Source organism: Clytia hemisphaerica, unplaced genomic scaffold (genome assembly GCF_902728285.1).
Source record: "Clytia hemisphaerica strain Z4C2 unplaced genomic scaffold, Clytia hemisphaerica genome assembly, whole genome shotgun sequence".
In the NCBI taxonomy this organism is placed as follows: domain Eukaryota; kingdom Metazoa; phylum Cnidaria; class Hydrozoa; order Leptothecata; family Clytiidae; genus Clytia; species Clytia hemisphaerica.
In genome coordinates, this window is record NW_027103573.1 from 1,267,138 (window position 1) to 1,381,201 (window position 114,064).

Sequence of the window (114,064 nt, forward strand, 5' to 3'; positions counted from 1 at the left end):
TTAAACTTGGTTTGGTATTCTGCAAGTAAGTTTGAAATTTCCTCTGACCACCCTAATTCAATTGCGTTCAATTCAATCATCAATACACCTTTCCCGTAATTCAAATTTTTAAGAAATGGCCCGGGAAAATGTGCGCTCCACTGTTGAGTATAAAATTTTTTGGGAGGTAAAAAATGCGTTTTTGCCTGCGAGGGGTTAGGGAAAGTGGGATTTGGGCCTCTAACTTTTGACAGCGACCTTCTTTTGGCAAAATATTTTCAGGGTGGTATAATATCATAAATAGATTGAACATACTAAAATTTGAGGGGATTTTGTTCGACCAAACTTAAGAAAATCTCAAAAAACCAACTTTCCCTAAGGGAACGCAGGCAAAAGCAGGTTTGTTTACCTCCAGAGACCAAACGGTGGAGAGCATCAAAATAATGCGCGCGCATTAGTTTTTGCGAAGCGAATTTATGAGCGAAGCAGTTTTGCTATGTTGTGCACGTACCTTTAACTTCTATCCCAAGCGAAAATTTGCCATAAAATTTGCTATATAAATCACATCTTCAAACCGATGATTTTATCAAAATGACCTTGAATGGTTTGCCTTGAAGCCACGAAAACTTTCTCGGTTTGGTAGCTAGGACTGCGAAAAATGCTGTTTTAAAATGGTGTACCCTAGCAGTGAACAGCGACAAAATTACCGGAAGCCGAAACACGAACTTAGAATCTGAAGTTGATCAAATTTGCCGCGCGGGCGGCACGCATCTAAGCAATCTAAGCAGTGGTTCTTCGGTTTTTAATGTTTATTTTGCTGTTAAATGGAAAAGAAATAGTTTGAACGGTGACAGAAAGGATCTTAATTGTCCCTTGACTTTTAACAGCAAGTATCAAGTATCAAATAAGGTCAATCAATGAGAGGTTTTTGCAAGTCGCGCGGGCGGGAGGAGTGCTCTTTTACTGAACGAAACTTACCTTGCAAAACCAAGTGGATATTCTATGATAAAGAAGCGAAAGAAGTACGGAGGTAATCAAATTTGTCGAATTTGTCAAGAAATAAATCAAAACTGCCGAAGAACCAACAAGCCATCTTTGTACATTTTTGTTTTTGTTTTATTTTTATGTTTTGTGATGATTTCGAAAGACGATTCGTGGTTCGAATAAAAATGTTCGATTGTTCGACGAATATCGTTCGATTTTATTAAGGCACCATTTACACTAGAATAATAACAAAAATAATAACATTGGGCAAAGATGGCGGACGCACGCATGCATGTAAAAAACAAAATGGCAGCCTAAATATTCTTAAAATACTTTACTTTGAACTTCAACACAAATAACATCAATAACACACGTTCAAGCAAGTGCAGGAGAAGAAAAATAAATAAAGCAATGCCTAGATCACACAACAAATCAAATAAAAATTCGTCTAAGAAGAAAAACAAAAATCAAAACAAGCAGACAATGTATGATCCACAGAGTCAATTATCGCCACCAATTGTAAATCTTAGGAAGAGATTTGATCAAACGACAGACTTTGCAACTCCAACACAGAGCCTAGAGGATGAAGTGACAAAATTTCATCATGAAGAAGAATTACCGCCTGAAATATCTAGAGACCTTGTGCTTCAAATATACCATCAAAACAAATACATCATTCAAAAGCTTGAAAGTCTTGAATCACAATCACAGTCAAGGTATGAAGGTCTAGAGGATTCCATGAAAATCATGAAAGAGGAAATAGCAGCTCTCACATCTTCACAAAAATTTATATCCGACAAATTTGACAAACAAGAGAAAGAAATAAAATCGCTCACAACTAAGGTAAAAAACATATCAACCGAAAACACCCAAAAAGATAAAAAAATTGATCAACTGACCGAGAGACTGAGAAAAGCTAGTGATCGCCTGAAAGAAAATGAATCCAATATTAACTCACTCGAGCAGTATGGCCGTAAAGAAATGATCAATATTTTTGGAATACCACGAAAGGTCAATGAGGATACAGACGACATTGTTCTGAGGATTGCTGAAAGACTGGATATGGAACTTTACCTTGAAGATATCGAAATTAGTCATCGCACATCTACCAAAGAGAAAGCACCTATCATTGTTAAGTTCAATAGCAGAAGGATGAGAAACGAAATGTGGGACGCCCGATGGGACTTGAAGCACTTTACAACAAAAGACATAGGATTTCAAGAAGAAAACTCAATTTTTATTAATGAAAGTTTGACAGAGCACAACCGTGAAATTTTTAAGGACGCTTGGAATAAACTAAAGAAACCCGGATACTTTGAAAGAGTCACAACCATTGATGGTATAACCTATGCCTGGAAGACATACAAAAGAGACAATAAATCTGAAAAAATTATCATTCTCTCTAAAAGTGACATTATCAAACAAATACCACTACCCAGAGACTAAATTTTACATACATCAATACCATTTCACACAACATACTATTTTTAATCATTTTTCTTTTAGTTAAATGGCTAACCTGATTCCTAACATTTTAAATGAATCCTTTATATGTCATGTCTGTCAAACTATTGTCCTTAACAGTGGGGTTTTTTGTGAAATCTGTCTTACCTGGCTCCACATAAAATGCATCAAAATCACCCAGAAGCATTACAAAAACTTAGCTAAATCACCTCTCCCTTACTTTTGTCAAAGATGTGTTTCTGGAGCTCTTCCTTTAACAACCATAACTGATTACCAATTAAAATTAGAATTTTTTAACTCAAATCACTCAGAACCTAATAACAACAAATGTAAACATTGCAATAAAGTCATTGGCCAAAAGAGACACGTCAAGTGTAAACTTGGTGGTGGTCTCTTCCACTTAAAATGCTTAAATATATCTCCATTAAACATTAACCATAAATTATGGTCATGTAACGATTGTCTAAACTTTCCTTTTCAGCATATGGATGATAATATTTTTAACGAGTTTAACAACAATAATAAAGTTAATAATAACAATTCAACTTTCTCCACCAATGTTAATTTTACTAATGACTTCAAAGAATTTAACCATCTCCCTCAACTAAATATTACATTAAATTCTTCTGACAATACTGATAACTTGATAAATTTTGAGTACTATGATATCAATAATTTTCTAACACTTTCCAGGGAGGCAGGTTCTTCCTACCTGTCTTTCTTACATACCAACATAAGATCCCTAAATAAAAATGAAGGTAAGTTGAAACATTTACTAACCATTCTTCGTCATGAGTTTGATGTTGTAGGTATTTCGGAAACATGGATCAAGGATGACCAACTATCAGAAAATCACTTAATCAATGGCTACCATCCTTACATTGGAATGTCTGGCTCAAGTCAAAACTCTGGAGTTGGTTTTTTCATTAAAGACTCGATAAATTTCAAAGAAAGGGAAGACCTATCTTTTTCAACAAAGGGTAAGAATCTTGACTTTGAATGTTTCTTTGTGGAGTTGGATGAAATATTGGTCGGTGTTGTCTATAGACATCCTAATAGCAGCATTCAGCTTTTCACAAATGAACTTGAATCTCGAGTTTTAAATAAAATCAAAAAAGAAAACAAAAAGATTGTACTGATGGGTGACTTCAACATTAATCTGATGAACACAGAGTCTCATAGATACACAGGTTATTTTTTTGACAAAATGACATCAAATTATCTCTTTCCATACATTGTACAACCTACAAGGTTCACTGAAAACAACCACACATTAATTGACAACATTTTCTATAACGATATTTCGAATGAATGTATTAGTGGAAATCTTATCCCACACATCAGTGATCATTTGCCAAATTTTCTTTTAATTCCTCGCACACACAAAAATATTCCAAGGTCCAAAAAAAAACTCAAACGTGATTACTCCAAATTTGACATAAATGAATTTCGAAAAGATCTTGAAAATATTGATTTTGTAAATACACTATCAAAATTGAACAACACCAACTTTTTTCACAATGGGTTAAAAATTTTATTCGATCTTCATGCTCCTAATAAACCTCTAACTAAAAACGAACGCAAGCTTGAACAAAACCCTTGGATGACTCAGAGTATTTTAAACAAAATGCAAATCAAAGACAAACTTTATGGACTTTTCATGAAAGACAAAGACCCTCAAATTCTCAGAGAATATCAATTATTACTACACAATATCAACAAAAATATACGTAAACAAAAGTTTCTCCATCTAAAACAAAAATTTCTCTCTTCAAGAAATGACATTAAAAAGTTTTGGAAAAATCTTAATTCTTATCTTGGCAGGAAAAACACAGTCAAAATACCAAGTACAATGACTAATGGAAAGAAATCTTTTTCTGGCTCATTCCAAATTGCTGAAGGCTTCAATGAATATTTTAGTGAGGTAGCTCCCAACTTATTAAAGACAAGTAATACTTTAATGGACCTACCTATTTATAAAACGAATAATTAGAATTTAATGGAAGTAATGTATAATTTTAAATTTCGATTTATATATCTATTGGAACGGAGAAAGCAATTAAGAAACGCATCGATGTTTAACGGTGAAAGAAAAATCATGAAAATCTGTCGAGTATAAGTTGAAAAAATGAAGGAAAACCGTTTTACGCCGGTTTTCGGCTGTTCCGGCGATTTTTAAGGAGTTCCGGATTCAAAGGATGATTTTTTTGGAAATCAAACGATGCTAAGTTTTGGGCATCATCATAAAGAACATTTTTCTGTAAAGAAACAATTAAATAAGTTGAAAAAATGTGACGGAAATGTGAAAAAACGACGATTTCAGGCACATTTCCGGTTCTACAGACCGGAAAAAATTTTTTTTTCGGCAAACGGTTTTCGACACCTTTTCGGCAGTACTAATGTGCATCTATGTGCAAAAAATCGCAAAGAACTAATGATAAAATCTCGAGAAAATCTCAAAAAACCGCTTTTTTTTCGGGACATTTCCGGTTCTACCGGCCGGAAAATTTTTTTTTTCGAAAATTGGGCTCTGTCACATTTTGGGCATTGCCATTTTACATCATTGTGCAAAAAATCATGAAAATCTGTCGAGTATAAGTTGAAAAAATGAAGGAAAACCGTTTTACGCCGGTTTTCGGCTGTTCCGGCGATTATTAAGGAGTTCCGGATTCAAAGGATGATTTTTTTGGAAATCAAACGATGCTAAGTTTTGGGCATCATCATAAAGAACATTTTTCTGTAAAGAAACAATTAAATAAGTTGAAAAAATGTGACGGAAATGTGAAAAAACGACGATTTCCGGCACATTTCCGGTTCTACAGACCGGAAAAAATTTTTTTTCGGCAAACGGTTTTCGACACCTTTTCGGCAGTACTAATGTGCATCTATGTGCAAAAAATCGCAAAAAACTAATGATAAATCTCGAGAAAATCTCAAAAAACCGCTTTTTTCGGGACATTTCCGGTTCTACCGGCCGGAAAAAATTTTTTTTCGAAAATCGGGCTCTGTCACATTTTGGGCATTGCCATTTTACATCATTGTGCAAAAAATCATGAAAATCTGTCGAGTATAAGTTGAAAAAAATGAAGGAAAAACCGTTTTACGCCGGTTTTCGGCTGTTCCGGCGATTTTTAAGGAGTTCCGGATTCAAAGGATGATTTTTTTGGAAATCAAACGATGCTAAGTTTTGGGCATCATCATAAAAAACATTTTTCTGTAAAGAAACAATTAAATAAGTTGAAAAAAATGTGACGGAAATGTGAAAAAACGACGATTTCCGGCACATTTCCGGTTCTACAGACCGGAAAAAATTTTTTTTCGGCAAACGGTTTCGACAACCTTTTCGGCAGTACTAATGTGCATCTATGTGCAAAAAATCGCAAAAAACTAATGATAAAATCTCGAGAAAATCTCAAAAAACCGCTTTTTTCGGGACATTTCCGGTTCTACCGGCCGGAAAAAAATTTTTTTCGAAAATCGGGCTCCGTCACATTCGAGGGTTTATAGTAATGCACCTTTGTGCAAAAAATCAGAAAAATTGAATGAGCCAATCTCGAGAAAAGTTGGTAACTAACGAACGAACTAACGAACACGGGTTAATTTATAGGACCTCCACCCCACCGGGGTAGGTCCAAAAATTCCAAATCACCCTAATCCAGAAATTTACATGAACAAGATCAAAACATGTGATACAAGCATTTTTTTTCAGAAAACAAATTCTTATGAAATTTTAACACATCTAAATAATCTCAATGCCGGCAAGGCAAAAGATATATATTCTTTTCCTGTTCGAATAATCAAAGCTATTGCAGATCTGATTTCGGAACCACTATCTCTTATAATAAATTCCTCGTTAGTCACAGGAGTATTTCCTAACCTCCTAAAACATGCCAAGGTAACACCTCTTTTTAAAAGTGGCATCAAAACGGAACTGAAAAATTATAGACCAATTTCAGTTCTCCCTGTGTTTGACAAAATATTTGAAAAAATCGTCCATGAAAGAGTTACTCAATTCTTCAAAAAACAAAACAGTTTATTTGAAAATCAATTTGGCTTTCAGAAAGGTAAGTCCACCAACAACGCTGTTCTTCATTTAACCAATATCAGCAGTCAATGCCTAAAAAGGAAGGAGATTGGTTGTGCAATCTTCTTAGATTTAGCTAAGGCCTTTGATACTGTAAATCATGAAATCCTTCTAAAAAAACTAGACAAAATTGGAATTAGGGGCCCTGCCTTAGCCTGGTTCAAAAGTTATCTAGAAAACCGAGTCCAGAGTGTCTGCTGCTACCAGGAAAAATCTAAGTCCCTTGGTATGGCTCATGGTGTTCCCCAAGGATCGGTACTAGGACCCCTACTCTTTCTTATTTATGTAAACGATCTTCCTCTAAACTCGTCATTTTCCAAAACTCTATTTGCTGATGATACGTGTCTCTTAATGTCTCATAAAGATCCTATTGTACTTGAAGAACTTGTCAACTCTGAACTTAAATAATAAGCGACTGGCTCGTTGCAAATAAGCTAACGCTAAACATTAGTAAATCTAACTATATACTTTTCAATAACATCAAACAAACTCAAGACTTTCAAATATCGATTTCAGGTCAGTTACTAAATCGTGTCACAGAAGCAAAATATCTTGGAGTCATTATCGACCACAAACTTAGTTGGAAGGAGCACTTAAAAAAGTTACACACAAAGATCAAACAAAGTGTAGGTATTCTTCATAAGGTAGGTTGGTTCTTACCTAGAAAAAATTTAATTTCTCTTTATTATAGTTTGATCTACTCCCATGTCACCTATTGTATTACTAGTTGGGGTTCTCCTAACACATCTGGTCTGTACAAAATTAATGAAGTCATTACTAAATGCTCTAAATATGTTGATCGGGTTTGCCCACAGTCTGCTGATAATGTTGAGAACTTTAAACCATTAAACATTCTAAATGTCTATATTTTAGAATCCTGTAAACTCGTTCATAAATTTTTAAACAAAAACTTAACATCATCTTTAAATTCTCTATTTAAAAGATCTCCTGAAAATAAACTCCTAATCCAAAGGAAGAACTCCAAAAACAATATCTCCACTATACATCATAATCAAGCTCTACACCCTATGATGTATTATGCCCCTATCTTTTGGAACAACAAACAATGCTATAAATATGCGGAATCCTCATGCTCTGCTTTTTCATTGAAACTCAAAGATTCTCTAAAAAGCAATAATGACTGAAATATGTCTTATTTCATAATTACTAAAACTTAGTTTAGATTTAAATATATATATATTTTTTCTTCTTCTTCTTCTTTTTCTCCTGCGTTTTTAACTTGGACGTACTTATACATAAAGGCTGTATTCTCTATTCAAACCAACCTTGCAAAATCACCTAGCTAAAAAAGATAACGTAGATAATATATTATATCATCATTATTTACTTACTTTTTGAAACTTTTTGAAGGCTTCTTTGTTCGTCTCAACAATCATCCAATTTGAGAAATCCGATGATGGACCATGACTTTGATGCTATTTGAATCAGCTCTCCTAAGAGGAAAGTAATTCGGCAGCAGTGGCTCGTCCGGTAGTGAATTGAGAAAATGGTCCAATTGATGTTTAAAACTAGTTTTGGAGCAGTTTTTGAGGTTACGGATGGATTGTGGGAGGGCATTAAATAGTCTGGGACCTTCTTCTGACAGGGAGTCTCTCCATATGTTTTTTTGCCTTATGTTCACCTCTTTTAGATAACATTTTCTACCCTGTCTCTGGTTATCGTAACTGAAGATGCCACCTTTGTTTTCAGCATAGTTAAAATTTGGTACAAGCTGTTCTAGGATGCTCCAGGTGTAGATAATCCTGTATCTTTCTCTGCGCCGCTCCAGGCTGTATAGTTTAAGTTCTTTGAGCTTCTCCCAATAGTTGAGATGTTGAAGTGTAGGGATTCTATTCAGGTAAGCTTTTTGAAGTGATTCCAGTTGTTGGATCAGATATCTTTTTGAAGGTGACCACAGCTGGGAGCAATAGTCAATGTGTGGTAGTACCAGTGACTTCCAAAGAGTTAGCATTACTTGACAATCTCTTGTTTTGAACGTTCGATGGATCCAAGCAATGATACTTTTGACTTTCTCGATCTGGTTTGTAATGTGTTTGCTGTATGTCATGTTAACATCCAGAGTGACTCCTAAATCCTTCACGTCCATCTTGGTTTCGATAGGAGAGCCAGTGTCTGAGAGGTAACTTGAGTGTTCTTTCAGTTCTTCATTTTTTCCGTATTTAAGATGTTCAAACTTCAAGCCATTGAGCTGCATGTTGTTTAATGATGTCCATTGATACACCACATCAAGGTCGTTTTGTAGAAATTGAGCATCAGTGTTATTAGAGATCTCCTTCATTAAACGTGTATCGTCGGCAAATGAAGATAGAAATGAATGTAGGATGTTAGTGTCAATATCTTGGATCATTATCAGGAAGAGAAGTGGACCAAGAACTGATCCTTGGGGACGCCAGAAATGACTTCTGCTTTTTTGGAGAGGATGTAGTCAACAGATACTTGTTGGGTCCTACCGGTAAGGAAGGATCTGATCCATTGCAGTAATTTGCCAGTTATACCATTTCTCTCGATTTTATGGAGTAGGATTGTATGATCTACACGGTCAAATGCCTTGCTGAAATCAAGGTAAATAACGTCAACGTTACGTCCTTTTTCAATGTGATGAATGAGTCGTTCTGTGTGCGATAGAAGTTGGCTAAGACATGATCTTCCAGACCTGAATCCATGTTGATTATCGTTAAAGAGGTCGTTTTCTTCTAGATGATTTTGTAGCCGTTTTCTGACAATCTTCTCGAAGATCTTGGTTACATGCGAAGTTAATGCTACAGGTCGATAGTTTTCAGGTAGGCCTTGGTTGCCTTTTTTAAAGATGGGTGTGATGAAACTGGTTTTCAAAAGTTGAGGTGTGTAGCCTTTGTCAAGTTTATTTATTTATAACTGTAGCTAGTTTATACTGTGAATGGCTTTAGAAATCCTCTTAAAGGATATTTTTGTTCACAGTCCTTGTAAATATTTCATAGCTCATAAAGTCTATCAAAGAAAACAATACAATACAATACAATACAATAACTAGAAGGAAAATAAAAGAGCGATGCGCGGGGCAGTGGCGGGTGTTGTGCCGCCGTGGATTATGTAATGTGTTTGGGTCATTAAGGCTCTTACGACCCTGTCTCTATAGCAGCTTTATTAGAAGAGGGATTTTTAGTGAGTCCCTTATTTTGCTAGCAACTTGCGAATTGAGGTGGAGTCTGGATCGCTTCGCAACCCTTATACAATACGGCTAGTCAGTTACATCAAAATGCCTCGAAAATGTCAATATGAAAATTGCGTAATCAGAGAACGTATGTCTCGCTCATTTTAAAAAGGCCGAGACAAACTTTCAATAATTGGATTGTAACATCGAGTTAAGTCTCTTTTGTTAAGTCACCAGGGGGTAAATAAAACAGACCTTGATACATTTATCGTTCGATTGAACTTGACCATTTATTTAAAACTCAGCCTCCTAAATATTTGGGGTAGGTAAAATATGTACAAAGAAATTCATACTTTTCCAACCCGGCCAATCTTTAAAAAAGAAGCGAACAGTAAAATGTAATTACCCTTTCCAAATAAACCTCTTCGGTGGCGAGCGTAGTCTACTCTGACGTAATTGTAAAATTTATGTAATGGGAGTTTGACATAGTGATGTAATGTTGTTTGGGGAATTATGAAGTTCTCTGGGATTCCGATTGCATTTATTCAGGTTGATTTTTTATGACTTCTAATGGTACTTTTTCTAACGAGTTTGATTACTCTGTTCTCACACTTATGTCTTTTTTTTTCGCATCCTTTTCCGTGATTACTTTTATTTATATTTTTAAAGACAGGTAAGAAGGCATATTGATGTAACTGCTAGTACGAATTACGGGAAAGGTGTATTCAATTGATTTGGATGGATGGCAATCGATTTGTTTGATTGACGCCATCTGTCAATATATTTGAATAAAAGTTAAACTTAAATTTAAAGCATGATACGTATCATCCTACCTACCATCGCCGAACTATCTTAAACAATCAGGAACAAAGAAAATTCCAAAAAGTCTGAAAGTGAAAAATTCTCAATTTGTGTTTGCAGGCACTTCTCGGGCTGTCGGGTTACCATTTTCAATGTTTTGAATATCCAGCTGGGAAACGTACGGTATCGAAAAGTAAAGATCACGTGATCACAGTCGGGCGGCAAAAAGCAGAGTTGTTGTTGTTTTTTCGTGTGTTTCCGTATTCTTGATATGCGTAAGTCAAGATGACGTCATATTTTTTAAACAGAAGCACTCGAAAAAGCCATATTTTGACCTCTTTTTCTATTTCTAGTAACAGACAGTGGTCAAATCCCAGATTTTTTCGGGTGTTTCCGCTAGAAAAATGAAGCAGTCAGGCAAATTGACCGATGGATATATGTGCGGTGCGCGGTTAAGGGTATGTTTTTCAAGATAACAGAAATGCACTCTAAAGGGTGGACTTTTTGACAAATGCACTCTTCTAAAGGTGGAAATTTCAGTGTTGATTTTTTTCTCTAAAAACTGCATTGTGAATGTAAGTAAGTCTTAGTTTGCTGTAAATGCATTTAATACACCGTTTAGTTGTGTCGACTACTGTATCGACTGCGCACGCGTTCAAACGATTTTCCATTGTTTTGATTTTTGCGACCGCTCTTCCCCGTAAAAAAAATGGTAGGTAAACTTCCGGTTCTCGTAAGGAAACCTAGCAGAGAAACGGTAGGTAAAGAACTTCTTTTAATCATAACTTCTTTTCCTCTAAATGAATTTTTGTTAAATTTTCAGGAGAGATCCATAAAATTATCATTGATATCATGTTCAAATATCTAAATCATTCTCTTTAAAGGAAAGAAAAAATTGACAATGTTTACATTCCTCTAACCTTCCACAGTACAGTAGCATTTTTTACCTACTGCCTTCACGGTGGAACACGGTGTAGATAGCGAGACTCCTAAACGGTGTATTAAGGAAGCTCTAACATGGAAACACGGCCCAAGTTGCATTCTCGACGAAAAATCTACCACTCTCTTTTATTGTTGCTTTGGAAGGCTGCTTTTTATAATGTGCTGTGTAGTTCAAAAGTGGAAACGTCTGCTCTTTACATAAACAGATAGGTGTGGGTATCTTTTTTGTGCAATCTAGCTAGATTAAATCAATTAAATCAAGCACATAATTGATAAGCCCAACTCGGAGCTAAACCTCTGAGATGAGAGCCAGCTTCTTGGAAGCCCGGGGGGTGAGGTACTAGGTTTGCGAAGTGACGGGTATGTTCGAGCAAAAAATCGAAAATCGAAAATCGACAAATTGCCGTTATGGGGCACTTACAGAAATTTTTCCCCTAAAATTTTTATCGATTTTCACATTAGTAATTTCAGTCCAAATTTTTGATAATCGCGACCTTTAATTATCGTGAATTTATCGTGAGGTGGTTTTTCTTTGAGACTTTCAAAGGTGTGTAAACGGAACCCTTATGGATTGCACATACCCGACAATTGTTTTGCCTATTAGTACCCCCCCCGCCCCCCGGATTTGCAAGTTTAGTTATGAAATATTAGCATTACTACAATGTACAATTCTTAGATCTTTTTATCAATGCGAAATCAGGATATAAAAAATCCCAATCACGTCAGATCCTGCAAAAGTACAAAATAGACTTAGTGTCTTTTAATCGAAAAAGCCAAAGTTTTAATTATCTAGCCTGGTGATAAAGTTACAAATAACATTGCTCGTTTTTGTGGGCGAAAATTCAAGGGGTCATATCACGGTTTATTTGTCGGACAACGGAAATTGCTGGAATTGAATGTGACTTTGCACATTACAAAGTTCATATGATGGAAATTCAAATTTCCTTTTTCCAGCCCGATGTATTGATTAAATTTCTTGGTCAGATATGAACCACGTGACTTCATTTCTGTTCGTTGATTGGTCAGATATGCACCACGTGACTTCATTTCTGTTCGTTGATTGGTCAGATATGCACCACGTGACTTCATTTCTGTTCGGTGATTGGTTAGTTCATTATCTTCGTCTTTTAGAATTGTTCCATGTTAGCCCACAAGAAGATTCGGATATCGGTCGTTTCTTGGCGATACAAACCAAGGGTGGATACTAAAATGGATACGTTTGAAAATTAGAAGATAAGAGATACACTATCAGGTTATTTCATAGAATTCTTGTTTTTTTTTTCTATATTGCTATTGCTATATTTGCGACATATTAGAGGGTAATTTCTACATGATAATGGAAAAGGGTCCACACAGATGTCAAAAAAGACGTCAAAATGTGTCTGTCAGCATAATATTCTCTAGTATACATAAGTTGTGTAAATAAAGCCTGGGATACACGGAGACAAGATTGATATCATTAAGAAAAGTTCTGGAAACTTTGCGCGATGTTTTGCAGAGATCCTCTAAGAAATAACTTCTCAAAACTTTGATATACCTTTGATACTGGTGAAATCAGTATCCTCGGGTGTTCCTGCTAGCTGCATGTCGTCCAGATTTGTGATAGAAACCATGTTAACGTCAGATAATTTGCTTTGATATTCAGTGAGAGTGACGTAATGAAGAAGGCCGGTTTCCACGTGATATTTACAATGGTATTTTGCAGAATGACACAAACCGTAAAATGAATCTTCTGAGGGAATGAACGCTTTCAATTCGGTGATTTTTGGCGTCATGGCTGCAAATGAAGAAATAACGGATCAGAATGGAGATCTGGAGGAGTAAGAGGATGTTTCTGTGGAAGACTGATTTGACTGGCAAAATGTGTTGGACCACATTACATTGAAACCTTCCACTAACCATCTTCTACTCAGCTATACCTCCATATAAACCTCATCTAAGGAAGCTCAAGGGATAGAATGACATTGTGCTTTAAGGATTAGTAAACTTTTTGTCCAAGAAATCCAAAAAGAAAACAGAGAAGGTTTTTGTTGAATATCAAGATTCTACATCATATCTCGCGAAGTTAATACACAAAATCTTTATTATAAGGTGAGGTCTTTTCATTTAACTGAAGCAGAAACAACATCTTTATACCTATCCATTTAGCGCCATCGTCCAGTGAATAAAGACAATTGGAGTTGGACCACAAATCTTTTGAAGGCGTGCAAACGAACAAAGTAGGGCCTTTTGAAGTGGAAATTTTCAGCATAGATTTCATGGAAATTTTGTCCATTATGTCTTGTGGGAAAGCTGGAAAGAGAATGAGTTTGATATAAAATCTTTTAATAATTCTTTACTCGTGATATAAACAAACTTGATAATACAGACCCGACGGAAGCGAGGAGACTGGGGAGACTTCAACCTCCCCACTTTTGAGCAAATTAGATTTTTTTCTCAAATTCCTAGCGAATATTTTATTTATAGCTTTCAACCTCCCCACTTTAACGGTCGTTCCGCCGGGCCTGCAAAACTTAGAATTAGACTAAGTCAATAAAAAAAGTCATTCAAACGTTCGAAGGTGAATGAACAAGTAGGCCTTAAGCATGAGTAGTGATTTACCTCGAATAAAGGCGAGTTTATCACCGCAGAAGCCGGTCGACTTTGGTGTAGTAACAGGACCGAATGTGATATAAGTTGGGCTATTGGGGTATTCCATACACTGTGTTTTCCCTTGATAATCTTCCTGAGTTGGATACATGCCCAACTTCTTTTTTTGACCACTTTTTCCGTTAGTCGTGATGGAGACGTATGTTAAGGTGAAGATCTTGGCATCTGATTGGTTGTTCACCAGTTGGAGTTTCGTTTCACCTGCTCGTTGCCCAACTTTCTAAAATAGTTATTTGAAGTCATCCTTTGTGTTCTCAAATAAAAATGTCAAGTGTCGGGGACGTTTGCAGGTTCCAAACCATAGATTTTTTAAAAAGAGTTTTTTCTTTTGAGAGGGCGCTCATTGTAGGATGGCGCTAAACGGTTGTTAAATTTGTCTACGACAATAAAAGTAATCTGATAAAAAAACATAACCCACCTTTCCGGATTGCACGTGAATGAGAAAGGGTTCATCGGGCGCCAAATAAAAAGAATCGCGACATCTTGATGTGCGTATAACGTACTCCGTCCCTGATTCAACCTCAAAACATAAGCCAGTGGCACGGTGCTTCAATCTTTTCGGTTCTAAATTAGAATAAAGAACCAAGTAAAACACTTATCTTATATTCTTTTGCAGGTATTATTCCGTTTGCTCTTTCGTAGCTGAATATATAGAAATTTTGTCCCCTGCGTATTTTCGGTTTTTTGATGCAGATAATTCTCTGACGCCCAACAGTAACTTTAATAAAGCCTGGAATACACGGGGACGAGGTTTAAGTGATTCTTTAATATAAATAGATGAATACTTACCTATCAATTCATTCTTGGTGTGTTGTAAAGAGTAACTTTTCGTCAAACGACCTCTACTGGTGCCTGTCGTCACTGCCAAGCACGGACGACCACCTGAAATGAAACGCGATAGGGGGTTCGTAAAGAAAGAAATAGACCTTATCGGAGTTTTTGATTGTGCATTGTGGGATAGTTTCGGGCGTATTACAATAGAATTCCCTCGAGGAATTCCTAAGAGATTTCTATTGTAATACTCCCGAAATAATCCCACAATACATTGCTGTTTTAGAAAAATCAAAAACTCCGATAAGATCTACTAGAATAGAATGAGAAAGAAAAGATATTTTATGAAACAAGCGGTGGCATGAATTCCTTTCATGAGGATTACCAAATCTGTGGTAAAATAAAAAACTTAAAAAAGCTTTTTAACCCTAGTAATATAGATAAAGCCGATCGTCTGTGAGGAAAGAACCCACAGATGTAGAAGTTCCCTCGGCTTTGTAAATTCGACTTTATTTACTATTAAGCTTTTATTCCTTACTGCTTCCAGCTTTTCAACTTCAAAGTGATCGCGAGAGTTAAAGGTTTTATTTTTACCTAAGTGTTTCCGTTTCATATCAGACACATATTTCATATCAGGACAGTGTCTTGCTATTGTTATTTTATGCTGATATAAGCAAAACAAGCTAGATACTGAATGGACCTACCTGATGATGAAAGTTGGATCGCAATGCGAGGAGAGAAAAATCAGTCAAAAAATGTAGCGTTTAGCGAAAATGTATAACACAATAAATTCATCATTGATTGTTGATGGGGAGAGAGGGAAGGGTTTTAGGGGAAAAATAAATAGAAAGTTCTGGTCGCAAAAATCAGTTTTATTGACAATTGAATCATGCTTGATGGTGAGCATTGTTATCAATATTATTTTGTGTGAAAAAAATAGAAATACAAAGAAAAAATATAATGAAAATCTGCAAAAACGGCGATTTCCGGCATTTTCAACCGAAAAAGAAAATTCTCAAAAATCGAACTCAGCCATTTTTTGAGCATTGCGAATACGCATCTTTCTGCAAAAAATCAGAAAAAACTTTTGATGAAAATTCGAGAAAATGTAAAATAACCGGTTTTCCGGCATATTTCCGGCATTTTAGGCCGGAAAAAAAATGTTTTTCTAAAATTGGGCTTCGTCACATTTTAGGTATTGTCATATTGCATCAGTGTGCAAAATTTCATAAAAAATATAAAGTACAGCTCGAGAAATTCAAGAAATACTGTCTTTCCGGCAAAAATAGGTTGTTCCGGCGATTTTTAAATAGCTCCGGCTTCAAAAATCAATTTTATTGAAAATTGAAACATGCTTGATAGTGGGCATTGCTATTAAAAATGCTTTTGAATGAAAAAACAACCAATCGTAAGGAAAAAGTCCAATGAAAATCCAGAAAAACGGCGATTTCCGGCATATTTCCGGTAATTTCGGCCGGAAAAAAATTTCCTCAAAAATCAAACTCGGTCATGTTTTGAACAATATTAATACGCATCTTTGAGAAAAATATCAAAAAAAACCTTATGATAAAATCTCGAGAAAATGCAAAAAAAACAGTTTTTCCGGCATATTTCCGGCATTTCCGGCCGGAAAAAAATATTTTTCGAAAATCGGGCTCCGTCACTTTTTAGGTATTGTCAATTTACATCAGTGTGCAAAATTTCATAAAAAAATATAAAGTACAGCTCGAGAAATTCAAGAAGTACCGTTTTTCCGGCGAAAATCGGCTGTTCCGGCGATTTTTAGAAAGTTCCGGCTTCAAAAATCAGTTTTAGTGACAATTGAACCATTCTTGATCGTGGACATTGCTATTAACAATGTTTTTGTGTGAAAAACAACCAATTATAAGGAAAAAGTCCGATGAAAATCTGCAAAAACGGCGATTTCCGGCATATTTCCGGCATTTTCGGCCGGAAAAGATTTTTTCTCAAAAATCGGACTCGGCCAAGTTTTGGGCATTGTTAATACGCATCTTTGTGCAAAAAATCAGAAAAAACTAATGATGGAATCTTGAGAAAATGCCAAAAAAACGGTTTTTCCGGCATATATCCGGCATTTTCGGCCGGGAGCCAATCTCGAGAAAAAGCTGGTAACAGACGGACGAACGAACGAACGAACGAACGAACGAAAGAACGAACGAACGAGCGAACGAAAGAACGAACGAACGAACGAACGAACGGACGGACATCGGTTAATTTATAGGACCTCCAAGGTAGGTCCAAAAAAATGTTTTTCTTTTCATAACTTTATGACCAATCTTGCTCCACATCCGTGTCAATCCAATGTGTAAAAGCTTGTGAATTAAAATTGATGAGTAAGCAAACGATATTACTCTTAGACCATGTTCAGACGTTACGGTTCCGTTCCGTTCCTTTCTGCCGGAACAAATGTGAACGCCAAAATTCGAAACGTCAAAAAAAAGACGTTACACAAAGCAAAACAGATCGAAACGGTTTCGCTCCACTTTTTTCATTGGAACGGAACTGCTCTGTTTTCTTGCTCCAAAACGTTCCGAAACCAATATGAACACACTCGATCCATAACGAAAATCATACTGGAGCGAAACGGAACAGTAACGTGTGAACATGGTCTTATTTAAAAAAACGAAACCTTTAAATTTCATATTTTTCAGGGTATAAACTGACTTACCTGAGCAAAAGGACCAATCGAGATGTGTAAAAGGTTGAGCTTGGATATCCCACATCATGTGACCATCGGATGCTAAAAACACTTCTGTGTATAATTCACATGTTCTCCCCTTTGACCCAACATTGGATGGTATCTATACAGAAGACGAAATGAAAAACTAAATAGATTTAAACAAGAGGATAAAGGTGGGCTAACCCATGCAGCGATACACCTTTTTGACGGTAGTCGCGCGGTCAAGCGCGTGCCACTTAATAATTTAATCCCCCTAAACGCGATCCAATCCTTTTTGGACACATTTTTCTATTGTCTATAGGTGCGAAAAAAGGAATGGGACGGTTTTAGTGGGATAAAGTGGACAAAAAATGCCCGCGCGGAAATTGGCGGCTACGGTCGAAAAGGTGTGTATCATAGTCATTTTACTAGTGGAATTTTATTTTATTTTTTACACACCAATATACATAAAGCCAAAAAATCCATATCAGGTTTGGGCTCCGGACTGGTATTTTATTGCGAAATTTTTCTTACTAAATGGATTTATGAAAAATTCATGTCACCCTTTATAGCCCAGCGTTTGACGACATCCCCAATCATCACGACCGCGCTCATTGAAACATCGATCGGTATGATTTTGATGTGATAACTCTTACCGAAACTTGGTTAAAAGACAACCCTTTCCTGCTCGATTATGTAAAGATCGATGGGTACGAAATGCACTTCCATAATCGAGACAATAAGCGTGGTGGTGGAGTTGGAATATACATCAAAGACAACATTAAACACAAAATACGCAAGGACATAGTCAACATCAACCCAGCTCTCGAACACCTATGGGTTGAAATCGAGGGAAAAAACAAACACTCAAAGCTACTCTTATGCGTCGCCTATCAGCCGTACTTCACGCTCCAAGAAAAAACAGAATGGCTTGAAAGCTTTGAGCGCATTATTGGAAATGCTACTCTAGATTGGACTGGTAATGTTGTGATAACTGGTGTTTTTAATATCGACCTTCTTTCAAACTCTCAATCCAAAGACTCTTACCTTGAAACCCTTCGTTCATTCGACCTAACCCAACATATCAACTCTCCATCTCGCAAAGGAGTATCCCTCATCGATCACATCTCAACGAACTCCTCGTGCAAAGTGAAGTTCTGTAACGTCCTTCCGACACCGGAAATCAGCGACCACGATGCTGTATACGCCTGCATAAACACCCGTGTTGCGAGATTCGAACCTCGGCATAAGATAATCCGTGACATGAGAAACTTTGATTTACCTGCGTATGTTGCTGATACCGCCACCGTTCCTTTCAACCTCGTTTATGCGACCGATTGCGCTGATGATAGTTTAAACACATTGAACTATTTACTACTTAACTGTATCGAACGCCATGCACCTCTGAAGAGAATAAAAGATGAAGAACTTAATTATCAGTAACTTACAAAAAGCCTGTCACGAAAAGCGAACTTTAGCTCATCAGACAAAATCAGAGTCAGACTGGATAGAATTCCGAGTAGCTCGAAATACTCTAAAAAGACAGGTAAAACACACCAAAAAAACTTTCTACCGTAAACTTCTCTCATCCAAAAAACCGAAAGAAGTCTGGAAGCTTATTCACCGAATCCTCCACCCAAAGAAAAGTGTTATCAATATTCAACCCTCCGAACTAAACGATCACTACATTTCAACAGCTCCTAGAATCCTTGGATCACAGCCAACTTCAATCGAGGAAATCCAGCTCCTTCTTCAAGATCTTGCTATAAATGTTGAGCATGAATTCGAATTCCAACCCGTCACATATGAACAAGTAGTCAAAGAAATCAAGAACCTTCGAACTGACTGCTCTTCTGGATACGACAATCTTCCAGTTTCACTCATCAAACCTATTGCTGATCATCTCGCATCTCCACTCACGCATATAATCAACACTGGTATCGCTGAGAACACATTTCATCAACAGTGGAAATCGGCAAAGTAACACCTATTCCGAAAACAGAACAATCCACCACTCCAGATCAATTCAGACCTGTCACCGTGCTACCCATACTCTCCAAACTTTTTGAACGTTTAATGGCAAAACAAATCGTAGACTACATTGACCAACATCAGATATATAAGCAAACCCAATCTGGCTTTCGCAAACGTCACTCGACCGAAACGTTGCTTATGAAAATTCGAGATGATATCGTTGGTGCAATGAACAAAGGGGAAATCACACTCGCAGCATTTCTTGATTATTCGAAAGCCTTCGACACGGTTGATTATAAGACACTCATAACCAAACTACGGAAAATCGGCTTCTCCGACAAGGCCGCGTTGCTCATGTTATCATACCTCAGCGATCGCAAGCAATTTGTTCAGGTCGACGACAAGCAGTCTGAACAAGGCAATGTTCAGTTTGGTGTACCACAAGGCTCCATCCTCGGACCGATCTTGTTTAATCTATACACCGTGGACTTACAAGACAACGTCGAGGGTGGTAGTACCAACCAATATGCTGACGATACTACAAATTACGAACATTGTAGACCTAAAGAAGTACCAGCCGCAATCATCAGAATGACACAACGCCTAGATCAACTCAAAGATTGGTCGACCGAAAACAATCTTGCGTTCAACAACAAAAAGACAAAGATCATGCTCTTATCGACTTCCAGAATGGGTAAGCTGCGCGATCTCGCTAACCCAACCCATCCGACCTTCCATATTCATCACGCAAACCAATTGATCGAAAGAGTCACCGTATATAAACTGCTTGGTGTTCAGTTCGACGAAAATTTGAACTGGGAGGCTCATGCCAACAAACTTTGTCAATCGGTATATGCAAAGCTATATGTTCTTCGATACCTTCGTCGCACTGCATCGTATCGCTTACGTAAGCAACTCGCAGAATCACTATTGTTACCGAGGATCAACTATTGTTGCTCGTTATTCTGGAACCTTCCGCAATATCAATTCAAAAAACTTGATAAGCTTCTATGTCGAATCGCATCCTTTGTAACGCTAAAGTATTCAACAACTGAGGATGTAATAAACCTTGGCTGGTTACCAATGCAACAACGGGTTGAATTCGAACTCTTAAAACTTGCCCACAAGTCGATTCATCTGGAGGATTTCCCATCATACCTAAAGGGCTTCCATCTGAGAGCTGCTGGTAGACCAACACGTAATGTTGAAGAGATTGATTCTAATTATGTATGTAATGTATCTGAAAAACTGTTTATTGGTAAGGCAAGTCGCCTTTTGAATGATCTCCCAAAGGTTATTCGGGAAGAGGTTGATTCTATTAAATTTCGCAATTCTTTAAAAAAATATTTATTAGGTAGTCTTGCAATATATATTATGCAACATTAGTTTATGACACTCGACAAATTCGACATTTTAACAATCACTACTACTACTAGTAAGACTTCTATACCAACAACAAATTAAAGTCTATTCACGATAAGTGTGCACTCTTTTTTCTTTTACCTATAACTTTTGAAGGAATTCTTCAATCTTTATAAATTTGGTATCATTGGAAAGATATTAGTGAGTGGAACAATTTGAAATAAAAAAATCTTTAAAAAATTTTAAAAGTGAAGCTGAAAGTGAAGAAGAAAAAAAGGAAGATCTTGTAGAAAAGTGCTATAATATTCATTTTCACTGGAGAGATTCTTTGATCTTAGGAGATCATCACTGTGAAGAAATTTTATCAAAATATTTATTAAATATGAAGTTATGAGACAAAGTTAATAAGTGATTGACCCCAAAAAAACGCAAAAAACTGCAGAAAACAGCGTTTTTAGACGTCAATCAGCTTATAACTTTGTTTAATATCTTTTGACTGAATGATTATTTTTGTATGACGTTCGATAATCAAGGATTCGCCTCAGTGAAAATGATAGTTATAACACTTTTCTACAAGATTTTCATTTTTTTCTTCTTCATTTTCATCTTCATTTTTAGTATTTTTTTAAAGATTTTTTTATTTCAAATTGTTCCACTCACTAATATCTCTCCAACGATACCAAATTTATAAAGATTGAAGAGTTCCTTCAAAAGTTATAGGTAAAAGAAAAAAGAGTGCACACTTATCGTGAATAGACTTTAATATCTCCACAAATTCTCCAATCCAAGCTGCAATTTACTTCTAGTTTTGTCTATTTTCTTTTAAGTCTCTAGTCTCCCAAGTTGTCGATAAGAAAATAAATAGTTTATTTTCTATATTTCAAATTTAAATTATTATATTTTTAGTACTTCATGTTTAGCCATTTTCAAGCAATCGAGTTTTTTTTACCTTCAATAGCCGATCACGATCTCACTTCTTTTTTTTTCACAAGGTTATTTTCAAGCATCAATCCCACATTCAACAACACTACTTTTGCTCTTCTTTTGTTCCGACAAATAATTATTGTTTAAAATAAATTTTTATTTTATTGATTTTTAATTTATTTTATATTTCTCAATCCAATTCTGATGAATACTGTCTGATACTATACTTAGTCTCCACCATTTAGAATTTCTCCGAGTTCAAAGCCTTGCCTGCAGAGTTATATCTTTAGAAGTGAATAGGCCTCACTGAAAAGATATATAGCTCTGTATTTCAACTTGCCCAGATAGGGCAGTTGTACAATTTTATCCAAGCTTCAATTTATGATTTTGATCTCAATTGAGTGAATTAACTTTTGGTCGTACGTATATTTTTGCAAATTGAAAATTATATATAATTTTTTACATAATAATTTATTTATTTATTTAGTTTACTTATTATAAATAGGACGAATAGCCATTGAGATATATGGAAGTGCCTGAAATACAATTAATAAAAAAAATAAATAAAAATAAATAAAAAATAAATCTTCCTAATTTTACGTCCGCTTAAAATGGTGAAATAAATTCAGATTCAGGTTTTTTTGGAGTAGAAATCGTTGCAGAGTCAATCTTTCCCATGGAAATAATTAACTTTTGTTTTGTTTTTTGGGATCCCTTGCGCAAAAAATCCAAAATTCGCTAATTGACTCTTAACAACATTAGGGGTAAAGGGACTTCAATGCCGTCACAGATTTTGGAAAAAATTGAAAATGCGATATCTCGAGTTTGAAATGGAGTTAGGCGGTCGTTGACCCCTCATTGGATCGAGAGTTTTGTGGGAGGGAGGGCTTGATGTAAAATAAAAAATTGGCTGAATTGTTGGGCGTTTTCAGTAGATGACGTCATCAAAACAGAAAAATGCGATATCTCGAGATTTTAAAGGAGTTAGAAGATGGTTAACCCCTCATTTTATCGGAAATTTTATGAAAAAGAGGTTGGAAGGGCATTGAAACCTGAAAATCCGTTATTTTTTGAGAGGGATTTAAAAAATTTACCGCTCATTGGATCGGTAATCATCGAAAGATAATCTCTTGGAACAATGAGAAATTGTTTTCAGTGAAGTGAAAAAGTCTATACCGTTTCGATGACGTCAGTGATAATCAGAATGATGTCACGAAACGATTAGTTTGCAGCATCAACTATATCATTTTTATCATCCTAAAGGATTTTGATGCGCAATTTTAATCGGCGTTTGCGACGACGGGAACCGTCCTGTTAATTTCAATTACACTTCGGATGTTTCTCTCTGTTTGTCAATTCTACCGGATAAGTTTGACCCTCAGAGGAAAACCTTTCTACCTGATGAGTTTGACCCTCAGAGGAAAACCTTTCTACCTGATGAGTTTGACCCTCAGAGGAAAACCTTTCTACCTGATGAGTTTGACCCTCAGAGGAAAACCTTTCTATCTGATGAGTTTGACCCTCAGAGGAAAACCTTTCTACCTGATGAGTTTGACCCTCAGATGAAAACCTATTGAAAATCATTTAATGATGGATGGTGTATGAAAAATAATGTCAATGCTGTGAACAAGGCTTGATAGTGAGAAATCGGAAAAAATCAGCCAGTTAATTATTCAATTATTCAAGTTAATTATTCAGTTTCTATAATAATTCCTTGGTCAAAACTAATTATAAACTACCTTGTACGTAATGGAGTTGATGTTCCCATTGGCAGTAACGGAATAATAAGATCCACAGAAGCTTGCTGATAAATATCTATTGATCCCTTTTGGAATATCGAATTGCTTGGCAAAGTAGACGGTCACCGAGATGTCCGTACTGTATCCATCGTCCGAAATACCGGCCAAAAACCGGATCCGTTGCCTGAATATTAAACAAGATAAATGATTTACATAACTCTTCAAATATCAGAATTCAGGCCTAAAGATTCAGTTGTCAGTATCATTCTTCGGTCTAAGGCTCCCAGCTGGCACACAACGCTGTTTCAACGTTTATCTAACGTTATATGGACGTTGTGAACGTTAGAAAAACGTTTAAAGAACGTTGTGTGCCAGCTGGGTGTGAATATTAAGGATTAGGGAAGGTATATGATGTTGCCCCAATGAACTTTTTTTGAAGGTGGTCCAACCAGATAAACACACCCTTAACCTAAACACCACGACGACTGTAAAAATGGAAGGGAGTAACATATGCTCTCAAAACCTCAAAATGAAAACGCAATATAGAATTTTGAAATTTACTTACAAGAGGAGCAAGCCAAAAAAAATGAAATAAAAAAAAAAATTAGACTCTGACATTGTTCATAATGTGAATTAGACTTTCTAAACCCCCTTAAACCTCTTAACTCTTTACTCAGGAGGATACTCCTGTTCCACAGGGGGGTTGAGGGTATGTTTTTCAAGATAGCAGAAATGCGCTGGTAGCAAGGTCGGTTTTTTGATAAATGCACAGTAAGGGTAGGAAGTTGGTAAACCCAGTGGCCCCCCCCTAGGGTTTAAATTTACAAGGTAAGCTTGTTGAGATTGTTGTTGAGTTGATCTCTCAAAATACATTTTTTTGCCAGACTGTCTTAAACAAGATAAGTAGTTTATCTTCTTATGATTTTAACATTCGAGATACAAAAATAAGATTTCTACTTCCTCATATAGACAAATTGCTGTCAATCTATCTTCATGAACGAATGACTAACTAACTGTAGCCTATTCCCATTTCAAGAAATGAAAGATAGATGTAGATAGATATGCCCTCCGATGCCACGATGGAGTCGCAATTACAGTGCAAGCAGACATTGCAACCCTGCAGATGCGAGCTGCCGAGCCATGGTGTATACCACGACACTCGAACTACACGGGAGAACGGATGTCCTCGCAGGTGTAGAACCTCCCAACCTCCTCAGCACACCACAATGTCTGAAATATCTACCCATACTTGTGTATCAGATTTATGGTACCCAATCCCCCTCCCATGGCATGGGTTGACCCGGTGAATCGTGCCAAGTGAATCGTGTTGCCACAGTGGGTATCGAACTCGAGCCTCCTGGACAGAAGTCAAGCACGATAACCACTATACCACTATACCAAGAAATGAAATGAAGTTTAACGTACCCAGGTATTTCGTAGGTGAGCCTGTCTCCTGTAGAATCACTGTAAGATACAACATTCTGTGTAGCTGCTACTTTTTTGTAGATTTGCTGCACAACAAAATAACCTTCACCAAAAAAAGCGTTGTTTATCTGCAACACTTGACTGGCCGTATAACTAGAAGATGGACTTCCTGTAGGCTATTGATGAAAAATGAAAAAGAAAATTATTTATGATGTACATTTTTGATTTTTTTCTAATATTGCATCATATATCACATCATATATCCAACAGATCATTGGTTGTACGGTAAATGACGTGAAATTATTCAGAATGTCACATGCAACCAATCAGCTTCTGGGTCCGAAGCAATCTCATACCAAGAGCCTTAATTTTTAAGAATATTTTCAGCTGTCAAAGAAAAGGCCCATATTTTGCTCTAAATAGCCGGATTTTAGCATATATTTACCTTATTTTGGGGTTTTCAGAAGTACAATTTCCACCCCCCCCCCTTCCAGCAATCCCGTTTATTCGAATCCCCCCCCCCCGTTTATTTGGAACCTAAAAGTATGTAGGAATGACAGATGAGAATATTTCGCGCCAACACAACCATTATATTTAAAAAGAAATTGATGTGTATATAACTATGTCTAACTCGAGAAAATGAACGCCATGCATTGAGAAAACGTCACTTTACGTCATTTCGCTCGAGTTACGTTGAAAAATCGACCATATCCGCTTTAAAAGTCATCTGTATCGCTTTTCGAGAGCTTTGTAATGGTATAAGTGGTTTTAGATTTTTAGCGACGAATTTCGGGTCTAAAGAGATTTTGCTATTTTCTTAAATATATTCTTCTTTTGAATGAGCTAAAACAATTCCAATCTGAAAATTGTTGTCACGGAACCTGCCCCCTTACTAGAACACAGCAGGGACACTCACCATATAGTCTGTGGTGAATCTGACATACGGAGTTCCGGCGGTGAGGCTTCCGGTCGCAAGTTTGCGTCCTATGAGCGTTTTTACGCCGTCGTTTAGAGCGCTCACGTGAGTAGTAGTTGCATCGATAGTCAGGCCAGAAAGTGAGGATGCAATACCAATGCTATTGACACGACCATCTACGATAAAAAGGGGATAATGACAATCATGGCGGAATATTTTATACTGATGCTCCCAAATTAGCATGGGGCGTTTGTCATTAATTTTATTGTTTAAATTCAAAATCAGTGGCAAATATCAGTTTTTTTTGTGAGTTTCCGTATAATACATGACGTCATGAATATCACGAATCAAGAGAAATAATGACGGACTCGGAAGAATCCAGTTCGAGACAAATTCCACCCAAAAAAGAAAACAAAAAACACAAAATTTTGTACAAGTCTTAACGGGAAATATTCAGAACTCAAAAACCAAGTCTGCAAGTTTTTTTGAGACTGTGATCGAAGATTTCAGTAAAAAAAGGGTATTTTTGTCACAAAGTCATGAATTTGCTTAGTTTTTTATTAAATTTGTGTGACAAAGATGGAATAATAAGGGTCACTCCACAAAATTTGGCCAGAAGAAATTAGCTGAGCGGAAGTGGTTTTCGAGTCCGATTTGCATCCGGGATCCAAAAGAGATGTGTGTTTCCTATTAGCCTCCGTCTCGGAAGAGGACTGGGCCCGAATTTGCGGACGTTTTCACAGTTTCACTTTCGTTTTCGGCTATACGACAGCGTTTTCAAGCAGAAAACAGAGGAAATCTGTGAAATTATGGCAGGGAATGCTAACCTATTTTTCCAGTGTTTCTCAAGATTGGAGCAAGATTATTGTTCTAGAAAGTTCATAAAGGCCTAATAGTTTCAGATTAGTATGATTTCATCAGAAAAAAAACATTTACACCAAAGCTCCTTATTGATATGTGAAGGCTACCAAAAATAGCAATGTCCTCCATCAGAACAACTTTAACATAATAAGGGACAAGGACAGTCAAGAAGTCTACTTTGTTGAAAATTTGCACAAAATACTTAGAGAAAATGGTACTATGGAAGCCCATTCTATACTCCTAAATGATAGTTGAAAGATCAGCAGTTGAGAGGGTTGATTAAAATAGAACTCAAAGCACACAATAAAGTATACATATATATTTGTCCAGAAAGAACTGGCATGTTGTTTGCTTTGTTTTGGTGTTTAAAAATATGTACTTATCAGTCCTAAAAAAATACAAATTCGAATATAATGAGGGCAATGAGTCTGGTACGACAATTTAAAAATCTATCTTTAATAGCAACAAAGAAAAAAACATGGCTCAAAGTTTTAAAAACAGAGCTAGTCAGAGCTTCAATTCAGTAGGTATAGAGCTTTCAAAATTTGAAAACAGACACTGCATTGGTTACTACAAGACATACTATCCACACGGTTTTTTCGATTCATGAAAAAAATTAAACAGTTAAAGTATTTATCAAAAAAAGGTTCTCTTTTTTTTGGTAATCAATTCCAACAAACAACAATCAATATAACAGTTTTTTGAAAACCATCCCACAGTGTAAACATTATCAACCAACTAAACCCACACCGCCAAAATTGTAAAAAAAGTCAATATAATTTCTATCAACAATTTCTCGTAGAATGTTTTTTTTCCAACATTCTGATACCAATCATGGCTGGAGGCATCATGTGTAGAGTGACTGTGTGGCATTTCATTGCTTTTAATAATCAGGATACCAAACATCAACCAAACAAAACTGACGCCAAGCCAAATCTGTCGATTAAAAATTTCCATGAAAATTATAATTGAAACTTATCTCGTAAAATGCTTTTTTCAACATTCTGGAGGTGTTCAAAGTTAGAGGTATCATATTTAGAGCCAAGCAATACATGAACAGTCATTTGCTATCCCATTTGCCATGAGATATATGAGTCAACAAATCAAACAAAAACCAACAAATCATGTCTCTTCACCTTCATGTCACATCGTGTTTATATGGGGTATCAGAAAGCCAATCCACAAGAAGAGCCATCTTCCTTTATTATGGAGTGTTCCAAAACTATTGGTAGGTTGTTTGGAAGTAAAGAAACCCACACAGTTTGTTTTATTTTGAAGATTTAACTTGAAAACAAACTGCATCTTTCCAGCAGAAACTCATGTTTCAACCTGCTACATAACATTGGACAGTCGGGTCTGCTACTAACATGTAATAGTTTTATTACAGCCGAGCTTGAGAATCCGTAGGCAGAACTTGTAACATGTATTATGTGTATAATTATGTCAGTCGACTTGATTCATGATATATTACTCACATTTCACTGGATGCATTTTCGCTGTGAAATTATCCGCAAAATTTTCTGACCGCGTTCTGAGACGGAGGCTAATATCATACACGTTTTATTTATAAAACTAACTATATAAGAACATAAGGTTTCGATGGCCAAAATGTTAAAAACAAGTTAAGTACATATTAAGGCTTTGCAAAACACTCGATTTCTTGGGAAAACAGACAAAATAAGAAAATATTAAGAACATTTTTTGAATCTTAAAAATTTAAGAACATCCGAAGGCTTCAGAAAATTTTGTTCTTAAAAAAAACGTGTATATACCGTAATATGCAACTGGTCCATTTGGTGGGTCGGTCCAACTGGAGAAAGCATTTATACAGAGGAAGAGAGCAGCTGATTGGATGTTATTCATGCGGAATTTAGTGGCGTATGTGTTTCCCACCGTGAGGTGTTTTCCTTCCTTGTAAGGAGTGGTGGTGGAGGATCGAGTTATCGAATAATCAATCCCCAAAGAAAGAACTGCAAAGAAATAGAAAGTAAATGATAAAAGTATGAAGAAACTAGAGAAAAACTTTTACACAATTTGTAAGCACGAAAAAACGACTGTTCAACAGACTAGTCATAAAATAACTTAAAGAGATAATCGCACGATGAGTTATTTTTTCTTGTTTGGCGCGCCTTCGAAGAGAGAAATTAATCGTTAATTGCATCCTGTAGAGAGCAATTATTAATCGTTAATCACACTATTCAATGACGCGCCGATGTTTACAAAATTGATTTTAATGTTTTTTCTTACATTTTTTTATCGAACGTTTTAATTGCATTCGAAAGTATTTTTGTGAGAAAGAAAATCTTTAAGCAAACAATTAAAGAAAAACATAAAGAAAAGAGAAAAATGTTAATAAAAAAAAATTAATAACAAAAAAATCACTGTGCAATTATTCTCAAATTGCACTCGTTATCATGTGATTAAATATACTAAAAAAGTCTATTCACGATAAGTGTGCACTCTTTTTTCATTTACCTATAACTTTTGAAGGAATTCTTCAATCTTTATAAATTTGGTATCATTGGAAAGATATTAGTGAGTGGATCAATTTGAAATAAAAAAAATCTTTCAACAAATTCTAAAAATGAAGATGAAAATGAAGAAGAAAAAAAGAAGATCTTGTAGAAAGGTGCTATAACTATCATTTTCACTGAAGTGAATCCTTGATTATCGAACATCATCACTGTGAAAAAATTTCTCAAAAATAATCATTCAGTCAAAAGATATCAAGCAAAGTTATAAGCTGATTGACGTCTAAAAACGCTGTTTTCTGCTGTTTTCTGCTGTTTTTTGGGGTCACTCACTTATTAACTTTGTATCATAACTTTATATTGAATAAATATTTTAGTGAAATTTCTTCACAGTGATGATCTCCTAAGATCAAAGAATCTCTCCAGTGAAAATGAAAGTTATAGCACTTCTCTACAAGATCTTCATTTTTTTCTTCTTCATTTTCACCTTCGTTTTTAGAATTTTTTCAAAAACTTTTTTATTTCAAATTGTTCCACTCACAAATATCTCTCCAAGGATACCAAATTTATAAAGATTGAAGAATTCCTTCAAAAGTTATAGGTAAAAGAAAAAAGAGTGCACACTTATCGTGAACAGACTTTAATTATATGGTTTGAGATTTTTTGCCTGAAGAAACCATCTGTGGTTTTGAGTAAAATTGCCAAGTATGTTTGTCTAACTATAATCTAAAGTCAAGATATCACAACAGTTAAAATTTCTGAAAATGGGTTCTCACACGGTTCTTACGTTGAATTTCTATTGTTTTTTTACAACTTTGGAAAATTTTAGGAAAAAATATTTTGGTTTCGCTCAAGACAATAGAAGGATTCCACATGCCAAATATTACAAACCATCTGATTATCCCTTTAAACTCATAAGTAATAAAAGGCAAAAATAAATACCTCCAGCATTGCAGTCATGTTTATACGAATATTTTTCTCCTACACAAGTTCCGTCAGGGCACGTTCGTTCTCTCCGGCGTCGTGTAGTCGGGCGGAAGTCGACGTTTGTACAGTCAGCACTCCATGTTCCCCATATACTCCAAGCGGCTGAAACACAAAAGAGTATTCTTTAGTTATTGATATGAGACTTTCGTGAGTGTTGTAGGCTGATGTTGTCTACAATACATGTTACATTTAATATAGGTGTTACACAGTATTATAGGTCGGTGCTAAACGGTAATATAGGTGTTACACAGTATTATAGGTCGGTGCTAAACGGTAATATAGGTGTTACACAGTATTATAGGTCGGTGCTAAACGGTAATATAGGTGTTACACAGTATTATAGGTCGGTGTTAAACGGTAATATAGGTGTTACACAGTATTATAGGTCGGTGCTAAACGGTAATATAGGTGTTACACAGTATTATAGATTAGTGTTAAACGGTAATATAGGTGTTACACATTATTATAGGTCGGTGCTAAACGGTAATACAGTTGTTACACAGTATTATAGGTTGGTGTTAAACGGTAATATAGGTGTTACACAGTATTATAGGTCGGTGTTAAACGGTAATATAGGTGTTACACAGTATTATAGGTCGGTGCTAAACGGTAATATAGTTGTTACACAGTATTATAGATTAGTGTTAAACGGTAATATAGGTGTTACACATTATTATAGGTCGGTGCTAAACGGTAATACAGTTGTTACACAGTATTATAGGTTGGTGTTAAACGGTAATATAGGTGTTACACAGTATTATAGGTCGGTGCTAAACGGTAAAACAGTTGTTACACATTATTATAGGTCGGTGTTAAACGGTAATATAGGTGTTACACAGTATTATAGGTCGGTGCTAAACGGTTAATATTAGGTGTTAACATTATTATAGTCGGTGTTAAACGGTTAATATATAGGTGTTACACGTTTATAGGTCGGTGCTAACGGTAATATAGGTGTTACACAGTATTATAGGTCGGTGTTAAACGGTAATATAGGTGTTACACAGTATTATAGGTCGGTGTTAAACGGTAATATAGGTGTTACACAGTATTATAGGTCGGTGCTAAACGGTAATATAGGTGTTACACAGTATTATAGGTCGGTGCTAAACGGTAATATAGGTGCTACACATTATTATAGGTCGGTGTTAAACGGTAATATAGGTGTTACACAGTATTATAGGTCGGTGCTAAACGGTAATATAGTTGTTACACAGTATTATAGGTCGGTGCTAAACGGTAATATAGGTGTTACACATTATTATAGGTCGGTGCTAAACGGTAATATAGGTGTTACACAGTATTATAGGTCGGTGCTAAACGGTAATATAGGTGTTACACAGTATTATAGGTCGGTGCTAAACGGTAATATAGGTGTTACACAGTATTATAGGTCGGTGCTAAAACGGTGAATATAGGTGTTACACATATTATAGGTCGGTGCTAAACGGTAATATAGGTGTTACACAGTATTATAGGTCGGTGCTAAACGGTAATATAGGTGTTACACATTATTATAGGTCGGTGCTAAACGGTAATATAGGTGTTACACATTATTATAGGTCGGTGCTAAACGGTAATATAGGTGTTACACATTATTATAGGTCGGTGCTAAACGGTAATATAGGTGTTACACAGTTATTATAGGTCGGTGCTAAACGGTAATATAGGTGTTACACATTATTATAGGTCGGTTGCTTAAACGGTAATATAGGTGTTACACATTATTATAGGTCGGTGCTCTAAACGGTCCTATATAGTGTTACACATTATTATAGGTCGGTGCTAGACGGTAATATAGGTGTTACACATTATTATAGGTCGGTGCTAAACAGTAAAACAGTTGTTACACAGTATTATAGGTCGGTGTTAAACGGTAATATAGGTGTTACACAGTATTATATATGTGATGCTACACAATGATGTAGGTATTACATTGTAATATAGGTTTTATATGATAATGCAACTAAATCTCGGCCTTTCTACACACTATACTCTGTGTAAAATCACGGAGATAAATTTCCTTGGAGAGTTGGTAAATATCATATTTTTAGTACTTCAAGGGAAAAGAGATAAAGCTTTTCTAGATATTGTAAAAATGCAATATGGTTCAGATTTGTAGATTTCAAAGAATCAAGAGATGAAGGAAGATATTTATGAGTGGATTCTTCATAAAAAAACTCACCAGGGCTGTGGCTTTGAACAATGAATCGTGTTACGTAATCTATGTTATCTTTAGATGCTTCTATATGATGTTTTCCTTGTCTTTCAACTCTACCAAGGTATTTGTTGTTGGCTGCTCGGAAAGCAACCATCCCATTCTGTTTGAATACTTCGAAACGACAATTAACATCAGGGCTTGCTTTGGCAGACTGTATAGCTTGCCTACCGATATACATACGCGAAAGGTATTTATCATTTTTCGCCCTCAAGTAAACACTGGACTCGTCAAATTTCTCGATTTCAAACCGACAGAAAGCATCTTTAGGATCTTTGGCTGCTTCTATGTTTGCGCTTGAACCCATTATGGATAACCACTTTCCATTGTCAGCTTTGAAGGAAACACCACGACCGGAGTTGATGTGCGGCTCCAATAAGTCCATTCCATTTTCTGATGGATAAAAAGTTATTAGTGGGGCGGATTATCACATAAAAAAGGGACGATATCACAAATTGTGATAGAGCTCTGAAATTTTGCACAGAGGTTCCTCATGAAGTAAAGAAAATAAAAGTCATATCACCAAAAAAATATTCATTCATATATTATTATCCTCCAACGAAAAAGTTTCTACATATGAAGTATCTCTAAAGAGATGTATGAATCAGACTAGCAATATGATATTTGGAGAGGTTCTAACCGTCTTGAGAAGGTACTGACTTTTTCTGAGGTGAATCTTACTAAGGCTTACCCTTACCTGTGTTGTCATCTGATAGATACCACCCTTTAAAGAGCCCTCCCCTTTTCAACTCACTAATACTAGTTCTTTAACATATGTGCAAGCCGTGAAATTTAACCTATGTGCGAACCGTGGTGCATTGGTAGAGCATTTGGCTACGGTGTGGAAAAGCAAGAGTGGCGCCCTCCCCTTCCTTTGGATATATATAACTATCGAAAGTGGAGCCTTTGGGTCGCAGACTTACTTACTTAAGCTATGTATATAGTACGCCTCCATAGAACAACATGGTTGTGTAGGCAAGATTGTTGGGTCGAGGAAAGCCAACAGAGGAAAGTATTTAGCTATTTAGCCATTTAGCTCATGTAAGTTTAGTAGGACGAACCCCAAACGTATGTGGAATAATTATATAGTTGACGCTCCCTAATGTTCTATTACCCCCTTGAAAATCGAATTAGAGAGTGTGAACTGTATAATTGTTTCGAGTTATAATGATTTTATTTTTGATACATATAAAGTGGAGTCTCTTTAACTCGAACCTCTATAACTCGAATGTCTCCTTAAATCAAGCAAGTTTTATGGTCCATTCAGTTAACAATCCTTATATAAACTACTCCCTCGAAATTTCCTTAACTCGAACAAATGTGTGTTCCCCGTGCATGTTCGAGTTGTAGAGACACCACTGTATAAGGAGAAATATGAACTATAAAATGTTCGAGTTACCATAACTCTTTTGAACCATTTTCTGAGGTTCACAAAAGAAGAGTTTCGTTAAGGGGAAAAGTTGTGATAGCACCCTATTCCATCATGGATTGTCTTTAGCACCGGCAACCGAACAAATCAGACAATAGATCGATCTTACCTTGTGAATTGACTGTTATCAACAAAACGGCCAGAAAAACGATCTGAAAAGAAAATCATTGTGTAGAGACATGCAAACCATACGGCACAAAGCAATTTAGATTCCCTGAAATGTCTGTAAACAAAACCCCATATCTACTGAAAATTTATAGTCGTACTTAGGCTACGTCATATCTTCCTTCGTTTCGAGCGTAAAACTCGAACTCATCGACTAAGGCCTAAAAGCATGAAGATGTCTGAATATAAATATGTTTGTTAAATTAGACTGAAAGAATGTCTTATTGCAAATATATAATAACATAAACATGAAAAAACCTACCTTCAAATTCAGCATAGTTTCCAGTAAAATTCCCAAATGAAAAAAAATTCACTCAAAAAAAAGTATTTTAGTAGTGGAGAAAAAAGTTTGACCAAATTAGAGAGAAAATAAAGTAAGAAAAGTTGAGATATTTTTAGGTTTTTCGAATTGATTATTGAATCATATCTATGATTGAACCGGTAGTCTATTGAATAGGATTACGTTGCCCACGAGATGAATCGCTTCCCGTTACTGTTTTTGAGACTGTCCTATGGATACCTTTTGATAAATTTATTGAAACTTTTCGATTTATATATTATGACATAAAACTAGAAATGAATGAAAGTGAATTGAGAAATTTATTTTTCATTAAGCAGTTGACATTGGGCTTTTCCAGAAAAAAACCGTGCACCCCCTGTTGAGGAGGTCCAACCTTTTGTGACCTACCCCCTTGGAATTCCAACCAATTTTAAGGATCATACCCCTCTGGAATTCCGAATTTTTACAAATTTTTAATCATTACCCCCTTGGAATTCCGCTTATTTTTGACGGATTTTCGTCTACCCTTATGGAATTCCACTGCATTTCAAACCTTACCCCCTTGGAATTGAAATGGACCTCCTCAACAGGGGGTGCACGATTTTTTTCTGGAAAAGCCCAATGTCATTGTATTTAGTAATTTTATTTGGCCCCCTGATACCTTGATTTTGGCGAGAACTAATTTTAGCGAATTTGAAGAAATCGTAAAATATAAAAAAAATTGCTACTTTAGCGAAATAGATTTTTACTCATTAATCACTCATTTTTAGGCAAATAAGAACCAATTTACTCTGTCATTCTCCAAAATTTATTCTCACCAAAATACTGAAAGAAAAGGTGATTCAATATCATTGTTACTAGGTGTAACTTGTTAATGTTTCATTTTGATGAAAAATGTTTCAAGTGGCCCCAGACCTTCAGGCCGAGGGGAATGCTATAGATTTTAATTCTCCAGGAGGGGGGGGGGTAGTACTAGGTTTGAGAGGTGATGGGCAAGTCCAAACGAAAGTTCGAAAGTCGACCCTTTGAGAGACTGAATTTCGACATTTTTGCGACCCTTTGAGTGCCTATTTTTCCTATATATGAGGGAGTCAATTTTTGATATTTCGTAATTTTGAGACCCTTGCTAATTAATTTAGTAAATTCTAATTATTATTTATTTTTGTACCCCTTTGAGAGACTTTCGAGGGTTTAAAAAAGGAATCTATATGGCTCGCACACACGCAGCACCCAAGTACCCTCTCCCCAGGTCCACTCTACTGTTCTTTCTAATTTATTCCCAGACACTAATCAAGGAGTACTATCAAAAAATATTTATGAGAATAGTTGAAGCTGTTGAAAAAAAACATAACCCCCGTAAAAAGATATACGGCAAGCTAAAACCGCTAAATGCTTTTTATAAGCAAGTATCACCCCTTGGTCAGGCTCGTGTATGCTTAAGCTTTCAAGGCATCCAAGCATCTCAGATTCATGGCGAATTCTATCTCTTTACCCCGGGGGGGGGGTACTAGGGCAAGATGGGTTACTTTTTAACCTCCACGAGTCCCAGGTAGGGTCGCAAAAACACCAAAATAGAAAAATCAGTCCCTCGTAGGGTGCCTATTTTTGGAAAATTTGGGGAAAAAGTAGAAAATTTGAGAACATTTTGGAATTTCAGTCGCATTCAGGGTTACTTTTTTCGCAAATTTCGAGTCCCACGTAGGGTCCATTTTTCGAACCTCAGCGGAGCACCCCGTCGGTCGACAAGGGTAGTACTTACCCCCCCCCACCGGGCTCTTTACCCCCTCCACTTTGGTTGTTCCGCCGGTCCTGCTTATGTTATGGTTAAGAAATCTGCAAATCTGAGCCTTTGTACGTTTATAATTGTCATGTTATATGTTAAAGATGTACAAAAAATCAAAACGCTGCATAGTAAGGCTTCGGGCTGGTGTGACTATCGTTATATTCTTCGCCACGGCATGACGTCAGAACTGGGGTACAACAGAACACTTACTAAAGATTAATCATGTGTTTTCAGTAAACATAATCTTTTAGTGAGTTAAACCATAGCGTTTGTTTTACCCTCGAAATTATCAAATTTTATTGATTGAAAAAGATGTCACATGACTTTCCGTGGCAAAGAATAGATTTACAAAAGTGCAAAAATTTCAAGAAAGACGTTGAAAATTTTCTTTTGACATCATTCAATTGACAAAATCATTTAAACAATTATAACCTAAAAATTATAAAAAAACAAGGCACGCCGATTTCCGTTAGTTTCTTTTTCCAGCCAAATTGTACGCAGCGATGGTCCACGTGATTCGATTGATTTGCCACAGTGTTCGTTATTCTGCGGTCATGATCATTCTTCGGCAAAACTATCGGCCTTATACAAATTTGTAGATTTATTGTTGATTTACTGTCGATGCATCAGTGCAGTGCAGGCTTTATACGAATTAAACCAAACTGTTACCGGTGACGTCAAAAGTGACGTCAAAAGTGACGACAATCTGTCGATGAGTCAGTCCATCAGGCTTATCCGAGAATCCATTTAAACATTTTGTTTTTTATGAGGTGTGCTTCTTGTGCTGACAAAGCAGCTCAAACAATAAATACTTTTTTCCAAATTTGTGCACGATCAGCCGAGGAGGGGCTGACATTTTTTCTTGTATTTTGTTTAAAAGTTGTGCTTAAAACCAAATGATAGTAGATACGTTAAATGATGAAAAAAGTGGTCCATAGGAAGGACTCCTTCTCCAAAAAATAATCATCTTCCCCGTAAACAATTGATGAACGTTTTACTAATAATCAGGCGGGTTACGCCATAAGAAATACCCCACAGTTGAACCAGCCACGTTGCAGTACAAAGTAAGGGAAGACACTGAAACGAGAGGAGATAAAGAAAATTAAGTTTACAGATCATCCATTCTGCGCACTCAACGCTTTGTTCTAAAGGGATAAGGCGAATATGACCATTAAATCAGACCAACCTAAAACGTCTGTATAATCCGTTGTTTCTCGTGTTTCACTCAACTGCATGTCGTCCAGATTGGTGATAGAAACCATGTTAACGTCAGATAATTTGCTTTGATATTCAGTGAGAGTGACGTAATGTAGAAGGCCGGTTTCCACGTGATATTTGCAATGGTATTTTGCAGAATGACACAAACCGTAAAATGAATCTTCTGATGAGATGAACGCTTTCAATTCGGTGATTTTTGGCGTCAGACCTGGAAATGAAAATCAAGTTTTTTTGCTTAATTAGATTAACTTCCTGGATTTTTTTTCGTGAATCTGAATTTTGAAAAATTTCAAGTTTTGCCAATCAGGCAGAAAACCAGTCAAAAATGTCACTGATAATGCCAATAGTTCATTTTTCGCCAAAAAATTTTATAAATTTTGTATGGGGAAAATTATCAAATTATAAACAACGCATTATTTTTCACCGTTCAACTTAAAATTTTTGTATTGATTCAATTTTGAGAGATTTTTGTGTCAAGCGGTCTCACCTGACTTCGCGGAATTTATTTTCGCGAAAAAAGAGGAAAATTCGCAAAACTCAAAATCAGATTTCGCGAAAACTAATTCGAGTAAAAGGTTGAAAGGTGAACGTGAAGAAAGAAAGTTAAAAAGAAGTTAAGCTTCAGCCACTGAAAAAAAGCTGTGACAAGAAGGATCAAACAACATTCATCGTGGAGAAAAAAAAAGTTTATATACCTATCCATTTAGCGCCATCGTCCAGTGAATAAAGACAATTAGAGTTGGACCACAAATCTTTTGAAGGCGTGCAAACGAACAAAGTAGGGCCTTTTGAAGTGGAAATTTTCAGCATAGATTTCATGGAAATTTTGTCCGTTATGTCTTGTGGGAAAGCTGGAAAGAGAATGAGTTTGGTATAAACTGTGGATGAGAGTATTCTACTTAGGAAATTCATAAAATTCTTTTTCAACATTTGATTGACATACAATCAGAAACAGACGCGATATGGGTCCGATAGAAGATTGATGAAGTGTTAGGAGGAGCGTGAGCAGTCAGTTCTCACGTTCTTCAATGAAAGATACAAATCTGATAAGTTTTCGAACCACGCTTAAATAACGTTTAGGTTTTTTCGTTATTATATTATGTCATCCAACAACGAAACAACAACATCAACGAAACTTTACCGTTATTGGTAAAGAAAATAAAGCTATTCAATTGGTCCAACCTGCCGTGATGGTTGAAAAGAGTTGAATTTCAGTCATTTTTCAAGCGATTTAAGCCGAAAGAAGCGATTGCAAGGAGATGACCTTTACACGAATAAAAATATTTACTACGAATAAAATCTTTACCATGAATAAAAAATATTTACCTTGAATAAAGGAGAGAATAGAACCACAAAAAGAAGTCCCTTTTGGTGTTTGGATTGAACTGAAAACGATGTCATTGTTGGCTGTGGAAAACCCGAGACATTGATATTCGTTCTTTAACACTTCCACTGGTTCTTGCTTTGGTAAAATACCTAACCTACAATATCAAAATTATATGCAATAATAAATTATGTCAGCTACGTTTTAGCTTCCAATAGTAACGGTTTATTTTGAGAATTCAGTTCTCGAACTGCAATAAGTATATCCCACTTAGTTCTTTAGCTTTTGAAATTATTTTTAAAAGTTTCATCTTACGCCTCTTTTATGCCCTTTTCCCTTCTGTATAAGTCTACATTTCAGAAGATTCCCATCAGGATATTTTTTGGTGGTCAGGTTTCTCGAAAATCGCTTGTTTTCTAAATGTTTGAGAGCTTTACTTACAGTTCCCCGAAATGCCTCAAAATTATCCTACCAAGTTGAGTTTTTTCACCCAACACATTCTAGCCTCCCTCACCTTCCCGGGCGGGTATCTGTTGAAAACGCCAAATAATTATTCAAAGACTTTACACTTAACCCTATTCAACCTAGGCTTTTAGAGGGGCGGTTCAGAACTAGGGGGGGGGGGCTTTTCCTGTACCACCCCTTAACTTTTGATCTAGTGGGGTTTTTTTGATGAAATTTGTCACACAAGATCCTTGTCACGTAAGGTAACTTTTGACAAAAATTTTTTTTGATGACGTCACTCATCATGCCCAAAGTGAGCAAAAACCGAAAATTTCCTTTGTTCTTATAAATAGCTATTGTATTCTAACAAAGGCTTTAGAAAAAAGTTGTCTGAGTTTAAAATGCTTATTTTATCCTAAATATTCAATAAACTACGGTTTAAATGATATATTTGACATCAAAAATAAATTTGTATTAGAAAAGTGTCAATTTTTGTGACACCTTTACTGTCAGAAATGTCATCATGCTCAAGGTGTGAAAATATTTAGGTGTCAATCTTTTTTTTTATTTTGAAGCTAAATAAAAGTTAGGAATTTACAGAAAATTTCACGGCAAAAGCTCTATTATTTCATGAACTATTACCAATAGTTTGACCTCCGAACAGAAAGAGCCCCCCCCCCCCTAGTACGAATAGGGCTAAGTCATTCTACCCCCTCTTTGAATCAATTTTTTCGTATTTTCCTCAGAAAACCCAACATTTCTATTCAAAGTATTTCAGCTCTTCTCAAAATATTTCCGAAGCCGCCAATTATTCTAAATTCCGTTTTTTTCGAAACCCAATAATAAAAGTGCGAACTGCTAGCTTCGAATATATCTTTTAGTACTTCTCTTTATCGAACCTAGTCTCAAGCACAATCTATCACAGCACCTTCCATGCAGGGCTGCATGCTTGGTTATCCATTCATCCTAATCATCCTTCGTTTTAATCCACGTTATCATAAGCATCAAATTAAAAATTTAAAATATCCTATTGCTCTTAACATATTATCTATTCATACTTCTTTTTATAAACAAATGTACGGGTAAAGGGTCCTGGGACCTTTTAGTACTAATTAAATAGGCAGAAGGACAGACAGAAAGATAGACAGACAGACAGAATCCACCTGCTTGTTGACGTACCTTCTATTCAAACCAGATGGCATGTTAACGGTGTTTGTGAACATGAAGATTTTTGCATCTTCTTTATTATCCACCAATCGGAGGTTGTTGTCTGCACCGATCTTTCCAAGCCTCTAAAATGATGATATGAAAAAGAGGTCTCATTATTTTGTGATCTGCTTCAAAGTGAAGTAGAGTTAACTCTCATTAATGCGAACTTGAGCGGGGAGTTTTATTTGTTCGAACCATAGAATTATAAAGCCCGAAGCGCTAGATGTCGTGCTTTTGCTGAAAGGTATGCCCAAGTCACGTGACATTACAATAGAATTTCAGCGCTTGACCAATCAGAAGCTTCGCAGGTTTTCGAAAACAATTGCAACATTATTTTTTGCGATATTCACTTTTTTTTGCTTGGAAGAGCTTAAAGCACATCTAGCCCTTCGGGCTTTATAAATCTATGGTTCGAACTACAGAAAGATTCGAATTATAGGAATCATTTCAAGAGGGTTTCCCCTTGACGAAAACTGAAGAAGAGTTCGAATTATAGAAACATTTGAATAATAGAAGTTCGAATCAACGAAGAGTCCATTGTAGGTAAATTCCTTTCAGTTCATTTGAAAAAGTGGAATGGTGATATTGGCTGGTGCCATATGCTTGTTGACTTACACCCTGACCGAACCAAAAGCTCCCCGATTATTTCCCCGATAAGCTAAACAATAACAAATTAAAAGAGCCAACCAAAATCAACCTTTCCGGACTGTGCGTGGATGAGGAAGGGTTCATCGGGCGCCAAATAAAAAGAATCCCGACATCTTGATGAGATTTTGACGTACTCTGTCCCCGACTCAACATCAAAACATAAGCCACGATTTCTGTTCTTGATTCGTTTGGGTTCTGAAATAAGACGAAGGCAAAAGGGCACCCATAAAACAACACTGAAGAATGACAAAGCGATGAAGAATCAAGAAAGAATTATCGCTAGATTATTTATTTATGTCGTCTCTTTTCTGTGGTATCAAGTTATTTTTCACTGACCGCCTTCATCCCAGATGCTGGATTATTACCATGGTTGCTTTAGTTTTTGCTGGACACAAGCTGATAAAACTTGAACTGACTTCTGTGAGCTGCTATACTGGAGACAGCTTCTGAACAAATTCATTTATTGAACAAATTTATTTATTCAACAAAGAAAATGTTTTAAGAAGACGCATGCGCATAGCACAAATATATGCTTTTTGGTAAGAACAAAAGTGTTAATAACAAATTAAGACAGCTGTGCCGTGCTCCTCCGATTTCAGAAAATGCTACCAAAATATTGGTTTGAAGCCCGTTACTAGATCTTTGAGTGAATCAATTAAGTAAATCTTCAGAAAATGTTGAAAAAAGCCAAGAGTGTCAAAAATTTTGAAAGAAGAGAGTACATACCAATCAAGCCTTTTTTCGTTTGTTGTATCGATTGACTTTTTGTGAGATGACCACGCGATGTCTGGAATGCCACTTGTGTACACGAACCCCCTGGAAAAAGAAAAACTGATTTAAGTGAACCCCCTGGAAATAGAAAAACTGATTTAAGTGAACCCACTGGAAAAAGAAAAACTGACTTAAGTCATCCCTTTTGTGCCGGAAACGTTATTTTAACGTTCATCTAACGTTATATGGACGTTGTGAACGTTAGATAAACGTCGAAAGAACATTGTGTACCAGCTGGGGACGACCTGGAAAAGAAAAGTTAAGTCACAAGGGTGCCACCCTTATGGATCCATGTTATGCACGTTCAAACATAAGGGACCTAATTGCCACCTGTTCCAAGTTTTCGTCCTTGTTACTCAATTTTTGTCCCAGAAAATTTCAATAATCAAATATCGGGTTGAAACAATTCTTTATCCGGCAAAGTTATACCTCCAGGCCTTTTTTCGATGCAATTGCCTGTTAAATGGATAATCGACACAAGGGAATATGTGCAGCTAGCTTACAGAAGGTATCGTAATTCAAATTTACAAGTTGTTCAATTTCGGCTTTCTCGCAAGCTTCTCAAAGTCTTTCGAAAGAAAATCCATGTTTTTGAAGCAAAGCTTTATTTTTAAAGCAACAGCTAGCAAATATTTTTGTCAAACATTTTCAACTTAGAACTCTCATAAGTCAAGGCAAATTGGTAACAGCTATCCCACAATCGAAGTTCTTCCCGAAATGCAAAGCGAATATACCTTTGCAGTAATTGACATCCATAAAGCTGTGCGGCTGTGCTTGTTCATCATACATCATGTGGCCGGTTGAAGCCAAGTAAACAAACGCATTCATATCACAAGTTCTCGAGCGTGAAGAAATGACGTGCGGTATCTAAAACATACAGAATAATATTTCCTTCCAAACTAAAATCTTTCTATGTTGGGCAAAATACTGACGGAATAGCGGAATCGGGTATTGAAAATCCCCCTCCTATTTAAATGAATTTGCGTTTTATTGTTGTCCAAAGCATTTGATAAGAAGTTTGGACCACAGACCTGCAGACGCGTTAGGTGGGAAACTGTCTATACTGATCTACTTTTTTTTTCTTTTTTTTTTTTTTCTTTATTGAAACAAAGACACGTGTACACTACGAACATATATTACAAAACATTACTTAAACATAAAATATAGTCCCTCCCCCCGCTAGGAACTAACGTTATATCGCCAGAGGTACTAGACTATGTAAAAAATAAATAAATAAGTAAATAAAGAAAATAAAAAGAAAAAATCTTGGAGAAGGAAGCTACAGTTGTTAGGTAAAAGCCTAAAATAAAGCACCGCTAAACCTTCCAGTTTCGTTAAGAAATTCAACAACAGAACAAAGAATAGATTTATTTAGATTTGAAGTCAAACTTTCATCCCCATATAATAAAAGCCGACAGAAAAAAGGAGGGTTAAGTGGCGGATGAAAAATAATGCCTAGGGTCTGAAGTTTGTCGAACAAAGATTGTCTTGCATGGGAATATATAGAGCAGTGCAGAAGAAAGTGTTGAGTGTTTTCAAAAGAGTTAGTTCGGCAACCACAGAAAGGGTCTAAAGTGTCGCGGAAGCCATGTCTAAATTTATGCTCGTTGAGATGGCTGAAACCGACCCGAAGTCGATTAAGAAAGATCACTCCTTGAATGTCAGGAACATCAAAAACATGGGATTGCTTGGGTCTCAAAAATTCATAGATTGCTTTTTTGAAAGTTTTAATTGAAGGTAGATCTCGTATATTACCTCCCAGAACATTCCACTGAGATATGCAGTACGGAAAAAAGTGTTACGGAAACGTTCAGTTCGTATATTAAGAGGATAAACAGGATTTCTTGTTCTAAGGCCACCTGGTGCTGTAAGTCTTACTGGCAGGTAGTTACGTAAATACGAAGGGGCTAAATTGTTAATAATTCCATAGAAGAATGTCATTCTTCTAGCAAAGCGCCTGTCAGCAAGACTTTCAAGACCAAGTTCTGAATATAGTTTTTCTTGAGACGTTCCACGAAAACAGCCTGTTATAGCAAGGCAGGCATTATATTGAATAGATTCAAGCTTCTGCACAAAGGTAGCATTTCCTGGGCGGTCATATACGATATCACCATAATCAAGATGAGGCCTAATGAAAGATTTATAAATGGTTAGTAGAGATCTCCTAGGCACATGCTTGCGAAGTCGGTTAATAAGACCAATTCCTTTATTGGCCTTTTGTATCTTCTCATCTAGATGGCGATCAATAGAAAGTTTTGAATCTAAGATTAAACCAAGATGTTTCTGGTACTCACTGGTCGCGATATTAGAGTTATTAAAGGATATTACTGGAGCATTAGGAGGAGTGAGTCTACAGGTAAAATAGACTTCAAGAGTTGATCAATCACAAGAGAGAATAAAGAGGTATCGTCAGCAAAGATCTTGGGTTTTGACTCAAGGTTTTCTGGAAGATCATTAATATAAATTAAGAAGAACAATGGACCAAGAATCGAGCCTTGAGGTACCCCTGCATTGATTCGCTTCCACTCAGATGTTTTCCCATTCAACGCAACTCTCTGATGCCTATCGTCAAGAAAGCTGCGAATTAAGGAAAGTAACGGTCCAGTCACCCCATAAGATTTGAGTTTAAAGAGTAAGCCATCGTGCCACACCCGATCGAATACCTTTGAAATGTCTAAAAACACCCCCTGGTATCTAGAGAAGGATCTTTGTCAAACCCTGTATAAATATCATGCGTTATGGATAACAACTGAGAAATGCAGGAATCCCCCTCCCGAAAACTAGACTGACAAGGAGAAAATTAGTTGTTATTTTCAAAATATCTGTAAAGTGTATCATAAATACACTTTTCATATATTTTTCCAAACACAGGAAAAAGAGACACTGGTCTGTAGTTTTTGGCTATGCTCCTGTCTCCCTTTTTATAGACAGGAACCACGTTTCCTTTCTTCCACTGTGATGGGAAGATGCCAGAGTTGATAGAAAGATTGAATATACTAAGCAAAGGTTTTACTAGAGACTTACCACAGATTCTGACCATACGAGTAGAAATATTATCCCACCCATGGGCCTTGTTAACATTCAAAGAATTAATAATAGACTCGATTTTTTTTTTCTTCTTCAAATACAAGATTATCGAGTCTGGAGTTAGTAAGAAATTGTTCAGGTGGCAAAAACACTGCCAGTATCGATAAGTGAGCATTGGTTTGAAAAAAAAGAGTTGAAAATATCGGCCTTCTCAGAAACATCGCTTACAAGGGACGTTTCTTTCATTTCGAATAGGTGGAATTTTCGGGGTTTTACGTACGTTCAGAAACTGCTTCAGAGTAGACCAGTATTTCTTACTTCCTATGTTTGGATCATTTAAAGAGTTGCCAAGACGAGAAAAATAGTTATCCTTGGCAGTCTTGATGGCCAATCTACACCTGTCAACCATGTCAACAAGTGCCTGACCATCTAAAGGATTTCCCCATTTTCTCCAACGACGATATATCTTAGCCTTATCCAAAAGCATCTGCTTTATCTCAGGAGTCATCCATAACGCATCTTTGTCTCTGATGGTGATAGTTTTATTTGGAACAAAATTAGAAAAAATATTAAGTATATATTCAGAGAGAAGGGAAACACGATCTTCTACGTTGAGTCCCAGAAAGGAGGTTTCCCAATCAATGGCATTCAGGGCAAGCACGATTCCCCTCTCATCAGCACGAGAAAAGTCCCAAATCTATCTACTTTTTAGATAACAACTGCCCATTATAAAAAATGCGCTGCAACAGTCTGGTCTTGCAACCCCGGTGGAACTTCTTCCAACAGCAGGGATAAACATTTCTATCGAAATACCCACAGTGATAGAAATTCTATTGTTTCTAAGTCGAAAAACATCCTGCGGAGATGACTGTGTAGTGTAAATTTTATTATTTCAAATGGGGATGAAAGGAAAATGAATTTCAAAATTTTCCAGTGGGACGGGGATTCCAACAGGTCTGTGACATAGGGTTGTGCAGTATATTAGTTTGTTTTAAATAGTGTATTCAATCAAATAGCTGAACCTCACCTAGTATATGATAGCATTTTTGCTGACATCAGCTTGAACAGTATTGTAATAGAGACAATAGCCACTGGAAACTTGTCTTTCCACTCCTCGCTTGACGTCATACTGTGGAGGAAGGTATACGGTGATAGTGACGTCCGTAATGAAGCCTTCTTCCGGATACGATGCAGCTAGATAACGGATGCTTTGTCTACGTGTGGAAAAGAAAGATCTTTCAGTCATACAGAACTGCGACACAATGTTTTTATATTTTTCATAAGAACGATCTCATACAGCTCTAATTCGGTTTTCAAGGAAGTAAAAGGCTTCTTCGAATTAAAGCTTCGAATTAGAGAGAGTTTACAAGCGTGTAATTTTTCAGCTGAGAGGAAAAATATTTCAGTTCGAATTATGAAGAGATTCGAATAGTGGAGGTTCGAATTAGAGAGAGAGTTTACAAGCGTGTAAATTTTCAGTGGTTGAATACGAGAAAATAATAAGCAGGGATGTCTGCTTGGACTGATTTCGCCCCCGTAACGGTTTCCCGTTGATAACACGCAAACACGACTAAAATTTAAGACGAACAGAAAGTCGTGATACACGGAGGTCCTAATTACCCATGATTTCTTTCGACCGTGGAGTAGTCAGCTTTTTTTCGCTACCGATCACTGGAACTCGATAGGGGAGTTTTATTTGTTCGAATCATAGGAAACATTTCACGAGGGTTTCCTGTTGACGGGAACTGAATAAAAGTTTGAATAATAGAAGTTCGAATTAACGTATGGGCAAATGCAAAGGATACCCAACACTAGCTTTTAAAAAAAATAGTGAAACGGGCTTATACCACGTAAAAGGAGTGTAATGAATGTTAGAAAGACGTTGTTCAGACGTCTTCTTACCCTGGAATTTCATACGAAAGGTAATTACTGCTGGCTTCGTAAAACGTTGCATCTGACGGATGGGATGCTGTGTCTTTTTGGTAGACTTGGTGGACGACAAAATAAGCTTCTCCCATTCGATCATGTGATATTTTGACTACCTGACTAGCTGTGAATGATGATGACGGAGTTCCCACAGGCTAAACGAAAAATAGATAACGGAATAAAATTTAAGTCATAATATTTAAGAAAAGGGGGATTTCCTACAAAATTTTAAAAACTTCAAACTGAAAAACATCTAAAGATTTTATTTTTACGTAAGTGTTCCCGTTTCATATCGGACACATGTTTCTTATCAGGACAGTGTCTGTCTTTTGCTATATATGCTTATACAAGCAAACAATTATTTTCCTCTTTCTAACCAATCTTGCTCCACATCTGTGTCAATTCAATGTGAAAAAAGCTTGTGAATTAAAATTGATGAATCAGATCTCGGTCTCGGTAAAATAAACTGATAATAATAATATAACCAATATACTCACGTAATAACCAGCTTTCATGATAAATTCAGCGCCGCCAGCATATGATTCCGCATTGGATTCTCTCAACATTCGCGTCATCACTCCGTCGTACGCGTAAGAACGGGCATAAAGTGACGGCGACGTAGTCGGGGATTTATTGGAGCTGGCCATTTCAAGAGAATGGCATCGACCGTCTGTAAAAAATGAATAAATAAATTATAGCGAGAAATGCATTACTCTGTACCAGAGTGTATTCCACTTTATCGTTTCGTATACACTCTGTTCGCACTGTCTGTTTGATAAAAAAAATTCCCATACGGACCAGAATTTTATCTTCACTTCATAACGTCATTTTCTCAAGACATTTTGCGATGAATCATCAAGCGACGTCAATCTTCCACCAAAGGACGTCCGGTCAACATTTGTAAAAAGTTACAGACGGAACACAATGTTTATTCACTTCTTAGCGAAGGCTTCACTTTGAAATTTCACTTTCAAATTTGTTGATTGTTCAAAAGATATTTTCGAGGACTACGATTAAAAAACTGTCGAACGTGCTAACTGCACTGGCTCAACTTCAGTATCTTTTGAATTACTCGTAGGCTGAAAAAATGAAAAAATAAAATATTTGATAAAAGAAAAAACTCGTGACCACGCCCCTAAAAATGAAAAAAAAAAACAGATACATATTCACCCAAGGAACAAGTGTGCAAATTTCAGCCGAACCCGACCATTTTTGAAGTCTCCAGGCTGCCCTAAAATTTTTGCGACAGACAGAAACACAAATACACAGACATTCTCAGGTTCTAGCTCAACTTGAAGTTGAGAAAAATAAAAATAAAAATAAAAAGGAAAATAAAAAGGAATTTACACCCCTTAAAGGTCAGGGTTTTAATGATCAGTTCGATTGGCATAAACTCGACATTCTCAATATCCTTGTTCTCTTACCTGGCGTTGAAGTGCCGTCATTCAGTTTTGTGCTGACTAAGCAATATTGATCTATATCCATGCCGACATCTGGGAAGTTCATATTGAAGGTTTTGAGCTTGGTGAAAAATGAGAGTGGTTCCGTGAGTTTTTTCGATTCCCTGTAACTCGTAGTGCGTGAAGATCTCGGTTCACTGTATGCAACGTTCAGTGTGATGTCTGTCAAAAGAAAAAATATTTCGCATTCATTATAATGTCCTTACAAAGTTAAAATGTGAAAATAACGAACGAACGAACGAACGAACGAACGAACGAACGAACGAACGAACGAACGAACGAACGAACGAACGAACGAACGAACGAACGAACGAACGAACGAACGAACGAACGAACGAACGAACGAACGAACGAACGAACGAACGAACGAACGAACGAACGAACGAACGAACGAACGAACGAACGAACGAACGAACGAACGAACGAACGACGAACGAACGAACGAACGAACGAACGAACGAACGAACGAACGAACGAACGAACGAACGAACGAACGAAACGAACGAACGAACGAACGAACGAACGAACGAAACGAACGAACGAACGAACGAACGAACGAACGAACGAACGAACGAACGAACGAACGAACGAACGAACGAACGAACGAACGAACGAACGAACGAACGAATAGGAATGGCTACCTCCACCCCCGCAATCATACATGTACGAATATTCTTCTCCCACACATGTGTCATCAGGACATGATCTGGATCTACGGCGCCGAGTTGATTGACGGAAACTGTTGCTATAGCAACCGCTATCCCAAGATCCCCATAAGGACCATTGTGATGGAGTCGAAGCTAAAAACAAAAGAATTGCAATCAGATCAATTCTTTAAAAAAGATTCATGCATTTTTCCACCAGTTACAAAGAGCATGTCTAAAATGCAGACACCACATACTTTAATGGGAGTAATTTTCGCGGGAATTAAATTTCGCGGATTCAGTTGTCATCCGCGAAAATAAGTCCCAAAGTTCTTATCCGTAAAATTTCTTTAAAATTAAATTCCAAAAAATGTCAAAAGACCGCTTTTAACATGTTTACCGCCATCAAAGAAGCGCTAATAATTCGTATTTCACAACCAGTCAGTATGCATAGTTTGGCAGTAATAGCATAAATTGCACAAAATCTCACAGAGTCATCCGCGAAATTAAGTCATGGCGAAATCTTAAAATTTCGCGGATGAGCTCTAAATTTAATCTCCGGGAAAATTAATCCCATCAAAGTATGCATATAATAATTCATAAAAAGCATGAAAATTAAATCAGCGAAAAACATTACAAATCAAAGTTAAAAGATAAATGTTGACGGATTCGCGACAACTTACTTTCAACATGCGCGACAACTTACTTTTGACATGTGCGACAACTTACTTTCAACATGCGCGACAACTTACTTTCGACATGCGCGACAACTTACTTTCGACATGCACGACAACTTTTCGACTGCTTCGACATTACTTTCGACATGCACGACAACTTACTTTACTTTGACACATGCGCGACAACTTACTTTCGACATGCACGACAACTTACTTTCGACATGCGCGACAACTTACTTTTACTTTCGACATGCGCGACAACTTACTTTCAACATGCGCGACAACTTACTTTCGACATGCGCGACAACTTACTTTCGACATGCACGACAACTTACTTTCGACATGCACGACAACTTACTTACTTTCGACATGCGCGACAACTTACTTTCGACATCACGACATTACTTTCGACATGCGACAACACTTACTTTCGACAACTTACTTTCGCATGCGCGGACAACTTACTTTCGACATGCGCGACAACTTACTTTCGACATGCGCGACAACTTACTTTCGACATGCACGACAACTTACTTTCGACATGCGCGACAACTTACTTTCGACATGCACGACAACTTACTTTCGACATGCGCGACAACTTAACTTACTTTCGACATGCACGACAACTTACTTTCGACATGCCGACAACTTACTTTTCGACATGCACGACGCGACAACTTACTTTCGACATGCGCGACAAACCTTACTGCGCGACACACAACACACAACTTACTTTCGACATGCGCGACAACTTACTTTCAACATGCGCGACAACTTACTTTCGACATGCGCGACAACTTACTTTCGACATGCACGACAACTTACTTTCGACATGCGCGACAACTTACTTTCAACATGCGCGACAACTTACTTTCGACATGCGCGACAACTTACTTTCGACATGTGTAGTAATGATGAAGAAAAATGACAACGGTAGAATAATCTGAAAATAGAAAGGGAAGAGGATATCAATCGTTGTAAAGATAACTTTGAGTTGATGAACATTTTTGATATATTCTATGATAATACATGAGCGACAAAAAGTCTAATAACACTTAAGACTTTCAAAAGTTAAAAGAACGGTCCAAAAATATACAATGCTAAAAACGAGTAATTAACCAAAATTCTTGATATATTTTGACCGATAATGTAGAAAGAAAAATACCTGAGCAAAATCCATGATATCACACGACAAATAAAAAATTTAAAAAGTAAGAAGAACTCAAAAGTTCACCACTGACAAAGGTTTTGACACGAAAAAATGTGTGTGTTTTTTGAATAGCAAATATCTGATTATGGTTTCATCGGTAAATTGAGAATAATTTTCCATCACCTGTCGTCGATTCATTAAAAAAAGATTTTCGTTTCACGGTATTCAATACTCAGACATTGATCATCAACAATCAAGTTGGTTAATTTAAGTCATTTATTTTTTCTTCCACATGGTAACTCCATGGATCCTCCATGAACTTCAAAAAACCATTGATTACAAAAAGTTGAGAAGTACTCAAGATTTGGTCATTGCTCAATAACCAATTTTTTTTTTTGAACAATAAACCCTAAAGTTTTGACAATAAGGAACGATTTGGTCATTCGTTGAAACCCCTTCGAGATATGGTTTTGACTTATGAAATTTTTAATTCAAGACTCTACTATTCAATACTTTCAAAAGACTTTGATTTTTCGTAGGTTTATTTTTAGAATGACTGACATTGAATTGATTTTGAAAAAAATCATTAACCCTATTCAAACTAAGCTTTTATGGGCGGTTCAAAACTAGGGGGAGCTGTTCGTGTACCACCCCTTAACTTTTGATCTAGTGGGTCTTTTAGTATGAAATTTGGCAACTTTTGACAAAAAATATTTTTGATGACGTCACTCATCATGCCTAAAGTGAGTAAAAACTGAAAATTTCCGTTGTTCTTTTGAAAGCTTTAGAAAAAAGTTGCCTAAGTTTAAAATGCTTATTAAAGATTCAATAAATTACGGTTTCAACAATATATTTGACATTAAAAATAAATTTGTATTGAAAATGTGTGCCAATTTTTGTGACACCTTACTGTCAGAAATGTCCATCATGCTCAAGGTGTGAAAATCCTTAGGTGTCAAATTTTTTTAATTTTGAATCTAAATAAAAGTTAAGAATTTACAGAAAATTTCATGCCAAAAACTCTATTATTTCAGGGGTTATTAACATTAGTTTCATCCCGAACAGAAACATCCCCCCTCTAATGCGAATAGGGTTAAGGAAGAATGTTGGGAAAGTCTGGTATTTGACACGTTTTTTATAAGAACAAACTATATAAGAACATAAGGCCTCGATGGCTAAAATATTAAGAACAAGTTAAGAACATTTTAAGGCTTTGTGGACTCTAAAACAGCTAATTTCTTAGGAAGAATGTACAAAAATAGTCGCAAAATATAGTAAAAATAAGAACATGTTAAGGACATTTTTAGGCTTAAAACTTAAAAAGTTAAGAACATCCGAAGGCTTCAAAAATTTTGGATGTTCTTATAGAAAAACGTGTATAAACACTAAAAAGCCTTTTCAAAAAATGCACGCTAGATTATACGATCAGGAGAGAGGAAAATACACGTTTTTTTTATAAAAATATCCAAAAATTTTGAAGCATTCGGATGTTCTTAGTTTTAAGCCTAAAAATGTTCTTTATGTGTTCTTATTTTCACTATTTTTGGGGTCCAATAACGGATTCGTGCTCCTGATACTACCTGGAGTTTTGTAGAGGTCTGCGATTCAGACTACAGAATATTGTTTGCTCTATGATTATTGTTTAAAGTTTAATTCTATGGTTTCTTCCTCTTATGAAGAAATTGATTTAGATTAGACCAATATTTCTTTGATCCTCAGAGGGAATTGTAATTTTTCTTTGCATCCCTGACCACCCTTCTACATCTAGATTGACATTGGGAAAGGAGTTCAAGATCTTCATTACTTCTCCCATTTTTAGCGTGGCGTTCACAGATTCTAGGTTTGTCAAAAAGAGCTCTCAATGTCTTAGCTTCTTTTCTTCCTAATTGTTATAATTTTGTACTCGATTTCTAAACGAAGGCATGTGCCGCCAAAATCACAATCAGACCCTTATAGAGCGGCTCTTGAGCAGTGAAAAGGTACTCTTACAGTGCATTTTACCGAACGATTCTGACCTTTACAGTGTAGTTTGATTATTTATTACTTATTTTGTCGAAGCCACCTCAAAATGAGCCAGAGATGTCGCGACACAATGTTCAAAACAAATCAAAATGGGTGCGAGTCAAAACTATAAAGATACATCAGATTTTAATTGTCACATTTGCAATTCACTAGTCCCCAAACACACTCTTACAATGTATCCAAATAAAAAAAGACCCTTGTAGTGCGCTCTATCAAAGGTAACCCTTACAGTGCATTTCGAGGGTCCCAAAAAACCTACCCTTAAGGGTGGCACATGTCGTGGGCCGGGCCGGACACGTGGAGAAGGCGCAGTTTCAGAAACAAAATGAAAATAACAACCCGGGAATTTAAAAGTCATGATCGGTGGCCACACGAATTATTGATCAAAAGTTAAATTGTGTTAAAAGTTATAATTTAATGTTTAATAATAATTACAAATATACAATCTGGAGGAAAAAGACAACTTGAAGGAGAAAACGGGAGAAAAAGTAGCATGCTAGACGACTAATTCAGACATAAACAAAAAAAATAATTGTTATAGTTTACAAATTATAGTTTAAAGAAACTGATATTATCCCAAATCTCTGGTATTATGATATAATAAAAATATTATTATGTTACATCCTTAGGCAAGTGTAGAAAGTTTCCCTTCACAGCAAAACCGTATGTGCCGTTAACAATTGAAAGTGAAATCGAGTGAAAACATTTCCATTTGAAAACATTTCCGCTGAAAATGAAAGTTTCCGAATAACTCGACAGACAAAACAAACTGGCCGCCTAGAAAAAGATAAAGCAACAAGTTGGTTTTGGCTTTCTTGAAATTGGCTGTACCGTAACCTGATAACAGGGGGGGGGGTTTCATGGTTGGCGGAGGAGCGGAATCGGCCCTTTTTTTGGACGGAGTGGCGGAATTTGGCGAAAATTCAGACGGAATTACGGAAATTGGGTTCTCTGACGGAGACGGAAAATTAGACAATTTTAGTGCGGAAAAACGGAATTTAGCAAAAAGATTTGCGGAATTTCAGAATTAGTAAAAGATATTCAAAATTTGCGGAATTTTCGACAAAAATATTGAAATTCAAAGGAATTTTCGGTGACGGAATTTTGGTTCAATTTAAGACGGTTTGACGGAATTTGGAGAAAAAATTGACGGAATTGCGGAATTGGGTACCCCCTGAAACCCCCCCCCCATAACAGTTGTTCATAAATTTTTTTCCGCTCACGCTAAACCTATGAAGGCGCTTGAAAATTAACCATCTGAGGAAAATAGTTCCCCCCGCGGAAAATTCTACAACAAGAATCTAGTTATGCGCCGGAAAGTCAAAAACCAAACTTTTCTGATATGGCGCCCTATTTTCAAACACAATCACGCAAATTTGTTGTCATTCCCAGTCCTATAAGACGAGCGCGGTCCTTACGAACTCGAGATTATTTGTCAGATTATTATGTTTTCACCCATTCCTTTAGAGCTTCAGCGTGGTGGGCAGAACATAATCACTATCTGATCTCAGGTTACTGTACTGCAGCATTATCCGAATATTTGTTATTTTGGCGCGTTTGATTGTTAAGAGAAATTTTGGATTGTTTATCATGAGTACGATGCTTTGTAAGGCAACACTGTCATGTTTTCCAAAATTTGACAATATTCCATAAAGTGCTCTCTGCATATTTGAAAATTTAGAAAATCTCCAAGCAAACTCAGTCAAAATCACGCGTTAGTGCAACGAATTTATTAGGCTCGCGTCACACTTTCAATTTACAAAACAACATATTCAGGTTGATTTTGCCACAGAAAAATTCGTGACCACGCACCGCCCGGTGCCTTGTACAATCCCAAAGATGAAACTAAAATGGAAAGAAAAGATGTAAGAGTAGAGTCCCCATACCTCTTTAAATACCGGGTGAGTTATAAAAAAACGCCCCTATTTTACAATCTTTGACGTACATTTGTCTATTCAGTTGAGCTGTTTGGTAAGAAATTAAATTTTGAATCTTTCCTCAAAATTTCATTTGTCTTTGTTCGAAAAAAATTTGTACGTCAAAAATCGAAAAATAGGAGCTTTTCTTTTTACCCCGTCAAAGTAGCTTAGAAATTTTAAGAACGCTTTTTTAATAGCATCTTATCATAGGAATATTTCACAAAGCTAAGAACAATTAGAGAATTTTCTGAGAGTGAAATTTACGAAATGAACAGAATAAGAACAGCTTAATTTCAACTAAAAGGGTGCTTGCTCTTAAAATATCATATCATTTAATAAAGTCTTTTATTCATATTCGTGAAATTGCGTCTCGGCAGCTTTCGGGAATCCTAATTGAAAATAATTAATGTTACTTAACAAGGAGTGGTGGTTTCTACTTACTTCCGATAGAAACATCGTCACTTTCTTGGGGCGTTGTGTCCAACTGCATGTCGTCTAGATTGGTGGCAGAAACCATGTTAACGTCAGATAATTTGCTTTGATATTCAGTGAGAGTGACGTAATGTAGAAGGCCGGTTTCCACGTGATATTTACAATGGTATTTTGCAGAATGACACAAACCGTAAAATGAATCTTCTGACGGAATGAACGCTTTCAGTTCGCTGATTTTTGGTGTCATGGCTGGGAATAAAGGAGGAAAGAAATCTTCGGTTTACACGTTTAGCCGATATTTTACTAGGACTTTTAGTTAGTCTTTCGATTGTTTCATGAGACCCACGGCCAGCTTTCTAGGCTATCTTTAAACTGGACGGACCATTGGAAGGAGAATCCCTGATTTGACACCTTTGACCACTTGGTCATCGCCCTACGTATTGACGAATAAAACCATGTAAGTGTAATGGTGCTGAGTGAATTATTGAATATAAGAATAGCGTTTCTCGGGAAAGTTACATCAGGAATCTTAAGATTTTACTGATTCTTGAAAATACTTGAATTAATGCATTTTGCGAAGGAGAGAGAAAACTGATGACTGGTAAAGTCAAATCAAACAAGAAAGAATTCAAAAGCTAAGATATGAACAGATTATTAGTGCTACCAGAAAGCAACCAAGAATGCAAATTGACCTTAACAATAACATGGCCCGTTAAACATTTTTTTTTGCTAAGCACGTTTTTTGAGTTTGTTGGTTCATAAAGATTTCAACGCCCCCTCGCGCTTGTTAATTTTCAATTTTCTCCAACCCCTCCCTGGACATTATTAGAACCCCAGAATACCCCAGTTTGGCCTGGTTTCAGTCTATAAATTAACTTATTTTTGACGCTTTTAGAAGCACAAAGTAGAACACCTGAGAGTTTAAATTACCCTAAATAAATAAGGTCATCGATTTGCTTTTTTATCAAGTTTTGGCGATAAAAAGTTAATAAAAAAAGGGTTAAACCGAATGATTCCTATTCTAGTAGAGGGCATTTTGTAAAATCGCTCGACTGTTTTGTTAGAAGCACTTGTTATACATTTTTGGAAAGCTAAGGGGTAGGGGAATCGAAATTACTATGTTTCCAATTTTTTTTCGGACACTTTGGTGTGATTTTCGGACAAATATGACGGTCTCGGGCAAAAATCATAGGGTTAAAAATTAATGAAAATTTTAGCTCGAGAAAACGGAGACCTGTTGTATATTTTTGGAAAGCTCTCAAAAAATTAAGATTAGAGATATATTGCAAGTATAGGTGATTTCAGTACCTAACTCGAGATATTGAGCTTCCGAAAGCGCAAAAACTGGACAAAATAGCTGTTTCTGGCTGAAAACACGGTTTTCAAGGGTTAATATCTCGAGCTAGGTACTGAAATCACCTATACTTGCAATATATCTCTAATCTTAATTTTTTGAGAGCTTTCCAAAAATATACAACAGGTCTCCGTTTTCTCGAGCTAAAATTTTCATTAATTTTTAACCCTATGATTTTTGCCTGAGACCGTCATATTTGTCCGAAAATCACACCAAAGTGTCAGAAAAAAAATTGGAAACATAGTAATTTCGATTCCCCTACCCCTTAGCTTTCCAAAAATGTATAACAAGTGCTTCTAACAAAACAGTCAAGCGATTCCAAAAAATCGAACAAAATTCCCCCTACTATTCCTTATGTTACAAACTATTTCAGGGGATGCACGCAGCATATATTTGTTCAGACTACCTATCCACGTGACACCGACATCAACCGACCAATAACAATTCGATTTGTCCATCCTAAAAAAAATACGCAAATGGTTAGAAATCTTAAAAATGAGTTGTGGACGAGTTCCGTTCTGAATGGCTGGTTAGATGATGGGCTTTTCAGTGCACATCAATTTAAGCTAGTAATCTCACTAAACTCTCTCAAAAGTTTCTCTAATGCGACACACAACGTTGTTTCAACGTTTATCTAACGTTCACAACATCCATATAACGTTAGATGAACGTTGAAACAACGTTGTGCGCCAGATGGGACGTTCTTCTGTTTGATACGCCCTATTGTTCGACAACATTGAAAGCCACCGTCGACAAGAAACTCTCATAAACGACACTACCATTCGATAAGCCCCTTTATACGATGAAAATCCAATTCTTCTTGAAAATTGAATCAGAGAGTGAAATCCCAAGATTTAACGTACAATACTTACAAATCTTTTGAAGGCGTGCAAACAAACAAAGTGGATCCTTTTGAAGTGGAAATTTTCAGCATAGACTTCATGGAAATTTTGTCCATTATGTCTTGTGGGAAAGCTGGAAAGAGAAGAATAAATTGTGGATGAGACCGCACTGCCAGGGATGACCCGAGGATGACCCGAGAGAGCCCTTTCCTGAGCCGTTCACCAAAAGGTAGAGGAGAGCGCAGCTCCTTTCTCTTGATTTCTGATCCTTGATTACTGATAATCAAGAAGAGAGACGCCAAAAACCATTTTTGGAATATTTGGGTTTCTGACCACCGAAACGAAGTAGTAAGGTGATTTGAGGGCTAAAATTACCTTCAAAAATTGAAATTTTAAAAATGTAATATAGTCCAGTCTGGCGTAAAAGCATGAAACTTCACACAATTGTAGTTTTGGGGTCAAAAATAGATTTAAATCTCAGCCCTTAAAAATTGTGAAAAGTCTCATGCTTTTACGCCTTTGTGCAGAATTTTTACACCCCTAGACCGTACTAATACAATTAAATGGAGAATACAATGTCTAAAGGTTTCACATGCATAAAAAATTATCTTGGTAACATCAGATTGTTTTACGACATATTGTTTTGAGAACTTCCTCCCAACGCATTCCCTGGCGTCCATCAGTAACGTAAATAAAGCCTGGAATACACGTGAACGAGGTTGCGGGAATTCCCTGACTATGAAAGTGCATTGGAGTCTCTTTAACTCGAATATCTCCTTAACTCGAACAAGTTTTATGGCCTCTCTAAAACGCCTTATAAACCTTACTCCATAACTCTGAATCTCCCTAACTCGAACAAATTTGCGTTTCCCGTTCGGGTTCGAGTTATGGAAACTCTACTTTTAAAAGTTTTACGATGAAGAGGTGATTAAAATAGGTTCCCATGACGACGAGTAACGTACCGTGTAAAAATGAGAAAAGCTGTCCACAAGCGGAATCCATTGGAACATCTTCTTTGAAGGGACCGATATTTTGTCGGATCGTGCCATCATCATTGACAGTGAGACACGAAAACCTCTTTGCTGTACCATCTCGGTTGAGAGTCAATGTCTGATTTTTAGTCAGCCCAAAATAATCGAGCCCTCCTTCGTTTAATGATTGTTTCAGTACGTTATTTGAGCCAAGGATGGACTGGACAAAAAAAAAGCAGGTAGAATCAAGTCAGCTTTTTCATAGAATAAAAAGGATACACTTGTTAACTATGAAAATGTTAGGAAAACTGGGTTAAAGGTTTTGTTTTTGAATAAGAGAATTTGCTTACTCATCAATTTAATTCACAAGCTTTTTCACATTTGATTGACACAGATGTGGAGCAAGATTGGTTCGAAAGAAGAAAAGAAAAACATTTTTCTGCATTATATCAGCATTATATAACAATAGGCAGACATTGTCCCGATATAAAATATGTGTCTGATATGAAACGGGAACATTTGTGTAAAAATAAAACCTTTAAGCTTCAAATAAAATGCAACTGTCAACCCTCAGCGGCATGGTTGGCTTTTTAAAGAGACTGTTTCAAAAGTACGCGGACACTTTTAACAGTTTTTATCAATTTTTCAGCACCAAAGTTAAAAAGCTGGAAAGATATTTTCAAGGTGAATGATCTTATAGATTTCAACAAGGATTTATTATACACTTGGCTATACAAGTAACAGATTTTTGCCGATTTCTCGTGTAATAGCTATGTCCACAGTAAATATATTATTGTTTACTCTCCTTCCCTCATTAAATGATGACTAAAAGAGAGTCAAAACTTTCCTGGGAGAGTCAGATTCTTCCACTTAATTGCTAATTATAAGTCGAAAATTTCATGTCACTTTAAGCATTTTGTCTGAATTTCTGGTCTAATGATGTTTTTTCTCACATTAGATTTCACAAATGTATCCAGCTCGGAATGCTAGCCTTACTTTCAAACTTTTTTTTCTGAAAATGTACAAAAAGAAAGAGCTAGAGAACTTTTAAAAAATAAGACTGATAAACGTTTTTAAAAATCAGACATCTTTGAGCCGTCATGACAGTTGTCCTTTGCAGACAAAGCTAGAACATCAATTGTTTTCTGAAACAATGAAAATATAATGATCGCTCTCCATCGTTTTATGAATCGTTTATCCAGTGTATAATAAATCTTTGATTTCAAAAATCATGACATCAGACTCTCTAGAATATTAGAGCCTTGTTGATTTCAAATTTGTGTTCAGGTTTTTCGTATCTTTCTATCTGTTATAAAAAGTGACAGCACTGGGAAGTCCCAAGGAAGGGGGGTACTAGGTTTGCAAGGTGACGGGCCAAAAATCAAAAATCGACCCTTAGAGAGACGAAAAATTGGCGTTTTTGGGACCCTTAGAGAGACCTCTCTCAAAATTTTACCCCTTTGAGAGACTTTTGAGGGTGTGCAAAAAGGACCCTTATGGGTCGCACATACCCAGCACCAATTTGATCTAAGTGACCCCCCGGATGTGAAATAGGTCATTTTTTATGTTTAGGTAGTTTTTGGCTGTTTTAGACTTACTTCAAATGGATGTTTTTATCATTTTTATCCAGAACAAAGATACGAAAAATCTGAACACAGATTTGAAATCAGCGACGCTCAAATATTGTAGAGAGTCCGATGTCATGATTTTTGAACCAGTAGAAAAATCTTTATTTTTTCATCTTCGTTTTTTTCTTCATTCTTCAACTTTTCAAAAATCTTTAACCAATTAGATTACAGTGCCGTAGGAAGCATTTCCATATTGGGGGGCTGAAGTTTAGTGACAATTTTGAAAATTTGAGCTCTAGATTGCTTGAAAATGCACTCAATTGTGATAACTATGACAAATTAAAAAAGAAAAACTTTGCATTTTGCAAAATAACCATTTTTGAAAAAATTATTGGGGGGGGGCATAGCCCCCCTTGCCCTGTCAGGAAAATTGAATTATGTTGACCTTGAAATAAATTTTTTTTCTTCTCTTTTTTTCAACCCTGTTGACAACATGATTCTTGTTACCCGTCTATACCCATTGTCCTCTTTAAAAAGGCCTAGAGACTTTAAGTGAGGTTTCTACTAACCTTTCCGGAGGGCGAGTGAATAAGTTTCATCAAGCCTGATCCAACGGGTGCGAAATGGAAAGCTTCTTTGCAAGAAGATGACAAAATGATCGATCTACCATCTGTAGTATCAAGTGCCCAACATCGACCAGTCGCTTTCTCCTTGATACGTCGTCCACCTGGGGATTGTAAGAGAATTTGATTTCCCTAATTAACTAACAATGTAGATTGATCTGCTCCATTAAGTTTAAAGCCCGAACGGACTAGAGATGAATGGGTTTTTCCAGAAAAAAAACCGTATACCCCCTGTTGAGGAGGTCAAACATTTGGTGGCTGGAAATGCTGTAACACTCTGGAATTCCGGGCAATTTCAGGTTTAAACCCCTCTGGAATTCTGAATTTTAGTAGGATTTAAAAGGCTACCCCCATGGAATTCCAGTTATTTTTGACAGATTTTTGTATCTCCCTATGGAATTCTGCAACATATTAAACCTTACCCCCTTGGAACGGAAATGGACCTCCTCAACACAAGTACTAAGATTTACGCCGCATTTAAAATGGCGGATCAAATCTAGCACTTTCTTTGTTTTCACGCGGCATATCTTTCGAATTCATGGAGATGTATTTTACTTTCAATCTAGCGTTTGTATGAAAATCACGCGGGTCACGCGTTTAGGATGGGAAATAAGTGGCTTCATTTCCCATCCAGGAGTTTCGGGCTTAGAAGTCAATGATCTACTCAATGCTCACCAATCACAAATATACAGATCTTTAGTAGATTTTTTAGATAAGATTTGACTACGTAAACATAAATAATCTCTTTCCCAGAAGGCTCAAAACACGCACTTCTAGTTTTACGCACTTCCAGTTCTTATAAAATTTGTGAACTAGAACTGCCTTGGGTCATTGGCCCAGAAGGCCCAAGTGACATTGCGCACTTCTGACTTTTTGTCAGGGCGGGAAATTTCCAAGTGAGCGGCCCGCGCGATGAAATTTTTGTCGATCTTTAAAATGAATGTCGAGTTACGCAAAATGAGTTAAAATTTCCGAGTTGTTCATATCAAGAGTTACAGGTTAAAATTTCTGAGTTAAAATCCCCCCTGGTAAAAATCGGGGAAGTAAAAAGTGAGCAAATATCAACTTTGTTTTTTTTTGCCTCGACGCCGCTAGTATTTCCCGCCATTGGACCATCCTAGTGCATGAAAACTAGAAGTGTGTGTGTGTGTGTGTGTTTTGAGCCTTCTGCTGTGAAAATAACTCGAGAATCCAAGAATCTAAAGGAATGAAAATAACTCGAAAATTTAAAAGAAACGAAACCGAGTTTAAAAACGAGAAATGACTCGAAAATTTAAAGGAAGGACTTACTTGAGTTAAGATACCATCAGAGATAACTCGAAATTTTAAAGTCACGGAAAAAAACGAGCTACAAAATTGAGAATGACGTCATATAGTAGGTACAAGATGACGTCAAAATTTCCGAAAAATGACGTCATAACTCGGTTTTTTCGTAACTCGGTTTTTTAACTCGAGAAAACTAACTGGGGATTTCTGAGCCTCTTCGCTATTATCATCAACTCATTTATTACAACTCGATATCTATTTTGCTGACCAGAACGGCTATCTTTCGAGGGGGACTTTTGAGTCTCTAAAATATTTTTAGAAGTGTGCAGTGTCGTCACAAAAAAACTCGGAAGTGCGCAGTGTCTTGTGAGCCTTCAGTGTCATGACCCTAGACAGTTCTAGTTCACAAATTTTATTAGAACTGGAAGTGCGTGGTGAGCCTTAGGGGCTATCGAAGATGCATAAAAAAGGTAAAGCATGAATATTAATATACCCTCAAAATCATATTGGGATTCAGTGATGGACTTTGTGTTGTTTACTGATTGTGTGGTCACGGTACCATAGTCCATTGAAGTGCAAGCCCAATCGTTCCCTGTACAATGAATGAATAAAAGAATGGAATCAATTTTCTCAAAAATAAATGTCTTTAAAAATTCTTGAGAGGTCGAAAGATTCTTACAGGGCCTGTTAATGCCTTATAAGTCAATGATATTTTCTTGTGAAAATTTTAATTTTCATGTCTTGATTCGAGAAAGTTTGAGAAAGTAAATGTCGCAAATTTCGTTCGAACGAACGAACGAACGAACGAACGAACGAACGAACGAACGAACGAACGAACGAACGAACGAACGAACGAACGAACGAACGAACGAACGAACGAACGAACGAACGAACGAACGAACGAACGAACGAACGAACGAACGAACGAACGAACGAACGAACGAACGAACGAACGAACGAACGAACGAACGAACGAACGAACGAACGAACGAACGAACGAACGAACGAATTATTCACAAACCTTTGCAGAAAGTCGTATCCAAGAATGTTTTATAACGGGCTTGCTTTTCCCATCTTTTAAATTCATTATAAGCGTGAGATATTGTGAATTGGGGATTGCAGTCCGTGTTCCGTCCGTGAATAGCTTGCGGAATCTATAAAGATGATAGATATCAAGAAATCATTAAAACTACCACAATCACATGCTAGGTAAAAATTAGTGCTTTTCATATTTATATATCCTCCTTGACCAGCCATGCTCTTAGATGTTTATAACTCTTTCAGTTTTAAACTTAAAAATGTTCTTAACTTGTTCTTAATATTTTAGCCATCGTTGTCTTATGTTCTTAAATAACTTTTTCACAGAAACAAGCTGGATGCTGTTTGGACCTACTTGACAATGAAACTTAATGAAAGAGCGAGCAAACGAATGGAGCAAAAATTCATAAATGGAATTGAGTACGGGCTCACGTTTTGGGCATCGCCATTTTGCATCTTTGTGCCAAAAATCAGAAAAAACTAATTAGCCCATCTTGAGAAAAGCTTGTAACAGACGAGCGGAGGAACGGAAAGACAAACGAACGAACAACGGTTAATTTATAGGACCTCTAGGTAGGTCCAAAGAGCATATAGTATCTGGTTGCTTCCATATTTTGACCTTATTTTGTAAGAACAATTTTATAAGAACACGAGGCTAAAATTGGACGAATCTAAGAACAAATTAAGAACAATCTGAGGCTCAACTCTAGTGAATGTTAAAGAGCAAACTAAGACAAAGACTGAATCAAGATTATAGAGAAATAAAAACCGTTACACACAAGGGTTTATAGTCATTATAAATTCCCCTCTAAATTTTTATTTATAAAGGCTGGAAACAAGAATTAAGAACATCGTAGGATCACAATAAATGTTCTAAATTCATTACAATAAGAACATTTTAAAACCATTTAAGTCTGGAATAAGTTTCAAAAGAATAAAAGCAGTACAGCCAAAATTGACTGACTTTTATAAAAAAACGTACAGTGATGATGAGTTTTCGTTTTTCCTCGTCCACAGCAAAGCTCATGAAGTTTCGACAAACATCTGCCGCTATAGATGTTGAATACCAATTTGTGATGCTTTGTGTGATAACAATTTGAGGTGGGAAGTACATCACAATTCGTATGTGGTGAGTAAACCCTTCGGTTTTACCCTCCATATCAATCCGTCCCAGAAGTTGGAATTTGGCCCTGAAAGATTAACCGTGTTGTCACTTTTTAACACAATTTAAAGGTCGAAGCAAGAACTGCAGTTTCAGTATTTCCACTTTGCTTCATCGGATTTTTCGTTTTAGGAGAGGTTAAATGGTATCCAGGCTATATTCTCTGCCTTATTGGAACATTTTTTGAGCTTTTAGATCCTGAGATCCTAAGGTCCTTCTAATTCTTAAGTCTCATGTTAAAACTCAGAGTTAAAACTCTACTTCCGAACTGTACTTCAAAGCACTTAAAAAATCACTTGCGGTTTCAAAGTTTTGAGGGAATTCCCCTTTTTTGCCAAATAATAATGGAAAGGACAAATTATAGTTTATACAGCCTGATATTATTACAATTATTGTATATGATACTATGTAACAACTGTATGATGACTGGCTGCTCTTTGCAGAGGACACCCGGTTCCGTATTGAGCGGTTTAGGAGTCGTCTCATTAGAACCGTCTATGCGATGGTTTATACTGCGACCAGCTTGCGAGACACTGACACACAGTTTTTGGATCGAGTGCGTTAAGTCCAGCGTGAACCACTAGGGAACAAGGCCAGCGGACTCTCACCTCATCCACGATGGATTGTGGAATCGATACCTAGCACAGTCACCGACAGGCTTCTTGAGTTTCTGTCTACTCAATTCCCCTCACATGGCATGGGTTGGCCTGGGCGAAGGTACATTCACTTGCCAAGTGAATCACAGCACCGAGCGGGAATCGAACTCCGACCTCCTGGACGGCAGTCAAGATTGATACCCACTATACTACTGCGCCCCTCTATTACTATATAACACCAATATTACTGTATTACGTGGACTATAAGCGATCCAGTCAACAAAATTCGCCGAATCATGATAAAAAAATCTAAGTTGGAATGGTCAATGTGTTAATGTCGAAATTTTTTGCCTTTACTTGAAACGTCAAAAAGGTTCATTTTAAGCAGATTGGATTTTTTTTTTTTCCTTATTGAAACATAAACACAGGGTACATTACGAACATATAATACAAAATACTACTAAACATTAATATAGTCCCTCCCTCCGCTAGAAACTCAAGTTATATCGCCAGAGGTAAGGAAGGAAAGGAAAAAGTAAAACCCTACCCGAAGTCGATTTAGAAAGACTACACCTTGATTGTCAGAAACATCAAAAACACAAGATTGTTTGGGTCTCAAAAATTTTAAAATTGCATTCTTAAAGGTCTTAACAGAAGGTAGATCTCTTATATTCGCGTCCAGGACATTCCACTGTGATATGCAGTAAGGAAAAAAAGTATTACGAAAACGCTACGTTCGTATATTAAGAGGATAAATAGGATTTCTTGTTCTTATGTTAACTGGCTCTGTAAGCCTTGCTGGCAGATAGTTACGTAAGTAAGACGGAGCTTGGTTATTCATAATTTTATAGAAAAATATCATTCTTCTGGCAAAGCGTCTGTCAGCAAGGCTTTCAAGGCCAAGTTTCGAGTATATTCTCTCCTGAGACGTTCCACGAAAGCAACCTTAGCTATCATGTTAAGCAGGCATTATATTGGATGGATTCAAGCTTCTGTTCAAAAGAGGCATTTCCTGGGCGGTCATATATGATATCACCGTAGTCAAGATGAGGTCTAATGTAAGATTTATAGATGGTAAGAAGAGATCTTCTAGGCACATGTTTGCGAAGTCTGTTAATAAGGCCAATACCTTTATTGGCCTTTTTTATCTTCTCCTCAAGATGGTAATCGAAAGAAAGTTTTGAATCTAAGATTAGACCAAGATGTTTTTGGTGCTCACTGACAGCGATGTTAGTGTTATTGAAGGAGATTACTGGAGCATTAGCAGGAGTGATTCTGCAGGTAAAATAGACTTCCACAGCTTGTTTAGAAGGGTCTGGGTTGAAAGACATCTTCCATTGACGAGCCCACTTATTTATCCTGGCAAGATCTCTGTTTAGTACCCCAATGCTCAAGAGCTGGTCCATCACAAGGGAGAATAAGGAGGTGTCGTCAGCAAAGATTTTGGGTTTTGACTCAAGGTTTAATGGGAGATCATTAATGTAAATTAAGAAGAATAAAGAAGAGAAACTGGTCTGTAATTTTTAGCTATGCTCCTGTCTCCCTTTTTATAGACAGGAACCACATTGCCTTTCTTCCACTGTGATGGGAAAATGCCAGAATTGATGGAAAGATTGAATATACTAAACAAAGGTTTTACTAGAGAATCACCACAGATCCTGATCATACGAGAAGAAACATTATCCCACCCATGGGCCTTGTTTACGTTTAAAGAATTAATAATTGACGCGATTTTTTCTTCGTCAAATTCAAGGTTATTTAGCCTGGAGTCGGTGAAAAATTGTTCAGGTGGCAGCACGCTGCCAGTTTCGATCAAAGAACATTGGTTTGCAAAAAAAGAGTTAAAAATATCGGCCTTCTCAGAAACATCGCTCACAAGGACGTTACTTTCGTCGCGAATGGGTGGAATTTTAGGGGTTTTTACTTATGCTCAGGAACTGCTTAAGGGTAGACCAGTATTTCTTACTTCCGATGTTTGGATCATTTAAAGAATTGCCAAGACGAGAAAAATAGTTGTCCTTGGCAGTATTAATGGCTAATCTGCACTCGACAACCATATCATCGAGTGCCTGGCGATCTAAGGGATTTTGTCACTTTCTCCATCGACGATATATTTTAGCCTTGTCCAGAAGCATCATGCATTTTAACTAGGAGTACGGTAGAGAAGACAAAGAAGAACTTTTTTCGAACCAGAATTAACTTCACAAACAAGGCACTCGTCCAGAGAAGACAACTCAGGCCTTCTATCAACAGAAAGACCCCTTCTATAATAAAGACAAACACCACCTATTTTAGAGTTAGATGGGTGGTTACATCTGAGTAGCTTATAATTTTCAACCTCGAATCATCACTCTCGATAGAGGAATCGAGAAACGACTCACCGACGCAGAAGATATCAAACTTGTGAGCACTCAGAAAGGCAGTGATTTGAGCAATCTTTGAAAATTTATCAACCCAAACGCTGTTTAGATTCCAATGTGAAATTGATAAGGTGTTATCTTTCTCTCGCGGCCACGGGTTTGACTCGATATCTCCCGCCAAAAGAAGTAGGCTAAGCTTAAAAAATATAAATAAGTACTGCACCCAGAATATATAGAAACGAAGGGGAAAATTTTTGAAAACCCATGGAAAGTAAGACTAATGCGCAGACAGAGCATGTCCTTCCTCTACCGTTCAAACTGTTTAGATTGGATTTAAATGAAGAAGAGGACAATTATTGCAAAAAATAAGGGTCTGGAAACTGGAGGTTTGGAATGAAGAATGAATTTGAAAACTTTTGACGAGGGAATTTAAAATCGACTACGGAAATTTTAAGATATTTTTATTTTCTATGTAATGATTGCTTGCATATTTTCACGTAATTCACGCAGCCAGTAACATGACAGACACGTTGACAAATGCTTGCAGAGTTTGATACCGGATCGTCTGTTAATGGAGTACTTTACTTAACTTATTCACGAACAACATTCAATTCGTTTTAAAAACGAATACTTAAAAGACCACAAAACAAACCATATTCAGACTTTTAAAGGTTTGTTTTGGTCCAAAAGACAAAAAAAGAAAAAACGCTCCACTATTCATCGGAACGAAACTACTCCGTTTTCTTGCTCCGAAACGTTCTGAAATCAATATGAACAATTCCTATCTGTAACAAACACGGTACTGAAGCCATACGTAACATCTGAACATGGTCTAGGTTATACTTTTTCGAATATACTGCACATTAACTTGAAGTTTGTTAGGAGTTGTCATAGCAATATTTCAAACCCAACTTACCCTGGGAAATCATAATAGATAGACCTCCATGACTGGTCATCAGTGAGTATTCGGTGTTCCGTTGATGCAGTTTTCCGGTAGGTTTTCTGGTGCACGAAATAAGCAGAACCGATCTCTTCTTGCGTCACCTTGACAACCACAGATGCGTATATATTTGACGATTCTGGTGTTTCCATGAGCTGAAAAATAATAGAATGAAGGTTCTTTTAAATCTTCAGTTTAGAAACTAGGCCTCAATGTTTTGCAATATTAGACACTATATAAAAATTTATATTATACATATATTTCACGTTTGTTCAAGGCTATTTTATTTTAAAGTAGAAAAGAGGTCATTGTTATTATTTATAAATACTAAATTAAAAAAAAAGAACTTAGGCCATTTTCGCAAAACTTTGTCTTTTAAATTTCAAAATCAGAATTCTTTCCAAAAACCCTAGCAATTAGAGATAAAATAACTTAGGTAAAAAAGGGTTAATTTCGGAGACTGCCCAAGTTAAAATCTAAGATCCGCAATAAAAGAAATTCAACGTGAAAATTTATCTAGTTAATGGAGTCATGCTTTTTATTAAATATTCCAAAAAAGTTTGTGAGAAACAGCAGTAGAAAGTTTCTGTTGTGACTCTGAAAGTAGGTGTAGAAAGCAAAAGGTGAAACAAAAGGCGAAAAATACTTCATGGGGGGGGTGAATGTAGTACAAACCCTTTGCTGCGTTTTAAAACATATAACAGCTGGATTGGAATCAAATTTGCCCAACAAATCGTGGCGAACTTGGTGGTCTTGTATTCCCTGTCCCTTTTCTGAAGAGTGAAAGCCACTTATATGTTCTTGCTCCGGAAGGTTGGTAAGACAGTTTCGTGTCAGGGAACGTGTCTCCATCACTAAAAGACAAATCAAGTATTTAAACATCAAAAGTAACTTTAAGGCCGGTCTCCACTTTCGCGAAAGTTTTTTTCTTAATCTTTTTTGCCTGAACAAAAAAACTGCGTCATAAAAAAGTTCTACTTTTTTCATTCGTTACGTCAATTTCGACCAATGGAATTGCTTCATTTTTCGACCGACCAATGACTTTACAAAAACATCAAAAAGTTTTCGCTCATGTCGCGCGAAAGTGGAGACCGGCCTTTCTATAGATCTCTTTTCCTTAATTCTTGATTTTCATGACGTCATTTTTCTACACTGTACGGAAACACTCTGGCTTTTTCGGGGAAAAAATTGCTTGTCAGATTGGTAAAGTCCAGAGTGTTTCCATAAAAAGAAATTACGTCATGATGTCATGAATAGTTTTCATTCCCGTTTCATTTTGGTCACATTATTTTATATCAAGCAGATACTTCATTGTTGCAACTAAATAAAAAAATGATATGCCTCCTTTGAACTAAAAAAGCTACCACTTCATACAACATTTTTAAACAGTAGAAAAAACAACTTTCTCCACTTTTCGGCGTCTCACGCGCACAAATTTTGAGATGTTATTTTGTTTATTTTGCATTGTCAGCATAGAGACGCGCCTCCTTGCCGACTATTATGAAAAACAATATCTTCAAAATTGACGAGTTAGCAATCACATAGACAACAAATAAATTAAAGAGAAAAGAAAATGGGCCCATGCGCGTTCTTTTTTTACAAGAACAAACTATATAAGAACATTTTAAGACTTTGCTGCTCCAAACACCCGGCTTTCTTAGCAAATTGCGCTAAAGTACTCTAAAAATGTTCAAAAAAGAACAAGCAAGTGTAAGGGCCCAAATTATAATAGATCTATAATTGGATATAATTTAGATTATTGATAAGTGTAAGGAAGCGATCAATTTTAGATTTATATCCAAATATAGTAACAGTTTTTTAATATTGATTTTATATTGACAAGTGTATCACGGCCTTTAAAATGGATGTTTTTACAAACAAACGTATATCATACCATATCGGGCGTCTTCCTTTCCAAATAAATGTTCCATTGCAATGGAATGTACTGTACTATTGAATGGTTGATTGATCGCTTCGTGAACGTTCCGGAACCGAAGAGAAGTTTCTAAAGTCATTGTGTTTATCCCTCCTGTCCACCGCATATCTTGGTTAGTCACTGATGTGACTTGTAAGAAAATCGCTGGAAAAATCATGGAAAGATTCGACATTCAACCATCTTTTTCATGTTATAGTTACAGCCGCTTCTCTCTAATTCGATCCTCACGGGACTAAGACTTTCAATGGAATTACGGTATAGTATATTCTAATTTTAAAGAATCTTCTACACTACTTACCAGCTGAGGGGACAAAAATTTTAGTTCGAATTACAGAAAGATTCGAATTATAGAGGTTCGGATTAGAGAAAGTTAACCGATTGCAATGACTGCACAAAATTGGATAACTTAAGTGCTGTTTTCTCAATAAAATACGTCACTTGCAATAAATCAGTTATTAATAAAGTGACTTAATGTCGGAAGATATTGCAAGGTCGTTCATCCTGAATACAATATTTAAATTTCCACGAGCTTCTAGCTTTGTTCCTTGTCTTTTTCTTTACATCACATAAATTATTTTCTTGTGAATAACAAAAACTCAAAAAAAATTTGCGGCAGTTTTTCCAATAGCAATTGTTTCACGCCCATCGCAGTTAAATCAGAAATTGGTGCAAGTAGGTCTGGGTACGAGATTGATTAAACACTGAAATTTTTTCTCAAGCGCGCGATACTTTCATTTCGCGGGTTAATCAACGTAATCCATTTTTCTCCCAGGCAAAAATATTCGAGGCCAATAAAAGCGATCCCATCGCGTGGATACAAACGTCGGGAGTCCTGACGTTAGATTTTGCTTTTGCATGGAACAGACCACCATCTTGTCCCTCCTTTCTGATGATAGGTTTGCAGAAAAATAAGACCCCAGTTGTTAATCTTTATTAAAGTTTCCAGCTTGATAATTTTTCGTACAGGAGATCAGAATAAAGGAAGTAGAAAAGTCCTTACATGAAGGTATGCAGTCATATTTGTACGATGATGAAGGTCCGACGCAAGTTTCATCGGGACACGTTCGTGTGCGACGTTTACGGGGTCTGACGGCGTACTCGTAACTGAAACAAGCTCCGTACGCCGACCAACTTCCCCATTGAGCTAAAAATTAAAGAGAAAAGGAACTTTTTTTACGACTCCGGTGCGCTTACGTGATAATCATCCTTTACAAAATATTGTGGAAAGAATGGATTTGACTTCCACTTTCTCCTAATTTATTGGTAATGTAAATTGTGTTTAATAACCGATCGACAGGAATAGAGACTAAGATAGAGATAACAGCGCTTATCCAACAAGGTGAGCTCACAGTAAGAAGGTTTGCCACCATAAGTAAGTGATATCTTTTGTCGTTCTATGTTGCAAAAGGGGAATTTTGAACTGCTAAGAATTAAGCAATTTGTTTCACATGAAAAATAGAAAAAGGTGTCAAAAAAGTATTGGATCGAGTTTAGGGGGATAATTAAATAATTAAGTAGCACGCGCCTGACCGCGCGACTACGGTCGATAAAAGGTGTATTTCAACTTCATGAAAAAGACGAAATTCAGTTCATTTCAAAAAATGAACTGCATTTTACCTGAAGCAGTAACGCCAACGATAAGAGCGTGCAGCACAAGAAGTATCTGAAAACAATAAATAAACGAGGTAACTTTTGAGATGAGTAGGTAAGGAGTTTAAAAATTTCCCGGGGGGGGGGCAGTGGGTTTACCAACTGACGGTATGTGCGGCGAAAAAATTGGCTTTTAGAATCGCACCCTTACAGTGCAGAAAAAAATCGGTGAAATTCATACCCTCACAGTGCATTTTTTCAAATTTTAAACTCTTTTAGAGCAAAAAAATCAACATTTTCGAGCAAAAATTTGCAATTCTTCCCAGATTTGCTGAAAATTCCACCCTTACAGTGCATTTATCAAAAGTCCACCCTTACAGTGCATTTCTGATATTTTGAAAAACACACCCTTAACCGCCGCACATACCCGTCGGTCAATTTGCCTGACTGCCCCCCCCCCCGGGAAAAATTTAGAAATATTAGGAATGTGAGGTGAGAAAAGATCTTCATTTTTTCATCTTCATTTTCAAGTTTTTAGAAAGTTCTACAACACTTACATCAAGCCGCTCAAGCTAATGTTTACAAAGAAGTCTTACTTTAAGAAATACAGTTGACGCTCTCTAATTCGATCTTCAAGGATCAAAGGATTTTCATCGAATAAGGGAGATTATCGAATGGTAGAGCGTCGTTTATGAGAGTTTCTTGTTGACGGGGACTTTAAATTTCATCGAATAATGGAGGGCATTGATCAGTAAAATGTTGAATTAGAAAGCGTCAACTGTATATCTTTTCCTTAAAGTGTTTGAAAAATGCAGAGTGTCATTTTAAAATATTTTTCTAGAACTCAAAAAATAAAAAATAAAAAGTTTAGCGAAAAAATTAATTACCTTTAAAATTTTGGTCATTATTTTGTCAAGTCAAAAAGAAGCCTTCTCGTCATAAAAAAAATTTCCCCGAAGGAAAAACAATTTCTTTATCCTTTCATGCTGACCTGATGATTAAGAAAAGTTATTTTGGTTCAAGTCGAAAGATGTTATTGTGTATCCATGAAGCGACATTCAAACAACTTGTATACCATATTCATTCGATATCTCTTGATAAAGAAATCGCACCAATTGAATGTTCAATCTCCCGTCAACGCGAATTTCGATTGAAATATAAATAATTCAATGCATTGAGAGTGAAAGCTTCCTTCTCCATTAAACTTTCAATCGTCATCATAATATAAATGTTACAACATTCAAGAACACCATCAAATTAGACTATAATAGGGTAATTAGCCTATCCTATCTATGCTGTTAATTAGACTATTCTATGCTGAGGGAATATCAATAGTGTCGCGTCTTCTTTTAAAGAATATCTAATTTCCCATTGTTAGAAGAATTAAGATTTGTTTTATATTTTGCATTGAGATATCTTAAAATATCACTAAATTACCTTATCGGCCCTTTTTACGCCAGCCCTTATTAAGCCACGAGCCCAAAAATAACGTCAATAAGGGCCGGTGTAAAAAGGGCCGATAAGGTACTAGGATTTTTATAAATTTAACAGTAATACAATAATGACCGGTTAGTGAGGGCTGTACTAATACAATAATGACCGGTTAGTGAGGGCTGTACTGAGAAATATTGCCCGAGGTCAAGTAACGACCGAGCTTGCGAGGTTGTTGCGTTGACCGAGGGCAATATTTTCAGTACAGCCCGAAAAAAACCGGTCATTATTGTATTTGTTAACCGTTTCCTTCAACTTTGATTGATTTTTAGCGCTTTATCCAGGAAAAATAGCGAAATAAAGCAGAAAAAACAAGCGAAAAGAGAGAAAAAATTGCTATAATTTCTGACGTCAGAAATAAAAAATGAGAGAAATGATGTCAACGCATTGTTCATTTTCCTTTGAAAAAGTGACGTCACAATGAATTTTCCTAACGACGGGCAACTCTGGACAATGTAGGCCCGTCGTCATGCGAAAAGAACCAATTGCATTGCGCAAAAAGCCATGTAGCCCGCTTCGAAAAAGTAACCGGTTAACAGTGATTAATAATGGTTAATCATATTTAGACAGTACAAGCTTTTTCTTTAAAAGAACGTTTTGAAGCCTTTAAGGGTTTTCTTATTTCCCGAATTTTGAAAATAGTTGGGGCTAATTTTCTAAGAAACTGCAGGAGGTTTTGAAGTTAGCAAAGCCTAAAATTGTTCTACAACCTTTATTTTTTTGTTGCCTTTAATATATTTTGGTCGTGCAAGTACTATCCGTTTAAAAGATTTAGTAATTACATTTAAATTATTACATTATTCATTTTACATTAAATTACAAATTATATATTAATGTTCTATTAAAATCAATATATCAGAGTCCCAGAGCAACAATAATTCAATGGGTCAAAGTTAAAGACTCGATAGCACCGTAGGATAGTTAAAATTCCTCATTCCCGGAAAAATCTACCAAGCGCATTTCCGCTCCTTTATCGGCCGTACCAGCAAGAATTGCTGCAGGAACGAACCTTGCGTTATTGGGAATGTCCGTCTAACAAAATTGAAGTAGCTTTTCGACCTACCCTGAGTGTTGGTCTTTTTTCCCAGTATTGTAAAGTGGCGATATGAGAAAGTGCGGGAAAAAGAAATTTTGAGCTACTTCCAAGATCCTAATTAGCATCCTATAGCCTGGATCCAGGGAGAGAACATTTGCATCCATCGACACCACAATAATCACGTGACAACCCTTTGTTCCCATCGTTCACATTACATCATATTCAGGTTGGTTGGGCCACAAAAACATTCGAGGCCATGCACCGTCACTCCTTGCTTTGTACAAACCCAAAGATGAAACTTAAATAAAATAATAAAGTTCTTATATAGCTCTAGTCTGTACATACATGCTTTTTTTTATAAGCATTGCACTTATAAGCATATGTAGGCTCAGATATGGGGAAAATTAAGCATATGGCAAGCATTACTTGAGCCTACGAAAAATGTTTTTTTCCTGATTTTGGCTTTTTTTGGCTGGAATTTTACGGATTTTCAGTATTTCCCTAAATTTATGATTTAGATTTAAAGCATCCCCTCAATCATTTTTAAGCCTTATTAAGCTTTCGACCTAAGCATCTCTGAGCCTGTTTTCGGATTTTTGTATGCTTATAAAAAAAAAAAGCATGTGGATCCAATATCTACGGTTAATTTTAAAATTCATCGTCGTCAGGGTCTGTTGTCATCGTATTTTCTGATTTTAGATTTTTCAAACTGACTGCTGCGATGGAGTGTTGTTGAGAGAAGGGAGACAATGAGAGAAGTGTTGTTATTTATAAAACATACTTCATCGTAGAGATCTCCGTACGGGAATCTTTTTATCAAACAGACAATGCGCATAGAGTGTACTACACACTACAAAGCCATAAATGCGAGATACACTCTGGTACAGAGTAATATAGCTCAGGGAATATTAACAAAATAATTCAAATTTCTGAGGATGGAAATCACTAATATCTTCTACAGTCCTGTTTTTAATCTCAGAAGAAACAAACAGTTTCAAATTAGGGGGATAGCTTGGAAACAAGACTCCTCTTTATATGGAAAATCGGTAGAAAAAGATTTTAGGACGGTTTCTACGTACCTCCAATTGACGCACCATCACCATCTTGGGGCGTTGTGTCCAACTGCATGTCATCCAGATTGGTGACAGAAACCATGTTAACGTCAGATAATTTGCTTTGATATTCAGTAAGAGTGACGTAATGAAGAAGGCCGGTTTCCACATGATATTTGCAATGGTATTTTGCAGAATGACACAAACCGTAAAATGAATCTTCTGAAGGGATGAACGCTTTCAATTCGCTGATTTTTGGCGTCATGGCTGCAAAAAATAACAGTAGGGCTTCACGTCACGTTTTGTTGAGCCTCAAAAAGGTTATACATTTGCTTATATAATGCTAGTGATATCAATTATTAAAAACACCCCCTTCTCACAGACGCAGTAGGAATTTTTCAGCCAGTGGGGATAAAAATAACGGACTGAAAGTCGATGATTGGGGACTTAAATTCTTTTGTTTTCAAGTCAGAAAATCCAGTGAGGATGGGAAAAAATTTTCAAGTCAGAAAATCCAGTGAGGATGGGAAAAATAGCACAACATTTGGCATTTTGCAGTGAGGATTTTTTGATTATTCTGAGTGGGGACAAAAATAGGAGGATAATTTTCCATTGGGAACGGGCAATTTCTTTTAGTCGGTTTGTGAGAAGGAGGTGTTTAAAATATTTCCAAATGCCCAAGAACGTTCCATTTCATTTGTATTTGAAATGGTTTGTGGTGACAAGTCTGAACCCAGTGTGAACCCAGCCCACTTACAGAGAAAATACTTGAACACAAATTGAATGGGAATGAAAGTTGAGATTTCTTTGAACACAAATTGAATGGGAATGAAAGTTGAGATTTCATTGATATTCGACATTTTTTACTCTTAACACTCTCCTAGGTATCTTAAATACACGTTTTTTTATAAGAACATCCAACATTTTTGAAGCCTTCGTATGTCCTTTGGGTTTTAAGCCTAAAATGTTCTTAACATGTTCTTTTTTTCACCATTTTTTGAGCATTTTTGTCCATTTTTCTAAGAAATCGAGTATTTTAGAGTCCGCAAAGCCTTAAAATGTTCTTAACATTTTGACCATCGAAGCATTATGTTCTGATATAGTTTGTTCGTATAAACAAAACGTGCGTCTTAAATATTATAATCACCTTTCCACGTGGTTCCATCATCCGTTGAAAGACGGCAGTTTGATTTGAACTTCCTGAAAAAAAGTCAATACCGATTCACATGAAAGTATTAATCAAAAACCTTCACTTTTAAAATTGAAACAGCCGTCGGTTCTTGGCTTCCGAAAAGCTTTGTATTTAAGAAATTTCGCTGCAGCTAAAAGGTGCCAAGTGTGTTCTACCGAAAGAACGAAGACCGTTCAAATGACCAGTAATGACTCCTTGACTTCATGAAAAATATGGAAAATCTGAATTGAAATCCAAAGATTTAACGTACAATACTTACAAATCTTTTGAAGGCGTGCAAACGAACAAAGTAGGGCCTTTTGAAGTAGAAATTTTCAGCATAGATTTCATGGAAATTTTGTCCATTATGTCTTGTGGGAAGGCTGAAAAGAGAATGAGTTTAATAAACATTTTTAACTCGTGATATCCTCTTTATTCTGAACTTTTACGGTAACTTCCGAACAACATTCTCACACTTCACAAATTTTGCAGAGGGAAAGAGAGTAAGTTAGTTATCATTGTTTTTCAAGCAAAATTCCTCCGTTTGCTTTGGTATCTTCATACATATAAAAAGATTTTCCTTTTTAATCCATCTTTAAGAGTCAAAAAAAATACTACAAACGGTAAAGGCAAAAGACCACTGCATCATACAGCAAAGAGGAAGGAGGGAGGAGCCAAAAGATTTTTTTCCAGCCGACACCTTTTATTGTTGAAAGTATTCGCTAAATTTGTTTTCATTGTTCTAGTAATGTGTCTCTATAGTGGGGTTGTCTAGCATAATTTAAGGGAAAAAATAAGATCCAGCTGAAATATTCTCCAGACCTTCTCTATAGGATGGTTATGCCTCAGGAAAAAATCCCCTAAAATCCCACTGGTGGAACATCCTTTTTTTGGGACATTTCGTTTTTCCTCAGGCAAAACCCTAAGGGAAAATTTTTTTGAAACTTTCAAACTCATTTTCAGACATTATCAAGTACAGTATACCATTCGAAAGCTCTCGAAAAACTATATAGAAGACTTTTAAACGAGGCCCGGAATTCCCGAGTTATTTTTTCCGAGTTAAAAAAACCGAGTTAAAAAAAACCCGAGTTATCCCGAGTTATGACGTCATTTTTGGAATTTAGTGACTTCATTTTTAATTTCATAACTCGGTTTATTTTGCTTCCTTTAACTTTCCGAGTTATTTTTCATTTTTTAACTCGGGAATTTTTGCTTCCTTTAACTTTCCGAGTTATTTTCCATTTTTTAACTCGGGAATTTTTGCTTCCTTTAACATTCCGAGTTATTTTCCATTTTTTAAATTAACTCGGGAATTTTTGCTTCCTTTAACTTTCCGAGTTATTTTTCATTTTTTAACTCGGGAATTTTTTCTTCCTTTAGCTTTCCGAGTTATTTTTGAATTTTTAACTTTGGAATTTTTGCTTCCTGTAGCTTTCCGAGTTATTTTCCATTTTTTTTGGCTTGTAAAAACAGCCAATAGTTCCAATAAGGGTCACAAAATCCCGAAATAATCAGTTTTTTCCTCAATTTTTGCGGCACATACCCGTCAGCTCGCAACCCTAGTATCCCCGGGGCTTCTATAAAGCCGAACGGGTCTTACACGATCCCTCCATTGTTTTTCAATAACACAAGGATGTGCCAAGCCAAGGGCGACTTTTCTGCTTCTAAAAATTTTCTCACGTAAATTTAGTGTTCATTCATTCGCTTACGTTACGGGGTTTGATGTTCGAATTATTTTTATAAAAAGACGGGGGTAAACATTCGAATAACAATATACCTTCAGGTCAACATTTAAAGACTTTCCACTTTGAAAAAGTAGCGTATTTGACCCCCGGAATGTTTTTTACTCGCAAGTCTAATTAGAGCCTTATGACACAAAAAGATTCGATTCATAATTCGAATGTTTTGCAAAGGTCACATGCGTGCGGGAAACTTTCGAATGTTTTTCTGTAAGTTGATTTGGTGAGTGTGTGCACTCTGGACAGTTTTGTTTATTTATTTTTTAACATCTCTCATAAAAATCTACGAATAGTCTGTGAAATGATTGATTCAAGAATCGTTGGTGATTCATTCAAATTTTTTACAGCGAAGGGGGATGGACTCAGTGAATTTTTCTGAGAATCTTGTCATGTCACTTACAGTATTCTTTAATGAAATAGGGAGGAAATATGAATTTTGAAATAGCTTTACCTCATCACTTACCTGCAGTATTTTTTGAGATTTTATTTATGCTGTAATATTTTTGAAGGGTTTTTCTAGCAGGTTTTAACTTCAGTTCTTGCTTTTCAATTATTCACTTGTTTGTTGATTATTCATTTTATTAAGCAAGTTAAGGTTTTTCTAGTTGGTAATGGATGGTTATGTCTTTGATTTAGGTTGGTATGGCCCGGGGGGGGGGGGGTACTAGGTTTGCGAGGTGACGGGTATGTCCGAGCCAAAAATCGAAAATCGACCCTTTGAGAGACAAAATTTTGGTGATTTTGGGACCCTTTGAGAGACTTTTTCCTAAATTTTGGTCCATTTTTTCCAAATTTTGGTTTGATTTTCACCAAATTTTGGTCAAAATTTTTGGAAATCGTGACCCTTTGAGAGAGAAATTTTTGATTTTCGTGATTTTGGGACCCTTTCAGAGACTAACTTTTGAATTTGTACCCCTTTGAGAGACTTTTGAGGAATGAGAAAAGGTACCCTTATGGCTCGCACATACCCGGCACCCATTTTGCCTAAGTACCCCCCCCCGGGGGTATGGCAAGGTATGGGATCAATAGATTAAAACTGGTGTTTTTTTTATGAAGAAAAATAACTCGGAAAGCTAAAGGAAGCAAAAATTCCCGAGTTAAAAATTCAAAAATAACTCGGAAAGCTAAAGGAAGCAAAAACTCCCGAGTTAAAAAATGGAAAATAACTCGGAAAGTTAAAGGAAGCAAAAATTCCCGAGCTAAAAAATGGAAAATAACTCGGAAAGTTAAAGGAAGCAAAATAAACCGAGTTATGAAATTAAAAATGACGTCACTAAATTCCAAAAATGACGTCATAACTCGGGATAACTCGGGTTTTTTTTAACTCGGTTTTTTTTAACTCGGAAAAAATAACTCGGGAATTCCGGGCCTCCTTTTAAACGGGTATAGCCGATTTCATTACCTAACTCAAGATAATTCACGCAGAAGATGCTATATATGGTCAATTTTAGACCAAAATGTGGCGAAAAGTGGAACTTGCGCATGAAATTTTTCAAAAAACTTCGCCCTTAGGATTTTGCCTGGGGACAATAGAAATTGCACAAAAAAGGGATATTCCACTAGTGGGATTTTAGGGGATTTTTTTCTGAGGTATAAGCATCCTATAGAGAAGGTCTGGTGAAAGGTTCAGCTAGACATTATTTTTTTCCTACAAACAGCCTGTATTTTTGTAACACGACCACACTACTAGTGAAATTTGGTTTGTTTTGTCTTTTGTCTTTTAGGATTTTGGGTTGTTAAAATTCATTGGTCATTTGATTGTTGTCATATGATGTGAGAAATGTTTTAATTTTTGATTAGCTTCTTCAGATATAAAAGTAGTATTTTTTCTTCCAGTTTTGATTTGGTTCAAAACAACTAAAACGAAAGGTTTTACCATGGAGGAAAGAGAATACTTGATTGCAAGTGTTATCCAAAGATGGCTCCTTCTGCTGGAGCAGTTGACGAATGGTGCCATCCTCATTGATGGTCAGACATGAATAATACGTTAAAAAAGGGTCATCATATATATTGTGATCACGGTTGAATATCAGCGTCTTCTTCTGTGTCAACCCAAAGTTATCTGATTTATGGTTGGGAGGTGGGTCACCGATCAAAAGTTTGCCTCTCTGTCCATACACCACCTGTAAGGGATGGGAATCTTGTTATGAAACTTGGAATAAAAATGTACTGGGTGGAAAATTAGCGGGGGGCGGCTATTAGGTACCGGAGAGTACATAGCATTAGAAGTTGCAATAGTTGCTAGGAAACAAGTGGAGATTGCCAGTTCAGTAAGAAGTCTACAGTTCCGGTTACTAACCTTTCCGGACGGCGAGTGAATGAGATTCATCGATCCGGACCCCACAGGTGCGAAATGGAAAGCTTCTTTGCAAGAAGAAGTCAACACAACATCTGACGTGCTTGTGTTCAATGACCAACAACGACCGGTCGCTTTTTCTTTGATCCTTCGTCCACCTGAGAATAATGATTATCGAACAGCTAAGAGCGCCTAGTCTAACTATTAAGATGGGTCTTAGAAATGAGCACCTAGTCTAACTATTTATTAAGATGAGTCTTAGAAATGAGCGCTCAAAGTCGGTTGTTTGGCCGAGTGACCATAAGCTTATATACTCATTGAGAGTCGGCGAAAAGTGATTTTATCAATACATAATTATTTACGCGCAAAACATATCTGCAAAATCACTAAGAAAAGAATTAAATTTGACTGTTGTTGTTGTTGTTGTCTGGAAAGTTTCTAAATAACCAACTGTATTTTAGTAAATGTATATAAAATACCGATTATGGCCAGGTTATGGAATTATGGCGTACAAAAGGCCGCGGCGTGGAGCTGAACTGATTAAATCGTGAATCACGTCGAAACTTTTACGGTTTAAATCTTGAAATACCTTCGAAATCGAACTGTGATTCTACAAGAGACTTTGTGCCAGGAATTGGTCCTGACGTCTTATTGTTAAAGCCCATCGAAGTGCAATCCCAATCGTTCCCTGCAAAATGAATGAATGAATGAATGAATGCATGGAATTAACGAAAAAGATATATTAATAAATTAATTTATGAAAAATGAATCGATGATTGATTGGCTGTCAAAGTACCGAATAAAAGCGAAATAGCCGGTAGACGTAGACGAACCTTTGCAGAAAGTGACGTCAATGAAAGTTTTGTGAAGAACTTGGTTATTCCACGCCACAAACCCATCATAGGCGTGGTACATGCTGATTATAGGGTTGCAACTCCGGTACCGATTTTGAGTGGCTTCAGCGATCTAATGAAAAGAATCGGACAGAAAAGAAGTTTCTGTGAACTTTAAATCTAAATAATTGCGTATCAAATTTAGGCAATATTTAAAAGTATTATCATAATTGTTTGCACGTGTTGTCTCTTTAAAGTTACTGTACTCAAAACCATAGTTCCAAAACACCCCCAGTCTCACAGATCCTTTGGGACCCCTTCCCACTGGAAAAATATCGTCCCAGTAGACCATTATACTCCAATTTTTGTCCCCACTGAAAATCAAATAAACCAATCCTCACTGCAAAATATTAAGCTTTTTTCCCCATCCAACCTGAATTTTCTGACTTAAAAACAATGGAATTGAAATCCCTAGCCATAAAAAACATTGGAATACCAATTCCCATTGAGTTTCAGTCCGTGACTTTTACCCCAACTGGCTACCGTGAAAAGCACAGGCCGAAATCATAAATCGACCTGTGCCGACCAATCGAAATTCTATTCAGCGCGCAAACAATGCAGAGAAAAGGAACCATGACGACCATCCAAGATCTTGGATAAAGTTCAAAGTTGATATTTTTTTTCATGTTGTTGAAAACACAACTCAAAAATGTCATCAACGCTTTAGTTAAAAAAAAAAGCTAGTGATAGAGAATCATAACAAAGATTTGTCTATTATTTTGATTCCATTGAAGTAACATTACCGTAGTTAATAGTTTAGTAATTACTGTTATGAATTTGGGAAGCATCTTTTGAAAGAAACTCATTTCAATTACACTTGGAGCTTTCTGGGGAATTCGTCAATAGTAAACATGAATACTGATATAAGTCTGCTAGACATTAATCTATACTAGCCGGTACCCGGCGTCGCACGCCGGTTAAGCTGTAGCTGAACGCACTAAAAGTCCTTTGGATGTTGAAGCTGGCTTAAAAAACGATCAAATTAATAAAAAGATATCTTCAAAGTTTGACTCATCTAACCCTCCCCCGGAGATCGTTTTCTCGCTTCGCTCGCATTAAATACGCCGTCCAGTTTTAGACAATTTGAGAAAATGTCATGGTAAAGAGGAGTGAAATGTAGAAATGACAATTCTTTAGGAAAAAGCGGGAAAGCCACAAAGAATAGTGCAACTTTGTTTTTATCAGATTTAAAAAGATAAATAATAAGTTAATTCTTAATTGCTTTTTGTAAACCCTTGTCATAACTTTTCGAAATTAAACATGTAAAATGACGTATATAGTTTTTAACAGTATCAACCACTTGAATGTTTTTATATGAAGAAATAGATGGACTAATTTCTTCTCTTGCTTTTTATCGCCCTTTGAATGCTATTATTGTTCGACAAACTTTTCAAATTTATGTTTTGATTTACATTTGAAATGTTCTTTTCTATAAAAGAAACTTGTTTTGTTTTGAAAAGAATTCGAAAATCATTAATAAATACGATCGTTAAATACATTCGAAAACATTTCAAACAAAAGAAAAGAGAAAAACAGGATCGGGCATCGCTTGGCAGAAATTAAAATTACTAAATGTAAATGGGCCTTAAATTTCAAAACAAAGGCTGAAATAAAGTCTAAACCAGGCTCTATCTGATCTGCCAATCAAAACAAACTTATTGAGAACAAAACATTGCTTGCGAAATCTTTTGCAAATGGCGCGAATCCGATAGAACAAATTTGTGGAGCAAGAGACTAAAAGTCATAATTCTAAAACACAAACAAAGAGAAAACGAAAGTGGTGACACACAGACACACAAAGCACCGCTATTGATATATAGTCTATATATTAATAGCGGTGCTTTGTGTAGGGGGAGCCGTTTGAAAGCATTGCAGATCATGACAAAAGAAGCTGATGGAAAACAAAAGGTGGTTGTTCATCATAGCATACCTTAATGATCAGCTTTCGCTTGTTCAAATCTGTTTCCAATTCAAAAACGTTTCGACATAGTTGAGAGTGGTACATCTTTTGAAGACCACGAGTCAAATCAATTTGTGGAGGGAAAAAAACGGTGAGTCTGATGTGATGAGTGTAACCGGCTCCTCCTACTTCTTCATCTATCACCACCACTCTGAACGTCATTCTCGAGCTACATGTTGACAAAACCAAAGTAGATTACCTTGTCGGAGGAAATTTCGTCGGAAAGTAATTTCTTCAACCAAAAGTTTTCGTCGACTTAGCTCTAGTTTAGACGGCCCACTTTTCACCCTGCCTATTCTAATTGTTTGAGCAGGAAAAAGTGAACACAAAGTTGGAGTTAAAATCTTTGCTTGAAAAGGGTTGAAAGAAGACATTGAATTGACGTCAAAAGAGGGCAATGCATTGACATTAAACAGCCAACTTTATGGCCACTTTAATTAACAATTAGAATAGACTTATATTTTATCACCGAACAAATCTTTTCGTCACTTTTGTGCGACGAATTTTCCACCGATAAAAGGTACAAGATTGAAATAATGTTAACATAGGTTTGTTTTATATTTTTCAGGGGCTCTTCCAAGTGTCATTAAATTTGTGATAGTATTTTCCAGACAGGAGGAAATTCAAAAGAATGATAACTTCAAGGCATGGTACGAGATGGAGTTTTTACAAGCTCTTATTTGATTTGGTTGGTTGTTAACCAGTAATAAAACAATTTTGTTACTTTTTCTAAAGAACACGTCATTTTTATTACTTCAAATGACGAAATAATTATTAAAGTATCTTATAAAAACTCCATGTCATCTGCAAGACATCATCAGTATAAAGTGCTTTTTTAAAGACAGCAATTCTATACCACCAACCACTCTTTGAACTACTTATCTGCAGTAATAACTTTTCAGTTTACATTTTTTATACACCACCCTTTGCAAGTCTTTTTTTCCAAAAATTAGTCCAAATCTATGAAAATTTTTTAAATTCTGCTTTTATTGAAAAAATGTGTTTGATTAGGTTGGCAAGGATATGAAAATTTTCAAATCCCTTGTTTGAAAATTGTAGAATAGTAAATATGAAGATTGCAGCTAATAAAATCACGGTGGAAGTTTGACCTTTATATACCCTGGGACACTGTCTATCGATCATGGCGAAGCAAAATCTGAGCGGAGTTTTTTGAAAGTGGTAACCTAATGGTACCCCACTACTCGCAATGTTGGTTAAAAATGGAAAATTTCATTGAATTATAAATTGACCTACTTCCAGTAGCGTTACCATTAGGGTACCACTTTTCTAAAAACTCCGTTCAAAGATGATGGCGGTTATAGCTTGGTATATAAAGGTCAGAGAATTTTGGGAATTTTTCCTGCTTTACCCTGGGAAATCATATTTGATGAAATGTTGTGATTGGCCATCAACCTGGATATCATGTTCCGTTGATGCAGCTTTCCGGTAGATTTTCTGGTGCACGAAATAAGCGGAACCGATCTCCTGCTGCGTCACCTTGACAACTACAGATGCGTATATATTTGACGATTCTGGTGTTGTCAAGAACTGAAAAATGATGAAATTAGTCAAGGTGATGTTGATATTTGTAAAAAAAAAGAAGGAAATATTAGTTATAAATAGCAATAGAATGCTATTGTGGCCCCGAAATTGGCTGACCTGTTTCCATCCATTTAGTTTTATGTTTTTTTTTAAATCCATGAGCAATCACAAAATCACTTTTATGAAAAGTAGAACTAAAAGATTGCAAAAGTTTCTGTTGGTCGAAAATTAAAAAATGTTTTTTTTCACTTTTTTTCTGACCCAGCCGCAGAGGGTTCATCTATATTATTGTTATTATTATTATTATACAGATTTACAAGCTACAATTAAGGTCATAATATATTGAGAATTTTGGTTATTTTAACGTTTTTCAAGATTTAAAGTTCTGACGAGAAAGTCGATTTTTGGCTATCTTTTTAATTTAATCGAATATTTCAATTTGAGAGGGGTTGGCAGACTTCCAGGCTATATTCTGAGTCTTATTGGACTATTTTTGAACATTTGGATCCTCAGATCCTAAGGTCCTAAGTCTTAAGTCTCACGTTAAAACTCATAGTTAAAACTCTATACCCTTCCAACCTACTTTAGAGCACTTACAAATCGATTGTGGTTCAAAAACTTCCCGGTGGATTTCCCTTTTTTCTCAAATATTATGACCTTGATTGTAGGCTCACAGTGGGCCTCTAACCGAAATATATGGTTCATCATAAAGAAAATCAAGTTGACCGCTCAAGCTATCAAACGTTGTTTGGTTATATATTCCCACTTGTAAATCAAGATTTGTTCGTTAGTAGTTTATACCAGGGCTTACTTCATACTGTTTGTATATAAAAGTTATCTTTAAAGTTCTATTTCAATGATCTTAGTTATCAAAAATAGCAAAAACAAAAATTTTCCGGCCGGCCGAATGAGAGCTTTTTTCCTTCACCCGCATTCCGTAAACACTACATTTTTTTATTTTCGCCTTACAAGATTCCACCTGTTGCGAAAAAGGAATTCTTCTTTTTCATTCCATCTGAGGACATGTTAGGGTGAAAGTGAGAACAACTATCAACAAAAAAAAGGCTTGAAATGGTTCATTGTCATTAACCTTATAAGCGCTTCGATAGCCAGCAAAGACAGAGTCATTTTCAAACCTCCCCAGAACATCTCTTCGAACCATTCGGTCTACTATACCACGTCCTTTTTCAGAAATTTCATAATTTTCCTCCATTCGTAATTCAGGAAGATTAGCATTCGTTTGGGATTTCAATACAGAGACTTCTAAAGCTAAAAAAAGAAGCAAAAAGTGAGAGTTATTAGTTATTGTCACCTCCAACAAACATCTGATCTGTAAATCACATTATATGAAACACAATATAGTGCTACCATTCTTACTTTTATAAAGGTAAACAATTAGTTAGGGTACATAACAAGTACCTTTCCTTTGAAGTACAATAATTGATGATGAAAAGGTAAACACGTCAGTTTCTCTTAGTTCTAGAAATTCCAACCTTTGTAGTAACAAGATTTTTCAACGGTTTAGGTCAAACAGGTACTGACAGTGCTCGATATTGGAAATCGGAAAATTTTAGCGTCAAAAATAGAGGAAAAAAATGGAATTTTGTGAATTTTGGGACCGTTCCCGAGACTTTTTTCATAAAATTTCGCCTTTTTATGGATATATATTGCAGTTTTTGTCTTTTTTGTAACCCTTAGGGGGGAGGGGCTGAAATTAGATATTGTGATGTTTACTTCGACCCTTGGAGGGACTTTGAAGGTCCGAAAAAGGCACCCTTAAGGGCGGCACAAGCCCCAGGGGCTCGAAATACGTAGAAAACTTACGATAACGTGCTTGTAAAGTTCCGAAATTCTTTTCCATGGCGAGAGCGTTGACCTTGACTGAGAAAGGTTGGTCGACAGACTGGTGAACATTTCGAAAATGCATCGTAGATTGTAAGGCGACAACATTGCCTGCAGACCATCCCATGTTTTGATTTGACAAGGATTCTACTCGCATGAAAATCGCTGAAAGATTATCGATAATTCTGGTTTGATTTTAGGATTTCAATGCGAACGTAGTGCAAAGGTAGAGCACCCCACTACAGAACGCAAGGCCGTGGGTTCAATCCCTGGCCGAATCATACCAAAGACTTCGTACTTAGTAAAAATGATACCTCGATGCCTCTCGCTTGATGCAATTAAAGGGAAGCATGGAGGGAAAGTAGGAGCAATCCAGGGAGCAATTCGCTACCTTTGGGAGATATACTTATTGAAAAGATTTACTCCGTTGCATTAGATATTAAGAGAACATTTTTCATTTCATTTCACTCGAAACTTTGAGCAAGAAAATGAACGGATTCCTTTCTCTTCACTGACTCTCATCGGAAAGCATGAAATATACTTTTTTTTTAATTGAGCTTCAGTTATTTTTTCCAAAAATATCCCCCCTGTGTATCTAGTAAGTGACGGAAGGTTTGATAAGAAAATGAATTATATTTGCCAAGCAAGTGTTGATTGGTGGTGAATGAAACAAATGTAGCTATAGAAGATTTTTAAGATATTAAGAAATGTGCGATGGAGAGGGTCGACTATCAACAACAATTTCAAAATTGATGTCAAGTTTCTGGATGGGTAGAGAGGACGCTTTAACAGAGGATCCCACTGCAACAAGTTTATCGTATGAATATTAATCTAATTCACTTAGACATTTTCTGGACTGGAATTTCACTTGCAATTAATTGATGGAGTAAATAACTTAGAAAAGGAGATCAGAATAAAAGAAGTAGAAAATCCCTCACCTGAAGGTGTGCAGTTGTATTTGTACGATGATGAAGGTCCGATGCAAGTTTCATCGGGACACGTCCGCGTGCGACGTTTACGGGGTCTGACGGCGTACTCGTAACTGAAACAATCTCCGTACTCCGACCAACTTCCCCATTGAGCTGATAATGAAGAGAAAAGAAGTTAAAAATGATTTATTGACAGTGTTTTGTTAAAACACCAAATTTGCATGGAGAACAGATTATTTTAATGGGATAAACTTTCGCGGGGATTTAATTTCGCGGTTGAGCCTATCCGCGAAATTCAAAAATTTCGCGGGACTTAATTTCGCGGGTTGCATTATTGGGTGGCAATATTTTTACGATTTTGTGAATTTTACTGTCAAATCATACATGTTGGTTGTTGAAATACACATTATTTGCGCCTCTTTGATGCAAGTAACCATTCAAATAGTATTTATTTGACAGATTTTGGGTTTTGTTTAGATGAGGCCCTTCCAAATTTCCATTGGGATTTAATTTCGCAGAATTTCGCAGATGACACCCAAATCCGCGAAATCCGCGAAATTTAATCCCCGCGAAAGTTTATCCTATTAAAGTACGTCATTATAGCCGAAATAAAAGTAGCGCACTGACTCTGGCCTTGACCATTGTCTACCAATTGTTTATTGATTAGGCAAATGGCAAAAAATCTAATTTCCTCCGGAAGAATTGCTGGAGGATTTGGCGAATTTGGGACAAGCTGGAGTTTTTACAAGATAGAGAAATGCTGAATTTTGCAGAACAGGATCAATTCATCCTTTCTTACTACAATGTTCAAAATTACAAAGTTACAGTCATTGAAATACTGAATATATCGAAATTCTATCAAAAAAAAATACACCATACTCAAGTCCCAAAGTCCCAAATTGAAATACATCAACTTTCTGAAAGAATTTTACACGTCAACCCAAAGTCCCGAGGTCCCGAAGTCCCGAATTGCAAAATATCGAAAATCTATTTAAAAAAAAATCACACCATACCTATGTCCCGAAGTCCCGAATTAAAATGCATCAACTTTCTGAAAAAAATATTACACCAACCCAAAGTCCCGAGGTCCCGAAGTCCCGAATTGAAGTATATCAACTTTCTGAAAAAATTTTTACACCAACCCAAAGTCCCGAGGTCCCGAAGTCCCGAATAGCAAAATATCGAAAATCTGTAAAAAAAAATCACACCATACCTATGTCCCGAGGTCCCGAAGTCCCGAATTGAAATAAATCAAATTCAGAGAAAATAAATATTACACCAACTTAAAGTCCCGAGGTCCCGAAGTCCCGAATTTCAATAAATCAAATTTCAGAAAGAAAAAAAAATTGCACAAACCTAAAGTCCCGAGGTCCCGAAGTCCCGAATTTCAATAAATCAAATTCTATCAATTAAAAATTACAACAACCTAAAGTCCCGAGGTCCCGAAGTCTCGAATTTCAATAAATCAAATTCTATCAATTAAAAATTACACCAACCTAAAGTCCCGAGGTCCCGAAGTCCCGAATTGCAAAATATCAAATTTCTGAGAGAGAAAGTTTCCACCCATGTCTCGTCTTAATTGATTTATACCCCTACTCTTTTCATACTATCTCTGCCACCTCCCTTTACATCCATCTCACCCCTTTCTCACCCTCCCTTTGCATCTATCTCACCCCTGTCTTCATGTATATCTCTGTCCCCTCTTTACGCGTCATCTCATCCTTATTTCGTGTTTCATCAATCATTTATTCAAGCCCCTCTTTTTGCTTGAGTTTCATCCCACCCGTTTTCTTCTTTGTGTGAATATTTCACCATGCCTAATTCAACAATCCGATCCCCTGTCTCACCATGTCTATTCAATTTATCATTCATTGTCTGTGCCCCTCTTTCACCCCACCCCTTTTGATAGATTTCCAATCTTTCTTTATGTGAAATTCACTAAACCCTCCCCTCTTTCCACTCGAGTTTCCCCCAACTTTATGTGGAAATTACACCCTTGTCTATTTCATCAATCACCCCTGCCCAATCAAATTTAATCAATCAGTCATTTCCCCCGGTCCTCTTTCTACTTGAGTTTTCATATTTCCATTGGGACTTCGGGACCTTGGGATTTTTGATTGGGGTAACTTTTTTTCAGACTATACTTTGGTAAATTTCCATTCGGGACTTCGGGACTTTAGGTTGGTGTAATTTTTTTTCTCTGAAATTGATTTATTGAAATTCGGGACTTCGGGACCTCGGGACTTTAGGTTTGTGTAATTTTTTTTCTCCGAAATTTGATATATTTCAATTCGAGACTTCGGGACCTCGGGACTTTAGGTTAGTGTAATTTTTAATTGATAGAATTTGATTTATTGAAATTCGGGACTTCGGGACCTCGGGACTTTAGGTTGATGTAATTTTTTTTTGATAGAATTTTGACATATTTCAATTCGGGACTTCGGGACTTTAGGTTTGTGCAATTTTTTTTTCTCTGAAATTTGATTTATTGAAATTCGGGACTTCGGGACCTCGAGACTTTAAGTTGGTGTAATATTTATTTTCTCTGAATTTGATTCTGAACTTATTCTGTTTTTGCATTCTGTGAAATACACATCAAAAATCATGGCCAACGTTGTAAAAACTCCAGCCCATCCGCGAATTTTAGGGTTATAACAATAGAAATGTCAAAAATTTTCCTCCTAAGCTGGATGGGAGAGGATGACTTGAAAATACTCTGACCTTCTGCTGCATGAACTGTGACGATGAAGAACGATAACACGATCTGGATCTAGAGAAAAAGTTCTTCGTTTCACATTAAGTGCGTTACTTTTGGCGGACATTAAATTTAGAATAAAAATTTCGAAAATGGGCTATTAAAGGAAGAAATTTTGGCGGAAAGTTGTGATTTTTCACATAATTCTCTTTTTGTTAAATTTGGCGGGGATTTAATTTGGCGAATTGCCGAATTTGGAAATTTAGGCGAGGATTTAATTTGGCGAATTTTGGCAAAATTCGCCAAATTTAATCCCCGCCAAAATTTATCCACTTAAGGTATTTTTTCCTCCATCCGCCAAATTAAATTCCCGCCAAAAATATCCTGCAACTGCCTTATTAAATTCCCTTCAATTTAATTTTTCCAGCCATCCGCCAAATTAAATTCCCTCTGAAAAAACTTTTTCGGCCATCAGCCAAATTAAATTCCCGCCAAAATTTCTTCCTTTAAGGTATATTTCGCCACACAAATCAAATACGGACTATGATCAAATTCACGGCAAATTTTATAAAAGTATGAAAATGACTCCTGTTTGGAAAAGTCATAGTCATTCTTATGCATCCTTACTAAACCTTAAAAATTGATCGTTCGCCAAATTAAAATCAATGCAAAAAATTACACTTTGACAATCCGCCAAATGAAATCGACCTCAAAATTAATTCACCTAAAGAAATAATGTTAAACATTGGAATCAAATGTTTTGGTATTAGAATTGAAGGGGTCAATGATGGTGGTGTAAATGCATTTGAAGTAAATTGCTTTTAGACCTTGGAATTGATCGGAAGTGCTGATGATAAAAGTTGTAAAGATTCTTATTTATTGATCGTATCTGATACGTCAAACAATGGAGAGCCTTATCCAGCAGAACAGTCTTAATATACTTTTAAACCCCTCAAGATTAAAATGTTGATGACGAAAAGGTATAACTGCGGATGCAATCAATCAATCAATCAAAATAATATATCGGTACCTTTAAGACGTTGACCATACTCCCAAACGAAACTTTGTCAACCAATCACAGAAGAGAAACAATGTCTACCAACCAGAGTCAACCAACGTCTACTGATGCATTCTCAATATTTTTTCTTTCTTTTCACTTCAAAATAATTCTGCTCCTTTTGAAAAACCCTTCCTTCAGGGTTCATGAACAATATTTGTTTTCGAAGAAATGCCATTTTTCAATTTTCCTTTTATTTCCTTCCTGATAAAAAATCAGAAAATTTGAATACCAAAGAAAGCTGGAAAGAGACCGTTTCATAGAAAACGTCACGAGCAAAGCTTACCTCGTTTTGAAGACATTGCTATGGTGATTGATTCCAAGCGAAGTTCACGCATTTTCTCTGTTGTAAAGGTAACATTTGAATACTTAAAGGATAAATCACCTTGGTAATGGTTCCAAAACGAGGCAGTCGTAATAATTTATAAAAAGACTGAATTTATTCTACATTTGAAATAAATAAAGGAGACAGCATTGGGTAAACGTTTTCTATTTTTTGTAGGAGAAGCAAGTTCCTCCTGTCGTTGACATCTTTTATATTCGGAAAATCCGGAACATAAACATATTTTCGCAGTAAAGTCATTCTGTTTCTCAAGGGGGGGAGATGTTTTCCATCGCCCTTGCATAACTTTTCATCTAGGAAAGCTTTAGACTTGAAACTTGGCAGAAATGGTCTCTACCATAAAAAGAATTCATAATTCTGTTTTGATTTTCCGAAAGCCAAATAAAATATCTTCAATGTGCAGGTTTTAAACAAACTGATAAAATTAAGGTTTAAAATCTATGCTGAAGATGAGCGAATTTTTTTCTAAAAACAATGACGTCAGTTTTGATGACGTCATTAATTTTTTAAATGTTTTAAATTTTTTCTAAGAGGTAATATTGATACCTTAAAACCTGTCAAAATTTGAAGTTAATTGGATTCATGTATCAAAAGTTATAGTAAATTTTAAGATTTTAAGATTTTACAGGATTTTAGCTGGATTTTATGGCATGCCTGCACAAAAAAGTCATAAAACTCAATCTAGTTAGTGTATAATTGTAAAATTTGGTATACATGTTGCTAATAAGATTATATATTAAAAGTTAAAAACTTTCAGATTGCCAAATAAATTTTTCGGAGAGCTATTAGCATAACAGCGCCAGGGTGGCGGAAAATACCCCCTTTTTTGTGGGACGAGATGGAGTTTTTACAAGCTCTTATTTGATTTGGTTAGTCGCTAGCCAGTAATAAAACAATTTTGTAACTTTCTCGTTAAGGTTCAAACGAATGCAGATCAGGCTGAAAGAAGTCAAAGTTTAATAAATAATTAATCATTCTACATGAATGATGGCGCTTCATCTTGTGCGTGGCAAAACGAATTTAGACTTTCGATTCCAAGAAACAATTTCAGTCAGCCGATTCCCTTTCCTGGGCTTTATCGAGTTATCTTCGAACATCGAACAAGCAGCCACATAAAAACAACATGTAGACCAATCACTATTTCTTTGACACTGAATCAGAACCTTTTAGATGAAAGCTCATCATGTAAGCATGTATTTACTATGCCAAATTGTCTCATAAGTTAGTTCAGAGTGTGGATTCAATAAATCAATCAAAAAGTCGTCCAAATTGTGCAAAATTTTATTTGGTTTGGTTCGATTTTCGAGTCCTTTCTTTACACTCGAACTCCATGTAAACATTCACGGAAACATTGACCGTGCCATCCGCTATTTTGCGTTGAATAGAAGAGATTACGTGATCGAAAGCATGTTTGTCCGACGTTAAGTGATGAGCATTCGGTTCGTGCGAAGTTGAATTCCCAACGATTTCTGAAGTGTCTTCTTCGCGCACTGTGACAGCTGAACCGAGCGTTTGATTCAGGTATTGCGCAATCGATAGAGCTTTTGTACGACAATTTCTTACCGCGTTTAAACACGCTTGTCTCCTAGAAATCCAAAGAAGATTAAATAAATTAAAATTATCCCCTCGCATGGCGAGATACTAAACTAAATATAAATATATCTCCTATATAGCTGCAGCGATTCAAATATCAGTTAGGAATATCTTTTCAACAAAGGGTCAAATTCGCTGTTGTGCTAGTCAACGAAATTTTAAGATTTCACAGGACTTCAATTTTGCAGATGTCACTGTTGACAGATAAACTTTTTTGTGCCATTTTACAAACTTTACATGATGGTTGTTGAATATGCTTCTTTTATATTTTCAAAAGTGGTCTGTCTGTTTTGGTAAAAGTGAAAGTTAGTTTTTTCTTATTTCCAATTTTAGTATAATTTTTTCTATATTTACATAATTTTTTTACTATACTAAACTTTTCTATTTTTAGCTGCGATCTAGGAGTCTGGATTGAAGGTGTGAATTTTATGGGTAGGTGGGACCTGAGTTTTTAGGTGGGACCTGGAACCCACTATGGTCTAGAGCACACTATGGTTTGCTGACATTTTCATATTCCATAGATCAGGAATGGAATGGTATTCAATTAAAGTTTTTTAAAACGCTTACAATAAATACCTGAGGTCAGAGATTTTTTCAGGTGAAACATAAAACACTGCTTCAGATACTCGGATACTAGTTTCCAGTTTCTCTACTAAGAAGCTGACCACTTTCTCATAAGTGTCTGTATCATGGAACACAACACATACTTCTGCTGACATGACAAATTTATTCTCGTTGCTGTCCGAAGATGTTGTAGAAAGGAGGGAATGGGCCGAGTATTGTTTTTCGGACACAGAATGATTACGTAATGTTTGTTTGATGTAATCAACACGCCTCGTTGTGCTCGATTTCGCCTCTTCGGATGTGCTCTAGAAATGGAGGGTTATGAGTCGCTTAACATTAACACAAACTAAACTAGTAAAATTCATACTATCTAAGCCTGAGGTTAAAGCACTGACCTTTATAAGTATATCCATGGACCAAGCTATATCTGCTATCTTCAATCGAAGTTTTTTTTGAAGGGGTACCCGCAAAGAAGCCATTGCAGTATTAAAAATAAACGTATAATAACGACGCTACATCAGCAAAAGTATTCGAGGGAAAGTAGACCTAGCGTCGTCGATGCATTTACATTGCTATTGAGTAGCGCCGCCATCAGGGTACCACTTTTCAATAAACTCCGATCAAAATTTTAGCTTGACAGGGATTGAGAAACTTGGTCCAGGGTATGTAAAGGTCAGTTAAGGTGGGTTAAGGGTAATACCAAATATTCAGTTCTGTAAAGTCAATAGTGCAGGAAATTTCAGTTAGATCGGTGCATTTTTGCCAGCCTGCCCCAAAGTTTGGAGTTTTGTAGTGGACACACATAGATACGCAGAGAGACATGCTCAAACTTTATCTCAGTAAAAAGTCAAAATTTTCAAAGTGATAACAAGAAGTAGAGACAGGGAACGAGCGATGAAAACAGAAATAGACATACTTTACTACTTGAACAGGAGATAATACATTTGATTCGATCAGGGTTTGAAGAAGCCGTTCCAACGTCTCTTAACATTAACAATCGTTGTCCATTGGCTGTCTGTGTGAGTTGTGGTGGAGAGTCTTCTTTAGTTTGAAGTTGTGCAAACAGTTGACTCGGACTCTCCAATGCCATTGTTTTGTTCCAGGGTTTCTTTCTAACTTTTTACATTTTGTTCATGCTTTTCACTGAAACAAAACAAATCGATTCTTGTTAATAAAAAAACCCTTTAATTATAAAAGTAAGCTTTCTACCTTTTCTACCTCTTCAACTGAAAGCTTTGTTAAAAAGCCGATTTATACTTTTGAACGTCAGCCGGTTTAAGAGAGAAAGTTTACTGTAGAAGACATGTATCCATGTGGCATTTTATATCACCAAATAGAAAGTTGAAATGGAAACAAAAGATTGTTTTTCCGTGTTCAAAAATTGATTTTGAGCTCTGGATATAAACTCTATTTACAAAAATGATTTAAAAATAAATAAAAATATTGGGTTAAATTCAAGCTTTCCCACTTTTGAAGATTAGCTAATTTGATGGACGTTTAGAAATGCTTTTTCAATCCCACTTTTTCTCTGCATCATAAGGCTCCCAACGACTGGCAGGGAAAATATGTTTGTTACGCTCGTACCAACTCCGTAAACAAACTTTTCCAGCATGAGACTGAAACAAACAAACCATAAGGATCAGAGTGTGAAGTTAAACTTTGGTTGAAAGAACTAAAAACTTATCATAATGCTTATCAAAAAGCTTTATAAAATAATAGCCAGGAAGAATTAGGTCATTAACCCAAAAGTGGAACCAAAATCCAGAAATGAAATTCGGCTCAGTGATCTAGGAACCAAGAACAAGTTTTAGAGTGTTGTTGTAAAATTAAATTTTAGTTTCAAAAGTCGAACGTACGAACAAGAGAGGGATGATGTATAATGCACAAATCTATAAAGATCGAAGGGCTCGATAGAGTGCTTGAGCTGAAAAGTGTGCCGTGGTTAGATGGAAAATCCTATCTGGGCCACGTGGCATTACAGTAGTATTTCAGTGCTCGACCAATCAGAAGCTACCCGGATTTTCGAGAATAATAGCATCAATATATTTTGCGATATTTATTTCTTTTTCTATGAAAAGCTTAAAGCACTCCATCTAGCCCTTCAGGTTTTACAGAAATCTGTGGTATTGTGTTTTACCTCGTCTTTACTGACAGAAGCATCTTGGGTGATCCTAATATCTTCGTAAGCATCAAAGCTGAACAAAGGTCCGCTCTTCCCACGAGCTTTGGTGATGATAAAATCGTAAAATGTATAATGCTGGAAAGAGAAAATATTGTAGTAGAAAAGAAAGAAAAAAATAAAATAAAGAAAAAAAAAAAAAAAAAAAAAAAAAAAAAAAAAGAGAAAATAAACGTATGTGTTATGAAAAAGCACAAATTTGAAAACTTGCTAGCAGACCTCATCCAACCTAGTGTAAGCAAATAACAACTGGGTCTAATATCAACTACTAAACCTCACTGGAGGACCAAAAATTTCAATAAAATAATGAAAACTTACATGGGGTATAATGAGGTCTTCTTTTACGTACATTAAGTTAACAACATCTGCAGATCTACAAAAAGTGAAAACGAATTATGTTTGATGAGAGAAGTCCGATAAATACTCAAATAGGTCATTTTTCTCTTTGCTAAATCTAATCAATTGCTTTGGGAAGTATTGAATGACTAATAAATTTGAACAGAACCAATGTTTGTGATTTTAATAGTCTACATAAAATACAGCTCCAGGTTTTTCGGCCTTACTCTTGTACTATAGGCATTGCTATGAGCGGTCACTAGCGACCCCACCGGAAATTTGCTTTTTAATACATTTAAACATAATAGAATTTTCTAACAAATAAAGTTTATCAATAAAGATTTCAAATAAAAGAATGTTTAAAACACAGACGAAACTCTATTGTTTCATTAAAACCTCAGTACGCATGCGATGTATTCGGAAAAATTCAATATTCAAAACAAGAGCAGTGCGCATATCCCGAAGAGTAGGAGTTTTACGCTCGAAACAAATGAAGGTAATGACGTAGCCTACGATTCTGAGGACTTTTTTATACCACTATCTACTTTCTTTTCGATGGACATTCTATGATAACGACAACTCTAATATGTTACCCTAATGACATGGCTCCGAATGGGGTTCTAGGTCCCCCCAACAAATTTAGGTCCCCCCTACGATTTAGGTCCCCCCACTCACTTTTCAGTAAGGTTCAGGTCCCAGTTGAAATATAAAAGTTCAGGTCCCTGCAAAAGTTGCTTTCAAGGTTCAGGTCCCAGCAAAAAAGCTACTGTCATTTCTGGTAGTATTATTACTAGTTTTTTTTAATTAAAATGCAGGGTTTAAAAAAAATTGGGGGTCCAAATTGAAAATTTTAATAAATGTTGCCCACCATGGTTGGGCAACGAGAAAATTTTGGAATTTTAAGGGTAGAAATCTGCCATTTTAGCCTACATTTTGATAGAATGTAAGAGATAATAAATTCACTAGAAAAATCCTTAAAACTTATTAACCAAAACAATAGTGAGGGGGTATTTTACAGTTTCCTAATTAGCCCCCCAGAACTTTAGTGTAGCCCTTCAGCTCCCCCCACTTTTTTAGGTCCCCCCTGAGTTTAAAAAATGAGACAGCTCCCACCCACTTTTAAGCCAATTTGAGATTTACACCCCCCCCAAATAAGTGGGGGGGGGGCGGAGCCATGCTAATGACCTTTGCTTAATATTCATTCAAAAGTAGGATATTTCCAAAATGACTATACGCCGATGCGCATACGGGACCTAACTCAGCCCCTAGAGTAATTGTTTTGCTTTGTCTGTCCACCTTAAAAATAACAAAATAGGGCTTACTTCAAATCGGAGAACTGTTGCCGTAAATCTCGTAAACATTGTTGTAAAAATATCTGGATTGAATCTCCCTTCTTCATCTAGAAGTGAAAATCAGTAGCTAGTGACAACAACAGATGACAAGCATAAGATTGATGTAAGACTACGAAAACTTGAGAATCGAGAACTACCATAAAAATACCGGGCCACTTAATCGTGCCATTATCAAGATGGCAAGGGCAAGAAATTGCTTTAAGACTAATGCACTACTAAAGTGGATGGTGGCAGAAATGCCATGATATCTCGATCAGACTGGTGTATTGGAGAAGACATCAAATTTTGTTTTTCAAAGGGTAATTCAAAGAGGTGGCAACAATTTTACCAAGCATTTCTTCCGGTGACCCGAACCATCCCAATAGCTGTAAGTGATCTCTACATCCTCCGCTGGAAAAGAAATACAATATATAGTAAGTACACTATTATCAGGAATGCAAAATTGTGAGGAGTGCTCAGATTTAGGAATTCATTTATACAATAAAGGGAGAAGAGAAAAAACGTGAATAAGCAGCTCACATGGCTTGTGATCAAAAACAGAGATCCTACTACCATACTGGTATAACTGACACAATGAACGACATTATAAAATCATTTTATGTGTATCCTGTCAAACACAGTCCATGTTGTTCATTGGTAGTGTGAAGGTTTCTATCAGACTTGCACCGCAATGGACTGTGTTCGAATCTCAAGCACTACCAGGCAGGGTGTTAGGGGAATATGGTGATAGACTCTCTACCTTCACTCGTATATCACTCTCTCTCAAACCGGCTGATAATCGAAGTATCGAATGATGTCGAATAAACTTCGTCAAGTTCAAATTGCAGATGTAGAACGATAAACTCGGGATACATTCACTCACCATCTGGATAAGGCTACACTGTGTCTCGCTAACATTCTGCCGATTGGTAGTGTGAAGGTTTCAATCACAGACTTGCACCGCAATGGACTGTAATCGAATCCCAAGCACTACCAGGCAGGGTGTTAGGGGAATATGGTGATAGACTCTCTACCTTCACTCGTAAATCATTATACCTTTCAGTTTAGCTTGTTGCTCAACCCATTCTTGTCTTAACCTCTCACGCTCTCTGTTTTCTTCTTCCTGTTAAAAATAAGATCAAAATAGACTTTTCTTGGGTTCGAAAATTACATTCTAGCCTTAACACTCTCAAAATTAAAGATAGAAGTACCAAGGTTGAACAGACAGACACAAAGAAACAATTTATTTCAGCTTCTATGATCATGGAAAATAACAAACGATGAAAAATTAGGAGCTGTGTATACCTCTCGTTCTTTATCAGGTAAGAAAGAGGTGTCCACATCTGGATTCTTGCCCATTCTCCTGAATTCTATAAAAATATGATATTTTTGTTTATTGTTTACGACCCAGTACAATGCAAACAAACATTTTGACCATGGAAAAAAACTGTGGTCAATGTTACGTTTTTGGTCTGAGATGAAAAAGTAGACTTAATTACACAACAAATCCTCTCAAATGCTTCAAATATATTTTGAAAGCACATTTTTATACTTTCCTGTGATGGAGATCAATCAAGACAGAAATCTGAACACTATAGAAAGAAGACTTAAATACCGACTTGGTCCATAACAAAGCTCTGTACAATTTTCCGGGCAATTTCTATCAAAGAGTGATAGAAAACTCCAACTGATGAACTTACTTGTATTTGTAGTGTCCTCCTCCTCATCACCCACACTAGCCTTTGGTTTTTCTTTTGCTTCACTTCCACTAGCCTCATCCCCACCATCGTCTTCTTCTTCTTCTTCCTCTTCTTCTGCGAAACCGAAAGAAAGTTTTGAACGTTTCTCCGTTTTCTCTTTTTCCTTGTTCTTCCTCTTACGCTCCTTTTCCCTGAAATTGAAAATAAAAAGTTTATATTAATATAATAGAAGAGACTGCTACTAGTAGGCGTCCGGAAAACCCAAGTTTATTTACGTAACTGGAAAACAAAATTCAAAAAAAATAGTTCGAGTTATATAGACACAGTAAATAACTTTTTTGAGTTAATAACAAGTCTCCTAAGGACGTCATAATCAGAGACTTAAGACGTCACATTTGTCGTAACTCGAGTTTTTGTAACTCGAGTTTTCGTATAACTAGGGCTTTTGCAACTCGTGTTTTCCGAGCCTCCTACTAGCAGTTTCAACTTCAAGCCAGCTTATATTATTATATTATGTTCCAAAAATCAAATCAGCATGTACACTCCACGATTTGAATTTCTTTTCACCTTTGTTAAAAAGAAGAATTTTGGATTTTTTAATGATGGAAAAATCAATAAAGGTGGCCTGTTTATTTCAAAAAGCAGTTTATGAAACTTACTTTTCACGAGCTCGTTTTTCTTGGGCCACTCTCTTCTCATGTTCTTGCACTGCACTCTCCTGCTTTGCTTTCATTTCATTCAAAGTGACCAAACCTCAAAAGAAAAGAGTTAACACTGGTTAACAGTCATTTTTGAAGTGACTCTATTGAAGAAAATGACTTAAAAGAAAAAGGAAAATAGAAAACCAAACTTTATTAGTTAGAGTAAGAGGTTAGTAAGACGTTTTCAATATCGTTTTTCCAAAAATAAAGAAGTCACTGTTCTCTTTACATTTTCAAGACTTTGGGCAGGGGCGTATCTAGGATTTTTAGGATACCCTGCAAAAAAGATTCAGCTATATATAGTGATGCAGCTATATATAGTGTCTAAGGAGGGCCCACCATGGTTGGGCCCGACGGGCCAGAAAATTTTTGAATTTCGACCCTCTAGATTGGCTAAAACAGCCACCTTTTTATGCCCAATGTACCATGAACCAGAGATAAAGAATTAAAATTCATTTCATTTAAACACAAAATGAAGCTGGTAAAACTAAAATCTGCGTCTGCCTCTGCCTCTAAAATATGGAATAAATGAAGGAAAGAGAAAGGAGGTGTAAAAAAAATAAAATAATAACTATCATGAATTTTTTAAAGAACTTTTTGAACTTTACACAAAAAAGTGAAAAATGATAGCAAAATAATACAATAGCACACAAAAGATTATAAATTATACAAAAATCTTTATCTGATCGTGATGATAGCAATAACAATAATAATATTTACCAAACTGTCTAAAAAATTTTAATATATTTTGATTCTTATTGTGTCAAATTTATTTATCTTATTGCTGCCAAAAGGTGACTTAAATAATTTCAAGCAGATTAATAATAAAAATTTCAAATGAAAATTTAGAGAAAAAGAGCAAAACTATTTTATTCAGACTGCTCAAGAAAAGACTATTTCATTAGAAAATTGATTAATGTGATGCATTAAAGTATCCAAAACTAGAATTTGTACTGAAGCTGAAATCTCTATAGTTGGTTCATCTTGAAATTGTAGTATAGCCCCATTCTGGTGTCTCGTTTGGAACTGTTTGCCAAATCAAGTAGAGAATCCTGTACCAGGGGTAAAAAGCCCCCAATCCGAATTGAAAACAAACCATATGTCATCAGAAACTCATTTATTCATTATGTACATAATGCAGCATGTTTTATGTTTGGTATCAAAATTCAGTTGTTGTGTTATAAATATATATAATATACATTATGCATCCAAATTCATTTGCATTGGCAATTACATGTCAAAATCAAATCAAGATGTACTTTCCAGAGATGATATTACATGACAAATATTGATATCCAGTTTACAGGGAAAATTTTGAATCCAAAAACTTCCAAGAAACTAAATGTTAGGTACACACTGACACATCATCATTTTGATTGAATTATTCCATTCTGTTGTTTCCTTTAAGTTAAATATGGTTTCACTCATCTTTAGCAGACTTTGTCAGTGTTTACAAAGATTTCGTACCAACCACGTGAAGGTGCAAAATAATCCATTGACCTAGGGGCTACTGGACAGTATGATGGCAACTAACCTGAAAGTATATAATGAAGAGGGAATTAGGATTTTTGCAAGCTACACCTACATATTTAACAAACACATAACAACAAAATTCAAGTCAAACGACAACTGGACAACCAATGAAATTAATCTTATATAATAACCGGCTGACTGTGGATAACCGCCAACCGTAATGCTTCATGACTGAGCCAATCTACTAAACTTATTGGATGGGTTTTTTTGGTTCTGAGAATAATACTTACAATTCAGGAAAAGTTCTGCACACGCGCAAGGCATCGAAGTGTATCCATCAAAGAATTGTTGCCCACAAGATGGAGAGAAATGGAACTGTACAGGCAATTTCCATTTGGAGGAAGAGAACTAAAACAAAATAGAGAAATCATTTTTAAGATTGTCGTGCAGTTTTTATGACCAGTACTTGACTGGCAGGTGCTGGCCCGCAAACTAAACATAGTCAAATACAATCTGTTTGTGTACCTCAAAATAGTGTGCGAAAAACCCACACAGATCTTTTTCTCTCCCCAGAAAAAAATTTTAACCGGCCAATTAACATATTAAAAACATTAGGGTGTCAAGGTCACAATCACAAAATCTTCAATGTTATTTTTTTTCTCTTATTTCAAAATAAAACCACAATAGGTTGGTTGTCCCTTTGCCTCTTAAATTGCCACAAATTCATCTCCTGTCGTCAACCTTTTCTTAGCCAGAGTGATTGGCCAAACAAACAGTAAGTACGTACCCCGATTGATCAAATATCTTATAAATATTTCATGATTGGCCACTCACTCACCACTCACTCACTACACACAACAAGTGGTTTTGTTGATTACCAAAAATTATGACAAGTCATAGGCCATACTGCCATAGGCAGATAAGTAGAGAAAGAGGGGGAAGGGAAGCAGTTTTTCCTGCACTTATCAGATTATAATTGATAACATGCAGGCATGAAAAATAATAGAAAAAAATACCACATACCTTACAGATTTGACTTTCCTTGTTGCAATGGATTTCAGAAGATAACCATAAGAAGAAAAACAAACATTGACATGACCTTGATGGCAGCCCTCAGATGACGAATTTGGAGAAGATCGAAAATGTGCAGGCTTCAAATTCTTCAGAATTTGCGACAAAATAGATAAAATCAGGACTGTCTATTCTGTTTTTTCTTCTCCAAGCATCTAAAGCCATTTGACGAGTCTTGACTTTTAACGTTTTGACACTAACAGCCATCAAATCCCGGGCAAACCCTGCATTTTGACCTCATCCAGGTCTTTCTGCAAAATTTTGCAGGGTGCAGGCCTGCAAAACGCTTTTGTACACAAAATCTAAAATACAGACTCGAATTCACGCTTCCTGTAACGCGACTTGATAAACAGTTTTCTTATATTTACCGCGGACTTTAAGTCAGTAAAATAAATCTAATGACACTAACGAATGATCCGGAAAAACAACTCCGGGTAGGCTAAAAACAAGCTGCGACAAAAAAGACTCCGGAGCATACCCTGCGAGTGCATGTTTTGCAGGGGTGTCGCACCGCCCCTGTTGGGTGTAGCAATCTTTCAGAGGGCTGAAAATGATAATTATAGGGTGGTGCACATTTCTTGTTTTTATTAATTTTACGTGTGGCACATAGAATAAAAAGAAGACATTTGATAACTGACTGCAAACAAAATGATTGCTTTTTAAGTTAAATGAGAATGCTTTTACCAACAGTATTGGATTTCAGCTCTTGTTCTATGGCATCATAATGAGAAGCAAATTTGCTGTCTATCTTGGCAACACTGTGTTTTTGATCCATATTCTAAAGAATAAAAATTACAATAAAAATATTGAAAGTTTCATTTAGGAGTAGTAGTTTTGGGCATGGATCAAGCTTTTGATACTAGAAGGAAAATTTTGATTGATATAATAAACTAAGACAGAGCTCAGTAGCGTGATGGCTGGGGGCGTTGAAAGACAAGGTGCAAAATGGGGCTTCTGATTACTTGTTTCCCAGCCTCTTTGCTTTGTTACATTTTAGGATTAGCTGTTTCCAGCCGAAAATAAAAAAATACCCAAAAACCTTTGTGCTCACTTTGATTGCCAAATTGTCAATGAAATATTTTGTTTGCTTTGATTAGGGGCACCAAAATCCAAATTTTAGAAAATTGCCTACCCAGTTTTGGTTGACCCCCCACCTTCACGCTACTGACAGGGTTATTAAGCCATGCTTACCTCAGTAATTTTGCTTTTCAGATGTTCAATCTCTTCCTTTTGCTTTTCTCTTTTTTTCAAAAGAGTTTTGGCACGGAAGCCATCAGTGGATGCACCTTTGTATTGTGCCATGTTTTTTTGTCTTTTTATTCTAATTAATTCTGGAAAATATGAATAGGGACTGACAATAATAATAATATAGTATTATCCTGCATCATCAGATAGCTCATTACACAAAAATAAGTAGGCAGGTATTTAGACAGACTTAAAATTAAGACATAATTAAAAAAAAAGGTTGGGAGTAAAATTTATAGTTTTATTTTTTCAATCAAAAGACATATGGCCTTAGACGTTTGCTTGTTGAACCTATCAAAAAGATAACCAGATAAACTTGTGGCTGTATCTTTTGATCGAATAAATATTTTTGAATTTTTTTTTAAAACGACAGTCTTTTAAAATCAAAGATTCATTGGTACATGAAAACAGTTATCAAACATGACCCTACCCATGAGTTAGATTGTTTTTTCTTTGAAAAAAACTTTGTGAAAGAAGCTCAAAATATAAGCCTTTTGTTACTTGACATGAAGTAACACTCTTTGTTCTGACCAATACTGATATTTTGAAATATTCAAATTTTAAAAATAATTTGGTACAAAATATGAAATTACACTAATAAAATACTTCTTTCAAATTCAAAGCAGCATATTATAGGCAAAACCCTTTAAACCTAATAAAATTGTAAAGAAAGTAAAGGGAAGCTCAAAACCCTTATTAAAATTCAAGTATAACCAAATGAATCTAAATTGAATCTGAATGAATATTTTCCCAGTTTTTCACCACCCAAATGACATGTTGTTTAAAAAAAAGAAGTGAAGCATTGACAAAATCAGTTGTAAAATATAGAGCAAAATTCATCTCTTCCATTCGCAAGTCACATTCACCATTTAATCTTTGGAGCGACAGATTTCTTTTGAACACCTCCAGATTTCACTTTCTTCTGTGCAGTCTTATTTTTCTCTCTCAAATTTCTCTGATATTTCCTGCGTTTACGCTGAGACATAAATTTACCAACTTTAGCCATATCAACTTTAGGTAATTTTATTTTGTCTTTAGAGCTAGTTGTTTGTGTTTCAGTTTCAGTCTCATCCTCCATATTTTCTCCTTCCATTTGATCAGGGTCTATAGTCTGGATTTCTGATTCAAGGTCCATGCCACTGCTTGTTTGCAAAAGTTCATCTGTCTCCTTTTGCATATTTGCAACAATTGCTTGCAATTGAGCATCATATTTTGGTTTGTAACGTTCACGTAAAACTTGCTTGTTCTTCTTTCTTCGACTGGATCTCAAGGAACGTGCCATTATTGTGCCAGCTTTTTTATTGCCCTAAAAAAATTGCTGATTTTAAAGCTAAGGTTATAGGAAAACTACATAATATTTGGAAGACTTTTCGTTAAAGATTTCATTGACAAAAACAGATTAAACTAACTAATTTGCACCATAGGAGTGTTTTATCGTGCAAATCTGCACAATAAAATATGCATCATAGAACACTTGTACGATGCAAATTTTCAGGATAGGGCATGTACGGTGCAAATTTGCATCATAGATGTAGTACCCACTTGGTCGGCAGAGCTTGGGGGTCAACAAACAGGAAGTGAGATAATAATTGACAAAGTAAAGTTCAGTTCTTACAACTATATCTTCTTCTACAACAAAACACGTCTGCACTCACTGCCAAGCTGCAACCAAGGGGAGTCGTCCATATTCATTTGACAATGCAAAACGTCAAATTGACGTTATGAGGGAGTGGGGGGGTTTTCAAAAGTTAGGTTTGACGTTATAAGAAATCAAAGGTATACTTTTTTGTGAAAATCGGGAATATTTGATTTACCACCCAACCACACAACCCTGTCACTTTTTAAGCTGTGAAAATATATTTGTGTATGAATTACATGAAAATTTGCTCGCATCCATAATCCCATTGGTTCGCGTTATGATATCATTACGCCATATTTTCATTGTTTGCACGATCGAGCGAACCACATCGCACAAGTGGGCAAAGAAGGTGGTATGCTTAAAGCACGGCAGACCTAGCACCAAGTGGAGCTTTTAATTTCTTTTTAAATAAAGGTCATAAGTTAAAAAAACACATACACTCAAGGGTACAACCAAGTACGGACTTTGGGACTGGAAAACTTTGATGAAAAAATGGCGACAACTTTTGGTATACATCGCTTAACGTTATCTGTCGGGGGAGTGGGGGTTCAGAGGATAACGCCAATTTGACGTTACGCGTTGTCATATGAATATGGACGGGTCTCCTAAGAGACTTTTGCCTTGCTCAACATATAAACATATCAAGGTAGGTCACTACAATAGATCACTTGTATGGTACAAAATTGCACGATACTGTAGGGTTCAAATGGTGTGCAAATTTATAAAAAAATATTTTCAGATTTTCAATTTGAAATCGCTGAAATAAATGAACTGGAAAACTCCTTTCTGTATTTAATCAAAACACAAAATGGAAATTCCTTTGCTGTAATAGAAAGACAAGTGAGAAAAAGCTGGCAGTAAGGAACCACCGTAATTTTGCAGCCCTATATTCAGGACAGCCAAAGAGTGATCAACATTTCAAAGATTCAGAAATTACTTTATACATTATCATAATTGACTTGAAAATAGAAACTAGGCTGCAGACAGAAATAAGTTGTGTTCACGTCCTTCGACCGGCTCACTTTTTATCTTAAAAATCTGACCCTTTTCTAGTTGGCAGAAAGTCGGAAAGTTTGTCAGATTTTTTAGCAATATTATTCAAAGAATTTTTTAGATTCAGCGTAGCCAGTGTTTTGATCATCGAGTGTTTTTAAGAAAGGGAAAAATCAAAACATAATAGCCGCATACTTTTTCACCTCCAACATAAGATTTTTATTCACAATTTTTCAAAGATTTTATGTGTTAAAAAGCGGTCGCAATATGCAAAATAATCACATGACATGCAGCTCGCACGATGTTTCTTTTGTCGCCTTAACAAACCTATGCTCAGAGTGTTTTTTTCCAATGATTTTAGCACCGCCTGACCACCATTATTCAGAGCGCATTTTTCTGATGATTTAAGATGCCGACCAACTCACATTTTGGGGCTGGAGAAAAATGACGAGAACACAACTTATATTGGGGGTATTCGACAAAAAACTTTCGAATTTTTTATCGGAATTGGGTCGATAAGGGGGTGGGGGGTCCAACTACATACCGATACGAAAAAGTTCGACAACAAAAAATGACCTCCTTTGGGTACTACTGTGGACGGCCCCTGGGGGTCCCGGGGGTTCGATTGGTGCCCACTGGTCAGGGAGATGCAGAGGGTACACGTCTGCACTGGTGGGAGTCCTTCAAATTCCTCAAAGCGTTGTCAAAAGCCGGCAAAAATTGGAAAATTGGTCAAAATTGGGAAAAATTACCTCATTTAGGTACCACTGTGGATGGCCCCTGGGGGTCCAGGCCAGGGTTCCAAGGAGTTTGACCGGTGCCCACTGGTCAGGGGGATGTGAGGGTACACGCCTGCACCAGCGGGGGTGCTTCAAAGTTCTTCAAAGTGTCGTCACAGGCCTCCAGTTGCTCGGGTTTTCTCAAATTTTTATTCAATTAAACTTGACAAAGTTCGATTAGTTCGATTAAGTTCGATTAATGTAAGTGCTTCGAAAATTCTGCTCAATTCTTTATTTCAACTAGGGGAGTCAGCCAAATTTTCAAACTTAGGCAGAAGAAACAAAAGTAGGCTCATCTGATAGCCCTAAACATAACAAAAAAAAAAAGGGGTCACCTTTGAGAAATGATAAAGTACTTCAAAAGATATAAGAAAAATAGATTGTGAAGAACTCACTTTTTTTGTCAAAACACGTCCAACCTCGTCCAAGCCAAATCGAAAGTGTCGCGCGCACCAAAATATTCCAAAATGGGGCGCAGAAGCAGACTACAAAGATGACATCACACACACACGGTCTGCTGGCGCGAGGTTAAAAACTTCTCAACCATCATGTTTTAAATAGCAATCGCTATTGAAGCAATTCATTTGAAGAAAAACAAATGCTACCAACAGAAAGCCAAAGGTTTAAGGATTATTTTGTTGCCTGCTGATAATGTGAAAAGTTAAAGAAAAGTATAAAAAATCTTAAAAATCTTCTTTACTTTGATTTTTCTCTGTCACCTTCCGACTAAACCGTGCATCAGCAGACTTCAAAAGAAAGCTTGAAACTTTCCGCGTTCAGTAAAAAAAAAATGGGAACCAACGGACCATCGTATTGAGACCAAGTATTGGGTAAGTTGTGGGTCAATAAAGTCACTCGAAGACTCTTTTTCCTTTTTTTCTTTTTTTCGCGCCGAAAATATGCGCGAATTCGACCTCCCTATTTCAACCCTTGGAAATTCCACATAATTTGTCAAAGTTTTGAAAAAGGTATCGGAAATTCCAGATTTTTCCACCAAAAAATTGATTTTGTATCGGAAATCCAGGAGTTTCAATTGCCTTTGTATTGATCCAGGAATTTCAAGAAAACATTTTGCCTCGGAATTCCGCTGTAGTCCACCCCCCTATAACGGACTTTAACTGGAAGAGCCCATTTCAGTAATCGAACTTTACCGAACTTTGTATTTTGAGAAATTTGTGAGTATTCGATTTTAAAAGTTCTCAAGTCTAAAGTTCTCTGGAATTTCGATTGCATTTATTCAGGTTGATTTTTTATGACTTCTAATGGTACTTTTTCTAACGAGTTTGATTACTCTGTTCTCACACTTATGTCTTTTTTTTTCGCTTCCTTTTCCGTGATTACTTTTTTTTATATTTTTGAAGACAGGTAAGAAGGCATATTGATGTAACTGTCAAAGAGGATGTCCTGTTGAATAATTATGTAGTCCAGCCATAAAAACAATGATAGAGCCATGCATAATTACTGTTTCATGCATCATATTCACAACTGATATTACTTCTTAGCATTCAAATTCAACCAAACTCATAAATAATCTCATAACTTAATCTCTTAGTCTTAAGTCTTACACTTTCCAAGCTTGGACACACTTATCACCCCCTTTTCTTGTTAGCCCCTTGACTTTTAGAATGATTTTAATATTTATTGATATTTGTGAATAAAATTATTTTATTAAACAATCTTGTATTTTATATGTAGCGAAAATGGGCCTTCGGGCCTAATGTTACTTAAATATATAGATAGATAGATATTCCAGACGTCCGCGCTCGATAGGATCGATCATCGGAACGGCTCGATGATAGGCAATTCATGTCAATTATTGAATTGGAATTAGCTCTCCTGCACCCAGTATATCCATGGATTTGGGGTTCATCTGGGATAGACTTAAGGTGTGTGTCCAGGGCTCTTTTGAATTTATCGATAGAAATGTTTTTGAGGTTTCTGATGCTCTTTGGCATAGCATTAAAAAGTTTTGCACCTTGCACTGCAAGTGTGCTGTCTCTAAATTTTGATGTTTGGTTCTTTGGAATTGACAGTGTACACATCCGGCCCAGCCGGGGGTTTTCGGTGGTTTTGATACCATTTACAGCAGGTACAATATTTTCCATCACCTTCCAGACATACATTATTCTGTAGCGCTCTCTTCGCCTTTGAAGTGAGTAAATTTTTGTCTGTTTTAGACACTCCCAATAATTGTTTGGGGTGCCATTTATCTTTCGTAAGAAGGACTTTTGAATATCTTCAAGTCTCTGAATGAGACCAACTGCATTTGGGCTCCACAGAACGGAGCAATATTCTAATATTGGTATTACCAATGATTTGTATAGTACGATCATACAATTCAAAGATCGTGAAGAAAATGTTCTCAGGATCCAAGATGTTAAGTTTTTAGCCTTTTCGATTACTGCAGTAATTTGCTTCTGAAATGTGCAATTACTGTCCATCAGGATTCCAAGGTCTTTCACAACATCTTTTGTTTCAATCTCAACACCAGAGGGTGATGTATATCTTGTTTGAGTCTTGATCTCGTGGTTCTTTCCATAGCGCAAGAGTTCAAATTTTATATCATTTAGCTTCATATTGTTGTCATCCGTCCATTTATATATTCTATCAAGATCGTTTTGAAGTAGGACAGCATCTTCTAGAGTTTTGACTTCCTTTGTGGCGCGAGTGTCATCAGCGAAGGATTTGAGAAAGCTGTGCACCACTTCCTTGTCAATATCCCCAATCAATATCAGGAAAATCAAAGGTCCCAAAACACTACCTTGAGGGACTCCTGAAATGACCTGTTGTGATTCAGAAGTGACACCATTCACTAGCACTGATTGTTTTCTCTCTGTTAGGAAGGACTTTAGCCACTGTAATAATTTTCCATCTATTCCTAGTTTCTTTATTTTTCGTAGGACAATTGAATGGTCTACTTTGTCAAAAGCCTTTGAAAAATCTAGGTACACAACATCCGCATTAGCATCTTCGTCCAATATATTTAGTATCAGGTCATATTGTTCCAAAAGCTGACTCAAACATGAACGCCCGCTTCTGAATCCATGTTGATTGGGATTGAACAGATTATTTTCATCCATGTGCTTTACAATATGTGCTCTGAGTACTTTTTCAAATATCTTGATGACATGGGATGTTAGGGCTACTGGTCTATAATTTGATGCCAGTGATCTGCTACCTCCTTTGTAGATTGGTGTGATTGTGCATCTTTTAAGTTCGTCTGGGACAATCCCTTTGTCCAAACTTTGTCTCCAGAGGATACAAAGAGGAATAGAAAGTTCTTCTTTGCATTGTTTGAGAAAGATTGCAGGGAAACCATCGGGACCTGGTGCTGCAGTTTGGGACAGATCGTTGATTGCTTTTATTAAATCATCTTCTGTAACTTGTAGATCTGAAATGATATCTACGTTGACTTCATCATTTTCACTCTGCATTATATCGAATGGTTTTGGTGCACTGAAGACGGAAACGTATTGTCTTGACAGAATTTCAGCCATTTCTTTGCTTCGTTGCGTTAATTCACCATTTGAGTTCAGCAGAGGGCCAATTTTCGTTTTTATCTTTGCTTTCTTTCTCGCATAAGCAAAGAAATATTTTGAGTTTTTCTTTATGGAATTGATTGCTATATTTTCAACATAACACTTGGAATCCCTAAATGATTTTTGTAAGTCCTTTTCAATTGTCAAAAGTTCCTTTGTAATTTTAGTCTTCTTTGATTGGGACGTGCATTTTAAAAATTGTTTTGTAATTTTTCTTCTTCTTTTCGTAAGAGAGCGGCGATATCTTTCAACTTTTGATTTCTTCCTGGTATCTTTGGTTGTTCTGACTGGTATTCGTCCTCTGCATACGTCCAAACATATTTGATTGATACTTTCAAGAATTTCTTGTGGATCATCACTGTTAGAAAGTTTTACATCCCAGTCAATTTGATTCAATTCTTCTTTTAACTTATTCCAATCAATTTCATCTGAGAAGAAATTCAAAGCGTTGAATTTGGAACGTGGTTCTGGTTTATCATCATCACTAGCAAAATTTTGAACTTTGAGCCTAGTTGATACCATAACAATACTGTGATGTGAAGTGCTTTGTAACACTGGTAAAATTGAGTAGTCATGTATAAGATCTTCATTATTTGTGAAGACAAGGTCTAGGGTGTTCCCATCTTTGTGTGTGGGTTGATTGACATATTGAGACATGAACAACTCGTTGCAAAATCGATTTAGATCATTCAGCATTGATCTTTCTTCCATAGAGCATCCAGTTTTGGGTAGTCCATCAGGCCATGTTGACTTTGGAAGATTGAAATCGCCACCAAAAATTATGTTTGGGACAGGTTCCAAGGCGGAAAGGGCTTGTTTCGCACCTTTGAGCGGTGTAAGAAGGTCTTTAGCTGTTGATGGATTTCCATTACTCTTGTCATCAGGTTGTCTATATATTACAAGCATAGCCAAGTTTTCAGTCTTTGAGTAAACACAAAGGAGTTGTACACTTGGTGATTTATGGGAGTAGATTATTTCACATGAAGCAGCTATATCATCTCTTATGTAGAAGCAGACGCCTCCAGTTGCTCTCCCTCTTGATTTTTTCTTGCGTGATGAATCACATTTGAACAAAGTATAACCTTCTACTTTTAGTTCTGCATCTTTATGATTGTTGAGCCATGTTTCTGATAGGCCAACAAACAGTAAATTTTTATGACATATGTTATTTTCGATAAAAGGAACTTTGCTTGGAACAGTTTGCGGGCACAGTCCTTGTACATTAAAAAAAGCAAAGTTGTTGATTATTGGAACTGAATTGGATTGAAGTTTCCTTGGTGAGGAATTTGCCTGATCATCGGTACAGTTGGCATCGGAAACTGGGGTATTTGAGAGGTTTGCGTCTGCTGAAGGTGATGAAGATGATTCTCGATCGAGGTGATCTTTTTGTTCAGTGTCTCCATGATTTCTTCCTTCATCAGACGGACAATCTCTAAAAAATGATCAGGTTCAGAGGATTTGATCTTATCATCTTTTTCTGCCAATAGCTTGTTGTTGTTGTGAGTTACTGTGTTTTTAACCATAATGGGTTCTCTTCTGGTTCCCTTCACATGAACAAAACGGCAGGATGTTGCGAAACATTCTCCTTTTCGTATTGAGTCGAAGCACATTTTGGGATGGAAATCTTTACATTTTTTTCCAAGATTGCATCCTCTTTGTTTATTTGTGCCATGTTGAGTAAATTTTCGACACATTTTTGGGTGCGCAAATTTGCATTCTTTTCCTTTGAATCCATACTTGCAATTGCCATTCTTGTAGAAACGACAAGATCTATTACTGCTTCCAGAACCATCTTGTTGATTCTGGTTTTGTGTTTCTCTTGTATTAATCTCTTTATCCTCAGCATCTTGAGTTGACAGCAGGACAACATCTTCAGTGTCTGTCTCTAATAATTCTGTTGGTCTGTCTTGACTTGGAATAGATGGTGCAGCATCTTTAGTGACCTTTTTCTTTTTCCTTTTATTGTCACCGTCACTGTCACTTGGGATTGTGTTAGGTTGACAAGCATGACAAATGTAGAACATTCCAGGTAGATTTAGAGGGTTATACAAGCTTTTGAAGAGTTCAGCGTCGGTGTCCTCATCAATATTGGTGTTGTTTGTGGGAATCGTAGCAAGATTTAACCAGCATGGTTTGTGTACACCTTGACCACAAACGGCACATTCAAGGATCGGGAGCTCCATAAGACCAATTTTATATCTTCTGTTGCAGATGGAGCAATTATCCGGTAAGAGGTTTTGTATCTTGCAGATGATCAGATGTGACAATGATCTTTTGGTTTTTTCATTATATTTTGGCACTTTCAAGAAGTTTGCAGTTTCTTTCAAGGTGTCAAGTTTTTCTTTGTACATGTCATTTTCGATATCTAGTACACTTTTGCCATATTGATACTTCCGCAAACAGAATTTTACAGAATCCAAGGAGGCATAAAAGCAAAGTTCTGCTATTAGATCCTCAGTTTCCAATTCTTTGGTACATTTTTGGGACTGATCACCCTCAGGGGAATTATCACTTTGATCCATGATATAAAATGGAGTGCAGGAGAGTATAAAAGCAAAAGTAATTGAGAAATGTACTTCCTTTATTGTATTACAATGAAGAATCTTGTCACATGGTGTTAGAGTATAGTTGTAAATAGTATTAGTCACTTAGCTGAATGGCTGCACTGTGGGATGAGTGCAGCCTGATGTTGAAGCGTCAGGGTTTATTCGAAAAGGTGGTCTTCAGACTTTACATACAAACAAGCCAAGGCAGGATTGATTGTTGTTGATATCCACCAGTTGTAGCTCGCCAAACATTTGATTTTGACTTTTCTTCTGTAATTTTTCCTTTTAATTTTTATTTTTCACTGAAAAATACTGGCCTCTCCCACGTGTTTCCACACAGGTTCAGCCTTATTCACTAATTCTTAATGGAGTGAATTTTTTTATCTGTGATATGTGATCGATGGATTACTTAACGATCCGGATGGGAGATCGATAGAGGATCGCTACTCAAGATTTTTTTAAGCTTATGATTAGTTATCGATTATTTATCGATCTATCATCGATCTTTTATCGATCTCTTATCAACCCTATCGACTCATACTCGATTTACGATCGATAACAAATCGATTAACAATCGATGACGAATCGATTAACCATCGATGACGAATCAATTAACGATCGATGACGAATCGGTTTACACAATTGAAATACTAGCTCGATAATGGATCAACGAAGGATCGAGACTCACTTTTTAATGGCTGAATCTTCCATCGATCTCCCATCCGGATCGTTAAGTAATCCATCGAACGACCCTCGACATGGCCCGAGAATTCTCGGGCCAAAACTTTTATTGGAATTCGCGTAAAGCCCGAGTATGGCCCGTGCGTGGCCCGAGAATTCGGGCCGTGTTCGAGCCACACGCACGGGCCACGCACGGGCCACACTCGGGCCAATTTTTGAAAACATGATTTAAACAGGCGTGTAATTTCAGGACTGACAGTCGAGGATTATGCCCTAAATAAGAGAATACCCAAGTTAGAGGATTACCTTATTTAGGAGATTTTCAGTCTCTTATTTAAGAGAACGTTACCTAAACTAGGAGAATTCTGCACGTTTCACAAATTTACTTCAGAGCAGACTATTTGCGCAATGTGAAAATAAGATCACGTGAAAGATCACGTTTCCGTGATTCCGATGACCCAAAAACCAAAATAAAATACCTTTTCATTCTTT

The 114,064-nt window shown here is 36.4% G+C and overlaps 7 protein-coding genes across 9 annotated transcripts; 1 reads left to right on the plus strand and 6 right to left on the minus strand.

The window, feature by feature from the left end:
• The first annotated feature begins 1,446 nt into the window (after positions 1–1,446).
• On the plus strand, positions 1,447–2,409 carry LOC136801114 (putative leucine-rich repeat-containing protein DDB_G0290503). Its single transcript, XM_067057735.1, has one exon. It carries the CDS (start codon positions 1,447–1,449, stop codon positions 2,407–2,409), a length of 963 nt encoding a protein of 320 aa, XP_066913836.1.
• Positions 2,410–12,060: 9,651 nt separating this feature from the next.
• LOC136801186 (uncharacterized) lies at positions 12,061–34,336 on the minus strand. Its single transcript, XM_067057822.1, has 15 exons — positions 34,239–34,336; positions 33,921–33,963; positions 32,350–32,775; positions 30,120–30,266; positions 28,479–28,676; positions 25,846–26,021; positions 24,930–25,105; positions 23,505–23,688; positions 17,515–17,647; positions 14,844–14,936; positions 14,473–14,618; positions 14,007–14,274; positions 13,542–13,697; positions 12,943–13,182; positions 12,061–12,609 (listed from the first exon to the last, which is right to left on the minus strand). Exons 1-15 carry the CDS (start codon positions 34,251–34,253, stop codon positions 12,533–12,535), a joined length of 2,478 nt encoding a protein of 825 aa, XP_066913923.1. The 5' UTR covers positions 34,254–34,336; the 3' UTR covers positions 12,061–12,532.
• A 2,065-nt stretch (positions 34,337–36,401) lies between these two features.
• On the minus strand, positions 36,402–50,836 carry LOC136801192 (uncharacterized). Of its 3 annotated transcripts, XM_067057828.1 has the most exons (9): positions 45,708–45,791; positions 42,388–42,520; positions 41,609–41,698; positions 40,932–41,077; positions 40,205–40,317; positions 38,584–38,738; positions 37,953–38,108; positions 37,226–37,465; positions 36,402–37,116 (listed from the first exon to the last, which is right to left on the minus strand). In XM_067057828.1, the coding sequence occupies exons 2-9, from the start codon at positions 42,479–42,481 to the stop codon at positions 37,037–37,039; spliced, it is 1,074 nt and encodes a 357-aa protein (XP_066913929.1). In that variant the 5' UTR covers positions 42,482–42,520; positions 45,708–45,791; the 3' UTR covers positions 36,402–37,036. The 3 variants fall into 3 exon arrangements, with proteins under 3 accessions (XP_066913929.1, XP_066913930.1, XP_066913931.1); XM_067057829.1 differs by lacking the exons at positions 36,402–37,116; positions 37,226–37,465; positions 37,953–38,108; ... (2 more) ...; positions 40,932–41,077; positions 41,609–41,698 and adding exons at positions 46,583–46,761; positions 47,104–47,276; positions 48,031–48,228; ... (1 more) ...; positions 50,282–50,330; positions 50,622–50,836 and having other exon boundaries at positions 42,442–42,520; positions 45,708–45,894; XM_067057830.1 differs by lacking the exons at positions 36,402–37,116; positions 37,226–37,465; positions 37,953–38,108; ... (2 more) ...; positions 40,932–41,077; positions 41,609–41,698 and adding exons at positions 46,583–46,761; positions 47,104–47,276; positions 48,031–48,228; ... (1 more) ...; positions 50,282–50,330; positions 50,553–50,615 and having other exon boundaries at positions 42,442–42,520; positions 45,708–45,894.
• Positions 50,837–53,757: 2,921 nt separating this feature from the next.
• Positions 53,758–72,328, minus strand: LOC136801189 (uncharacterized). Its single transcript, XM_067057824.1, has 15 exons — positions 72,044–72,328; positions 71,184–71,229; positions 70,567–70,710; positions 69,525–69,710; positions 68,306–68,484; positions 67,607–67,785; positions 63,555–63,762; positions 62,556–62,688; positions 62,028–62,126; positions 60,215–60,372; positions 58,069–58,297; positions 57,137–57,239; positions 56,671–56,723; positions 54,920–55,159; positions 53,758–54,404 (listed from the first exon to the last, which is right to left on the minus strand). The coding sequence occupies exons 1-15, from the start codon at positions 72,059–72,061 to the stop codon at positions 54,316–54,318; spliced, it is 2,064 nt and encodes a 687-aa protein (XP_066913925.1). The 5' UTR covers positions 72,062–72,328; the 3' UTR covers positions 53,758–54,315.
• Positions 72,329–73,376: 1,048 nt separating this feature from the next.
• Positions 73,377–91,069, minus strand: LOC136801188 (uncharacterized). Its single transcript, XM_067057823.1, has 15 exons — positions 90,833–91,069; positions 89,829–89,877; positions 87,117–87,260; positions 86,161–86,343; positions 85,427–85,605; positions 84,164–84,342; positions 82,765–82,963; positions 80,775–80,907; positions 80,531–80,629; positions 79,945–80,099; positions 79,522–79,768; positions 76,187–76,289; positions 75,883–75,935; positions 74,763–75,002; positions 73,377–73,981 (listed from the first exon to the last, which is right to left on the minus strand). The coding sequence occupies exons 1-15, from the start codon at positions 90,848–90,850 to the stop codon at positions 73,890–73,892; spliced, it is 2,073 nt and encodes a 690-aa protein (XP_066913924.1). The 5' UTR covers positions 90,851–91,069; the 3' UTR covers positions 73,377–73,889.
• Positions 91,070–92,483: 1,414 nt separating this feature from the next.
• LOC136801115 (interleukin-1 receptor-associated kinase 1-binding protein 1-like) lies at positions 92,484–94,449 on the minus strand. The gene is made up of 3 exons (XM_067057736.1): positions 94,276–94,449; positions 93,372–93,664; positions 92,484–92,787 (listed from the first exon to the last, which is right to left on the minus strand). Exons 1-3 carry the CDS (start codon positions 94,447–94,449, stop codon positions 92,484–92,486), a joined length of 771 nt encoding a protein of 256 aa, XP_066913837.1.
• Positions 94,450–94,658: 209 nt separating this feature from the next.
• LOC136801194 (protein FAM50A-like) lies at positions 94,659–113,257 on the minus strand. Its single transcript, XM_067057831.1, has 12 exons — positions 113,239–113,257; positions 103,342–103,481; positions 102,835–102,928; positions 99,565–99,658; positions 98,906–99,096; positions 98,511–98,575; positions 98,262–98,328; positions 97,555–97,616; positions 97,197–97,273; positions 95,857–95,911; positions 95,497–95,616; positions 94,659–94,975 (listed from the first exon to the last, which is right to left on the minus strand). The coding sequence occupies exons 2-12, from the start codon at positions 103,450–103,452 to the stop codon at positions 94,871–94,873; spliced, it is 1,041 nt and encodes a 346-aa protein (XP_066913932.1). The 5' UTR covers positions 103,453–103,481; positions 113,239–113,257; the 3' UTR covers positions 94,659–94,870.
• Positions 113,258–114,064: the final 807 nt, after the last annotated feature.

Bases quoted from the DNA above. Each gene is read 5' to 3' on its own strand.
- LOC136801114 (XM_067057735.1), top strand. From the start codon at position 1,447: ATGTATGATCCACAGAGTCAATTATCGCCACCAATTGTAAATCTTAGG.
- LOC136801186 (XM_067057822.1), bottom strand. The intron at 30,267-32,349 runs GTGAGTTTTTTT...TTTGTGTTTCAG, and splicing joins TGTTCAAAGCCACAGCCCTG to CCGCTTGGAGTATATGGGGA. The intron at 26,022-28,478 runs GTATATACACGT...TTTTTATCGTAG, and splicing joins TGGACCAGTTGCATATTACG to ATGGTCGTGTCAATAGCATT.
- LOC136801192 (XM_067057828.1), bottom strand. From the start codon at position 42,481: ATGAATGCGTTTGTTTACTTGGCTTCAACCGGCCACATGATGTATGAT. The intron at 38,109-38,583 runs GTAAATATTTTT...TTCTCTTTCCAG, and splicing joins TATTCTCTCCTTTATTCAAG to CTTTCCCACAAGACATAACG. The intron at 37,117-37,225 runs GTTGGTCTGATT...CTCTCGTTTCAG, and splicing joins GGATTATACAGACGTTTTAG to TGTCTTCCCTTACTTTGTAC.
- LOC136801189 (XM_067057824.1), bottom strand. The intron at 63,763-67,606 runs GTAAGTTGGGTT...TTAATCTTTCAG, and splicing joins ATCTATTATGATTTCCCAGG to GGCCAAATTCCAACTTCTGG. The intron at 58,298-60,214 runs GTTAGTAGAAAC...TTTTTTGTCCAG, and splicing joins TTCACTCGCCCTCCGGAAAG to TCCATCCTTGGCTCAAATAA.
- LOC136801188 (XM_067057823.1), bottom strand. The intron at 80,630-80,774 runs GTTCGTCTACGT...TTCATTTTGCAG, and splicing joins TGACGTCACTTTCTGCAAAG to GGAACGATTGGGATTGCACT. The intron at 80,100-80,530 runs GTATTTCAAGAT...CATTATTCTCAG, and splicing joins ATCACAGTTCGATTTCGAAG to GTGGACGAAGGATCAAAGAA.
- LOC136801115 (XM_067057736.1), bottom strand. From the start codon at position 94,449: ATGGCATTGGAGAGTCCGAGTCAACTGTTTGCACAACTTCAAACTAAA. The intron at 93,665-94,275 runs GTATGTCTATTT...CTCCATTTCTAG, and splicing joins TCTCCTGTTCAAGTAGTAAA to AGCACATCCGAAGAGGCGAA. The intron at 92,788-93,371 runs GTATTTATTGTA...TTGGATTTCTAG, and splicing joins GAAAAAATCTCTGACCTCAG to GAGACAAGCGTGTTTAAACG.
- LOC136801194 (XM_067057831.1), bottom strand. From the start codon at position 103,452: ATGGCACAATACAAAGGTGCATCCACTGATGGCTTCCGTGCCAAAACT. The intron at 98,329-98,510 runs GTATACACAGCT...TATTTTTAACAG, and splicing joins TACCTGATAAAGAACGAGAG to GAAGAAGAAAACAGAGAGCG. The intron at 97,274-97,554 runs GTAAAATTGTTG...TTTCACTTCTAG, and splicing joins GTCACCGGAAGAAATGCTTG to ATGAAGAAGGGAGATTCAAT.